At 45.5% G+C, this 129302-nt stretch overlaps 2 protein-coding genes and 2 long non-coding RNA genes across 4 annotated transcripts in view; 3 read left to right on the top strand and 1 right to left on the bottom strand.

The window, feature by feature from the left end:
• AKIRIN2 (akirin 2) overlaps positions 1-484 on the bottom strand; it is a 22280-nt gene extending 21796 nt beyond the window's left edge. Inside the window, exons 1-2 of the mRNA XM_035320102.1 lie at positions 386-484; positions 85-322 (exon numbers count right to left, since the gene is read on the bottom strand). Coding sequence (XP_035175993.1) covers positions 85-298 — 214 coding nt within the window. The 5' untranslated portion in view covers positions 299-322; positions 386-484. The remainder of the gene's footprint in view (positions 1-84; positions 323-385) is intronic.
• A 7274-nt stretch (positions 485-7758) lies between these two features.
• Positions 7759-73109, top strand: LOC118165089. Its single transcript, XR_004749848.1, has 3 exons — positions 7759-7974; positions 37049-37164; positions 73026-73109. It is a non-coding gene; the product is annotated as an uncharacterized LOC118165089 (long non-coding RNA).
• On the top strand, positions 57565-65275 carry LOC118165088. Its single transcript, XR_004749847.1, has 3 exons — positions 57565-57905; positions 64475-64534; positions 64946-65275. It is a non-coding gene; the product is annotated as an uncharacterized LOC118165088 (long non-coding RNA).
• A 43716-nt stretch (positions 73110-116825) lies between the features above and the next one.
• SPACA1 (sperm acrosome associated 1) overlaps positions 116826-129302 on the top strand; it is a 22853-nt gene continuing 10376 nt past the window's right edge. The window contains exons 1-5 of the mRNA XM_035322566.1: positions 116826-116960; positions 119912-119968; positions 123331-123432; positions 123812-123918; positions 124399-124534. Coding sequence (XP_035178457.1) covers positions 116828-116960; positions 119912-119968; positions 123331-123432; positions 123812-123918; positions 124399-124534 — 535 coding nt within the window. The 5' untranslated portion in view covers positions 116826-116827. The remainder of the gene's footprint in view (positions 116961-119911; positions 119969-123330; positions 123433-123811; positions 123919-124398; positions 124535-129302) is intronic.

The following is a 129302-nucleotide window of genomic DNA, read 5'->3' as shown; positions in this document are numbered from 1 at the left end:
CCCCCCCCCCCCCCCCCCCCCCCACAAAAATAAAACCAACCCCAAAGCCCCAGGGGGTTCTCCCGAGCACGGCGAGCCCCTCACCTGTGGTGAGCCGGGACGACACCTCTCCGAAGGGCGAGGGCTCCATGCGCAGGTATTTCTGCGGGGAGGCGGCGGCGAAGGACGACGAGGAGGAGGAGGAGGCGGCGGCCGAGGCCGGCGCTGACAATGGCGCACATCGCCTCCGCTTCGGCGACGCCGGGCTGAGCAGCGGGTCGAAATCCAGAGTCCTTTTCAACGTGGCGCCGCAAGCCATGGCGCCGGGCGGCCGGCGAGGGGGCTCGCAGCGACGGGCAGGGGGCGCGGAGGCGGCCGGCCCTGCCCTGAGGCGCCTTCCCCGCGCTGTGCGGCGGGCGGGAGGCAGGGACGAGGGGGGGCGGCCGCGTCAGGGCCCTCCGCCGCCTCCCTCTCGGCCTCTCCCCGGGCCCCCCCCCGCGGCTCGGGCTCGGGCTCGGCCGGGCGCCCTCCCCTCGCTCTCTCCGCGGCCGCCCTGCCCCGGCGGCGCCCGATACCGGCCGCGAAGGGCGGCGGGGGGCCGGGCGGGTGTCGGGGTGCGGGGCCGGGCCCGCTCAGCCGGCCCTCGGCCGCCGATGACGAGCGATGGCGGCGGGGCCCGGGCGGCGGCGGCGGCGGCGCTCCCCTCCGTGCCTCCCGCACCAGCAAGATGGCGTCAATAACAACGCCGCGGATTCAAAAAGCAGCCCGCCGCACCGCGCCTGCGCTCCCCGCCGCCGGGGGGCGGGGGCGGAGGATCATGGGAGTTGTAGTCCGAGCCCGCCCTCCCCGCCGCTCCGCGCAACGCCGGAGTGGGGCTAAAGGGACTACAAATCCCGGCGTGCCCCGCGCCGGCTTCCGGGGTGCCGATTTAAATCCCCCCTCGGCGGGGATGGCGGTGCCGGCCGTGAGATGGCGGCGCCCCGGGGGAGCGGTGCTGCCCGGGGGCAGCCCGCAGGGGGGCCGGGCCGGAATGCCCGCACCATGCTTTTATTCCGCTTACAGTGCTTGTGTGCCCCGAAAATAAGGGCAGGGTGCGGGCAGCAGTCCCCCAGGAGTGTAGAGCAGGCAGCCCGAGCTGAGGAAGTGCTTAATTAGTCCCTAATAATGGCTTAAATGCAGCCCTGTGCCTGCGGTGGTACCGTGGCCGTGTGGCAGTGCCTGCGATTCCTGGCATAACTGAGGTGTTATGCGCTGGGGTGACCTGGCAGAGCCTTTCTGCAGCAAAAATAGAAATAGTAATTAATAACTTGCTTTCTCCGTGGCAGAGAGGTTCACGACCACGTTGGGGCAATGAAGAGATGTTCTCCTTAGGTCTACCTGGCTTGTCTTGGCCTAAAACCAGTTACGGAAAATAGCAAAATGGTTCCTCGGCTGTTATCTTTGCCTCTGTGGGGGGAACACTTGGAATGTTTCCTTAGGAAGGAGGATGCTGACAAGCTTTTCTAAAGCTAAGTCAAGTCCTGGCGCTCCATAACAAGGCTGAGGAAACGCAGTGATGTTGTTAGTGTTGTAATTGTCCCCCTATTACTATACCGGTATAACTCCTTCTGTGGATGCTCTTCTTAGGAATAATGATGGCTGTTTTTCCATTCATTTAATTCTTAATTTCCATTGCATTACCCTAAGCAGGTAAGTTTCCCTATGTTCATGCAACAGTCTTAAGTATTCTTACCAAAGTGTTTCTCCCAGGAAGGCTGAGGCGAAGTTGTTCTTACAAACTTTGAATTAAGCAAACGTTGCATGTCTCTCAGCATGTGTATGAGGCACTTGCTCAGGCCAAGAGCGCTTTGAGCCCACACAGGCCTGACACAGCAACTTCTACCATCATCTGGTTGCTGAGAAGTGCCTGTGTTTGGGTGCAGTATCGAAAAAGTTGACCTCAATTTTAGAATAACCACTGCTTTCCCACTTAGTATTGGTGCTGTTTTATCTCTGTGTAGACATCTCTGTAGATATTCTGCCTTCCCCAGCAGAAAAGATTGGTTTACGCTAACTCATGTGACACCAGATCCCAAGGACTATTCAGCCACAATTTAAGTCAATTAAGAGTCTGAGGAATCAGGCAAAACTTCATCAAGATAAGCTACTAGAAAGCAAGCTTTTGCCAGCACAGGCAGCACTGTAATTGTAAGCAATTGATTAGAACCACGATTGTCCTAATCAACAGAGCTACTCGGGCTTTATCTGACCTCTAATTTGTTGAGCTAAACTGAAATAATTCTGATTTAAGTCAAAATAAGAATTCACACATCCCTTTGCAGCAAATTAAACCCAGCTAAACCAATGTAGCTTTGCATGTAGACAGGCCCTGAGGCAGCAAAATGTCCAACAGCAGTGACAAAGTGTTTGATGGTTGTCAGAGAACATGTGTTTTTACTTTCATTGTGGCAAGAAACACCATAGGGTCAAGGCTGCAAACCACTGTTTATATTGTTCTTTCTTCTACTTACTTATTATATAACCAATTTGCAGTGTCCCATTATGTGCTGCATAGGGTGCCTTTAAAATTAAACCCTGTTATGGGAATATTTTTAAATAACATCCACAAATTTTATTAATACTGGGAATGGGAGAGCTTATTTACAGCCAGTGCTTGTACTAAATTTTATTGGATCTGCATTTCAAGCATGACACCTAAAAGGACAAGTCCAAATGTAGGACAACATTTTGACCTTTGTGCGGTTCAGAATGGAGCAGCCCTTCCAGTATATTGCTTTGGCACTGTGGTGAAAATGTAGTTGTCTGAGTATTACTCTTTATCTTCCACTTCCTTCTGCAATTGTTCCACTCCCCCTTTAGGCTGCTTTTTTCCCCGTCTTCCTCTCATTCTCTTTAACTTCACCTTGACTCTGCTTCTTCCTTTTCCTTGAGACTTCATATTCATTTGATGCAGGGTCCACATCACAGTCCTTTTCTTTTGTGCTGTCTCACTGTATTCCTCCCACTTCACAGCGTCTCATTTCTCATTAACAGGTTGTGCGTGCAAGCAAGTGACCTTCAGTTAGCTGAGCTCTTTTTGAGGCCTTGTTCCATCTCACCCTGGCTGAGGAAAAGTCATCTTAAGCAGGGTCTGTCATTCTGCTCCAATTTGCTCATACATATTGAAGGATTTTTTACTGATGTATCAGGCACTCACCGTGTTTGAAGATTGTGTAGATAAAATGCAGAAAAAATTATCTGTGAGGACTTCAGTGAAGTGTTTATGTGGTGCTGAATGAAAAAAAAAAATGATGATTAGTTAAGAAAATGGGGATTACTGCAGAAATTGTAAGGCAGGAAAATGAGCTGAAAGAAAAAATGGATGACTTTCTCAATCTGCTTTGCTACACAGTTGCACAGTACTGGCAAGAGAAAAGGATAAAAAGAAAAAGGAATGAAAGCCAGAGGTCAGTGAAGGTCACCTGTGCATATTTCAGTGCTGACTTATGCTGGTAAAGTGTACCAAAAATTACGGCCCGAACTGAAGGAATGACCTTCAATAGGACAATGGGCTTCTCAGATTTAAGGTATTAAGGTATTTCTAGCAGAAAGTATCTTTGCCAACCTGAGAGGCATTGAAAACACATTTCAGTTGAAATACTGTGTATAATTCCACTCACATATTCAGAAAAGATTAATTAAAACCAGAACTTCACCAGAAAAAGGTGATTGGGCTGCTTGGGAAAATAGGAGCAGAAAATATGGTTATTACAAGAAATTAAAGGATTAGGGCATGTTTAGCCCAAATAACTGTTAACATTTTTTATATACATATTTTTTTTTTCTCTAAAAGTGCAAGGAGCTAAATTTTGAAAAAAATTAAGATATGTTTTAGTGATAAGGAACACATTGACACAGGAACTGGCAGTTATCTCACCCAAAGTGGAAACAAGAAAAAGACCTGTAATTGTCAGAGAGGAATGGGATTCCAGAGCACTCTCCCAGTAACAGTAGTATGGCTGAAGATAAAATCAAACCCAAATCTCTAGGTGAGGCTTCATGCTTTAAGAAAAGGATTTCTATGATATGGTTGCTTTCAATGACCCAGGCAGCCCTTGCAGTCGTTTTGTGACGCAAGGTGGCAACCCTGAAGTCACAGTGAAACAGAACTTTTTACTTGCAAGGAGGTGAAACAGTAATAACCCATTTGAGTCAGTTCACCTATATTCAGGACGATACATTGAGGCTATAAAAAGAAAATTACTGAACTCACTGGTGTATAAGTGTGACTTGTGCTAGCAGACCTGGATATAGAATAATTAGGAAGCAGTGAGTAAAATTTTGCAGCTCTGACTACCGCAGTTACCTCTACAGTTTCAGGAAGGTATCATCACTGGCAAAAGGTGGAACAATTTTCCATCTGCTGTGAATCATATCATTGAATACCAGGGTAAGGTGGATCAGGAGGGCAGTGTCATGAGGTGCTGGAAATGTTACTGCAACCTGAAGAACAAATGCCTTTCATCCCCATGTCCTGCACACCCTCACATTCTGCTGTCAATAGTTTCAATAAAAAAAAAAATCAATGCTTGCATTACCCTTAACTCTTATCTTCCTTCATCCCCTCCTAAAGAGTTCATAGTTTCAACCTTCATGTGAAAGGTTCCCTGACTGAATTTTTGGAGAAACACTGCACCAAACTGAATTCTGCTTTTCTCTTGATCTTCCAGCAAGCAAACAAACAAAAACAGCTGCCACGGTGTTCAGCAGAAATGAAAATTACAATTTTTCCTACAAAGACTTTTTTCCAAAAGACTTGCTTACATCTTTGTAAGACAATTGCTCATCAATGATTATACCGGTAAGGGAGCAGTATGGTATTGTGTATTAACTGGAAAGTAGAATCAAGTCAACTAAAAATACGTTGAACTGGAATGTTGAAACAAATTACAGGCCAAATGTTAATCACATGAGTAATACCAAACGTGTGAACTAAGAGGTGTTGAAGTTAAACACGGTTAGAGTTGTCAATGTCTCAATTGTTGGGGTGGAGCAGAGCCCAGATCCACCATGACCTTATGCAGCTGTTTAAGGCTGAGCTGTGAAGATCGGGCTTTTCTTCCACGCAAGTATGTTAGTGAACAAACTAGCGTAAGACACAGTCACAACTGAGACTTATTAACTATTTCCTACTAATTACTTGGACTAGGTACAGGAACATCAACCAAGCTGTAAACTCTGGGGATTCTCTTGTTTTTCAGAAGTGGGTTTAACCTTGAGGCTGGTAGGCAGATGTTTAGATGTTCCTCAGGTGGAAGGAACCATATGGCTCCTTTACTGGTAGTGTCACCTTCCTTCCATTCTGTTCACTCACAAGAGCTACCCCTCTACTTTGCTGTGCACATTGAAGAAATGGGCTCATACTTGTAGTTGCAGACTTGTTGCTTCTTTGGAAATTTTGCACGTAAGCTTTGTGGAAGCCAGCTGAAAATTTTGCTTCTTTAAACTCACTTTTCTACAAAGAACAATGAAGAACCGAGGACTTTAATTAAACTTTGTTTTCCCAGATAATTTACTAAGTGTTCAACTTCTCTTTCAGTATCTTTCAGTCTTCTCCATCCTTCTCTTTTTTTTCCACATAGTATCTGGCTACATTTTGTTCTCAAAAACCTCCTCTTCCTCTGCAGCTGACCTGCATCCTCCCTGGTTTTACAGGTGATATGCATGCTGTGCCATCTCTCTACATCTAATGCTTAACTTTGTTCTCCTCCTCTCATCTATCCACCCCTGCACTTCCATACCTCTGTCCACCCCCCTCTCCCGCCCCCCCCGCCAATGCCATGCGCCAATCCCTCACTGAGCATACATTTTCTGTTCACAAAAAATTCTTCTTGTTTCACAGCAAGAAACTTGTTCCCTTGTGCTGGCAAATCCCTTCCTTGTCCTGTCTCCAGCACCACAGAGAAAGGTGACATTCTCCCAGCTCCTTGTTCCCTTTTCTCCCCCGTGTGAAAGCTGCTTTTAGGCTGTGCTTGTTCTTCCACTATTTCTACAACGCTAACTTCTTTTCACTCTGTTCGGGGTCGCTCTTTTCCCCACTGCAGCAGATGAAGTTTTCACTGCCCTCCTCCCTGTTTCTCCTCGCCATGCAGCAGCACCTCGCCACCCTCTTGCCCCTTCTTGGGCCGCTGGTGTTCTCTTCAGTTTCAGGTCTTGCCTTTGTGGTCCAGCGTTGTTCTGACACAGCTTTAATTCAGGGTTTGTATTTGTGCTTCTGGTCCACCCCAGCTTTCCTCTGATCGCTTCCTTCCTTACCTCCTCACGCTTTCCTCCGAGGGCTCTCATTCATGCTGCCCTTTTTGCTTCAGCCTGGAACAACTGCACTCATCTGGTGAACCAAATCCGCTCTGTCTTCATTCAAATCTCCCTATAAAACAAACTTCTGCCATAAAGCCTACCCAGCTCAGATTGCTCTGCTGAAATACATCCCATTCCTCTATAAGAAAAACAAAGCCTGTTTCATAACAAAACAAAAAGAACTGAGCGAGAGGCTGAGTACACGATTAATTTTTGCCAGTTGCTTTCTGCCAAGAGCAACATGCTCGCTCTTATCCCGCTCCTCTGATTGTCCTCCCCTTGTGCCTCGTGTTTGTCCTTTTGTTTCGTTATCAGCTTCCGAGTCCTTCCTGACGGGTCCTGACCGGATCCCGTGCTCACTCTGGTGTAAAGCGAGGAGAGTAACGTCACTGCAGCAAGCAGAACTTTGCCGTGATTACATTTGGCTGAAAGGAAGGCGAATCACCTCTTTGTTTTAATGTTAGCTAATAAAGACTGCCCGGCTTCACTCCGGCATTCTGGTTTTAATTAATAAGAATTAGCATATACATTTCCATGCACTCTTTTTTCCCTTTGTGGGCTCAGCGACTTTGAAGAAAACCTCTTAGGCATGCCTTCCTGGTTATTCTATATCTTGATGTTAAAAAAAAACAACCCTGAAAACCGAAGTAGCATAAAACTCCCACGCACACAACAGGATTAGCTGCTCCGGAGCCAGGGAGCCCTGGGAGAAGCTCTCCCTGCCTGCCGAGAGGAGCTGCTGGGGAGGCATCCAATTCCCAGCCCTCCGTCCCTTCCCTGGCGTTTGCACAATCCGGCTGCAGCGACTTCCCGGTCCTAATTGGAGCCTCTGGGCATTATTGTGTTATTATTATTTAATAAACAACCACATAAAACACTGGTTGACATTTAAATAAGAGTAAAGAAAGGGAAGCTCTGACTCCTAGGCTGTTTTGTTTTCCTGTTGACTTGGGTGGAAGCCGGTTTTCTATGCAATACCTGCGCTGGCATGACACATGCTCACCCTTATGGTTTTGGTGAAAGCAGTAATGCGGATGAGGGGAGCAGACCTCTTGTAGCTTCCAGTCCCTGTCACAACAGAAAACATAACCTGGGCTTTCCCAAGTAAAATGCATTAATGACTTTTCCTGCCTGAGTTATCCCGAGCGAATATTCAGCGTAATTTTCTATATTGTTACCTGCAGGATGTAGTTTCTAGTGATTTTCTGAAAGGCACAGCCATCGGGATGCTCTTAGCGGGAATAAATGGAAGAGAGAACTTTGTTTTTGCATTTGATTGTAAGTTTGAGACATTTCAGAATAGGAGTTATCATGACAAAGGAAAACATTCTGTCCTTGAAGTGAATACAGAGGAGCACAGCTCGCTCAATAAGGTTTTGAAAGAAAACAAAGAGCTGAAGGCCAGAAATGACTCCTTCAGAAACAAGTATAAAATGAGACAGGACTCAAAGTGCTTAAAATACTTCAGTGACAGGCAACAAAGAAATGCCTGTTACCATAATTGCTTGAATTAAGTAAAGAGCCAGAAAATCTTGAGAACTTTTTAAAAAGTAGAGGTTTGATGTGTGGGGAGTGTAAGAACAAAATTCTCTTGGGCCATGGCCGGAGCCCTGAATCAGCAGAAGTCTTTTCCTTGAAGAAAGTGAAAAGTAGAGGAGGGTGAGTACATACACCCTTATTATCCTTGCTCATTGTGGATCAAAGAGGTGGAATTCTCAGGGCTGCCAGCTTGCCAATTTCCTGCAGTGAATCTGGTGCAGGTTTGTCTTATTCTCTCTGTTAGGCAATTTCTCAAAGACTCTAGATGATCAGGTCCTATAATGGACTTCTTATGAGATCTGAATCTTATTTGCTAGCCCGTATGTGGTATAAATATTTTAAAAGTATTCAGTAGGAGTGAAGCATTCCTGCCATGTACAAAAATTATACACATGTATGCTTTAATTCCAGGGAGTTCACCCCTCTTTCTTCCCACCATTTCATTACATGCTTGTTCTCCCTGTGTTATATATATATTAAAAGCTTCGTGGAGTGGTTCGCTTGCATTTACATATGTGGACGGTAATAATTCTGTGATGTTGCTTGGAACTTCTGCATGAACATGTTATATAAAGTCAGTGTGGGCATGACAAAGGTATTGCAGATTTTTCACAGATAAACACAGTCAGTGATTGCAAATATGAGTGAAGCTGTGTGCAACTTTTAATATCTAGGCAGAGCTTTTAAGTGCGTAACACCTGTAACCACAACTGTCAGTGCAAACAGGGAAACTAGTTTTAAGGCATTTGAGTTGATTTAAAAGTGCTGGACTTTGAAATACTTCAGCTGGCGTGGTGCAGATGTGTTCGTCCTCCGGCAGGTATTTAAGTGCATAAACTCTGTTATTAAAGAATACAAACTTTATTAGCAGATGATATACCAGAGACGTTGGGAAAACAGGTATCTGAATAGTGAGACTGCCTTATGAGGTGAGCTGTGGGTTTTAAAGACATGTAAATCCTACTGGGAAATGGATTAAAAAGAGAGGGTTGATGGTCCTAGGGAACTGAGTGTTAAGCACAGAGGTTTTTTTAGGTGCCAAAATGGAAATGTACAGGAGGGGTGGTGGATTTGCATCAGTATTCATGTAGCTGGTAATAGGGTTAGATCAGAAGCAGAGAGCTTTCCTACGAAAGACACTGCAGGGCTATACAGCATAAGGAGAGACCGGGGCTGTTAGAACATGGACTGTAGTAATCTCCCCCTGAAGGGAGACCAAGTGACTGTTTCTTGTGAGAGTACTGAAACAATAGTAAATTGTTACAAAAAATGGAGAAACATGCACCCTCTAAAGTTTTCTGGAGCATTTTATCAAAGTTGTTCATGTTGCAGGAAGAAAAAGGTGCATGTCAGTCCAAGACTTTAATCAGCACAAAGGCAAAACAAACCTCTCTCAGCCTTTTCTTTGTTCAAGAATACAAACCTTTGCTTGTTTTGTTATTTGTTGAAGGTAAAGTTGGCATGAATTGGCCTGCAGAAAATTTCCAAAATATAGAGTTCTGGTTCAATATGTGAAGGAAATTTGTTCTCAAATTGACAGGTGTCCACCTACTCAATCTAAATAATGCCATATTAAGTATCTGTTAAACTGCTATAAGAAAAGTTATGTTTTGTAGGGAGAGAAAATGAAATTATCTTTGTGATAGCATCTCTTTAGAGCTCCGTCCTAGCTGTTATTCATGGAAAATCAAAAGAAGGCCATCTTCAAGATGTCCAGTAGACTGAAGAAGCTGGGCTGGGAGCACTTGTATCTCCTCATTTGACAACCTCACCTGTTGTTTGGTCCTGCAGAGTACCTGGAAATACCAGTAAAAAACAAAACAAAACAAACCAAAAAAAAACAATAGTCCCATTGTTTTTCAGAAACTATTTTGTCTGTGTAACATTAGGATGATGTCAGAGGTTGATTATTAGTTAGGTTGTCCCAATAAGAACAATTAATTTGGGGGCAAAAGCCGGTGAGGACCCTGTCAGACACTGAACAATGTTTTTGGTTTTCATGCACTGAATCATCAGTGTTTATAGGCCTCCAGCATGTAAATCACCCTGAGGTAATCTGGAAGGGAAGGATATGAATAAGCCAATTAAATTGGCAAAGAGCCTAAGGAACACCCTGTTTAGGGATAAAATCACATGCCTGTCCTAGTGCCAATAGTTTGGGAGAAAGAAATGAAGTTGAAACCTTTGTAATTCATTTCTTTGCATAGGGACATGATTTAGAAGACTTTGGTCTTCTCCTTTTGTATGTGCGAGATCATGTGACTGAGATAAGGTAGTCAGTAATGTGTTTTGTGCAAGTAACTTTTATTTTGATGACACAGAAGGATGTCATCCAGGTTGCAGAGGGTGTAGGAACTGGTTGCCTCACTTAGGGTAATTATTTCTTATTCAGTTTTATGATATGAGCATACAAAGGACTGAATTACCCTTTACCTTTCTAAATACCTACTTTTTTTTTTTTTTACTTTTTGTTTTTTCCCCTTTGGAAAGGGAGGCACTATTTTCCATCCGGAAGCCTTCTCCACCTGACTCAGCAGTAACTAGCATACTTTAAGATGCTCTGTATCTAAATAACAAAAACAACTGCTCTCTTCCTACCACATGCCTTTGAAGGTGTGATGTAACGGGGAAAAAAGGCAGAGGTGAAGAAAATTTTTCTCTGGAAGTTGTGCAAAGGAAAAAGTATTTGCATTCTTAGTTCATATTTCACAGTATGAATGGGCAAATGGGTCCTTTTTGTGTTTTTGAGAGGCTTGCTGCATTTGCTGGAAGTCTAGCTAGATATTTCTGCCATCCCGCTCAGATCTTTGAACTCAAATGCCAATTCCAGTCAGGAAAAGAGCAGGCTCTCTAGAAGAGACATACCCTGAATGTGCCTCCTCTGGCAGAAAATCTCAAGCAGAACTCGTGGTTGACATCAGACAATTTACATGGGAGTGGAACATTATGACCTCCCCAAGTGTGGGAGAAGCTATAATTGGCATTTGCACATTACTAGGCATCAGAGATATAAACACAAATCCATAGGAAATCAGGAGTCACCAGATACACTTCTCACTCATTTAAGGCACTTTTGGGCCTTAGTTCTTCAGGCACCATTAAGAACAGGGGAGATGCATCCTCTTCTCTTTCTTCTCCATCCTCTTTGGACTTCTAGAATTACGTTCTTGGTTGGAGGGACGTAACTCCCAGAGAACAAAACGATCCAGAAAGCAACAGAGACATCAGGTCACTGGAGGCACCACCTAACACCCCTCTGGATGCCTTGCAAGTAACAGCACCAGGAGATCCTAAATACATGGCAGAAGACCCAGATAAACACGGCCATTCAGGATGGTTTAGATTCCTTTCACCTAACCCCAGCCATCTGATAGCTCGCCATCTAGCCTCAGCTGGTCTCCACTCCCTGTGGAGACAAAGAGGCACCTTCCAGGAACAGTTAGTTCCAGCCCAAAATAAGTATAAAATGTGTGTGATGAGCTTTTCTTTTTCTGTCTTCATTCATTGCATGCTGAGGAGGCCTTGATGACAACCTGAACTTACTAGACAGCTCGTGTTCAGCGAGGTGAGGCCCGCCTGGGCACTCAGCTCCTTTGGGGCCTGCCCATGCGTTGCTGGCAGCAGAGCAAACTTCCATTACCAGAGGATGGCTTGACGTTTTGCACCAGAGGGTCCCTACAAGGGTCCCCTTCATTTTGAGCTGGAACTGAGTGGATCTGGAAGTCCACTCAGCCTCTCAGCTATGTCTCTGGCCCTTACTCATTTTCAGCCCTTCAGAGACACTGCTCAGCGCTGTGGAAAGGAACAAAAATAGCTGCTTTCACTTCTCTGTTGGTGTATGGGCCCTGCACAGAAACAGGAACCAAAGTAGGGTTAAGCAAGGTTTAAAGGAACAAGACAGTGTTCGGTAGAAGAAGGGAGAAGCTCATGAGCTGGCCAAGCCTAGCTGCGGAGCAGTGTCCGTAAACTGTGGGTATGTCCCCAGGGAAACGAGGGACAGGGGAAACAGCAGAAAGCTGGGCGGCACGAAACACAGAGCACACGACCCAGTCCAAGTCCCTTTGTCTCGATAGACAGTGCTCTAGAATTGCTGTGACCTTACTCCTGCCCTTGTGAGGCTGAAATATGTAGCGCAGCTGCAGGACATAGTTCATCATTTATCAAGGGTAAATACAGTTCTGGATGGGAACGTGGAGGTGAAAAGTGTTCTGCACACAGCGTTCGCTCGCGTGTTGTAACTTGCTGCTCTGAAAAAACAGAACGCTTTGTCTTCTGGTAACGCTGGTGAGTGACTCCTTATCATAACCTTGCAAGAGGTTTCAAGTGTATTCATGAATAGGAAGATGATTAAGATGACACATCAAGGTTTTCTGAGTACTTATTACTGTTCAGCAGCATCCTCATGTTTTTCTTAGTTTTCCTTCCAAAACAAGGTGTTTCTAATCACTGATGTGATTGGTAAACCACATCCTCTCACTCTTGGTGGCCCCGCTTGCTGTGAAACTCAAGCAGAGCAATAAGAAAGTGAGCTAAAATGAGGAGCTGTCAGAGCCAAGGCAGATAATTTGGCTGAAAGACACTGAGGTGACCTCTGCAAAGGAGGCCTCCCTTGCTCTGAGCAGTCCCTGTGACAAAACCCAAGGCTAAAAATGAAGTGACCTGACTAAAGAGCTTAGGGGCAGAGAGGCTAAATGAGGGATTTAGAAGATACAGTTTGTAGAGGAGAGAGAGAAGATAGCTGTGTAGTTGGGGAACAGTTGAAAGTCTTGCTCTGAATGCATCCATAAATCATCATGCCAGGTAGGGTATTTGCTCTTCCCCCGACTGTTTTGCGGGCTGAGAGCCTGCTTCAGCCACAGCTGCTTCTCTTCAAGAGTCCATTAGAGTCCCGAGACTCGGTTTTGAGCAGGCTGTGCATGAAAAATGTAATGCTTTTCTCTGTCATGCAGCCAGAGAGTCAGGTCTGCAGACTGACTAAAGTGCCTTTTTCGAGGAGAGGACTCATATTAATTACCCTACATCTAAGGAAATCTAATTTCAGAAGGACAAGGACGCAGAGGGAAAAAAGGAAGCCTTTTTTTCAGAGCTGAAGCAATGGTATCAGATGTGTGTCACCTGGAATGCCTCTGGGCCCTCTGGCCACCGTGCTTGTTAACAGGGGAAAGGAAAATGACTGAGGCCGATGTCTTCAGTGACAGACATCCCTGGAGTGCAGATAGTGTCTTTTGCATAGGGCTGAGGGGGCTGCAAGAGACAGTGCAAGAGCTGAAAGGTTTTCCCCGGTGCCTGATTGCTTCTAGGGCTGTAAATGAGTCCTGACTGTACAGATCAGCAGCACAAGTTTCACCATGCTTGCAAAGAAGTAGCTCTGGTGGTTTCCTTTTGTGTTTTACACTTTCTGCAAAGCCATGTTTTGGGTACATGCATTATAGGCCTGCCCAGTTCAGAGGAGGTAGAGTTAAATTTACGTTGTAAATTTAATAGGGCAGAAAGAGAAATTCCAGGAGCCATGCACCTTGAGATTTGTTCCAAGGTGATTCCAAAAAGCAAATGCAAAAACAGGTATGCCTCTTGACGTTTCCACCTGTGGCACATAGCCCCTCCTGTCTGCTTCTCCAGCTCGTCCCCCTTAGCTCTGTAGCCCCAAGGACCCGGTTAACACCTGCTCCTTGCTATCTGGTGCCCTCTGGTGCTGCAAATACCTGTCCAAGCTGATCCCATCACACCCTTATGCAGGTGTGGGGACCAGCAGGTACCCCAAGGGGGGATTTGTGAACTGCTATCTGCTTGTTCCCCATTGCAGCCTGGCTGTGGGAGGGGCCCTCCAGTATGAGACAGTGCAGGTGAGACTGGGGCTGGGAGGTCGGAAAAGCTAGTCCTGCTCCTGTCAGTGATGGGGGAAAGTGAGAACTGGACAGGCTTGCCTCCCACCTCTACCCCCCTCAAGTATCTCTCCCCTCAGATGCTATTCCCACTGCAGACAGTCTCTGACCCCGCTCCAAACACCTCCTGGCTCAGGAATGCTCGGACCTTACACGTGCTCAGATCCATTGTTCAGAAAACAGGATTACAGTATCTTTACTGTCCTTCATCTCCCCTCTAATTAATCAATGCTAATTGATTGATTGATGGTGGCTTTCTGGCACAACAATCTCCCAGGTCTGAGAAGCAGCCACATGCCTATCATTCTCACGTATCTGCTCGGAGCATATGGAATGTATTAACCTCCCGAAATTAGTTAGAGCCTCTTCTAAATTAGTTTGTAGGAGCTGGCAGGGCTCATCTCTCTGAACTAAAAGAAAGCTGATGACAGAGGCAGATAGCAACGACAGGCTCACAGGTCATTCTCTCAGTCTAGGTCCAAGTAGACTTCACCCTTGCAGGGAAAGAGTGGATCACATCATGCCTTCAGGGTGCACTCTCTGATTTGCAGGCACTTGTGTGTCCCCAGCTTCTGCGTGAAGCCCCAAGTCACTGAGGCCTTCTCTGCTGCTCCAGCACTCCTCTCAGATTTCCTCTTGGAAACAGCTGAACTGGTTAAACAGAAAGTAAGATATCCTCCCCAAACTCAACCAAAGCGAACCCCCAAACCCAACAAACAAACAATGAGCTGTAGGCAAGCACGAAGCTTGAAACATGTCAGCTGGAACTGATAAAGGGCTGGCAGAGCTGTGAGCAACTAAAAATGGGCTCTTATAAAGACAAGTTGGGCAATCTTAAAAAAAAGTGGTGCTACCAGTCCTGTCAATGAATACTTAGATATGGCCCTTGCAGATTGCAAGTCCCTTGCTGCCGTGCTCACTGGTGAGTCATGTGGAAGATCGCTAATTGAAGGATAGAAAATGGCCTGCTGTGGCCTGCAGCCATTATGAGCTGCACATTTTTTCAGGGATGCTTGTTGCAATCCCCTCTTCTTCTGGAGATGGGGTGTGGCTCTCTCATTCCTGGCAAAGTGGCTGGTGCTGGCTTTGGTTGGGAAAATATAGGTGCTGTTGCATGATGAGCTAGGCATCCCCCGGGGGGGATGTCACCTTCCTCTCCAGCACAGCATCAGGGGTGGGACAATGCCCTAAAGCACAACAGAGCCACACACAGATCTGTCAGCTTTACCCAGCGTGTGGTTACATGGATCAGGCTCGTGGAAACGACTGAATCATGTTTCACACTATTCATGTAACTACATAACACAACCTGATCCTCATCTTGGGATCTGAGCATTATATTCTCAGACTATGCCTCCTTTTCCTTCTTTCACCAGAGATCTCGTGACTCTTGTCCCTTGCATAATTATTTGTGCTTGTGTTCAAATCCTCCAGCCAGCACTGGGAAGTTGCTCTGTCCAAATTTAAGTGCAGGTCCCCCAAGTTTCTTTGGCAGTGACACATTGGGCAGCTCACTCTCCATGCCAGATGGGGAGGAGCACAGCACTCAACCCTGCAGAAAATGAAGCTTGGGTACCACGAACCCTGTAGCTGATCTTATGGTGGGTGAGACAAACCCTACACTTTCCTGTCTGCTTTGTGCCTTTCCTCTGCTTTGCCCTCCAGAATTCACTTGCTTGGCCAGCCCAGGATTGCCTGGGGTCATGCAGCAGAAGGCAGGCTGGGGCACCACACTGCAAGTACACAAATCACAGAATCATAGAATCACCTAGGTTGGGAAAGACCTTCAAGATCAAGTCCAGCCATCAACCCAGCCTACTGATTCCCGTCACTAAACCTTGTCCTTCAGTGCCACATCCACAAATAACTACACGGACATGCACTCCACCGCTTCCCTGGGCTGCCCATTCCCATGCTTGAGCAGTGTGGGTGAATCATGGGCTTACCTTTGTAGAGACTGCAAGGAGGGAGCAACCTGGTGAGTATTCTCACAGATATTCCATCCACCGTCGCAGGCAAAGAAAAAAATGCACCCTCATTTATAGGAAGCCAGGGGCTGCCGTGCTAGTTGAGACTGATGAAGTTTGGTATCTTGCTTTAGACAACAGTGAGCATTGCCTGCTACAGGAGGTGCAAGGAATACTGTAGTAAAACAGAGAAAATCATTCACTGTGGACTTTTCTCACTGTCCTACTGACAACTAGGTCACTAGTTAACCATGTCACCAACTAGTGACCAGTGTGAGCTGGAAAGAATGAGGGCTTTACGCTGAACTACTCCAGTTGCTAATCCTACGTGATTCCTCTCACTTGGATGAAACAAAAATGAGGAAAGAATGAAACCTCCATCCTGTTCCTTCAGAAGCCGATGACAAACCTCTCATTGTTCTCAAAGGTGCAGGATCAAACCTGTTGTTATCTCACACAGAGCGCAGTTAATATCGTGACTAAGACTGAACTGTGCATGTAGTATTGCAAAGAACTGAGCGAACAAGGCATTTTTACTTTTAATTTTTAGGAAAGTGAATTATGAGATCTCGTTACCTAGAATCAGGATGCATCTTGCTTGGTGAATGCAGTAACAGAAGGGTTCTTCAAATCCCTACTTCACAAGCAGAGAGGCAGTTCAGCAGCACAGGAAAGATGTACTGTTCCTAGAAATCTCCTCACTCAAGTCCTGTCCTGCATCTGTCAGTGATTCAATAGCATCGCAGTTGTAATTGAACACAAGAACACTTGTGTTAGCAAGCAGGAAGAAGCTGCTTGGAAGCACCAAGATGGAGATGGGCTGTGTGGGTGCCAAGGTGGAAATCACACCTGGTCGGGGCCCTGAGGCCAGTGATATGGGCAAGGTGGTCAGGATGGCAGGGGGAAATCTGAGTTGCCTGTCACTGGGTGGTGATAAGAGAGGTGGATGCACAAAGACTGTAAGTTTGATGGGCAGTTAACAAGGCAGAACTGAGAGGTAACAGTAATTCATTTCCATTTCTTTATCTAGCAATTCACTTAGCTTTTTCTTTAAACAGAACACTTTGTATACGAAAGCACTGGCTGCAGCACTTAGATGCTTTGCACATTGTGTGCAGACTTCTGTAGACTTACAGACATTGTGGTGACATGGTTGGATAGAAAATGGATCCCCAGCAGACAGCCACCCTCCTGGAGAGAGGTTCTCGAGATCTGGCTACTTCCATATGCATCTACTCATTTTCACTCTCTCTGCTGAAGATCTGAAATAAAATAAAACAAAACAAAACAAACAACAACAAAAAGCAGACCCTGCTCTATTTATGAAAGTGATAGTGACATAAGGACAGAAACAGAACATAGAGGTGATTTCAAAAATTGAGATGATGCATGTAGTTCCTGAAACTAGAGATTTCTTCCAATGGCTCGTCAGTGATAGAATCTGCCCAAATTATCCCAGAGAGAGATTATGGCTTTAGTGATTAAACTCCTTGGGACAGTAATGTGCCTAACAAGGCTGATGCCTGCAAGGGATGCTTAGTTTCAAGCACAGTTCCAAAGAGAAAAAAAGGTCTTCCTGCCAAATCTGACTGGTTTTCTAGGCTGAAATGTTTGCTGTTGACTTTTATGTGTGAATAGGTCACGTCAGCAAGCTATCTTGCTCAAACAATCTCAGTTACATTGGTTTTATCGCTAACTTCTTCTGACAGCCTTTTGGAGAGAGGAGAGGACATCATGAATGCAGAAGTACATCTTCATTAGTTATTTCTTCTTCTTTTTACCAGCACATGAATCTAAAATGGTCTTGCTGCCCTCTTACTGTAACTTAATTGCATGGATCGGAATTTAATTCACATTAATTTTCTGCCCCTAAATGTTTGAAGTCCAGAGCTAATCCAAAGAATCATTTTATTTCATTACAGCCTCATTTTCCCCACTGGTTCTTATTCTCAGTGCCATGAATGTTTTGTGATGATCTTTATTTTAGCCATTTAGAGACAGACATCTGAGCTATTCTTAGGGTAGTAAAATGGTTTCTGGCAGTCAGTGCTTGAAATTTTTTGGAATAACACAATTTGTAGCACAGAAATTTCAGAAAGGCTCAGAGATCATCAGGGAGTCGATTACAGGGCAGCGTTGTCCTGATTATTCCATGTCGTAATGCAGAGAGATCCAACTGTGTGACAACCCCAAACCACACCGAAGCCTTGGCCCCTGACAGAACTGATCTCCCCGTGTGCTCATGATGATCCGTGCTCTGCCCCAAACAACCCAGGACGTGGCTTTTCTCCCTGCCTGTGCCGTATAGGGCTGTGGCTTCAGGGAGCTCCCCACTGATGTTAACTCCAGTTCAATAGAGGGCTTGAGCTTCCAGCCAGATGCACAGGTCTGTGGGGCAAATCTGGGTGCATGTGGCATGACCACCAAGCAGAGGCTGTCATCTATGGCCCTGTGTTGTAGCAGTGCCACCAACAAAGGGCTGATGGGGACAGCCATGTCCCTGCAGTGCTCTTGGGGTACCTCGGCTCTCACTTAAGCAACTGAGTGAACATCCGGGAAGAGAGAAGGGTGCTGTCTTTCACGCATCCCTTCCTACACTTTGCCCGGTCTCAAGTCTGCAGCTGCTGTGGACTTTCCTTTCAGCATAGAGCTGCTTTGTCTGGATAAGCAGCAACGGCATCTAAAGACGCAATAGATTTTGAAACCGAGACAACTGGAGCAATCACACTGATCTCTGGCAAAGCCCAGGGGAAGGAGCCGAGATAAATGAGTTTTTGGGAGTAGGGAACTCGAGGAGTTGAGGCTGGAGGTGGATTAGAGTGAAGGGTTAGGGGGTGCACCCTCTGCCTAGGATAATGAGGCCACTCATCAGCGAGCCACGGGGTCCTCTCGCTCCCTGGCACTCCACAGGGCTCACACGCATTTCGGAGGAGCTGGCAGGAATGTTTCTTTCCACAGACCTCTGCCACCTCCTTGGAAGTCGATCAAACCCGTTTTATTAAAAACCACCATTTGACTCCTCATGTTTTTATACTGATTAAGAACAGTGCCTTGGCCAACTGAACAAGGGGACTGATTGTAGCTCAGCTGCTTTGTGCTGGAAAAGCTTTGATCGGGCTGAGTGGGAGTTTATGTTTAAGGTACTGTATAAAATGAATTTTGGTGATAAGCTTATAAACTGAATTTGAACCTTGCTAGGCTCCAGAGAGAAGGAATAAACAACTCAATTTATATTCTCCACAGATACACACCAAGATGTCCCTTTGACCTTTGGTTATTTTCCTTTGGGGGGGTCAAACTGTTTCTTAAACTGTTTGAAATTATTTGTCCAGATTAGCTGTCCGTGCTGAAGATGGAGAGCTTTCAGGGAGGCTCCCAAGAGCCCTGAAGCCAACTATAATGAATGAGTTTGGTGTTTTCCTCTGAGGAGGAAAAAAAAAAGCTGAATGAATTACAGAGCTGCCAAATAGCCCTGGTTCATTCACACAAACTTGAGGATAATGCGCTTCTCCTGATCCCAACATGATAGCATTAGAATAGCCTATTTCAAGGGCATTCATGTCTGACATCTTCTCTCCCTCATTACTCACCAGCCTCTATCGTCATACACAGCAGCGAACTGCAATTAGAAGACACTGGGATCTGACATGAAACCCCGAGGAGCATGTAGCATTCGTCTCCCATTGATGCTGGAGCTGGGGACCAAACCTGAAGTGGATCCAAGGGGAAGCAAGGTCAGATGGTCATCCTTGTGAAAACCTCTGTTCCAATGCATCTTGGGGTATACATGTGTAGAAGTCAGTCTTACGAGTTTGGTAATTGGTCAAATAATTATTAATCACCAGCAGTCCGTCTGGTGCGCATCCCAACACAGCCATCACAGAGTCCGGGGCTGCCGCAAACCCTGGGCATGAACGAATTGCCGCAGAGACAGGCAGTGTGGGGGTCTCTACCTGGGAGAGATTTGCTTTAGAAGGAGAGGTCGTGATCGCTCTGAACAAATGTCTATGCATTTTATCAGAGAAGTCATCCAGCTGACGTGCAAGTCCTACAGCTGTAGGAAAAGAGAGTTTTGTTTGTGTTTTCTTGAGGCAGAGGGCTAGAAGTGAGAAGCCCAGTTAGGCTCAGTGATGGCTTTCTGTATACCTCTCTGCTCCAAAAGGTGATAGCAGAGACATCACAGCACCCTGAGCTTCCACAGTCATTTTCCCTTCCCTGCCTCAAAATTAATCTTCTCCACTTATCATAATAAAGGGAACATTTTTTAAACCTCACTCACAGTTCATGCCCTGTGCCTGTGTATCTGCCTCTTTGTTCCTCCCAGTGACTTCTGACCCTGATGCCCAGCTTCAGCCAAGAGTCACTGAAGTGTAGAGATTTCAGTGACATCAAAGTAAAATCAAGTTTCCAGAAAATTGGGAGCTGAGTAGAGGAGAGTGAGTAATGCTTCAAATATTACCTCTGCTGAAAGAGAAGTCTTGCCAGATACCAGAGGATCCCAGTGGGGAAGAGGAAAGGGGGACAAAAAGAGGCACATAAGAAACCAGACTTCATTTTTTCATTCTGTTTTGCACGCTCAGTGTGGATTTTGTTTTTGATTTCTCATCAAAACCTAGTTATCTAAACCTTTCTGGGGATTTGTAGTGTAGGTTAGTATACCAGCAACCAAAAACTCCTCCCGTTAGTCCTCAGTTGCTCTCAGCAGGGTGCCCAGAGAGGATCAGAGCTCACTCAGCGTTGACTCTGCCCCCTGACAGGACTGAAGTATACACAGCAGCAACAGCATTGAACATACCCAGGGAGCAGGACTAGTGGAAGCTGGAACAGACCCATTAATCAAACAGTCTCACCGTATGCTAAGGGAATGCAATAATGTAAGAGACAGATTGCAAAGACTCATTTGTGATCTGGGACCCCATTCTTTGGGGTAAAGTTCTTTTGTTTCTAAGCTAGCCCCGCTAGTTTTGTTTGTATACAAGTAACTATGGGAAAGGATACCATGCACAGTCGGGTTCTGCAAGCCTTCCAAGAGCGTTATTGACTTCTTCAAATGCTGCTTGTTCGGAAATCACAGACTTCCTGCATACTCAGCTTCCACCTGGATAGCTTTACTCTCAGGATACTCTCTTCATCATGCATTATTTTATTCTGCTCTGCCCTGAAATAACAAGGTTTAATTGGCAATCTGGCTCTGATTTACTAGTATCTCCTTGTGTGTGGAAGGAGACCTCAAATTCAATGCACTCATTCTCAATCAATGTCAGCTTGGTATTAACTCCATGTTACTACATTATTGATTTTATTCATCCCAGGAGTTACATCAATTTATTCTGGAATTTACACTTCTTTAACAACCAACACAAATCAAGAACATTTGTTACGCTTGCAATGTAGACTGGAAGGTTTTTGGAATCTGATCCTTATTTTCCTTTACATTTGTTTAGATTTCCAGTTAATCTGAATTCCTATCTCGCCCCTTTGAACTTTCAACCAACTGTAAATACTTTTGATAAATTTCCCTGCTAAAAACTGTATTGCAACATAGTCCTGAAAAAAATGATCAGCAACTGCAAAATACCCACTGCCTTCTGATGAATTGATACGGGTGGTTTGGGGAAATAAATGGTTGGGTGCTTTACGTTACACAGTGGCCGCATGTAAACAATAAAAACTGCTTGTAGTCTCAGTCATCCATTTGGTTCCATTATACACAGTATAACCATTTGTAGCTTTAACTCTTGTCTTGAAGGTGTGTAGCAAACTAAAAACATCGTGAAAAGTTGGTCTTTTTCCACTGCGTTTTACTGGCTGACTTGTTTGCAACAGATAAAGAAATTCTGGGAAAGTTCATTGTCTGTTTCTGCAATTGTTAGGTCTTCCTCTGGCTGGACTCGGTGATGGCTGGAGACATACTGAAAGGATGAAGTCAGAAGAGTGGGAAGTGAAAGCTGAAGGGGTTTTTGAAGTTGAAGCTGAAGTTGATTTTTTTTTTTTTTTTAATTGTTTAATGTCTACATAGCTGAAATGATGATCTAGCATTTAGGAGAAAGGATGTGGGACTTCAGAGCAGTGCTTGCACTGGCCTGGGTCAACAGAGGTACATTTTACAGAGCTAAAGCACATTTAGTGTCCTTCCTCATTCACAGAGAAACCCACCACTGGCTGAAGAGCAAGGCACAAGTGTAAACCCTCTCTTCTGTACAGTCATTTTCCACCGCTGTATATTCAGCCTGTTGCTCATGTCTGTTACCTGTGTGCAGTAAATATAAAACTTTCAGGATGTACTGTCCCTGAGCCGTAAGAAGATAGAGACCAGTCAGAAACACAAAGAGGGACTTTTCTGAAAATAAAAGGGATGATACAGCTGTGTTTAAGTTAAAGTGCATGAGTAAGCTAAAAAAGGGAGGATTGCAAAATCTGTGTTTCCATGGCAATGCCACCCTTCAGTGTTACCTAACACGGTCAGGATTACATCATCAGAACAAACTTTCGTCAGTTCATCACAGTTTGGCTATAGCATATGACACTGTTTTGAGCTCACTGTGGAAGCGATGCTTTTCTGAAAATTTGCAGGGAACCCCATCTGGCCATTGCCTGGCACAGGCTGCCTTGGGAAGGAAGGCCACACCACCCAACACACTACATGAAAAATTCAGGAGATAGAGGATTTGTAGGGACTTTCTCTTCAAAGTCACAAAAGCAGAACTTAGCCACACAGCTCAGAAGAATTTGGGGGACATATAGCACCAATAGTTCCCACTTAAACATCCTTGTTTTGTGTTTCATGTCATCACACAGAAGTGAATGGTGGATACCAATGTACCTGACTGCTTGCAGGGTTTGAAATAGAGGCATGCAGGAGGCAGGGAAGAGAAGACAGAATCCCAGAATGGCTGAGGCTGGCAGGGCCCTCTTGAAGCCACCTGCCCCAACCCTTGCCCAAGCAGGGACACCCAGAGCAGGCTGCCCAGGACCACGTTCAGGTGACTTCTGAAGGTCTCCAAGGAGGAGACTCCACCACTTCTCTGGGCAACTTGTGCCAGTGGTCAGCCACCCTCACAGTAAAAAGTTTCCTGATGGACTTGCTTTGGATTTGCCTGTGTGGACAAATGCATTTTTACTTTGGTAATACAGCCAGCTTCATCTGTGCCAGAAGCCTTATGTGTGAGGTGTTCCCCTAGAGCTACCTGTGATGCTGAAGGATTGTGGAGAGGTGTAAGGTATCCTCTCAGACTGAGAGGTGCAGCAGAAACCCTTCTCCAGGTCAGACCCAGGACCACTGAAGTGCCAGGGAGACCACAAACCACAGCAACATGGCAATGCTTGTAGCAGCAGGAGGAGACGTAATGGCTGTGGAAGGCGCGAACCATCCCTGCCACTTTCCCCTCTTGCCCTGCACAGGGGGTGAGTGAGGAGCAAGCAGTGCCTCCACCAGCACCAGGTATGGTCGTGCAAGGTTAACTCACCAGCATTTCTAAACAAAAGTGAGCAGCTGGAGCTGATTCAACTAAGATTTTCACTGTTGGCATTTGGCTTGGCACGAAGCATGCTAAGTCTTGCTTCGGGATATTGCTGAATCGTGGCGCTGAGCTGTGGCAGAGGCTTGGCCGTGGTGCCTGCAGGGCTGGTGGAGGTGCCTCTCCTTGGGGTGGAGGTGTCAGTGTGTTCACCTGCCCTGCTGGTGCTGCTGGTGCTGCGACTAAAAGTATCTCCCCCTCCCCGGGCTGAACCCCTGGCCTCCGCGGCAGTGCTGGGCCTGCATCAGCTGCGTTGTGCAACCTTGACCATTAAAATACCTTCACTTGTTGCTGGGACTCCATCATTTCCCTTTTGCTGTCTGGACACAGATCGGTGCTGTTTCAAGGGTCCATATCGGCAAAGGTCGCCAAAGTCAGATTTCCACACACTTGGAACACTTTTCTTACCCTACCCCATAGCCATGGTGACTTGTTTTCTTTTAAATTCCTTCCCCTTAGGTTCAATGCTATCTTTAGATGTCATCCTGTTTTGACAAATGTGCGTGCAGTTCCTGATGCTATCAGGGAACTATGGCATGACAAGGACTGGCTTAAGTAACAGCTGCATAGCTGTGTCAGGGATGAATGATGCGGCTGGTGCCCTTTCTGGAAACGCTCCCATTTTCTGTGATTCTTGTTCTGACCCCGCACCCAGTGGTGGACTGGCTTGCCCCTCCTCTGTGGGTTTTCATCTTTCCTCCTCTCCAGATCTTGTGCAAGCACCTCCTCGCCACAGAGTTTTGCTTGTACTCCAGACTTAGGGAGGCCTTACAGAGGCCTCCCAGCACCTAAAGGGGGCCTACAGGAAAGCTGGGCAGGGACTTTGTCAGGCAATGCAGTGATAAGACAAGGGGCAATAATTTTAAACTGAAAGACGGTATGATAAGTTATCTATGAGGAAGAAATTCCTCACTCAGAGGGTGGTGAGGCACTGGCACAGGTTGCCCAGAGAAGCTGTGGATGCCCCATCCCTGGAGGTGCTCAAGGCCAGGCTGGATGGGGCTTTGGGCAACCTGGTCTGGTGGGAGGTGTCCCTGACCATGGCAGGGGTTGGAACTGGGTGGTCTTTAGGGTCCCTTCCAGCACAAACCATTCTCTGATTCCATGATTTCAAAATGTGAGAGGCTGGAGAGCTGGGACGTGCAAGGCTGGCAGGGCAGAGAGATGGGAACTGAGGTCTGAGGTGCCCAACCCTGCTGGGAGCTAACAGGGCACCAGCAGGCTGGAGTATGGACCTATAAGCAATTTCCCTGGCTCACAGCACAGGCCAGTTGCATTCAGGACACTGGTGAAATGGACTTCCCAGCAGAGGTCATGGAGACAGAGGGCAAGTGAAATGTTATCCTCTGAGGTCTTGTGGCTGGTGCATGGTTTGTGTATCTTTATTCCTTTCAAAAGTAATTTATACCTCTGTTATGTGACAATATCATGCACAACCAGTGAAAGTTAAATGTGAAATTGAAAGTTTTGTCTTTTTTTTTTTTTTTTTTTTTTTTTAAATTCAAAGGGAACCTTAAATTTGCCATGCTTAAGTGATGCAAATTTTGTTTTGTTTTGTTTTGTTTTGTTTTGTTTCCTGCAACATTTTGCATTAAACCTCCGATGCTCTGGGTATAGCAGCCTGTCTCTCTGCAGGTGTGTGTTTACCAGGGGTAACTCTTTTCTCATTCAAAAGCCACAGTTTTCCTGACGGTTTTCCCCCAGAGTGGTGGGGGTGAGCGGGGCATACACCTGCTCTCATGCTTCCTGTTCTCTGTTGCTCAGGTCTGGTCAGGGTGAGGCTGCTGTGTGTGTGCAGCTGTTACCCGTGCAAATACAGCAAATGCCACCCCAAAAGTTCTTTTGACAGCTAGAAGAGATGTGCAGGGCATCAAGGCTGTTGGCCGCTCCCTTGGCATCTCTGGCTATTTTTCCACCCCCATGCTTAAGGGTGCTCAGCAGCCGAAGTCTGACCATTCAAGTCTGTATGTCAGAGACATCAGATCAAAATATTATTGGAAATCTGGCCTAAATTATAGACCATACAGTGTGACATCACCTTCAGCTAAATCACACGATGACATTTCCTTCTTATAATGGACTGCATAAGCCTCAGCTTGAAATGGCTAACAAAATTATCCCTTCATTACACAGCTGATTTAATGCCAGTGTGCATTCGCAGTTGCAGAGGTGATCTTTACCATCACACACGAATTTTATGTTTCTTTAATTAACTGCATCATACTGCATGTTGGCAAGAAGCAGTAATGATATGTCATCCTTCCACTGACCAAATATCAGTAAGTGGCAGTGGTACTGCTGTCAAGAGACAGACTTTGAATACCACAAACCAGAAATATTTGAATAAATATTATATGCTCAAAATACTTGCACTGTACGTGTAATAGTTCCTTGGTATAAATAGTTGAGACCAAAATCAGTGCTATAGCTGGGACAAATGTGTCCTTCCAAACAATGTTTTGGATCCAAATAGCTACAAGACTTGAGCATCATGCAGGTTGTTGTAGGTAGGAGGTGCAAAGCATGATAAAGTTAGGTCAATCATGTTTATTTACAAGAGCATACTTGTTTTTTCCTAAGACACAGCCAGGGTTCAGGACGTGTCAGGCTTCCTTTCCAGGTCCCAAGAGCAGAATACTCCTGGTCTGCCCCTGAGCACCCGGCATCGAGCCAGGCTGGTGTGGTGGCACTGCAGCCAAGGTCTCCAAAAGCGGTGTCTGCGGCACAGCTATCGGCTATGATCTCCTTGGAAATAAGCTGACAAAAGGTCTCTGAAGTTGGAGTTGCTGTGTGCACACCCAGATTTGCCTGGGTTGGGAAGCAGGAGTTTTTTCTCACTCTGAGCCAGCAGCTCTATACAGCCGGTTATGTTTTCTGATCCAAGTCCAACAGGTCTGCTTCTGCGTGTTGTCTCACTGCTCCTTTCCCTCACCCACCCCTTGCTCAATGTGATGCTCAGGGTGCAGCACCCTGTGCATTCCCTTTCATACCGAGCCAGGCTGAGAAACTCCCCCTCCACCTCTGCCCCTGGCTGCTCATTTCCCCTGCTGAGCCCCGGGTCACTGCCCTAGGGCGACCATCACCAGCCCAGGGCATGGGAAGGGAGTCTCACCCTCAAAGAAAATGTGCAGCAACTCCACCCTTGGCCAATCTCCTCTGCCCAGAATTTAGAGCAGCTTGGTGTTTGCTTTTGTTTTGGGTTTAAATACTTGTTCGGCTATCTCTCAGAGCTATCTTAAATGAAGGGGTGTGGTAAAACTGCCTAATTTAACCCAGCCTGGGACATCTGCAGATGGATGGCCCATCTCCATAAAGCCGTTTTATCCTTTTCATTTAGAGTGCTTTAAAAGTTGACCATTTATAGACTGTCGCCACTCTTCTTCTGACTTAATGAGACTATATTTGCTGACAGTCATGACAAATAAAGTAAACCCTCCCAGAAACAGAAAAGGCCCCTGCAGACATCTGAAGCATTTTGAGAGCATGTCTCTCAATGGCTGGGTGAAGGCCTTGGAGAGATTTGGTTGCACACCGGATCATGCTTTTAGGAAAGAAGAAATTGCGGCATGCTCTGGTTGTTCCTCTCCAAACTTTCATCATCTCCTCACCATTTCCCATCCTAGGGTTCTGCAAACCCCAGCTGCCAGGCAGAGTGCCTGCAAGACGAGCCCCCTCCTTCCCAGATGGGCAGCTCGGTACTTGAGCTTGGTACTTGGGAACTGAACATGGAGAGCTAATTCCCAAATCCATAGTCAGTGGAAAAATGCCCCTGGCTTTTACAGGGCTAGGATTTCAGCCTAATGAGTGCTCTGTAGCTGAAAAGCTACAGGCCAAACACACCCACAGGATCCAAAACATACATTTCCAGCAATCTGTTCTGATTTTAATGTATTTGCATATAATCTTCTTGATGAGGGTTTTCCCACTGAACTCCTGCTCTGACATGACAAGGAATGTTTAAGGCAGCAAAATGGAAAACACAGCAGAGAGAGATGAACACCTAAACAAATATGAGAGAAGGGCAAGCATCGTTAGCTTTTTCTCTGCTCTGCTTTCCCTCTTTCTGGCCATATCACCATCATTTTTTTCTTCCAGAGGTACTCCATGGTGACCCCAAAGGAAATGCCGCCGGTAGCCTGTTCCTCATGCTTGTGCTTGCTCATGTGCATCTCAGTGTATGTTGGGTCTGCACTGAGCCTGCATACACATCTCTGGCCAAGGGGCCCACAGTTATTTTTCTCCAGCACAGGGTGGATCTCCAGATCTCCAGAAAGGGGGATCCCATTCTTCTTCTTGCTGCCAGGGCCTTAGAAAGCACACAGTGATGTGTTGTCTGTTGGGGGCAGATGGCAGGGGGATAATTACAGTGCTGTCATTTTTTAAAGCACAAGGTAAAGTGTCACTGAAAGTATGTTTTTAGTTGTCCAGAAGATATTTCTGTGCCTGTCTTTTCTGTATTTACCCTTTTGTGAGAGAGAGCCATGCTATTACTCACTTTTTGTGGACTACCTGAGGTCACAGAGCACGTGAAAAGAGAAACTGAGCCCTCGCTTAATGCCACAAACACAGGGCTAACTACCCCCCTGCAGCGCTGGACTCGTCCTTGGGAAGAGAGAAAGAGATGGGTGCCTTTTCTCAAATCTGGTCACTCCCACCAATCCAATGGCGGTGGCACACAGGTCTTTCCTTCCCTGCTATTTTTCTAAAGAAATGTTGAGTTTACTCCTGAGGGATAAGGATGCTGGCCATGTTATGTCAGTCTGTGGCAGGCAGTTGTGTTGTGGGTCCTGCCTGGGGTTCAGATCCTCTGCAAGGTGCTCTGGCGAGGGCCCTCACCACAACGCCTCTCCCTGCTCACAGCACTGCCAAGCGCTGGCAGGGATTTCCAGACATCTGCCAAGTCTGGTCTGGAAGAACCAGCTCTAGGTAGGAACAGACTTCCAGGGCCAGCTGCACACACCAATACTGATTAATGCCTTTTTATTTTTCCAGATACACCCCAGTCTAAGAGGGACTAGACACAGACCACCAGCAATACAGATCAGTCATTATATCAGGTTTTTTTTTTTTTTTTTTTTTTTTTTTTTTTCCAGTAGCTATTAATTTGGGATGCATTTCAACTGTTGACCTCAACTGGAAAAGTACCAGATCCCATGCTGTGTATCTCATGGGTACTTCATCTCATTAATAAGCACCTTCATTCCAGAGTATTGTCTGTTTATTTTGGAACGTTTTCCTCCCCTCCCTGAAAAAACAGAGATGAATTGGGATAAATACAGGCAGGAAATGGTTTCCCTAGCAACACTAAGAATACATAAGAACAACCTCATCATTCACTTTTCTTCCTTAGATACACTTTTCAAAGAAGTTTGAGCTACATTAAAAGACATCTCCTGTTCACAGTACAACACCCAAGTCAACAGAATTAATCAGCCCTGATTTCACTGTCAGTGCAAAGGGAACTAAGTCCCTTTAAAAAAACAGGGACATAAGGCCTTAGATTCCAGGGAATGAAAGCTGAGTCAAAAGAGGAGTTCATTCAGATTCAGCACTGGTCAAAAAAAGGCGCTTTATGTAATGTTCAGCTTTGCTGAAGTGTAACTTACACTAACGAACTTCCAGCGTCTCCTGTTCACAGAGCCTCGGGTTTTGGTAAACCCTGGGTTGGGCTGTTTGTAAGCAAAATCTAATCTAGTTGTGTAACCATGCTGGAAAGGAAATCAGAAAAAAAAAAATGTTTCTGAGAGGTTATTAGGGGGAGACATCAAAGCTTGGTGCCGTGTAATTTCTACTCTCATCACGTTGCACTAACACAGCCCCCTCCCTCCTGATGTGCTTGCTGTTGCTGCCAGCCTCCACACACACTGCAAGTTGCATGAGGGACATTTCCGCAGCTGGGATGGCTTCATTTTTTTTTTCATCTGGAACAGCATGTCCAGCCTCAGAGGCCAGGGGAGACCTCATTGGGCACATCCTCCTCACCCAGGTTGGTCTGCCTACAGCCTGTAGGGAGGAGGGTGTGTTCCTGAGGGGACGCCATTAGGGGAGCAGGGTTTCAGGCTTAGCCCTGCCAGATTTCAACCTCCAGGGCAGGCAAGATCTATCCTTTCTCATCATTAAAGAGGGACCAGGCAGGCTAGCAATGTTCACAGCATCCCAAGGAACTGGTGTTCAACCTGCTTCCTTATCTCATATCCTTTTTAGGATCACTGCTTCCAAAACAAGATCCTCCATCCTGCATGAAACGCCTACTTTCTTTGTTCCTGATCTGTCTAAACAGCAATAGATTTGTCTGCAGTTACTGCTGGGTATCAAAACGTAAGCATGGATACAAATTGTTATCCAGAAGCTGTGTTTCTATTGAACATTACTGATGTTGTGGAACAACATCAGCACCAGAGAATGGCTAAGGAGTGGATAACAAAGAGGTCAGGTCATAGGGGGTTCAGTTGTTCCACTGGGTGCAAACATACTACATGATCTGTTCAACGTGTGTCTGACGTGAAGCCACAGATCTGAGAAGAAAGGTTGCAGCACATTGGCTCCAAGGCTCCAAGGGCCTCCCTCTATCTGGCTCATTGGATAGAAAGTTGAGAAGTGGGTTGGTCACTACTTTCCATCGTCTGGATGAAGACAGATATTTGATGGTAGAATGCTCTTCATTCTAGTAGATAAACAGAAAAAAATCAGTGGGTGAAAGCTGAAAGTAAGTAAATTCAGACAAAAATAAGATGCATTTTCTTACAGTGGGTGCAATAGCCATTGGAACGATCAACCAAGATTGAAGTGGAGTTTCCTTCCTGACAGGAAACTTAATATTCATGGTGCATTTCTTAAAGGTGGACCTTTGATCATTTCCAGGAGGTTCACTGAGCTATGCTGAAAAGATCAGAAAAGACAGTTGCAGTAGGACATTTCTGGTTTTACGTTCTATCATTTCCTACTCAAGAGGCACAGAGCAGCTGGAGAAGGCAGTCCAATATCATGGCCAAGCTAGTATGCTTAGCCTCTGGGAAAGCACGATGGGGAGAAAGGGGAATATATTGTTCTTTCACACCTTGGAAGGGCTCTGACATTTGCAGGATGGTGCTGATACACCATTTTGTCCCTCCTGCTTGAAGTAAAGACCCCTAAGAAGGAGAATGTCTTGTTTTACCAGTGCCACTAGCATAACTCTAGGGTTTGTTTGGTCTCGTCATCAAACTAACTCTATGCTCAGTAATATTATTGCTACTTCATGCCAGAGGAATGGGTTAGTGGTCCCAGTGATCTGGGATGGACTAATAGCATCTTTCTCTGAATTTGCGCTATGTGGTCCAGCTGATGGTTTGCAGAGAGCATGTCATGGTACCTCGTGCTACAGAAAGTTGGAGGAGAATGGTGGGATTTGCCAAGAGCCTCAAAACCTGGGTCTGGTTCCCACTGATGTTCTGACACTCTGAACCAGCTCATAATAGGAAATGATGCTGTAGTTTGAGACAGCTCTAGAAACTTAGTCACTTCCTTATTTCCAGGGTACTGATTAAATTCAAAAATGGTTTCCCAAGTTGGTTCTCTATTTTCCATCTACAGCAGTGTTAACCTCAAAGTTTAAAAAATCCAAAATGCTGCAATGCCATAATGATGAAATATGACAGAGTTGGTGGTGAGGCACTGGAACAGGTTGCTCAGAGAAGTTGTGGATGTCCCAGCTCTGGAGGTGTTCAAGGCCAGGTTGGATGGAGCCCTGGGCAACCTGATCTATGGGTGGCATCCCTGACCATGGGTGGGGGTGGGAGGGGGGTTGGAAATAGAAGATCTTTAAGATCTCTTCCAACCCAACCCATTCTATGATTCTATGAGTGAGGTATAGATGGTTTTGTTCCGTAGTGAACACGTATGATTTGTTACAAGATGAAAATTCAACAATAGTATCAAATCATAGAGCTTCCTCTCTGGGGTGGGATTCTCCCATCAGTCAAGGAATAATCAGTCCCGGGAGGCCCAATGAACCAGGTAACAGACCAGATCAGATAATAATGGTGCCCCCTTCCTGGCTTTAAGCTGTGAAAGGGGATTTCTTGAGCATGAGGAGCATGGCAGCCACAGGAGGTAATTCAGTATCATGGCCACCTAAGCCCTGACACCACGGGTCCTAGGCTCACCTTCTGGGAAATAATGATGGAAAGAAAGGAGAAGGATGTCCACGTGGAGGACTTTGCAGGGCCCACGCTCTGGGAAGAGCTCTTTAGAGCAGTGTGAGAGCTGGGCTGCAGGCCAGGAGCAAGAGCAGCCAGGAGTGATGGGGCCTGGCCCAGACTTGCACAATCCACAGTGACAAAATACGCAGGGCTCTTCTTTTGGGAATGAGATACCTAAGGGCTTGGTTGTGCCCCTGCCTGCCCCGGGTGTGTGCAAAGGGCAGGACTGAGAGGAGGAGGTGGTGTCGATGCTCTCATGAGCTAGGGTACAGCAGGGTTTGGCTGGAGGATTGCTTTGCTCCTGTCCTGGATTAGCTCAGCAGCAAAACCCTCACTGATTTCAGCCCCTCTCTCTGTGCTTCTGTGCTTCCCTGCAATGCACAGCAATTAAGCACAAGCCCCAGACATCCCCTTGCTCATACAATGCTTTAATTATAAAGCAGTTTGCTTCTGATTGGCAATTACTCTGCCTGGGAATGGGCCTCACAAGCGGGTGGGCCTTTGAGACCCGGCTGTCGTTTTCATCTGCCTCGTCCCCTTCTCCATCTGGCTGCTGAAGAATAAGGCCTCACAGGCTTCCCCATTAAGTAACAGCACTATAAAAAAATAAGGAATGGATGGGGTTGGCCTTCACTGAGTCAGTAGCTTCGGCTTGTCTCTTTGTTTCCCCCTTTCCCCCTTGGTTGTTAATAGGAAATGTCTGATTCATTACAGTGGCCTGGCTAATCCCATCACGCTGACAGCGCCACGCGGTGCCCAGCTCCTCCTGCCAGACGTGCCGTAAGCAGGGATGTGACATGGTGGTGGCAAGTGGGCGACCTGCCACTAACCTTCTCCCCAAGGCGATGGGACTGCCCTGGGAGGAGCACTTCCCAGAAACGTGGTCCTGGCCCCAGACACTGGGGTCCACGTGCGGTCTTGGTGGCACGACGGGGGTCTCCGCAAGGGATCAGGCTGGATCTTCTTGTTGTGGAGTCCCTGGCACTTGCTTTACTCAAGGCTAAAAGATCAGGGAGAGAGAGAGAGAGAAATGTCTTCTCTGCACCCTGACCCTACTTTGCAAGGGGCCCTCAGGTTGGGGATGGATGTAGGAGCCTCGGCAGTGCCTGTGGTCCTGCTCCTGGCCTGGGGAAAGCCACATCCCTCCCCTAACATCAGCCGCTCCCAGTCCTTCTCCCTCCCATCCCACAGTATCCTGGCTGGTGGCACGAGCCTGTCCCAGATCAAAAATACTGTGGCAGGTGGGAGTGCCGTAGTGCCGGGTTGGCTTCTGACGTGGTCAAAGGCCACGTGCCACCAGCACACAGCTCATATCAGCTCACCCTTGAGACCCCGTCCCAGCCCTTTCCCATGTCAGGAGGCATTTACAGGCAGAAGTAATTTCCTTTCCCTACCAGGAACTCCACAGGATTAGGTCATAATACCATGCACTTTGTTTCTCTTTGGCACAATCACATCAATTGTAGGTAGCTGTTCAATAGTAAATATTGGTGAAGAACAAATATTTAGGGGCACAAAGATCAGGAACCAAGCACATTTTGGATGAAACTCTCCCTTTCTTTAGCAGCCTGTGTTTTTTTGAGCTATTTAAATTCAGCCACTAGAGAGCAAACTTCTTCTTTTTATCAAACAGCATTTTATATATTTCTTTTAAAAAGAATTGTACAGTACTTCAGGCTAAAAAACATAAAAATTGAAAACAGCTTTTAGTCTACAGAGGGGAAAATAAGCTTGCTTTTCTCTCCCCTGCTCCCCCCTTCCTCTCTTGCTTTCCTTCTCTCTGTTTCTTTCTCTCTCTCGCTTGCTCTTCACAGGCTACATTTTAGGAAGGAAGAATAGATAAGTGTGTTTTGTTGAAGTGAAGGCCTCTGCTAATGACTGCCTAAGCTCTCTTCCTTCATGTCAATCATCAGAGGTAATTGTCCACCCTGATGCGTGGCTGGCTGTGTGAGGAGCATCTCAAAAGGAGGCCTTGGGATAGTAATAGGCCCTGCAGCACTGTGCATGCGATTGAGCAATACTTAGAGAGGGGGAAATCTGTGACTTGGCAGGATTATACCCATTAATATTGGAGACTGCCTCTTCCTGGAGTAGCACTGCAGCAGCTGTGGTCCTTAGACCATGTGGTTTAAATGCCCTTGAGATTTTAATGCAAACAGGTTGGAGAAGTCAATTTTTTCTAAAAGCCTCCAGCCAGAGGCTTTCCTTTGCCCCTTGGTTTTTCACAGCTCAGAAGTGCCCTGCTTTGACAGTTCCTGTGCAGCTGAGCTGGGGGAGCAGGGTTAGGGGAGAAGGGAGATGCTTTTGATGGAAGGAAGGCCCTCCTGTTTATTCTTTCAGTGAGCAAATGTTGTATGCACAGATAGGAATAATGCTGAAGATGCTAAAAGCAGTAATAGAAGAGCAATGGCATTTTACTAACTTGCTTGATTGCTTCACAAAACAAAACTAAACAAAACACAACATACAAGGTGTTTCTGGGCTGCAAGGACTGTGGGGACAGGCTCTGTGGCATTCTATAATTGCTGCGCTACAGCTATACGTCCTTGACGAGGTAATGGCTCATGTCAAGGCTGCCTGCAAGCTTCCTTTAAGCCAATTCTAATGACAATAAACCCTGCAGAGGTGCTGAGGTGCACAAAGAGGCTTCCTAACGTGACAGTGGTGGCAGGGACATTAAAGAGCTGGCGGGGGCAGGCTGGAACATCTGTGGTTTAACAAGAGGCCTGCCTGGGTAGCAGCAGCAGCAGCAAGGAGCTGGCTTTCCTGGAAACCACGTCCAAATGGCCCAGAGCACAAGCGAAGCAAATGCTGCTTCAGTCAATATCTAGAAACCCCCATCAGCACCTGATCAAAAGCAGCCATTCCCGGGAAACTGAAAGAGGATTTTGTGAAATACTTCGTGTTGTCAGCGTTGTGTACACAGTGGGTTATCTCCCTGCCTTTCTCTGTGAGCTGGCCAAGGGGCCAGCTGCAGATAACATGTGTGTTGCCTAATGTTCAGTGAGGTGGCTCTTTATGGGGACTCACAGGCATGCTATTAGGGCCCATGGCCTGACATGGGCCTTTACAGAAAGACACTCCAATGGGCTGTGGGTGGTATGTGATTTGACTGCTGAAAGGACAAGTCCTACCGCTTAACGTCCCATTGACCTTATGAATTGCCCCACGGAGTGATGTGGCCCAAATTTAATCAGTTCAATCTATTGTACCAAACTGGAAACTAGTGTTTTAGAGTGAAACTGCTTTATTATCTCTGTGAAGCTTCAAGCACGACCATGCGGCTACGAAATGAATTAGTTGCACCCCTGCAGCATGCTGTGACAGGCTCTCCAAGCCAGATGTTTTGTGAAAAAAGAGGGACCTTAGGATTTTGGACCCACTCAGAGCAACTGTGAAAGTCATGGTTGGCCAATCTCACCAGGTCAATCTGTTGCAATGTAAATTTTTATATTTTGCTGTGAGGCCACTGATCTTGTATAGGAAAGTGCTATCTGAATGCAGGCAGAAGGTAATTAGATCCTTTCTGTTCTACTCTGGGAATATCAAGGTGCTGAGGAGATGGTGAGTTAGTTTGGAAAATGGGGGGGGGCCCCCCCCCCCCCCCCCCCACTTTTTGATGCAACTTAGCTACAGATGTGATCTCAAAGAGCCATGCCTTTCAGGGCTTGGATATGAATGTATGAATGACCTCTGTATGGTTACAGAGATACAAAGCCTGAGAAGTGAGGGTATAAACAGGATGTATCAGACTTCGGAGTGCCCCATGCCACCAGACATCCAGACCAACACAAAGGGCCGGGGACTGGTGACAGCTCCTCTGACCTTCTACTGATGCCTCCTCAGAAAACATCTGACAACCCTTTGTGAAGTGTGGCTTTGGGCAAGCTCGCTTCAGCGGAGAAGCTCCTTGCTGGTGCATGCTTAGATAAAAAACAGCCACTGGACAAAACAAACAGCTCCCAGGGCTCGTTGGCAGCAGCTGCATAGCTCATGTCTTTGCTTTGTGCATGACAGCACAGACTAGTGTCAGCATAAATCCAGCCAGGGGCACATTCAGACCTCTCCTGCACTCTTACCTGCCCAGATAGCTTTTCAAAGCATGCCAGCAGCAAAAGCTGATTATCAGCTTAAGTAGTGCTGTCTCTCCTCTTTGGCTCTAAACACCGGCCACAGCAGAAGCAAATCTGGCACCTCGAGTTTTATTTAGGAGAGGCTTCCAGATGGGGACTGCTCAGTCTCCAGGCAATCATCACCTACTTCTTTTGGGCACATATGAGAGTGCTTTGTGCTGTTTCTCTGTAGGACCAATGTTCTCTCTCTTTTTCAAAAACATAATTAACATCTTGGTGACTTTTTTATGTGTCTGAAAAATTATTTCCCCCACACATTCATGCCTCTGAAATTAGACCCCATGGGCCCTAAATGGGAAAGCTCTTACACGCTTTCCACAAGCAACTTTTCTGAAAACCTCCCATTATTGATCATTTCCAGAATTGTTCTCTGCTTTGGAGTATCTGTTTTCTTTATTCCCTTTGGGACAGACTTCATTGCCATTACCATGCTGCAGTCGCTGAGGTCCCCATCTGTTGATGCTGAACCACCCCTGCACCTGCATTTTGTGCCCCCCACGTGCCAGAACCTGTGTACCGGGATGGGAAGGGGATGTGTGGCTGGCACCATGGGGGAAGGACCATGCTGCTGAGCTGTGTCTGGGGAGTGCATCCTCCTGTGGACTCTCTGGGTTACTTTAAGCCATGGCTTCCCTACTGAAGACCCAGAGCTAAAGCACTTCTGCATATGTCTGTCTTATCAGGCATGGGAATTCCTCCTATGCTTCTAAACCCTTTGCAAAATATTCTTCCAAGCCCTGAGCTGTGCCCAGGGACTAGGATTTCATTCTTGGCTTCTCTTCACTCTGAAGAACTCTTTCACCTTCCTTCTTTTCCCTCAAGAAATGTATTAATTTTCTTAACTTTTCTCTCTGCTTCTCTTCCTAAAATTAGACCACTGCTTTCCTTATCTCTGACCAGCTCTGTGGTGCTATACTTTTCAATTTCTTGCCTTTTTTCTCCCTTCTCTGTGATTTATTTCTGGAAAAATGTGGCTTGCAGTGAATGTTCACTAATGCTGTAAATTAAGATAGGTCAAAGTACAAACTGGACTCATTCTTACCTTCTTTACTGTGCACATTTCAGGAATGGCCAGTTATTTGTCCTTCAGCCAAACCTGTGAATCTTTTCCAAAGCCTTATCTGTTTGCTTTCTGATGTGGTCAAATCAGTCTGGGGTCTGCATGTGGCATTTGGTGTTGTTCTTGGCTTCAGAGGGGTAAGGCTGGTTGTGTCTGAGCCCAAGCCTTGCCTAGCAGTTCTTTTCTGCAGTTTTAGGCTTAAGCTGGTGCTTAACGCTGTTATCCCTCCAGTCCGTCAGCATGCTTGTCATGCAGAGAACATCACTGACTTGGAGCGGTCCCAGACCTGGCCTGGGGGGGTGGATGGGGGAGAAGGAAATGGAGGCAGAGGAGGGGAGAGAGGCCAATCACCTCCAGCTTTTATGAAACTTATGCCCTGTAAAATACTGCAATTATATTGTTTTCTAAGTCCAGTGGGAAATGTTGTTTTTCATGCAATAAATATCTTCCTGCAGTGCTGGCAGCTGTAATATGGCAGCTCTGAAAACCTGAAAGTGAAACTCATTCCAGTAACATGAGACTGATGCTAATGACTTTCCATTAGCTAAGCTGAGAGAAACAATCAAAAAAGGTAAGTGATTTGGTTGTTTAAATTTCTTTCATTTTCCATTTTAGTAACCCATTCCCTAGGGATAAAGCCCAAGACTTCACCAGCAGTATTTTTGACAGCGTTTTGCTTGAATGATGCAGGAGGAACCACTAATGACTAGTAGACCCAATACCATAGTTTTTCTTAAGATTGATGCCCAACTTTCCTATACTTCAAACATTTTGAGGCAAGATGATGTAAGTAATCCTTCATTCTTTGAACACCAACAGTATTTTGTGATGCTGGATTTTCTTTTCCCATCTTTCAGCTGGTTTGGGGTCTGGGATATACAGAATATTCTATTGATATTCCTGTAGCACAAACTCAAATGAATAACGAATACTTAACAATGAAAACCAGCATGCCTCGAGTGACAGGATTAAGCTGAGGTCCTAATGCAGCAAAGCCTTTCTTAGCAGAACATTCCTAGAGTTGGGTGCTTCTTGGAACAAATGGAAACGAATGTCCAGAGCATTTCACTGTGAGATACTGAACCTAAGCCATGTGCACAGTTATAATTAAACCAATGCCATTTTGTATGAAAACATGTTTATGAATTATCTGTCATTGCTGCAATGACAAGATCTACAAGCGAAGTTTTCACATTTATTTTGTCACAATGCAAAACATCTGTAGTTTGGTTCAACCTAGTACTTTCAGGTAGATTAATAGGGTCCATGTGTACAAACAAGCCCGTTAACATTTGTTAGACCAGATGATAAAAATGCAATACAAATGCAACCAGCTCCCTAGCATTCCTAGCATGTAGCAGCCCTAGCATGTAGCATTCCTTGGCAAAACTCTTATGATGGTGGAGGGGATGTGGAGAGAGCTGTGATGATGTACAGAGCCTCCCTCCTCCTCCATGAATGCTTTCCTCCACTGTCTGTCAAACCACGTGGCTAACATTAGTTAAAGAGGCAAACCTACTGGAATATGACCTCACATTTCCCAGTTAAAAGGGATGTATTTTGATCACCAAACCATTTTTCTCTGGCTGTGAACACCAACCATGTGCTACTGTTACCTGGGTGTTTGTGAAACATATCCATAGTTCTCACACTCTATTGTAGTTGACAAGCTGTGTGTTGACGCAGCTGATCCCAAATTAAACCTTTGGGTTTTGGTCCTCTGTGTCCTACAATTCAGGTACTGCAATGGAGTTCAAGATGTACTCAGATGAGAATAAAGTTTGCAGCAGAACTCTCTCTATTGCAAGAACCGTGCAAGTGCATTTGTAATTACTAGTCCATTACCAGAGACATTAGCACAGACACGATAAAAGAGATTTATTTTATTTTCCTGCCAGCCCATGTGTGTGCCTTAATTGCATATCGAAGATACTCTTAGAATCCTCTCTTTCATGTAAATATACTCAATGGTTAGTAAATATTAATGCTGCTCTCTGGCTCCAGCTGTGAGAAGATTTTATTGTTGTGTTAGAGGTTTTGATTAGCCTCCAAAAGGTTTCACAGTGTCTACTCTATTTATCTGAAACATACAGAACTGCTGCAGGCAAGGGTTGCTACAAAGAAAGTCATACACTTTCTCCCATTGTTTTTAATTTTCTCTGTGCAAGTATAATTATTTCTGCCTGTTTAATGCTTCAGCATCACCCTCTGTGCAATTCCAAAGGCACGGAAGAAGCTGCCTGGTACCTTTTCGTTCCAGTGTTCAGCAGACGGCGCTGAACTAAAAGAAACATATGTCACATCTTCCCATTATTCTGCCTAATTGTCACGGTGATTTACCCACGAGCTGACGTGATAGCCATAGAGGGAAACGGAACAAGACCTTTTGCAGGGCTCGAGGGCCCGAGGAAATCCTAGACGCAGACGTGAGGGGGCAGCTCGGTGTCTGCCGGTCAGCACCGTGGGGTTCTCCCCGCTGAGATCAGCTGGTGAGTTCGGTGGCCTGTCTTGACCTCTCTTTGTCCAGCTGAAGGAATGAAATCCTGCTCAGCTGTCCCTGCCATATCCCTTTCAGCAGGCAAGGTCTTCACTGCGGAGTCATCCGTATTGCTGGGTGCTGGGCTGGTGTCCACCCATAAGAGCCGGTGTCCACCTGTGGGGCTGGTGTCCACCCCACACAGGGACCCTGGTGCTGCTGTGCCTATACAAATGCAGCTCTTGGCAGCTCTGGGTATACCCTGGGGCTCCCAAGTTTTTCCTGTGAGTGGTTTATCCTGAATTCTGCATTGCAACGAGCAGAAAAATTGGTGTTGCACCCCTCCTGGCTCCAGAGGGGCTTTCTATGAGGACACAAACTCAGATCATCACACACGTCCCTGCGGATAGGCCACTCGGTGGCAACAACTTGTATTTACTGGTGACCAGGTCTGGACTGAGGCAGTTGTCTGGAACTGTATTGCCAGCCCCCAGTGTACGCCAGTCCCCTTTGACCTGTTGTATGTTCATCTCACAGGCTCTTTGTCTGTTCAGAAATCAGTGGCGTATTGGTGGGGCTGATCTCTGTTAGTAATACTGCTCTCACACGGAGGTCACCAGCATCTCTAACATCCACGTCTGCTTTACATAAGCCTTCAATATAAAACCACAATAGCTTTGCATGCTGAAGGGCAAGTCTTGTTTGTGTTATGCAGGCATTACCACATTTTCAGCTGATCTTTTAAGTGGTTCCTAATAAAATTATTAGGCGACTGGAAAATCTTCAGTAACATTTTTAAATGCAGTCCAGCTTCACAATAATAAACTCAGCTTTTAACAACCCTCGTTTATAACAATTCCAACAGCAAGAACTAATTTTCTCTTTGGTAATGAGGACTATTAGAATGACTGTTCACACAGAGCTGACCTGGATTCAATAGTCATGCTTTTTGCTATTTTCACAGCATGCTGTGTTTAGCATGTGAAAACGTACAGCTTTCTGTCTTTAGAAATTGTTTAGAAACTTCTCTCTTTAGAAATTGTTTAAAGGTTGCTAAAATGAAAGCACAGAAGTAAAATACAGCGATGTCCTATGCAAATAACAGGTTTCTTCATTATTCTGTTCCGGAAAATTGCTGAACCCTGCTATGATGTGTACTTTCACAAAGGGAGCATTCATCTCATTCCCACTGGGGTTTGTTATGGTGAGATTACACCACTTCAGCTTTCAGTGTGGGGAAAGGACATGATTATTTTAGTGTTGATAGCATTTATCATTCCACATGCCTGCTGTCTCTAGCTTGCAGAGCTGGAATATACCGTCTCCTGAAAGCCCCGGTGAAACTCAGATTACTTTTTATTTATTGAGGTGGTCGAGCAGTTCCTACCAAGCCTTGTCCATCAGAACTGGGACAGGGTCACCATGGTCTCTCTGCTGCTCTTCCCCAGTGACCTGCTGGTGGCTCAGGAGTGAGGCTGAGGTGGCTGGGAGCTGCAGGACCAGGCTGGTGCTCCTCATCCAGTTCTCACCTCCCATACTTCAGCCAGCTGTGTGCACATGTCCTTCACTGAGCCTCCAGCAGTTCTCAGGGAAGAGCCCTGCATGTACCTTCCTTCTGCTGAGCGGGACATCTCATCCAGGAAAAGGTAAGTTTGGTCCTATTGCCCTCTTGTGGCTGCCCAAAAGAGGCTACAATAGAGTCTCACCGGCTGTCATTTGCTGAACTGGTACCTGCTAAGGTAACTTTCCTATAGGTTGAAAGCAGTGCCGGTCCCCCAGGTACAGCTGTGTAGGGTGAGCCGGTGCACCAGCCATGGGACCGTGATGTTTCTGAAAGAGACATGGGGGTAGGGCACTGTGAGAGCAGGAGACCAGGCACGAGGATATCTCAGGCCAAACCTTCCTCCCCTCTTCTTCCACCATCTTTGTGTTTGCCTTGTGCCTGTTTTTCAGCTGCATGGGAAAACCCCCTTGCTGTGGTTTGGCAGCATGCCCCGCCGCCCTCACATTCAAAGGTGGCCACTAAAAACACGCCGGCAGCCCTAGCAGGAAACCCTTTCCTTACTGTGTGTCCTGGACCACATAGGTTTACAATAAGGTGTATGGGAGTAGTGCTTCTCTTCCTGTAGGATGGTAACGTAGGTGCAGAGCTTGGAGAGGATGCATCCGTTGCCTCTGTTTTTGTGACAGGTGTTAAAAGCTGAAAAAACATGCCCAGGAGGTTAAAAAATAGTTTTAAGAAGAGCAGGGGAACATTTTGAAGGGTTTCACAAAAACAAGGATTAGAATCAAAGGAAAGAAAACTGTGAGAGAAGACAGCAAAACAGTGAAATGAACACTGCACCCCTCCTAAAGCCTGAACTGCCTTCCATCCATGCACGAGCATCCTGGGTTCAAGTGCTACCGAGCTGCTTTTTCTCTGCTGCTCCTTCCATCAGGCCCTGGTGCTTCTGCTGGTGCTTACCCCTATGGGTAGCCTGAAAATTTATGCTTAAAAGGCACAGCAATAAGAATCAAAGTAGGCTTGTACGCAAGTTAAATCTTCTGATAAGGAGAGGTAATGTTATTTGTTTTCAGTCAAACGAGGGTAATAAAAGCCAAGATGTTTAATGAAACCCCACCTGGTGTATATTGGCCTTGACACAGTATTTTTATTCAACATAGCCTGCACTTAATGGAAATCCTTGGCAAACAGCCCGAGCCAGGGCTATAATGTTTGTAAAATAGCTGTTGCTTTCAGCGTGATTTTCCCCAGCGAAAGCCACGCGAATAAAAAAGCGAAGATTCAGTAACAGTGTAATTGTGACACATAAAGGCCACCCCGGGGAAGCCATCTGAAGTTTTAATGTTTTAAAATGAGTACTGAATTCACTCATCTTTGGTAACGAAGGCAGCTCCTGCTCCCGGGCGCAGCTGTGCGAGCGCACCAAAGGGCTGCCGAAGGAGAGCAGAACGAACACCATTTGCAAGTCAAGTGCCTTTAGACCCCAGATGCTGCTGCCTCATAGCCTCTTGCCTGCAATTCTGTGGCCTTGACGAAGAATAAAAGTTTTCCCTCCAGTACCAGCGCTCGCCTGTGACCACCGCAGGCCTGGCTCCGATCTCTCGCTAACGCGGGTGACGGCCCTCCTCAGGGTGACAGAGGAGCAGGTTGGTGACAAGCCAGTGAAATGACACCAAGTCAGGCTGGATTTGAAAAGGGGTCGTCATGTCTTGCTTGCTAAAATAAACACATCCAGCTTTGGCAGGATAGAGCTGGAGCTTCAGAGCCTCCCAAGCTTGTCCCCAGGGTCTGCCCAGGCCTGAGCTCCCCTCGTGGTGGTCAGGAGCACCCCAGGGCCACCTCACATTTTCTGGGCTCTTGGTCCACTCCTCTTCCACTCGGTGCTCAACCATAAACAGCTGCAAGTAGCACACACCATATATATACAGTTTATGAAATATGAACTGTTTTTCATCAATAGCCCAGCCACCCTCTTGCTGTGTCTCCAGTCACTGCTGTTCCCTTGGATCCTCAGATGTTAACCTAGCCTCTGTGTCCACTCCTGGATGACATCTCAGTTTGTAACTCTTCTGACCCTAACAACCCTTTCTGGAAGCCACAGAACCAGTTAAGCTCTCTGAATCACACCTTACAGCATTCATTTCCATTCATTAGCAGTTTTTTATTGGCTGTTTTTACCGACCACTACTCAGGTGTTCTTAGCGTCAAGGTGAGCACCAGCACCTTTCAGTATGAACACAAGGCCTACGGCGGGTCCTGGGGGAGGCAAGCTGAGGGGATGCTTACCTTAGGGGATGCTTTGTGATCATCTGGCCTCGGTCATACCCACAGCTGAGCCATTTTAACATGACTTTAAGAAAAACATGAGGCTCAGATACTGAAGTTTTAAGTTACCAAAAGTAGTAAAGGCATTTATTTTCAGGGGAAAGTTCCTTATATTGAACTTAGAAAGGAGAGAAGCTGCTGTCTGTCAGACAGGCCAGGCTTTCCCAAATGTTCATGGAGCATCAGATGATGTGGAGGGGGAACAACTGGTGTTTTCTGCAGCAGTGGTTAGAGCCTGTGTGTGATTCTGTTGCATCCTTTTGAACATGAGCTCTGCGTGATACAGAGCATTTAACGAGGATTCATGGGCCACCATGGACCAAAAGATCACTGATGAGGAATCCGGAGATAGGCAATTAATGTTTTATTATCTGTGCTCTTAAAATAATGGCTGTGTCTTCTTCATACTTGTACAGCTCCTAACATAATGGGGTCTTGTTTCTCTCTGTGACACTTTTTCCTTGCTCCTTTTCCACAACCTTCCCTCAATAATCCGGCCAAATGTAAATAGCTAAGAGAAAAGTGACCTTTCTCCTGATAGCCATCTGTGCATGGAGACTGTCAGCTTTGCCTCTTTCAGCTGAGATCAGTGGGAGCTGTTCAGCTGGGTTCACAAGAAGCAAAGGAGACTCTCTGGTCAGCTCCAAAATCCATCCTTTCTAGTTTGGACAGGAGCTGAGGGGTCCCCATTTGGTGGATGGGAGGACCTGTCCTCCCTGGTAGCTTCCACCAGGCCCTGGACCTACCACCGGCCTTGTACGTACACAGCAAAGCAAGAAGGTCTTCTTCATGCTCCTGACATGTTGGAAAGACATCTCCCTCTCTCTCACCTCCAGCTGTGTTTTCCTGCTTCTGAGGAACTGATACAGGAGGTGACCACATGCATATGCTTGGGTGAGTAAGATGTTAAAGCTGGAGTTTGCCACCGCAGTGACCTTCTCCTGGTAGCCCAAACCATTACTGATCCACACCAAATGCTACGAGTGAGGCACAGATACATTGCAGGGTGCACTTGGAGCTCTGGGCCAGCCAGGCTTTCCACGTTGCAAATGCTACATACTCATGCTTCCCCCATTCCTGCTGCAGAGCCCCGTGGGAAGGTTGGTCTAAACTCGCTTTGGTTGGGTCACTTCACAATTTGAACGTAATAACTCATGCCTGGGCATGTGCCCTGCACTTCTCTATCCATGAAGGGCAATTTAGCGCTAAAAATCCTTGAGTTATTGCATTTCTTAGCCCCAATAAGCCTTCAAATCAAGTAATAGCTCCTCTTTTTTATTTTTATTATTTTATTTTATTTTGGTTTGTTTTGGTTTTCTTTATTTTTGGAGAAAAAGAGTGGTTTATATGGGTATGAATAATACCTTTTTCACAGTCGTATTTGTTTCCTCTGTTTAATTTCTCTGAGATGACTAATTGTTTCAAGAGCTTCATTCCCAGAGCAAAACAAACAAATAAACCCCCTGTGTTACACCCTCCCCAGCTTTAGCTAGTCCAAATAAGGACAAAATATATTTTGCCCTCCTTAGCTGTAAGTTTTCTCTTCCATCAGACTTTATGTTTGAAACAGATAAGGTTTTCTTTGCATAAGCAATTACCTAGCTCCCTCTTTTTGGACACATCTGAATTAATCGTCATCCTAAGCCAAGATCAGAGGCATAGGCAGCAAAACTGAATGCAAGTTCAGCAAAGTAGAAATTTCAGTTCAGGAGACATTTATGAATTCAGACTTCCGTTATTAAATTAAAAAGAGATATTCTCTTGGGATCCAGCAGTCTTCAGGAGAAATATCTTCAAGACATTTTTATTTTTCTATAGGTTTTCATTCCCATTGGCATTACTATAATGCAAAGCAGGCTAAGAAAACTGACTTGTTTTATGAGGCTCTTCCATAGGTGTCTGCTTTGGTAGCAGGAAGTGCATTCATTATTCATGATGCAAAGGGCTGTCTCCCTGACGAATTTCTCTTTAGTCCATAAAACCTAGCATTTCTTTCCTTGTGGTGTTGACCCAGCTTCCTAAATTCGTTTGTTTTTTTTTGATCTCCACCATGTTTTCCAGACACTGTGAGCACTCATAGAGATGCTGTTGAAACATGATCAGTCTGCAGCGGGCACTGAGCTTCTGGGGGTGAAGGAGTGGGACATCAGCAGGCAGCAGGGCCACAACCCTCCCATGGCACGAGCTCACCAGTGTCATGTTGGGAATGCTGGTGCATGAACAGAAGAGACAGATAGATACCTGAATTTTAGACAGCGAGACTTAGTGGAAACGAATCCTGCCCTGGTGATTAAACTACTTCAATGTGAACCACACTGGTATTTTGAAATAAAACCACTGGCTTTCTGGGACTTTTATGCACAAGGAAGCAGCAGGATTAAGGGGGGCTTGCGGTCCAGTGAAATAATCCACATAATTTGCTTTATCTCATTCCTCTTCCCCCCTTTTCTTTATTTTTTTATTTTTATTTTTTAAATTTTTGTAAGTCAGTGACAGCCATTTCCCAGGTGCTTTCAGCAGCAGTGAGGAAGTATATTGATGCTGAACTTCATCAGCCTGCTGCAACCACATTTATATTCATGCAGCGACTTCAGAGCCAGGCTCCTGAGGAGTGTGAGACTAAACCGAGCAGACACTTCTCTCAGGCTTGTTTCTGCAGTAGCTCATGGAGGAAATGGGTTTGAGACCCAACACCGCTGCTTTACTGCCATGTGTGTCGGCAGCGTCCCAGCAGAGCTGATAGCTGTGATGAATTAACTAACGACTTGTAATAATGAATAATGATGAATTAACTATTACTGAAAAAACGCACGCAGTGGGATACAAGCTACTTTCTGAAATGGGTGATGTGATTTTTGTATTCAAGTACTATGGACTTCAGTGTTTCCCATTGCTCTATTCATTCTGAGGAGCCCAGTTACTCTTCTAGTTAATTGGTCACCTTTTAGTGACCACTGGGAGAGAAAATACAGATCGCTTTCAGCATATTCTGCGTAGCTGGAGAATGATCAGAAGATGGAAAGGTGGATGGAGGCTGACGAGGGGTGTCTGCCTTATACCACAGTTGCTTCCTGTGTGTTTTATGATCTAAGAGCAGGGAGTGAGGGTCCTTTGCCAAAGCATATGGCAGAAAAAGGCATTTGGCAGAGCAAATGTCTCTAGGAAACTGTTCCGGGTCTAAGAGCACTGTGTCCCTAGCCTGAAGCCATATGTCAGCTTGTTGCTTGACTGGTTTTGTATTGGACATGACTCATCAAAACTTCCCATAAACTAGCGTGTAACTGCAATAGCAGTAAGCTAGCTTCACAGTTTGTGGGGCACTGTGGTAGGTTTAATTAATCATGCTTTAGTGTTTGATGAGCAGAACTGCAAGGACAGTATGAATTACTTTTCGGTACACAGCACTAAGTAAGAAAAGTTAAAATATGTAAGAAGTAAAAATATTGGATAAATCCAGAGCTGAGCAAGGCTAAAAAAGCTGCTTAAGATGGTGAAGGGAAGTTTGTGCTTGCACAGAAAGTTGGCGGTGCTTGCCCCCCAGCTGAAAACTTTGGCTTTCCATTTCCAAGTCACCAGTTTGTACACTGGTGAGGATTCAAGGAAATCCCAAAACTCCCTAAATGTAAAAAAAAAATAAAAATGCTGTTTCCAGAGGGGAAGAGTGTCTTGGTTTTCAGCAGGGAAACAAGCAAGAAGACAAGAGCTCCTGGGTTTCTCAGTCAGGAGCATCATGAGGGGCTGGCTCTGCATGAACAACTGATGAGGGAGGGCACAAGCCAGCCCCAAAACCCCCAGAACACCACAGCACCCTGAAAGTCAGGCTGCTTGATGCATGGCCTTGGCTGTGTGAAAGCAGAGGGAGAACACTGCAGGTGCAGCAGCTGCTTTTCAAGGATATTCATCCTTGTATCCCCATGTATGGGGATGCACTATCCCTTCATCCCAGTAAAGTTGTTTGCAGATTAAAGCAGTGTAAAGTGCCAGGTGATTTTTGATAAAAAGCGATGAACAAGAATTCTAACACGATAGACCACGTATCAGCCTGCGACAGATATTCAGCGTAGGCAAGCCTTAGGTCAGAGATAGTACTTCTGGGAGTAGAGAAGCGCCGCAACTAGCCAAGCACTAGTGATAACAGAAGTTGAAATTTTCACATATGGAAATCTCCAGAAATATTAAATGGGGAGCCTGAGCAAATCCATAGGAAATTCTACAGATTTATGAATATTATTATCTGTGAACTTAAATTACACTGACATTTAAAATGAACAGAAATGGCACTTTAATTGCACTGTAGCCACACTTTTATTGCATACATTTTAATACATTAGAAAGTAGTTAGAGCTGTACTGTACTGTATAGGGTCAGCCCAGGCAATTAGACTTTAAAAATGTGGAAATAAAAGAGATCTCAGAGCTCCCACTCAACTAAGGAAAACTGGCTCTGTGGTTCTTTCTCAGTATCACAGAGCAGCAAAAAGAAATCTTCTCCCAGCTTTTTGAAATTGTCCGAGGTGCTCCAAGGCCATGGGTCCTGAAGCCCACTTGCATGAAACTGCCTGTGGGCTTTGGGTAGGTGCACTCCTCTGCGATGCTATGCCAACATAGACAGTGTTTACAAGCACGACTTTGCATAACCCTACATAATCATGCACGTTGGTGTAGGAAGGGTCTCACACCAGACTCTGAAATATCTGAGATGCCTCCACTGGAGCTAATGGGCTGGATGGCACTTCAGACCCATTGAGGCAGCTTCTGGGTCTGACATTGCCTATCTGCTCAGCTGTGGTAGAAATCAGGCTCCTGCTGCGCTTTCATTTTTGCAGAGAGTGCTGCCATATGGGGTCTGATATTGCACCTCTTCCCTGAGATGTTTTTTCTTGTTTGTGGAAACTCATTAGCAAGGAATTAAAAAGAAAAAAAAAAAAAAAAAGAGTTCTGCTCTTTCACAAACCCTCAGAAGATATGTTCTGTTAGTGTTTCTTCCAGCTGCTCTGGCAGAAGAACAAATAAAGCCAATGTTAAACCTTCATCAATATCGGAATTTCATCCCAAATCTTCTTGGTTCAGGCACTGAAAAACTTCGTGCAGTTCTTCAGATTTTATGTGTCTCTAGGCAAGTGACTCAGTGGTCTCTACTCAGCTGTGCAATATTAATGACTGCGGAGCAGTGTTCTCAGCCTCAGCTCTGCAGCTGTAAAGCCCTACTAGTCCCTAATGCATAAGAGTTATTTGTGATATAGGGGTAGGCTCCACTACAGAAGAAGGCTTCCTGGTTCAAAACTTTCAGAAATGGAAACCAATGGTTTGTGCAGCTTCTGCACTTACAGGCTAAGACTTTGGGCATTTGAAATGGAGCGTTGCACGCTCCTCTGGGTACAATGTTTTTTTGTTCCTTGTCCCACACATCCATCTGGTGCACTGAATACACAAATCTGAGTTCAGCTCTCATGTTTGACAACTGCACAAATGTATCCTCTACTTTGACTGAGTAAGCAATCACACTGACACTGCAGATCCTATGCACTGATATGCATATGATATCATATGATACCTTTCTGGTAGAAAGGATCTGAAATGAGTGCATTTGCTGGACTTTTTAAAAACAAACTGCTGCTGTAATTTTAACTTGGGAAATATTTATGTAAGGGAGATTCTGACTATCTAAAAGTCCCTTCTTAGGAGGATTTTTCTCTCCAGGATTCACTGCTTGCTTAGGCAAGGGTTGTTGTCATGCCCTGCCACTGTGTTCCGTCAAGATCTCTTTTCAGTGGGTTAAGTCTGTGTGTCACTGTTTCCAAAACACAGTTCCTCATCCCACAGATGTGACCTGCATTCTTTGCTTCTAAAGATGTTTGGGTTTTGCATTTTGGCAATTAAAATTCATGTGTCTCAGATGAATCCAAATTACAAAATGATCCATATCCCTTTGTATAGTTGCCTTGTTATGATTTAGTATGCCACTCTTTGTACCACCTGTAAACATCAGTGATCATAGCTTTAGAATTTCTTCTTTTAGATTTAAATGCTAGATGCTATTCTTTGCTCTAAAGAGATGCTATGATGATGCCATAAGTCTGTTCTGGGTTCCCACTGATGACTTGGATGATGGACTAGAATATGTATGCTTGCTAAATTTGTAGGTGATATGAACCTGGGAGGGACTGCTAACATGCTAAAAGAAAGGACTGGAAATTCAAAACAGTCTTCCCAAATGGAAGGCATGATCTGAAAATAAAGAGGGTGGTTTCAACCAGGAAAAGTACAAGGTAGCATGCTTGGGTAGAAATAACCATCTATAGAAACGCCTAATGTTGAATACTTGTTTTTCAGAAAATCTGCAGAAAAGACTGGGGTTTTCAATGGATTGCAGGCTCAACACACCGACTCTGTCTATATAATGAAGAAAAAAAAAAAAGAGTTAAATGTTACAGTGGGGAATATAGACATCTGTTTATCTTGCAACATAAATTAAATATTCCTCCTGCTCTGGTCAGCACTGGTATGTCTTCTGCTGGAGCTCTAATGTTTCAGATGCTGTACTTCTCAGAAAATGTGAATTAGCTGAAGGGAGTGCAGAGGAGAACAACCATGTTGACTGATCTAAAAAACATGGGCTCCACAGGAAGACAAGACTTACTGGGTCAGCAGAGTCCAAAGAATGAAGGAGTGAAAACAGCCTTCCAATTTGTAAAGGTATCCCCAAAGAGAAAGAGAATAACCTCTTTCCATATCCATAGGACAAGAAGTACAGAGCTTAAATTGCAGCTGCTAGAGGTTTTAAAAATCGTGTTAAAGAAGAATTTGTTGGGGCTGGTAAAAGTGTCGTTTGACCTCTCCTTGGGGTGAGGGTGATTTGGATGACCTCCAAACTTCCTTCTGGTCCTCTTTTGCTACATCACAACCATTGACATACGGACCTATTGTTGATATATTTTGCTATATTTGATAGCATACTGAGTTTTGAAATCACAGTCAAGCTTTGCTAAATGCCTTTAGAAATTGCTATTGGATTCTAGTGTAAGGATATGTGGAGAGTGAGGCTGTTTATTCCTTGAAGAAAAAATGTCTGACTAAAGGATTCACAAAAATCAGGGAAACAAAGGGGGAGGGGGAAGAAAAAGACATTTACAAGCAGAGAACCTGATCAATTGGTGGAAACAAAGACAATGACCAGTTACAGTTGTGCTAATCGATAAGAGAGGGAATGCGGGGACGTTTATTTCAGCAAGGCTGTCTGAATGAGGATTTCTAAATTGGGATAAGAAGAAAATGAAGGCTGAGCAATAAGCAAAATGCGGAGACACAGACCTGACAAAGCAATAAAGGGGTCAATGACAAGAAACAAACTTCCCAGTCGTTGATGGGCTATCAAACTACAGGCAACACTTCCAGGAAGGTCGGCCTGGACTTTGCCTGTGAGATAAGACTGTGAACCACAGGGACATGGATCATGGGCCTGGACTGGGAGGGTGCAGAAGTGGCAGAGCTCTGCAAATCCATGGGGGAGTGCAGGGGAAGGGGGGTAAAAGAGGGGAATAGGTAGAGAAGGGTATAAAAAGGCCAGTTGCATGTAAAACGGGGCTGGTCGGTATGCTTGTCTGGCTGAGCCCTGCAACTGATCACTGCAGCCTGTCCTGTCCTGTCTTTTTTTTTTTTTTTTTTTTTTTTCCATTAAATCTTTTCTTAACTTCCCCCCTCTGTATTTGCACTCTCTCCTGTGTGTGTGCGCTCTGCAAGGCAGGCCTGGGATCTGGGCAGGAGTGCTGGACAGACAGAAGGGCCATGACAGGACTGGAGGGATCTGGGAATGTGCATGTGCTTGTGAACCTAGGAAGTGCTGTGTGTGTGTCTGCACTAGTGAATTTCTGCCTCTACCAGATGGAGAGGAGGAAGGGGTCTCAGCTCTCTGTGTTTGTGTGTGAGTCCTGTGCGTAAGTGCTGCTGGAAGCGGCCCTTTGCTGGGCAGCCTGTGTGACTGGTCATGTCAGTGTCCTGACTTTGCCAGTCTGCCTTTATATGTGTCCAGCTTTGTGACTGTTGAACCTGCAAAGGAGAAAGCTGCAGCTGCATTCCTGAGCCTGGGCAGAGGCCCTGGGTCCCTGACCCCGAGCTGGGGCCCAGCGGATGGACAGGAGCGGCCCTAGGCTGGCGTGGCTGGAGAGGGCCATTTTTGCTCTTCACCTCAAGCATTCACATGGTGTTGAAGTAAACCTGTAGCTCTAAACACCTTAAGTAAAATGAATACTTCCAGAACTATTCTGTATCAGGTCTTTTTTTGCTTTTGACTTGGCTTTGTCTACTGTAATTCCATGGAAACCTCTCTGGATTTCATAGGACAGAGGCCAAGTTCACATCTCTTTGGCACCTGTGTGTGTGTGTGCCTCCTTCTCTAGCCATCATGTCTGATTTGCACCTGCTACCTTATTCTGGAGCTTATGAAATCCTGAGCAAAAGTTTCTATATTCAGAGCCAGCAGGGGACAGGGAGATGGGAAAAGTGGGACCCAGCCGCAGAAAGCATCCAGGTAGGTTCGAACCTAAGATGACTTCTTGGGCTCAGGCATCTTGGTTCTGGCTCGGGAAGCACAGAAGCCGTATTGGTTTGCCTCCAAGCACAAGGTGCTGATGCCCCTCAAACACGACATGGTATCTCTGTTCCCACGGCGTGGTTTGCCCACACAGCTGGACTGTGGTCCAGAGTTTGCCCTCAAACCAGCTTTGCTTGACCAGGCATTGCTGCTCTTGAGGTGCATTAACCTGAAACATTAGGTGGGTTATGAGCATTTTGAGGGCACCTGGATCTCTTTCTTACTTATTCTCTCCCCTGCTGTGTTTGCCAGCTCCTCGGGAGTGAGTTGTTTTAGGTGTGCCTGTTAAATTGACAGTGACTGACATTTATTGCTGGCACCCAGGGATTCCCTGTCATCTGACAACTACAGGGACCTGTCTAAAAATTGTACTTTTCACTTGCACCTTCCCATCCAGCCTTTCCTTCAGCCGGTATTTTCTAATATGATCAAAGCGTTTTCCCGTCACATACTCCCTCTTCGCTTTGTCGCTTGTGGGGTCTGATGAATCGCCCTCGTTATTATTCTGCATCTGCAGGTCAGCCAGCCACAACACAGTGCCAGCACAATGGTGACAACTGAATTATAACAATTTCTCAGCTTTCTTTGCAGCGCGGATATAATATTTATGGCACTATTAATGCACAGCGCTGTCAGGATTTTTAAAAGGAGGGTAACTCGCCTGTCCCTGTCACACATGCATGTCCTTCATGTTTCAGAAATGTTAGGAGAATCCTTATCAATTTTTCTTTCTTAATAGTCTCTGCCGTGAAGCCCAAGTCAAAAATGGCAGGCTCCAGCACAGGAAAGCTTGATGGATCTTTCTGTGGAGACAGCCAGGATAAAACTTTCAGTTGTGCTGCTTACAAAAGTGACTTATCCTTCAGGCCATAGAGAACTGTATGCATTTTCCCCCTTTATTTCCCAATTTACGCAGAATTTAAGCTTCTACATATCTTCCTGTATTTGTCCCATAACATTGCAGGACACCTGGTACTTGGCAAAACCAATATGTGGTGCAACGCTCACTCTGCTGAGTCAGAGACCAAGTGATGCTGACAGACGTGCTATGTTGGATGTCAGCTACCTCCCCAGGGCCAGTCCTGGAGCTGGCATTAACACTGCAATTGTGTGCTCTGGCTACATTATCAGAAATATGACTGATTGTCCTTGACCACGAGTGATTTGGAACGTATTTGTGCTGTCAATGGATGGGAAAACACAGGCATTTGGCATTAAAGAATATGGCAACTCAACTTCTAGCTCCAACAACGTTTGAAATAAGACGTAGACCTTGCTAACACACACACACAAAAAACCCTCTTCACATTTATATCCAGATGTGCAAGCCATTCCTATGGCCAGTGAAGATAAACCAGAAAAAAATATTTTAGTTTGCTAATGTTGTTAAACTACTTTAGAGACCAGAGTATGTTCTAGCAATGGATACATCCAATATGGGACACACGAAATGCACCAGAACCAGGCTGTGTCTGGTTGATAAAGCTGGTAGAGTTTCTGCTCACCCAAAAGCAAAACCTAAAAGTAAAACAGACCCTAGGATTTAGAGCTTGGAAAAGCCTGCTCCTCATCAACTAGGAGGAAACCAAACTCACATGGGGGCATCTATATTAGTGTCGTTGAAGTTAGGTGAGATGCACCTTTGGTTCTCCTTGGCCCTGGACTCATCTAGCAAACACTGTTGGTGATTGAAGTGGTCATCTCTCAAACGTGTTTACTGGTCTTTTCCTGCATGAAGGTCCTACAGCGCTGCCAGCAGAGTTGGCTAAGGCACACAAAAGCACTCCAGTCAGAGCAAATCATTGCCTTGGCAATGGGACTGTTCTTCTAAGATACTTCTTGCAGACAGACCACTTAGCTACCATCCCACCTGATTTTAAACAAAAGCAGCTGATCCAAGTGATAAGATGAGGGGAAATGGCCTCCAGTTGCACCAGGGGAAGTTTAAGTTGGATATCAGGAGAAATTTCTTTACTGAAGGGATTGTGTAGCATTGGAATAGGCTGCCCAGAGAAGTAATTGAGTCACCATCACTGGAGGTCTTCAAGAAATGTGTAGATGTAGAATTTAGTAGCATGGTTTAGTGGTGGACTTAGTACTAGACTAGAGGTTGGGCTAGATGATCTCAGAGGTCTTTACCAACCTAAATGATTCTATGATTTTGCCTGAAGCTGATGAGGGACTGTGGATGTGAACTGTTCTGCAGCAATTTGGTGGGGCCCTACACTGTAGGTGGTGATAAGGACTTATACCTACAACTAAGAAGGTTTTGATCTTGCAGTAACTTTGGGAAAAAATATTTGACCATTTCCCACCATCACTGTTTTTCCAGCAGAAGTTTTGGTGATTGGTGACCTGGCTGTGGAACTGTAAGTCATTTCGGTATTTCTGGATTGGTCTTCCTCAGACTTCTCCTGCGATTTCATCTGAAACTCCAGGAAAGAATTGAGAGAAAGCTGCAGAGGAAGGGAAGTGGATGTACAACTGGCCTTCCTCCTAATTTGTCACAAGAACTTGCTTTTATTTCTCTGCTTGAATAGCTTGTCATTGAATTTCTCTCACGTCTTTGCATTGACCTGGACAAAAACCAACCTCTATTATAGTCACTAAAACAAATCTTGTCTCAATGAGACACACGTGCCAGTCATGATGGACATTTCATGGCACAGTCTTTCACTACCCCCCAGCCCAACTCTTTTAAAATGACAAACCTGCATTTAGGAAAAGGAAATTTACTGTTCTTTTTCTGTGCAGATGGTGATAAGCGTGAGTTAGCATTTGTAAGCTTATAAGCACATATGGTTTTGTACATATCAATTAAGGCAGTTGGCTAATCACTCTAATATCGTTACTGATTCATCTGTATGCCTTCAAATAGGCATTTATGCTCAGCCTGCTGGTTTTTGTACGTATGGACTGGATTGTGCAATTCTTCTTGTCACCATTTGTAGTCAATAACATTTCCTTGGCACCAAAGGGATTAAAAGGGTACATTTCAGAGCTGTGTGGGCAAGTCGTTTGGCCCATGCCTTATGTATAAGGCATGCACATAAAATATTTGTGCGTGTGTGGTTTCTTTTTAAAGGCTCTGCTAGTCATGCCGTGGGCTGAGTGACAACAGCACTATGTCTGTGCACATGGGACATACATGCAGACTCATGTATGCACTCATCCTGCTGATTGTGAGCTTGCTGTGCACAGCCACGCATCCAGACCCTCACAGCCTCACCTCCCAGCCCTGACTGGGCTCACCATCATACCTCCACCTCCAGCAGCCCTGACAAAGCTAATCTCACCCCAACCTCTCTAGTGTCTGTGCAGATACAATATCCCCCAAACAAGAGCTTAAATACTCTGCTGGCCAGGGCACACCCCCCCTTGCTTCACGGCCCTTGCACAGCTCTGGGCTTGCACCCCTCCCTCATGCCATTTTCCTTCCCATTGCTGCATGGATCAAGTTTCTTCTGTGTCCAGACAACACCGGTGAGATTTTTACCCTCTGGAGGCAACCCCAAGAGCTGGCAAGCAAGTCATGGTTTGGTCACCCCCATGATTGTGGGTTTTAGCTGTGCCTTCCCCTCAAGGGCTATTGCTCTTCATTGCCCTCACATCCTCTTCAGATATGGGTAGGCCTTGTGACATATGGACATTACTTCCTTTTGCTGCTGGGAAAGTTTGACTCACAGAAACGGGAGTGAAGTTTTCCTGTGTCAGACAAATCATTGCAAATGGCATCTCTGTGCTTAAATCCACTTGATTGTCAACAGCAGTTAACAACCGTAAGCCTTTGGAAAACACCAGCTCCCTTAAAACAGGTATCTTGATAAACGCCAAGCCATCCGAGTCTCTGTTTGGACCCTGGGAGGTGTTCAGGATCCAAAATATCATGCGAGCTGTAGCTGTTAGGAAGCTGTAGGAACTGGATTGCTTTGGGGTGCCATGATGAAATGACGCGGGTCCTCCCCTTGCACAGTAAAATGGCCCGACCTGCAAGGCCACTGGTCGACCAGAAGAGGTCCACCCCTGCTCCATGGGGATTTTTTGTAGTTTTACTTTCGGGCTATGGACCATTTTCACAGTATGCAAACACTCTTTTTTTCTTTTCTTTTTTTCTATTTCTCTTTTGAGGACTTGATGTATTAATTTCCAAGTGAATGGTGCCACTCCAGAGCCAGGAACAGAAGTATTTTGAAGAACATTGAATTATTATTACATTTTTTTTATTATTATTATTATTTTTCATCTTTACCTCTGTCTTCAAATTGCTCTTAAACCTGAAGAGTTCCTTTTGTCCATGAAAAAAAAAAAAAATAAAAAATGCTTTTCTTCCAAAATTTATTTCTGGTTTTGATGTTATACAGCTCTCCCTATCTGGACAAAAACCTTAAGTTCCTGAAAGAAGGAAAAGTAAGGACAGAAAATTTGTGACTGGTTTGCTCCCCCAACTGTAGTCCTAAGGAAAATTTTTATGTAAGTTCTTCACAGAAGATTATTTATAGATTTTTGCTAGCCACGGTGTTAAAACTGCTACCAAGAGGTTTCAGGATGGTATTTTTAGCACCCTACCTGGAACCTGGGCATGTGATTTCCTCTTTTCATCATCCCCAAAGAACTACATAATGGAAACTGTGTTATAGCTATAGCAAAGTGAGGATGAAACTCATAGGTCTATGAACACTCAGCACGGAGCTCTGCTTTGGGGCAGTTGCATGAGGATTTTCTTGTCACCCAAGATATTCTAGATTTTCTTTTCTTCCTAGAGCGTTGTCGGTGTGACGGATGAATTTCCAGCTTCTCTCTCCTCCACCAGCACTCTTGTCTTTAGTTAGCCGCTCAGTTAACTAGTTGGCCTACAGGGACCTGAATCCTGGTAGCACTGCACATTGGCGGTTCCTGCTGGCATTAATTGAAACAGGAGGTGCAAAGTGCTTTGGAGACTGGGCCCAGTAAAAGACTGGGCCAGATTTCCATCTCCACATTTATAATTTGCCCTGTGTACAAATTAGTCTTAGCTGGCAAATGGGTATTTTCTTATGACGTTTTTCAAAAAAAAGTGAAGGGGAGGTGAGCAAAATTGTCCAGCAGAAAGTGTTTGTGTTTTTGACAAAAACTCAAAATACTCCTCGTGAGTGTAGTTTACATCACACTGCCACTTTGGCTCTGCAGCATGACCATGTCTGCTGGGATGGGGGTGGCATGAGGCTCACCTGGCTGCGGCACCTCACAGAAGGGGTGTCTGGCTGGTGGCTGATGCTGGAGTGTGGGAGCACAAGGAGACCAGGCTGCGTACAACACCGTAACAGCACTTCTGAGTCAAAGCATCTTAGCTGTAGTCTGAAAGAATATTGTGCTTGTTTATTAATTTTTGCAGCCCTAAATTAAAATCTCTGTGGAAATCAGACACTGGTGAAATATTTAATAGAAAATTAACTCAAACTTTTTTTTTTTTTTCAATCAGAAAATTGATTTCATTTCAGCCCAGAGCAAATCTTGCTATCTTGATTAAGTGAGGCAGAGAATATTTGCCAGTTGCTCACATCTCTCATTTAGCTGTGTGCTTTTGGAGGGCAGAGGTTTCTTGCGTGACATCTTTGCACCCTGGCTACTTTGTGACAGAGGTCTGGACCCAGCTGAGGCTGCTTAGTCTATTTTTGCCAAGACCTCTAAGTCCCTTACTTTTCACTGGAGTTGAATGTTTTGAATAGGACATTTAAAAATCAGAGCCTTGCCAGCTCTCTAAGGACATCAGCTCCTGTTTTCCTCTCGTGTAAGTGTAGCTACTGAAACATGGGGCACTTCATCTGAAGTAAATGTCAGAGCCTCCTCTCCAGGCAAGCAGCGACGGGCACCTCTTGGAGAGCTGCTGTTCTCGTCTGCTTTTAGGAGGGAATAATTGGAAGTGCTTATCTCTCTCTTCATGGGCAAGAGGGAGAGCTTAATTTGTAGGTGGATGATGTCAGGTGAAATAAATCAGACCCTAAGTGGTCTGAATTTTGAGCTTGTGTTTATTCTCTCTGTGGCCCCTCTTGACTTTCTGGGCCCAAGGGGTGGTTATAGTACACTGGGGTGGAGTGCATTTTTGTAGACAAATTAAAGGGTCCAAGAAATGTAAATGTATAATTAGCAGTAATAGCTTAGCTTTCATCATTCCTGTAAAAGTTGCTTCATCTTCAGTAGGTGCTGGTACATTAACAGTATTGGCATTATCAGCCATCAAGGTTTGCAATCTTGAATTGGAACATTTTCTTGACAGAGAAATATATACAGAGCACTCACAGAAAAAAAAACACCTGCTTGCCTGAAACTGACCCTCACCCATGGTTTACTCTGAGCAAAATTAGTCACTGGGACAAGTTCTGCAGTCAAGAGATGGAGAACAAGAGGGCGTGTGACTTTTATTTCAGATTCATTTTTAAAGGTAAGGCTCTGTGCATCTCATATGGTCATAAAATACTTTTTAGTATGCTGGGGGATTTGCTCATCCCTCAGGGTGTCCCCTGACTTGTTCCAACAACACTTTTCCATCACCATCTCCTGCCTGTCCTACGCTTGTCCCATGGGATGGGGCAGCCAAGCAGTGGCTGAAGGCTGGAGAAGAGGTGCCCACCTGTCCACCCTGGGGCTGCAGCCCAACACCTCTCCACAGGTCTGTCCCTGCAGTCTGCACAGGGCAGCAGCCCCAGCCTGCCCTGCACAATACCCCTGTGTGCTCACAGGCACACGTCCGTTCCGTGTCTTTTCCCCGGTGCCAGCACGAAGGGCTGCTTTCCATCCCCATCATCCCTGGGGCCAGGCCCGTTCGTGAGGAAATGTGGCAACCAGCACTTTGTCTCTCTGTCACTGGCTGTCCTGCTGGGATTGCTCATGTATGGCAACTCTGCCCTTCTAAAATCCAGGCTCGCTTCAAAATGGCCATGAATTTTCATGAAAAGCCTTCAGAGATATGCTGCATAATGACCCGATTTCATGGCTAATGTATATTTCATGTTAGGGTTGCTGTACCTCGAGTTTCCCCGCAAAACCTCTGAGCTTTGTTCTCATGGTTACCACCGTGTCCTCTGAATCCCTCAATAACGTGCATTAGAGTGGTACCCACTGGAAATATTATACCCAAACTTTAGGAGACCGGGACATTATCATGCTCTGTTTTCACTGGCTCCCTCATTCTCCTCACAGGAAAAAACAATTTCTTCAGAGCTGAAACCTGGCTCAGAGGATCTCTCACAGAGACTGAATTCAATAAAAATTCACTGCAGACATTTCTGACTTAGAGAAATACAAAATAAAACAAAGCTTGGCAGGTTTGAATTTCTTGGGGGATGCGTTTATAAACTCAGAACTCTTTTGTCTTGGAAAATGAGTTCTTATGAAGAAATGGATCACTGATGTATATCTCTTTTATTAAAGAAAGAACCATAGAAATTAATGTCAATACGGAGATAAATAGATTATATTTTAATTGTTTTTCTTTTCCTTTAGAAAATAGAAATTGTTCTGAAAAACAAAAGCAGTGTTTGTGGATTTTGCTGGATTTCAGTCTTGGAAAGTACACTTGCTGGTGTCTCTGGTCTGCCAGAAACCATATTGCTCACGTAAATAATTTTGTCTCAAAAGCAGATTTTTCTTTCATAAACCTAATGGCTTCTGACTGATTAAAGATACATATTTTAAATCCTTATCAGGAGAAAGGTCAGTCATACAGTGATGTGATTTTATTTGTAGAGATTCCACTTAGTATAATGCCTGATGAAAGAAATTCAGTTTAACCTTTTGAATGACTTTGGGAGCCTGAAGAAATGTCAGGATGCTGTTTCCTTTAGGCATTGTCATCTTAAGACTCTTTCATATCCCGTCTCAGCTGCCTCATCTCTCTGTAACAGTTGCTTATAAGAAATATGCCTGCCTTCCTTCAGACTTAGTTGACATTAAAAAAAGAGAAAAGGAGAGAAAAGAGAAGAAAGACCTCTAAAAAGGTCTTGTTCCTGTTTATGTTCATGTTCTGTCCAACTTTGCTTATAACTCACCCGCTTCTGTGACTGCCCCACTTGCATGATGGCCACATATTTTTGGTACAGAGAGCGTGCTTAATTCCAAGGAGAACAGGAGTACAAAGAACTGGCTTTCAAGAAAGCCTCACACTTCTTCTCCAGGTAATTACACTCCTGATTGCTTGTGGGTTTTGCTTCTTGCTATTTTAATAGGTCTATGTTCATGTTTTGTTCACTATAACAGGCTTACAACAGGTTGTGCCAATTGAGCAACTATTGCCTGAGGTGTAGTAGTCCCTCTCCTAGGCTTTGCTACAAATGGATTTCGTTGCAGCCACTAATCAAAGAGGCCTTCTCATTTTTCCTGTTTCCTAAGAGCTTTTCTTCATAGGTGAAGTCCTCACAGAGACTGCAGTGCTGTTTGCTGAAAGCCTCCAATTTTGTGTGAAAATAGTCTGCTTACTGAAAGCATCCAACCAAGCCAAGCATCCCACCTTTCAGCACTGGAGCACAGGGGTACCAGCTGCCTCGCTGTCCCTAAGCTAAGAAAACCAGATTATTGCTGCGTCCCCCCATGCCTCTGAAGCAGCTCCCTGTGGCTTCAGCAGCTGTGAAAGCGGCCACTGAAGTGAGGTCTGTCATCTCCCTTCTTATAGCTGTGATGCTATAGCAGTAATTTTTGTTGGTCATAGATTGCTGTGGGGGCTGACTGAAATGCGACTCAAACCTTTGAGCACCGAGGGGAGTAAACACCAGTGACTCCTGGCCAGCACTGCCCACAGCATTTCCCCGTAAAGTGCCTTCTCCCACACGCCAGCATTGGTCGTGCATTGCCTGGGGAGCAAGGCAGGAGGAGCACTGCCTGGTGGGTGGGAAGACACCTTCACACTTGGGTAGTCCAAGGAAAAGAGCATCGGCCTTCTGATTCCTGCTCCAGGTGCCTGACCCTTCCCCACCCAAAGAGGTTGTGGCCATTCAGATTTTGGAAAAGGCTTCCCAGCCACCTGACCGAGCCTGAGACCTCTCCTTTCTCAGTCCCTTTTCCCTCCTTGTTTCCACTCCGGTGTTCAAAGAGCATAAAGTTTTGCGCCATGCAAAACTTGATGACTACTTTTGTAGCCATTTCCTTCAAATACCCTAAGCACGAAATTGCATACTGCTCCTGCAGATGGGGGCCAAATGTTACTGCTGAAAGCATCGCTGACGTCTCTGCTGAATTTGGCCCAGAGACTTCCAAGAAAATGTAGTCTGCCTACTCCAAGCTACATTTAGCACAAGCCAGTCATTTGTGACTGTAGCTTATAAATACTCTCAACTACTGGCATCCACAATGGGAAATATAATACATCTTATCTGAGGGCCAAGCGTTCATTATTTATTGCGATCATTATTCATTTCCATTGTAGCTCCTAATGGGGCTTTAACACTTGCTGGGCCATTAGCCCAGCTAAAGGTCCCAGATTTTCTTGGCATACCTATCATCTATTTTCTCTGATGTGTGGTTCGTGGCTGGTACATACACAAAGGAGAACTGGGCAGCACAAAAGAAAATTCGCGCTTATTATTATGTCTCACGGTTCATTATAATGTCATAGTTCATTCATTTTTTTTTTTTTTTTTTTTCTTCCTGTTTTCTTCATTGAGTTTCTTGTAGCCGGATGAGGATCATTAGCTTCTGAAATGACACGTTCTAATTAAGCTGATCTGCGCTGTGCCTTCTAACTCTTCAGATAACATTGCCAAATTAGGAAGGCACAATCGCTTCTGTGTTTGTGTTTAATAAATATTTCAGCACTGCTTGATAAGGCTGACACTACTACATTAAGGACACTGGGAGCCATGTCCTACTGACTCACTGCGCTGTGTCTTCCCTTCAGAGGGTGATGTGTGAGGCTGAATCATACCACTCTAGCTGTGTGTGCATGGGACTGAGTAGGGAGATGGTTGGCATGACGGGCATGTCCCTTGTTAATCCGATGGAGAGAAAATGTGAGTGATAATTAATCATCTTCATTCATTACCTCCAAAAACAGCCTGTTCCATCTTCACCATGAAAGGAGAATTGCTGCGAGCTTAGCTCCTCTTCCTCTCTTGGAAAGTTCAAAAGGTAAAGGAAATGCCTTTCGGCATGAGTGTAATGGGAAGGTACTACAAATGTACATACATCATCCAGTGGCTGGACTGGTGTTAGCAGCTCCTGTCTCCTTCACTCTTAGCCAGGGGTTTATGAGAACTCATTGCCTCAGGTCTGCTGCTTTGTCTGTCTGAAGAACCATGCGTGGAACAGACACAGAGGTGGAGATGGACCTGGCTAGAAATACAAAAGCCAAAACAAAGGAGTAGACAGCTATTTCCCGTCTCTGTGGGCTTGCAAATAACTGTGCCAGAAGAAATGAGAGGTTGCAAAGAGCTGTGATGGAGTGGATAGGCTGAGCTTGAAATGATTAAGGGTTGCTGCAGGCATGCCTGTAGGTGTGATTCCCTGACCTGCCTAATGACTGGTTGTGCAGAACCGCGTACAGCTGACAGACAGGGAGAACACGATGATGGGGTCCAGGTCTGCACTTCCAAATGTAATGGACATTAAACACTTGTTATATTGAGGGGTGGCAACCTGGTTGGAATTGGGTCTTGGCCAAAACACAAATTGGACCAGAGCAATGGCCACAAGCCTGGAGGCACTAATGAAACACTGAAGTGTTTTCAAGCCCAAGTGCAGACATTACTGCCATCTCCTACCTGTCTACTAGGTCCAGGCCAGTCACTCATCTTTTTGGGCCGTACAGTCACAGGACAGAAAGTGACTTCATAGACTGTCATCAAATCCAGTCTTCTGCAATCACAAGCAGCTGCATCCCTTAAGTAATATGTCAAGCTCCACCTTGAAATCAGACAGGTTTCTTTGCCATCTGTTCCAGAATCCGCAACTAGTTTAATTAGAAGAGAAGGTCTCAGGTTACTCAACACTACCATCACAACGATCATTTTGAACCTTTACTTAATCATCTCTCTGAGTCTCCCCACAGAGTGCATGTTTCAGGTATCTTACTGCTGATATTTCCACTCAAAACTTGTTTGTGGTGCAATAATGCAGGCGCAGTTTCTCATCAGAACTTGCAGTGGTGGAGACCTGATTAAACCTCACTTGAAAGTCAGGCCCTCAGGTCCTAATCCTCAAGCTGGCATGTACCAGGGGTGGAAGCTTGTTTACCTGCTCTCTGAAATGCCTCTTCACATTGGCATTCACTTAGCGTCTTCGTCACCCCAGCTCTGATTTTTTCTCTCCTGAGTGAATCATTTATGCACTTCGCTGCTATCAAAGAAAAGTCTTCATTTTCAGCACACTGTCAGAAGAAATTCATTTGAAAAAAATCTTACTTAGGCAAGCCTTTCAAATGAAAGCAAAAATACCTAGTGTCACTCCTGCTTCTCAGGTTTATAAAAAAGAAAGACCTTTTTATGTAATTCTGTCCATCTTTCTGCCTCTACAGGGCTATCTATTTATTAGTATTTTCTCCAGGGTCAATTCAGTAATTTTTTTCATGTTTTTCATGTTTCCACTGCATTCCTCTGGGGGGAAAATTATTCCATAGGCTGTGGTGGTCTGCTCTTTCTCTACGTAGAGGAGTTGACAGTTATGATTTCTCCTTCCTACATAGTATCTATTGCATACTTTATCCCTCTTCAGTCTTTGTCATCTAGCAAATGCCTATATGACATCAAAAACCCTCCCACAGGAGTCAGTGTGAGACACGCATAGGCTGTCACAGCCACACCTAAGCCTGGGAAGTAACAAAATTGGCCTAGTTTTGATGGATTTCTCACTGGTTTCGTAGCTCTGTTTTGAACTCTCTGACTACTTATCAACATCTTCTTCAGAGGAGGAGTGATCTTAGCTAAAGAGTGGTTGCATTAAGAGCATCACTCTGCCAGTGCAATTACACATGGTGATTTTCTGTGTGGAGAGGTCGTATGAGAGTAAGTGAGTGAGCCCATTACTGTGAAAGAGAGAAAATATCCTGTCTTCCAACATAACACCCCTGCTGAAGAAGCCCCAAATGGTATTAATCTGTATTTGTCTCTAAAGCTCATTGCAGGTTAATATCCCCTGAGCGTTGTCACTGCTCAGTCTCCTGCTATCACTGCTGCTCCACGGACTGCTTCTTCTGGTGGGATATTTTTATAATGCACAACTGATCTCCTTGTGTAATTGCATTCTGCCAGTGAATCTGCTCCTCTTACTTAGTGAAGAACATAGACTGGAAAGGGCTTTATGGGTCACCGAGTTTCTGATTCCAGGAAATTGTGACCTAGATTTAGAGTGCCAAGGGATCCCAGAACAGGAGCTTGTGCCTTTCCAGACATGTATCCCAAACACCCTCCAGCTTCCTCCACCCCCCAAACCCTCAGGTTGTTATTGTGGCTATAAAAAACAAGCAAGCAAACAAACAAACAAAAAAAACCATTGCTGGATACTATGGCAAAAACAGTGTTAGGCAACTATGCTGCACCCCCAAAACACTAAGCCTTAAAGTTTATGGGGGTTGAATAATCAAAACAAAGGGCTGCACAGGGTGTTTGTGGCTGAAACCGGAGACTGGGGGTGGTTTTTTGGGTGATTGCTGGTCATACCAGCCTGTGGATCCATCCATACTCTGGGGAGTACTTAGAAAAGGAAGGGAAATAAAAACAACCAACATATTAATCTCTCACAAAACACTCAGCATTGCCAGCAGGTCATTGGAGGTCCTCCAGGACATGGGGTTGGGTGATATCAACATACCATGGCCTCACTGCAGCTTGTAAATTATTTTTCTGGTACTCATGCTGTGGCCATGCCACTGTCTTCAGTGAAAACGGAAATCTAATGCTGGGAAAATAAGTGGTAATTCTATAAAACCACTATTACTTGTTGTGTAGACGAAGACAGTCATACTTTAACAAAGCCACTAGCTGTGGTATGAAAAGCATGTTTATTACAAAATACAAATGCTTTCAGAATATGGTGAGCCTTCCCACTACAGATGGCCTCAGGATGCAGGGCATGAAGCTAAAACAGGTAAATCAGATGTTGGCTTTGGACTGAGGCTTCCCCGAGTGTTTAGCCTGGCTGATGCGGTTGTCAAACCCCAGATGTGGTCACTGCCCTGGGTGGTTCTGGGCTGATTATTTACAAAACATGCACAAAGCCCCATTTCTCTGGTAGGGCTGAAATTGGGAAGAATGTTTCTTTGCTGACAGCTCCTGGCTTTCATCCTCCCTCAGCCCAAGAACTTCTTTGTTACAATGACTCTGTAAACCCTTCTATGTTGGGTCCTTGCTTTGGTGACATTCCCCACCCATAATGTGTATCCCTGTCCTGTATGGGGCTGGTGGGACTGGGTTTGCTTGGAGATGATGGGCAGTGTGGTAAGGTGCCCGTGTAAGGTGCCAGGGCTGTTCTGCAAACCATCCTCTGATCTTTCTCCAGTCTCCTCCATCTGCTTTCCCAATCTTGGTGTGGAAACAGGCTGCTGGACCTTCCCCTCTCTAACACAGACCAATTATCCCTGGGTATTTGCATTTGGCCACAAGGAGACATCTGCCGTGCTGGGTGTTTTGAGCAGCAGCTCCCATAGTTTCAGCTATTTCAGCTCACGTGGGAGCCTCTCAGCTTCTGCAACACTCCCAAACAAAGAGCATCTCTCACATCCACCAGCTGAACAGGGCTTTACCCACCCCCTGGCAAAACAATATCTTTGCTTTGCAGCTCATTTTTACTGCCCTCCTGATAACGAATGTAAACCTTAGTTGTGTGTATGTGATTAAACTCTGAGGGAGGCACAAGGCGATGGCTCCCCACACTTCAGAGCGCTTGTAGTGAGTTGTTTGTCTTCAGCAGTTTCTTTAGTAAACACCGCATAGTGTCAGCCAGCAATTTAATGCTTTGTACTTTAGCATCCCCCATTGCCAGTGAAAGCAACCTTTCCAAAAAAAAAAAAGTTTTTTTTTTTTTTTTTTTTTTTTAGGGTCTTTCTATCTCCCTGAGAACACAAAGTGACTTGTGCCGTGGCCTCCTCCTGCAAGCCCCAAAACTGACCTGAACACAAGTGTGGTGTCTGGGGAGATGAAGAAAAAATGAGTAACACTAAATAATCACTCTCTCTATTTTCCCTTTCCATCCTCCAGTGAAGTGCTCTGACCCTCACAGGAGGGTCATCCGACGGTGCTACACTTCTTATTTCTGGAATTGTTGTTCCATCCTGTTACAAAACCAAACACTAAGAAAGGGGAAAAGGCCTTTTTTTAGACAGAGCATAAGTAATTTGGGAGAAGAGGAAACAAAACCTTGGGAAACAAAGATAAGCTCTAATGGCAGGAAACTATTTCTGAGCATCTGGCAACCTCAGGAAAGACAGACCTTCCAAATTAGGAACCAAATCCTGAGGCATTTGGGGCCAGTAATGATGTTTTTGTACTCCCAATCCATGAAGATTAAAACAATTATGGAATGGAAACAGTGCATTTATTTACTACCATTTTTAATGATAATGTTCGTAACCTTGTTTGGTTTAAAGTGTTATTTCATTTGGTTGATTACATTGTTCTAAGTCTGCAATATCCTAAGGTTTAACAACCATGCCATGTCTTCACGCTTTTATATCCATAATGATTTTTGTATGTGAATAAAATACCAGTGCTTTGGCTTCCAAAAACCTCTGAGGCAAACATTTTATTACATCATGAAATTAATTTTTATTGCCCTTCTGTTCTGTGAGGCAGAAACACAAAGCAATATGAAAAAAAAAATAATAATAAAAATCAACCAAAGTGGCCTTTTCAGCAGCTTTGCAGCCAGAATTTCTTTGTAAATCTCAGAGGTGACATGCTCTTCATATCGATGAGCAAATCTGAGGGGGTAATGACACATTGTATGAACTGAGTCTACTGAAAAACTCTCCGTGGTATGGGAGTGCTAACTGTTATGGGACCGCCCGGACCATCCTGCTGACTCGCTCAGAAGTATGATGGAGTTTCTGCCTCATACACTGGCGGGAGGTGCACACATTAGTTTGTGCTTTTGCGTGGTCAGAATGTGAGCCCACCGGATACCGCATTAACTTTTAGGGCCCACAGACTTGGAGCCCTGCTGCAACATCTGTTGCAGCTTTCTGGCCTGACAGCTGCGGCATAAATGCTGAACTAGGGAGTTTAAAAGGAGATTATGGGGTTTATCCTCCCCATTTGCAGGTGGGCAGGAGGTGTCAGGTGAAAAATGCAGTGCTGGGTTTTCAGAGGCAGTGGCCGTGGGTTGGCTCCCTGTGTCCCTCAAGGATGTGCGGGCAGCTCAGACAGCCGGAGGGATGCTCCAGAGGAGGTGACCTCCAGCGGCGGCAGCAGATGTGGGGCTGGGGGCCTCTGGGATGCAGGCAGGTGCAGGAAGAAGCCATCAGGTGAACTGGCTGTTTATATAGCTAATTGCTCCTATTTATGTAGCTGCTCGCCCAGGGTGGGAAGGCAGGATCAGGCCATGGCTGGGTAGGTGAACGGGAGGGTGTATGTGCAGCATCTGAACAATTAGATGTCTGTGGCTGTAAATGGGAGCTCTGTGTGTCCTGTGCTGTTAACACAGTGATGTGTGTGTGCTCACGCATGTCCTGTCAGCGTTTGTTTAATGCTTCGGTTGCGCTAGCTTTTGGCCTCTCCGCTTGTGTTTTAATGCGCAGGCACTTGCTGAAGTGCATCCACTTAGCGAGCATCTGGCCTGGCCACGGCTTTGCACTGAGCACACATTTTAACCATGTCTGACTCCTCAGTCAGCACCGAGAAAATTAATAGACCCAATATCCCCCTGTGCCACGAGGGCCAGCCTTCCTTCCCTTGCTTCCCTCACATCTTGTGTGTCGCACCTGGGCCCAGGGCTGGTAGGAGCTGACCCCAGGCATCACCTTGCTCTACAGAGGATGCATGGGGCTTTGTAGACCTTGCATGAGCCCCAGGGCTCTCCAGTGGCCTTTGGATGCCACTAGACTCGCTTGAAAATGGGAAGCCTGACTTCTGTTTGTTCAGGGAGACTTCAAAGGCTCACCTGAAATTAAAGAATTGCTTAAGTATTTATATTAAGTGGAGATCTAATCACCACAGTTATGCATTACCAGGCATGTCACATGGCTGAGGTAATTTGCTTCGTTGGGTTAGTATTTGGACCAGTTATATGGAGTAAAGTGGCATTAAAGAGCAAACACAAAATCCAATCTGTCAGGAAGCCTCCATCAAACAACCCTTTGCTCAGTGTGACATGCCACATACCACAATCTGGCCTTTAGCTTTTTCCTCACAAGTCCCTAAAAGATCAAATAATTCAAACTTCCACAGCCTTGTGCTAACCATCATGAGCCTATGTGATGGAGATGACCCAAAGATCCCCTGACACATACTGAGATGGGTGAGTGATACAGGACCAAACTCCCTCACCCTCTGCCAGTGCTGCCCACAGCAATTCCCTGCTACCCAGCATGGTTCATTGGGCCCATTTCCAGGTCTGTCTTTTTTTTTTTTTTTTTTTTTCTTCCAAGATCTCCTCACAAAGAGTTGTTCTGGAGGAGGATTTGGGGCTCCTCGCCCAGGTGGGGTGAGGACAGATCGTGGATGCTCGCTGAGTGACTGGCACATGTGGATCTTGAGGTCCAGCACCTGTGCAGGCCATTTTCAAACTCGGTTTCCAGGGTGCACTAGTTCACACAGCCTGGAAACGCTCCTTTTACAAGTTTTTGTGCTGATAAAGGCCCATCATATGAATATGCAAGAAAGGAAACGCTACAGGAGGTTGCTGGCCAAATTCATTAGAATCTGTGAGTGACGGTGTAGGGGAAATGTCCTGGCAGAGCTCATTCAGCTCTCAAACTTGTTAATCCTTACAGCAAAGCCATTATATGGGGAGGATGTGATGGTGATTTGTTTTATCGCTGTTTAACAGATGAACTTTGGCAACGCAACATAGACTTCAAGCCTAGTCATGTGCAGTTTAAAGGACCCAGCTGAAGGGCTTTAGCTGGAGGACCTCAGCTTGTAGCATGGTCTGGCCACCTCTGAGGCAGAGAGGACACCTAGCTTTTGCCTGCTGCTAGCAATGCCCTCTTTTATTCCCTCTTGTGTTTCTGGAGAGGACCCTGATAACCAGTGTCATTCATGGGCCTCTGTCCTGTGCCTGCAATTAGCTGAGAAGATTCTGGGTCGTTCTGGAACATCAACTTTTGTGTTGTCAGTATTTGAAGTGCCCTTTGCAGGCAGGGTGAAGGAATGGGGCCTTCACCCCTGTGAAACTGGATAGCTACTACTGATGGATGATCTATAAGGACTTCTTATATACACGGTGCAGGAGTCCTCACAGGAGTTTTGAGGAGAATGGCTGAGCTCTAGGCAAGTGACAGGCTCTGGAAATAAGATTTAGTTGCCCTGTTAGGATGCATTGACTGGTTTTACAGACATCTCCAGGAGGCGAGAGCTTTTTGGGTGAAAACAGACACTTCCAGTTCACATATATGAAGGCCTTTTCAGCATCATCAGGGGAGATGAGAAAGGTACTTCTGGTTCATACATAAGATGAAAGAGGTTAACAAGGAACCGTAACAGGAAGGCATAAATATGTGAATAAGTGAGCAGAACAAACAGACCTCCAGGTACTAGAGGCTTGTGTAACTCTTGAGAATTTCATCCTTACCATTTTCACAAGTGGGTCATGGAAAGTTGCTGATGGGGTCAGCCTTCAGCTTGATATAACTCAGTATAATTGATTCTAATGGGTTTCTTAGGTCATAAAACATGATTTCCTTCAGGCCTTCATTCTCCTTGGTTATATTTCTAAAACCCTGGATAAGTCAAAAATGCATACTGAAGTGGTTACTAATACTCAGGACTTTAATGAGACCGCTCTATCATTTTTACAAGATGATGATGAACAAGCTCTCCAATTCACTCTACTTATTTTCCTTAATATATAAGAACAGGAGTATATAGTATTACAGCTACATAATATGAAGAGAGAAGTGTAGGAAAGCTAGGAGTTTCCAGACTATACATATCTTCAGTATGTACATATAAAAAGACTTTGCCTACAAGGGAGATCTCTGCTGAGAGCTCAGTCTAGCCCAAACCCATACTTTCACTATACAATCATGCAAACAGCCTTTCTTAGCCCAAGCTGAGGGGCTTGTTGAGGGGGACATGGATCCTGAGTGCCTGCAGTGTATCAGCACTAGCTCACCTGGGCTCAGAGAAGCACCTCCCTAAACATCAGGGGCACTTTTTTTTGGAAGGGCTTTGGAGCCACCATTGCACAGAGGAGCAGAGGCAGAGACCAGCCTGGCAAGGGAACACCATCCTACAAGCACTAGGTGTTACCTCAGCATGACCAGCCCCCAAAGTTTAATCAATGTCACGTAGCAGTCCTCTCAAAGTATCAAAGGATTAGTTTAAAAGCAAAGAGATCTTTTCCAAGGAGGTTATGACATTTATTATGCACTGTCTCTGCCCATGAGGCTGATCCACAGGTGTCAGAAGAGCGAAGTGAGCTAAAAATAGTCCTTGGTTCACAGACTGTACAGAAACACAGCTCTGCCCACACCCCCTTGGAGCTAGCAATCCTCTCTTGGTGCTCTCCCATGGTGCTCAACACCCCCCTGGAAGCAGCAGTGCTGCCCATGTCCCCAGTCTGTTCAACAGTATGAACTGTCCTTCACTGCCTTACAGGGACCCATTTCATTCCCCAGAGTAGGCTGCAGCCTGTCTCAAATGCCTCTCTCCATACCCTGCCAGAGACAGAAGGGCTGAGGCTGGCAGGGCCCTCTGGAGGCCACCTGCTCCAACCTCTGCTCAAGGAGGGACACCCAGAGCAGGCTGCCCGGGCCCAGGCCCAGGCGGCTTCTGAAGGTCTCCATGGAGGAGACTCCACCACCTCTCTGGGCAACCTGTGCCGGTGTTCACTGACCCGCACAACAAAGTGCTTCCTGATGTTCAGATGCTGAGTTAGGTGAGAGGAGTGATGGCTGCAAGAAGGCCTGGGGTCTGAGATCCCTGAGTGCAGGCTCTGGCAGAGGGGATGCAGATGGCTTACTGATAACAGCCTCAGGTGATGGGTGACAACACATGGTGGGTGCACATTGGAGAATTGAGGTTAACAGCAGCTACTTCCCAAGAAGTCCTCGCTGTCTTCTCAGAGGGTGCCCGGATCCCATAGCAGGAGGCACCCTGGAGTGCAGAGCCGTGTGGTGGTGGAGCAGAGATGAGCCATCCTGGAGCAGCCAGCTGATGCTTCCAACAATGCCTCCTTGTTGAGATGGGACAGTCTCCGGGGGGGGGGGGGGGGGGAGAGGAGATTAACCGTGAACAGCATTGTGGTGTGCTCCCAGGGCAATTCTTCTGGGTCACTGAATGCAGATAAACAAAACCCACAGCAAAGTTAAAGGCAGCCCCTTCATCTAGCCACAGCTACCAGGACAGTAGGTTTATGAATCCGTTTCCTTCCGAAGCTGCTAAAGGTTTGGAGAAATTAACCGTAATATGTTGATGTGAAGATTTATGAGAGGATCAAGGAGATATGAAAATGAAAGAGTCAACAATATCAGAGCATGACATGAGATAGCCAAGTATTTTATTTCCATTGCATTCATTATTGTCTCGCGGTTGTCAGGAAATAATCTGAGAAGGGAGGCTGCATAGCAGAGGTACGGAAAATAGATGTGATCATTTTCCACAGACGCAAAGAGTACCACTCTAGATATTTTATAACTTGCTAATGTTTTATGTCATTTCTTCAGACATCTGTGCATTGGAGTGACTGAGAACTGCAAATGATGTATAGTTAAGATATCCCCCTATAATTAGGCTGAAATAATGCTGGATTATTCTAGCGTAATTATAGGGGGCTATTTTAACTATTAGCTCATTAAAAAGCTATGATGCAAATCTCGTTTTAAAAGAGATGAAAAAATGAGGGTCTATGAACAAAATGTCAGTGGTCCTCTGCTAAGACCAGATGGAGAGGTACAACTACACTCAATTTATCAGTCAATATACGTAATTACAGCCAGGGTTGCGTGGAGCCTGCAATGGCCTTTCGTTATGTTTAGCATTTGCAGATGGGCACGGTGATGCAGACATGCTTGGGAAAGGAAGATGGTACCTATGCAAGAGGGTGGACTCCAGCTGAAATCAGCTGGGGTTTCACATGAAGCCCTGCCATGTGCTCCTCTGTAGATGCAAGCCATCATTTTATCCCCCTTGCACTTCATCTGGGGCACACAGGGTTACAGAAGCCAGCACTGGAAGGCTAAAATCCATGAATCAGTGCCATGGTCCTGTGACGAGGCCAGCACTGGGAAGTGCAGAAGCGTTTACAGCCAGTGTAATCCCTGCTGGAGCATGAGGCGCTCATCTGTGTCTAATCTGCCTGGGGTCACCACTGGTCACGTATTATGGAGCCAGGCTCCTTCCAGTGATGCACAGTGCCAGGACAAGAGGTGATGGGCACAAACTGGAGCACAGGATGCTCCCTCTGAGCTTCAGGAAGCATTTCTTTCCTTTGCAGGTGGTGGAGCACTGGCACAGGTTGCCCAGAGACGTGGTGGAGTCTCCTCCTTGGAGACCTTCAGAAGCCACCTGGACGTGGTCCTGGGCAGCCTGCTCTGGGTGTCTGTGCTGTATTTGAGCCACTCTGGGATTCTGCGAATTCAGCCATTGCTGCCACCTTGCTCAGGGTGATTAAGAAAACATTTTGCTTTGCAAATGCAGCCTGGTGTGTCTGCTCTGCCCAAAGGGGCATCTAACCTCTGGCATCTGACAGCAAGTGGCAGGGCAAAATAAGCGAGCAGAGGCTAAATAAGAAAAAATGACTTCTTGCCCTCAAGCATTATGGCAACAAATGGTGAAGAATGTGCCCTTGGGGAAAGGAGAAATGAATGAGATGAATGTGTAATGTCCAATAAGTACATGTCGAATCAAAGAGCACACTCTTAAAGCATGAAGTTAGCGGTGTCTGGTGAGGGCAAAGAGCAGAGAGCCAGCCGGGAAATTTATTGTTGTGCAGGACTGCACGGTATGTAAATCTTGCTGGAGAGCTCTTTGTGGCTGCTGGAGGCTTTTGAAAGGGGAGGTAATTAGTGAAAGACTTTGTTTTACAGGAAAAGCACGAAGGAGAAAAATCAACAGAAAGGCAGGAACAGCTCGGGCAAGCCTGAAGTCCCAGCCAAGTCCCTTTGTGGTCTGGTCCTCGGCTCCGAGGGCTGAAGAGGAGAAAAGGCGGGGGGGGCTGATGGAGAAAGAGGGGAGGGGGCCTGGGCAAGGGGCTGGAGCTGGCCCCAGCTGGATGCTGGAGTTTCTCTTTCTCCACTCTGCTTTCCCCCATGGCTCAGCCCAGAAGCTGAGGGGGCAGCGTGGTTGGGGGCACCAGGGGAAGGGATCACAGCAAAGAGGATTTTCAAGCTTGACTGAAGGACAAAGGGGCAGAAGTGAGTGGGGGAGGAAGCCCAGTGTTTTGCCCAATGTTTTTATTTTATTTTTTCATTTGATTAAAGGCTGAGTGAAGAACTCGCATTTGAGCACACACCCAGGAGAGCCAGCAGAAAGCACTGGTGTGTGCCTTACGTCCACAAGTGACTGGGAACGGTGCACGTGATGAGCTCGTGCCAGCTTGGCAGCACGGCAGTGCACCCCAAAACTGGAGGACAAGGCTCAGGACCGACACGGAGACGTGAGCACGGGCGCTGGGCCAAGGTCTGCGAGGAGCAGAGGACCTCTGCGAGTGGGGCTGGCGCATCCCTGCTGCGTGGAGATGCTCCGGGGGAAGATTTGGGCTCCTGCTGGGGACCGTCTCGCTGGTGAGAGCCGTACCCAGAGCCTCGGGAGCCACTGGGTGGCGTGTCGACACTTCAAGACGTGGAAGAGCCGGGTCGGTGGAAAAAAACAAGGCAGAAATAGGTGGAGATAATTTACGTGGCCTCCCTTCGGAGCGGGGCGAGAACAGGTGAAACCGGCCCGATGTACATGAGGGAAGTGGTTATATGTCATGCCTCCTTTAACAAATAAAAGTCCGAATGATCAAGTATGCAGGAGTAAAGTTCAGGGGCTGTAAAGGCAATCAGCTAATGACAAATCACGGCTCTGCCTTGCCTCCTCTGCGCAGGGCACGGAGAGGGGACGGATGCAGGTCCCCTGGGCAGGCAGCTGCCCCAGAATCAGTCCTGGTGCTTAAATGCTGCCCTGTCAGCAAAGGGGAGTCTCTCTGCTTGGTGCCTTATTCTGCTGGGCACCAGTCAGGCCATGGGTGCTGTGGTTTGGGCTGGGGGCTGTGGGGGCTGCGGGCCCCAAGGCACGGGCTCCGTTTTACAAAGCCATCCTTCAGTAGAAGGATGGCATCTTCTGGGCTGTCACCTTCACCCGCTGGGCTGAGGACAGCTGGCTCTGAGCTGGAGAAAGCCAGGAGGGAGATGTCAGCAGAAGTCAGGAGCCAGAAGGACTTTATCTCACCACCCTCTGGACCTGCCACATTTTCCTCCTGGCTCTGGTTTGTCCCTGCCTGATCCATAACCCCTGTTGCATTTCACAGGCTCGTTTCCCTCTGATTGCTTAACATGGTTAGGACAATATTTGTAATGCCTCTCTCTCAGCTCTGCTCGCTGCCTGCAGTTCTCCCTGAAGGAAAGCAGGCTCCAAAACCTCCTGCAGCTGGGCCCGCGAGCACTGCAGCGGAGAGCCGCTTGGAGGAGTTCCTCGTCCCCTGGCAGGATAAGGGCCTGGAGCACGGAGAAGAAGAGAAAGTACCTCGATGTGACTAGCGTCCTGAGATGTCTTTCATCTCCTTTTATCAACTGTCAATACCAATGACCAAGCAGCTCGCTCTGAGGATGTTTCATTTATATGACACCAGGGCCAGGACAGGAAAGGGGAGAACAGCGCTAAGATAAATGATGCTGCTTTCAGCTAATTCAGATAAGCACTTATTCTGAATGCAGCAGCACTGCTACAAATGCTCCTTAGCATCTCTGAGAGCTCCCATGTTGCTACAAGCCACCGACCTGCCTTCATGGCGTGGAGGCATCAGCAGGAGAACCTCACAAGTGGCAAGAGGCAGCAAGGTGGAGTTATCAGCCAGGCTGGGGCTGTGTTTGCTCGTGTGTGGGCCACCCCCAGTCCTCCACCTTCCTTCCTTTGTGTGAGGCACGACCATTCAGCACGTCTGCTCTCAGCTACTGGCTGTTCATCACTCACCACTGGCCACCAAGTCACTGCCCCTTGCTTGTGGCCACTGCAGGTGAGAGGAGAGGCCCTGAGCGAGCAGGGGAAGAGGGAAGGGAGTAGGCAGAGCAGGGGGCGACCACCTGGAAGCACACACACACACTCGTCTCTAGAGTTGTGCTGTGAGCACCAGGCAGCATTTCTGTGCTGTGAGGTGACAGAGCACTGGTACAGGCTGCCCAAGATGGGTGGTGGGGTCTTCTTCTTGGAGATCTTCAGAAGCCACCTGGACGTGGTCCTGGGCAGCCTGCTCTGGGTGTCCCTGCTTGGGCAGGGGTCGGAGCAGGTGGCCTCCAGAGGGCCCTGCCAGCCTCAGCCTTTTGGGATTCTGCTGGCTGAAGGAATCATTTTTAGTCCAGCATGGTGGAAATGAGGAAAGTAGAGGTGAACAGTCCTCTGTAGTTTCTCCATTCTGCAGCAAAAACATGGTGGTACTGGCAAGGATTTCCTGCCTGGCCTCGGGACAGTCCCTTGCTGCCTCCAGTGTCCCCTCTGTCAAAACTGAAACCCTCGGTGCCTGCAACTGTTTTGAGCCCCGTGAGAGGAGGGTGCTCCATGGTGTTTGGGAGTCTGGTCGGAGGCTGATGCTGTGGCTCCTTTTCAGTGAGCTCTGGGAAGGGGCCGGGCTGCTGGCAGGTCTCTGCCCTCCCACAGCAGTGGTCTGATGCTCCAGCTCTGATGGAAGAGCCTCAAGGGGGTCATCTCCCACCCCTGCAAAGGACGGTAAGAGGGAATCCACACTACAGCACCTCTCCCTCGGTGGTACAAAGGTGCCATCTGCCCCATCCTGCTGCCAGGAAACCGAGGCAGAGAACAAAACCGAAGCAGCTCTCACCCTTTGTCAGGAGGTTGTGGTGGGACAGAGACCGAGGCTTGTGTCTCGAGTTCTCAGGTAATCTGCCCCTCTTGCAGGTTCTCATAAAGATCCCCGGGGAGAAAGATGCTTCATTCGGATCAAGACCAGGACGTACCTCTCCTCTGAACAGCACCCCACATGGCAGCTGGCTCCGGCAGGCTGTAGGAGGCACACCAGTGAGTCTAGCGAGATCCCAGGCACAGCATCCCCAAAGTGGCAGTCGCTCGCATCTCAGGCAGGATGGAGACAGGTTTTGCAGGGCAGCCCCAGTGTCATGAAGCCACTGGTTAGCTGAGCATCCCCTCCGGCGGGCTGCAGGGATGATCGTGCTGTGCGGTCCTTCGTCGGTGGGGGAAGGAGATCGTTACTCCTGCCTTTTATTTTTTTTTCTTTATTCCTTCCAGGATAATAGATTCCTCCCCTCCCCAGTTCTGTTATTCACATGAGATCATGTAGTCCAGGACATTCTGTCCTTAAAGACAAAATGGAAAAATGAGCAGAAATAATGATATAAGTCAGAGAATATTACACTTAATGAGTAGGACTGCCTGCTTTGCCTCCCCCTGCACTGTCCAAGAAAGTGCCGATAAAGCAGGGTAGATATGTGACTTGATGCTGGTGCCTGAATACATTAGTCAATTTTAATCTTTTTATTTTGCAATAATTACAGCATCGACTGTGCCCTTTCTGTCTGAGGGAAAGTTTATAATGCTTGGGAGCACCTGTGTGAGAAAAATGGCTTTTATTGATGCGTTTTCATGTGATGCTTTTGCACAGCGTTGCTCGCGGCCCCAAAGCACCGGGAGGTGATGTTCCTGCTCAGTGCCAGCTCCAGGCTCTTGGCACATCAGAGGGTTTTGGGGAGGGCACGGTGGCACCAGCCTCACCGCAAACTCCTGGCCTTGCTTTCCCCATGCATTTGAATGTCTCCACACCCACGTTTTGGGGAGGGCACTGAAAAAAAAGCAGGTTTTTCCAAAGCAGGAACGCCTCCTGGGATGTTGGGAGGGATGCTGGGGGCACTGCAAGCTCTGGGTGGTGGAGGTGTGGGGTGGCCCTTGTCTCACGAGGTCTGGCTGAAAGCAAAGCTGGTGGTCGCCTCCTTCCAGGAGCTCTATGTGAGGTGTGAAACCAGCATCTCAGATGTCAGAGTCAGCTCCGTCCCCTTCGCACCCGTTTGCTGCTGTTGGTGCTGCACAGCTGGAGCCAGCCGTGACCCATGGGCAGCCTTCCCCCTCCTGCTTTCAGCTTACAGGTGTTTTTAGTGCTCACCTGCTTGGGTAAATAACACTTTTGCCTAGTGATAAATGTGCTCGGTTTATTCGGGAGGGCAGCCTGGATTCTGAACCCAAAGCTGATCACTGAATTAGGCACGTGCTGGGTCACAGCGGAGCCGTAAGCCGGCAGGGTGCCGCAGGGAGGGTGCCCGGCAGGTGAGCCCACCGAAGATGCTGTGTTTGTTTCATTTTAGCACTTCTCGATTTCAAAACAATAAAAGGCTGCTCATGTGTAAACTTACTAAACAAAGGAGGCTGCCAATAGGCCAGACAACGTTTCCTTGGTAACATTTCTTAGTTTTTACCCCAGTGATTGATATCCAAGGATAGCCATTTGCTTCCTGCAGACGAGCAGGAGAATTGGGCTCAATGATTCCCTTCCTGGCTCCTGAAAGCCGAGAGAGGAGAAGAAATCCATTACAGTCGGTGTGGTTTTACTCATTATTTAAAGGGGGAAAAAAATGAAGAAGAAGAAAAAAAGCAAACAACAACCCAAGAAAAACAGCAGACAAATTGCACTTGGCACCTGATCCAAAAAATCCCGTACTTGGTAGAAAAACTCTTTCGCTTCACGCGGCTCCAGACCAGACTCCTGGTGCGTGCTTCAGACTGGCTGTCATCTGACCACGTTTCTGTGCTGTGCCCTCCGCTTTGCCTGATTAAAAACCTTTTGTGCAGGCACTGTTTCTTTCTCTGTTTGTTTTGGCATCTGCCCTCGACGCCACCTACCTTGGAAAACAAAACTGGCCAGCCACCGGGGGCTGGCTCCTGCTCTGATGTAGCAGCCAGACATCCCCAGATTTAATACAAGCGAGGAGAGTGGCATTTGTGAGCCCAGTCAGAGCTCGTCCAGCAGCAGTTGTAGGTGCATCTCCCACCGATGGAAACACACCTGGCACATTCGGGTGAATCCCTGGGGCTGTCCCAGCCCCAGGGGTCTGGTGAAGGAGCTGGGGGCAGTGATGCTTTGGTCCTATTTGTTTCTCTGTGGCCATGCCCCAGGCAGCCCCGTTTGCAGGGGGCTTGATGGGAGCTGTCACGCTGGCTCTGTGCTATTTGTCATGTCCTCCCTGGGTTTTCTTCCTCGCTAAAGGGTTTTCTCCCTACCTTGCCACTTTTCAGGGGCTGAAGCGATGCTAACTGCAGTTCTGCCCCCCTCTCCTGTATCCCCAGCGATGGGGAGCAGCAATGTCTATGGGAAGAAATGGGATATATTTGCTCCAGCACCCCAGAGATCATTGCAGTCAAGCAAAAAGAGAGGAATTCATGCAATGACACAACTGTTTTTCAGATGGTTGTACACCTGAGAGGTTCATCCTTCATTTCTTTCCCTTTTCCTGCAGTTTATCCCAATTTTAGCTTCTTCCAAGCCTCCCCCAACCAAAGGTCCTGCTCATGTCTCCTAAACCCATCACAGCCCTTCCCCGTCTTTTCCTTGCCTCTGCCACAGGACTCCACTCCTCTGCAGCCCCCCAGTGCCCCCAGGGGAGAAGCAGAGGTGGCTGTGGCCAGCTGGTGGCCTGTCCCCCAGCCCAGGCACAGGTCCTCATGGAGAAGGTGGCCCCGGGGTGCTGATGGACGGGTGAAGGACAAGCAGTGGATCACAGCACATCTCGTTTCTGTTGGGAAAGGGGAGCAATCGATGAACATACAACAAATCAATGTTGTTTGGTTGTTTTTTACATTTCTTTTTCCTCTTTGAAATGTGATCTTCCCCATTAGGATGCCAGCCGCTGCTCCATTAATAGTTCATATTCAACCGCCAGTGCTAGGTGGTACCCAAGGCCTGAGGAAATGCAAAATTAAAAAAATATATAAATATGGACAGCAATTGATCCAGCAAGTTGTATAATCATATGATAGAAGTGGGAGATTTTATTTTTGTAAGCTGAGTACCTTACTTTCTGAAGCCTGAGATATATTCGCACACTACAGAAGCATTATATTGCTTATAAAATTATCCAGTCCTTTTTATAATCCAGCACCAGTACAGCCTGTCCCAAATAACTCTTTTAAAGATGCACTCCGCAACCGTACTGTGCACGTAATTATTCCTCTTTGTTTTTCCCTGTGACTTTTTTCACCTGGTGTCCCCCTCTTTCCAATGACAAATTGCCTGTACCTGCGGGCATGAAGTGTGCTAGTCCTTTAAGGACACCGTCAATCTCCTGGCTCCAGCACTCCTCTTGCTGTTTTTCTTTCCAAAAACTGAGATATTTTGGTGGGTTTTGCAGGGTTTCGCAGAGGAAGGAGAGGGGACCCTCTGCAGAGGAGAGAGGTGGCCAGGGGGCTGCAGCCTGCAGGGACAAGGAGGGGCCAGGCTGCGAATGGTGATGTGCCCTGTTTGTAGGGTGATGTGACCTGCAAAAAACCAACCCCCTGTGCCCAGGCTCACAACATTTAGGAGCCCCCTGGGCTGCTTTTCTTCTCTGCAGGTAAACTCTGTGCCTGCCTGCAGCCTCCCCAGAGCCTGCCCGTAACTCATCCAGGCTTCAGCACCAGCCCTTGCTGCCAGGGCCCTGCCAGGCGCCTTGCCTCTGTGCTCACCCTGTGAGTTTCCCCAGCTGAGCTGCTCTCAGAAAACACCCTTTTCCCCCCTCTCCTGACCCCAAATACAACCACCAGAACACCAAAACCAGCAGCTTTCTGCTCTGCCACCCAGCCGCCCCTTTCAGGATGGCTTGTAAGAGCCCAGAGCAAAGAGATGCAGCGTGGCAGCTACACCACCCATTCCAGCTGCTGTCTCTCCACGTGCAGCACCAAAACGGAACTTTGCCACATGCCACAGAAATGGCTTAGGTCACCAAAAACTTTCAGACTCTGCAGATCCTGGCAAGCACCTTTGTGTTGTCAGGTCCATGCTTCACAGCTTTATCTGCACTTGTGTAGATGGGAGGCATCTCAGAGAAACTGGCCTCTAGGAGCAGGTAATACCTGGGGGTGTTTTGGAGATGCTGAGGAGCACTGGTGCTGCCTGGTTCTACCCGAACCCAGCTAGAGCAGATGTGGTTTATGAATTACTGCTCCCACCAGTGTGAGGGGCATACATCTGCTCTCCAGAGAAGGAAACTCAGTCATCAGTGACCCAGACCTAAACATTGCCAGGCAGAGGAGAAGAAAGAAAGGGCAATATCCCAGGAAGGAGACCCTATGGTACATCTGGATTATTGTCCAGGGCTTTGCTGACCTGGAAGAGGGGGACTTTCTAGCTGAGGCAAAAGGTCAGACTGACTGTTCAGGGTGTGTGCTCTTAGCCTTGCATGTACAGCTGGCTTAGTGAAGCAAGCACACTCTAAATCATCCCTTTCCTTGCCACAGCTCCAAACAATGGAAAAACATTGTTTCCTCCAAACAATGGAAACCAGAAACTGCCAAAGTGCTGATCTGATAAGGGGGGTGGAAGAGTGGCAAGGTCAGAAGCACCCTGGTACTTCCTGGCTATGGACACATGCTCTACACTTCCCTAAAAATGAAAGCCGGACTCAAATGCTCTAAAAATCTGTATCAGCTGTGTCAGACCCTTGCCCTTACTACCTGGATGCATATGGCATGTAACTAAGGAAACTGAGCATGCTGCAGATGCCTTGGTTTGAAATGTCTCTGCCGAGAGCTGGTTGAGGCACAGGACTTCTATTCCACCAGAGAGCCTGACATTTAAAAAAGTTTGGTTTGGCAGAAAAATGAGTCATTCCCCCCGACCCCACTTACAAAAAAAAAAAAAAAGGGAAATCTGTGGGGAGGGAGGGAAAGGGAAAAAGAACGGCTTGCACAAATCAAACCATTCCTATTCTTTATTTTCCCTGGTGCAGAACAGAGGAACAGCTGCCCCTGTCTCCTGAGGACTCCCCAGCCAGGAGCTGAGCAGCGAGCCAGTCCCAGCGAGCCCCCATGGCTTTGGGCTCCCTCAGCAGAGCTGAGCCCCAGCTGGGGCCGGGGCTGCCGTCCTCACCCCAGCATCACCTCAGTGTGGGGCCCTGCTGAGCCCAACCCGCTCCTGCAGCCTCACGTCAGTTTTATTTCCCACTCAGATTTTGTACCAAGGTTGGTTTTGCTGGAAAACTCCTCGCTAGCTTTGCTTGATGCATTTGTATGGTATGCAGTCACACCCAGGTTTGCACCATTAAAGATACGACATAATTTATCACAGGGAATCATCACATGTCTGTGTGGAAGCACCGAGCCTCACTCCTTGGCCACGACGACAGCATTTATGGACGCTGACAGAGATTGTGCCGAGATACTGGAAAAAACAACCTGTTAAAGATGACTGGCTCGCTGCTCGGACCGAAATGGCAACGTTTGAACACACAATACGCTCGAAGATGATTAAGCCGGGGAACTGTAACGATATGTGAAACCAATTCTCATTAATACCAGACTGAAACGCATAGCCCCGCGTGAGGGAGAGAAATCTCCATGCGCCTTGTAATGGAGATCAGTGCCTTAATGATCATTACACTACTAAAACTATACACTGATACCACAGTAGGTCACGGGGGTCAGAGCAAATGCTTCTTTCTTTGTATTACATGCTTTTATGTCTTCATTTACTCCACCAGTTCTCTCATTATTTCCTCCTCATCTGCTATTCACAAGCGTAATTTCTTTGGCTGACGTTCCCCTCCTCTCTCACCAAGAGACGATCGATACTACAGCATCTGCCTCCCTGCAACGCCTCGTGCACCACGAGATACGTCCGAGCAGGTTCCTCCGGGACCTGTTTTCCAGCCCTGCTCCATCTGAATTGGCGAGGAGATGAGGATGCGACGCACAGCGCCCAGGCTTTCACCTCTCTCTCTGCGAGGTGATGCCCGGGAGAAATCCATACGCTGCCATTTGCTTTCGGAGCCTGCATTAATAAGCTATTGATGAGGGAAATAACAGCGCAAATTAGCTGAGCCCATACGTGAATTAAAGAGAGCTCTTGGGTAGGCGGGATGGGGCTGGGAGCCTTGCTGGGGCACGGGGCAGTGTCCAGCATGGAGACGTGGGAGAGTTCAGCCTTCCCCCGTGCTCATCTAATGTTTGTGCTATGATAAATAGAGATTTATCAGCATTTAACTTGGTGAAGCAAAGCAAGATCTTTCTCTGTTTGTTCTGCAGAAAAAAATAAAAATAAAAATAAAAATAAAAATAAAAATCTGATTATCAGGTATTAGCCTGTCTAGCCTCAGCACAACAGCAGCAAAACCTGCCCGTCTCTGCTGCGTGCATGCATGCACCAGAGCGCTGGGGCCGCTCTCATGGCTCGGTCCTCGGCTGTGGCATGGTAAATAGCTGGGTGGTGAAATAACAGGGTGTTTAAACCCTGCTCCTTTCTCACCGTGCTGATGGGGCTTGGTTTGTCATGTAGCAGGGGTGCCTTATGAAACAGAGACCTCGTATCATTGTCAGCGGGGTCAGGAAGGAGAACTCTACCATGTTTATTTATTTATTTATCTTTTCTTCCTTTTGTTTCCTGATTCAATACTGCCTGCCTTCCCTTGCTCTTTACTAGCCAGCATTTCCTACTCCTGGGCTGTCTGCAAAGGAAAGCTATCTAACTCTGAAATTTAATAAAAGCCTCTTAAGTGATTTGGGAGTGCGTAGGAGAGAGAGATCTTTAGAAGCAAACATTACTGCTGGGGTGTACATGTAGCTTAATAGGATTTTCTTTGTGAATCTGAGCTCTTAATAAGACAATGTGAGATTAAGGAAGAATGGAAAGATTTTATTTATTTAGGTATCCATCTAAATGTGTTTTTGTTCCTTTCAGTGAAAAGTGTGTCAAAAGATAGCCCGCATCCTAATAACGCTGAGTTGGGATTGTATTTTTTCTCAGTTGCTTGTTGAACATCACTTCCCCATCCTCTCTGCTGTTTTGTCTGTAATTTTGCTTTTTCCTTTACCTAGTCTCTCCTCCAAATTTCTTTCATCCCTCTCCAGATTTTTTTTTTAATCCTCTAAAACCAGGCTGCTTCTTTCCAGAGGATGACTGAGAGGAGTGTGAAAATGAGTCTCACCAGACTTACTCGCTGTTTCCTCTGTGTTTGCCCTGGATTACTGGGACAGACCAAAGCTCTACAGATGAAAAGATGCCCACGAGCTACTCTGAGTAAGTGCCTGTTCAGGATCCTTTAGCACAGTGTATGTTTTTTCCTAAAACAAGATGCACTAACCCAGCAGCCCCTGTAAAAGAAAAGCAATTTAATTATAGCCAAGAGATAAAAGCAGAAATGGCTCTCAGACAAAAAAACTCTGACGATTATATCTGAAGTCATGTGAAAGGACACCCACCGAGGAAAAAGGAACTCAGCACAGATAGCATGAGGCACTACCACATGAAATACCACTTCCTAGGGTTTTTTTCCAAAATAAAAAAAATGTGGGAGCTTTTATTAAAGGGACTCGTGGCTCTGTGTGGCAGGTGTTTCTTCTCAGGCTTTCTGTAGCATCCAGGCCTGATCATGTTCTGCTATAGTGAAAAGGAAGTGTAAGAGAATAGGGAAAATGACATATTTTGAAATACAATTACAGTAGCATGTCAAAAATAGAGAGGAACATCAGAAGGATCTTTAGACAGCAAGAAAGCTGGGCAACATTATGGCAAACGAAATGGAGTGTGAAAACTCCAGGAGGCAATGGAGAATAGAAGCAATAATTGACTGCAGTCACTCTGAGGGAAGAATATATCACTGTCATCAAGGGACGCAAAATCAAAGTGGCTGGTCAGTGGTGGTCCAAAAAGAAGTTGGAGAGATGCTGAAGTGTGGATAGAGAGTGTTGTTGGGTAATGCTGATACCCCAAAGCCTGCGGGTTGTCCCAGGTGCAGGTGACACTGCTGCTGCCTTATTGCACAGCAGCCAAAAAGGCTTTTCACTGCCTGCATGCTGCAAGCTGCCTGCCTCTCCCGTGATTGCCAGCATTGTCACAGGGTCTGTAATAGCTGTAGCTTGTTTTCTGATGAGCTGCACGAGCCCAGGGCATGATCTGCCAGCAGTGACAAGCCAGGCTGAGACCTCCTGAGAGCAGTGCGGCTGCAGGGCTGGGACAAGGTGGAGCCACCCAGCTGTGGTGTTTAGGGAAGCGCCAGCACTGGGTGTTTCTTCCTAGCACCCAAATGGGTTCAGTGCCTCTTTTTCTCAGCCTGCTTTTCACGTTGTGCACCCAAATTAGCAAAGAGATTTTTACTTAAAAAGTAATTAAAAAAAAATAATCTACATGTTGTAAGCCCTACCGTATCAAAAATTAATATTTCAATGTCAGCATGCAGCTTAGGAGAATCACAGAATGGGTGGGGTTGGAAGGGATCTCTGAAGATCATCTAGTCGACCCCCCCTGCCGAGCAGGATCACCTCTAGCACATTGTGCAGGATGGCATCCAGGCGGGGTTTGGGTATCTCCAGAGAAGGAGACTCCACAACCTCTCTGGGCAACCTGTCCCAGTGCTCTGTCACCCTCACAGTACAGCACTGCCCCCTCATATTCAGATGGAACCTCCTGTGCTTCAGTTTGTGCCTGCTGCCTCTCGTCCTGTCGCTGGGCACAACTGAAAAGAGACTGGCTCCATCCTCTCGACACCCTTCCCTCAGTTATTTATACACATTGGTGAGGTCTCCCCTCAGCCTTCTCTTTCCCAGGCTAAACAGGCCCAGCTCTCTCAGCCTGTCCTCCTCCAACAGGTGCTCCAGGCCTCTCATCATCTTCGTAGCCTTCCTCTGGACTCGCTCCAGTAGCTCCGTGTCCCTCTGGTACTGGGGAGCCCAGAATTAGTCACAGTGCTCCAGGTGTCCTCACCAGGGCTGCACAGAGGGAGAGGATCACCTCCCTGGACCTGCAGCATGGAGGTGACACTGGAGCTTGCCAAGCTGTACCACTGCACAGGGTGCAATGAGGGGAAATGCAGTGAGATGTCAGGCATGGAAACAGCACCTGCATGAGGACCGAGGCCAGAGAGAGCTGCTGTGCTGGTGGGCACCATGCAAAGTTCAGGTGTCATCCCTGACACGAGTCCCAGAGCATGTGCCATAGCAGGTCAGGGTGTTGCTGTGGGACAAAGGGGGAGGACAAAAACTGCCACCTGCTACTGAGCAGACCTGCCACCGTGTAGTTTCCTGACTACAATTTTTCTGTCTGCCTCCCTCTCGAGGAGCAGATAACTCACCTCCCTGCCTGTCTCCTCCTTCACAGACACTCTGCTCCCTGATGCAATTAATTCACTCGTCTCCATTTCACAGGTCTCAGATGCTGGGTATCACTTAAGCCTTTGAGCAGTTGCCTTGACTTCAGTGAAACCATTTGCAGAAGTGAGAACTACTGAAGTGAAGAAGAGTTTACCTGCAATTTGCAGCAGTTGCTCACATTTCAACTCAGGACTGCGTAGCTTTCTGAGCCAAAAAGATTCAGACGCTCTATATGCAGGGTTGTTGCATTCTCCTAACGCAATGAATGATTCATTCCAGTCGTGACTGAAAAGCTCAGGGCTTGCCTGCAATTGGAAATTTACCAAAATAGTTATTCTGGAATAACTCTTGGGGTAGCGGCTCTTCTTCTGGAATGAAAATGCCCACACAGCGTTTGGCGACAACAGCCTGGGTCTGGAAGAGCTGCTCTGGTGCATTTGCAAGTGTCGACTTCCTAATGTCAGGGGCTGCCTCGCTGCTTATCCGAGCTGTGGGATTGCAGACGAGGAGGTATGAAAGGGTTTTTTTTGGTGTCTGAACATAATAGTAGATCTGATCTGCAACTGTGTTTTTGAGAGACCCATAAAAATAAATGGGTGGAAACTACAGAGCGGATTATTAGCACCAAGGTCCTCAGCCGAACCAGAGCCGTAACAGCACAATGGAACTTATTTTATGACCTAATTTGTAGTTTAAGCTTTCCATCAGAGATTGCCTGGGATATAAGGTTACATGGCTATAGTTTTGTTGTATTTCTTTCTTGTTTCACGTTACAGCTGCTAGCAGAGAAAGGCTAGAATATCAGGGATTTATTTTGGCCCTTGCTACTTCTCAGCCCCATCATTTCACCCGACATCCCCCAGACTGACAGAGTGCAGGGCCAGAATACCTCTTCTTTGCAAGCAAGAAATCTGGGCAGTCCCTCAAATGCTTTATTTCATTCATTTATTTATTTACTTAGTGAATTCCCCACACCTGAGGGTGCAACTAATAAGACAAAATAAAGTTTTTAGGTCCTCAGGGTACATATTGAGGCAGCAGAAGGCACAATTCCTCCCTCTCCGAGACCTTTCCAGTTACCTTTAAAAACCAGCTGTTGGCAATGCTACGGCCAGACCCAGCCTCCAAGCGCCCTCCCTGTCCATTTGGTGGAAACACCAGAGCAGACACTGGACAGGGAAGGAATCAGAAAGAAATAAACCACTTTACTACCTGTGCAATAGCCTTTATTGTCTGGTTCTTAAAATATCCCTGTGGCCTAATATATGCCGTAAAGACAGTTTGGGCTCTTAATGGATAAACAACCATAAACAGCAACGTGCCGGCAGGATTTAAGACCATCCACAAACAGTTCATTTTCAGGCATTGTAAACTGGCAGGAAGACATTGAAATCTATGCATATTGCTGGAGAAAGTATAACTGGGAAGGGAGCCTAGAACATCTCACATGTTTCTGCCCCAAGACAAATGTATTCTGGGCAAAGATTACCAACGTAATGACTAAAAATTACATCCAGGCTCAGGAGAGCTGTTTTCCATCCTCCAGGGTGACAATGGGGACAGCAAAGCTTTGTGAGCAGAGAAAGGGGTGCAGAATAGGGCTCGAACCCCTGAAGGTTGAGGAGCAAGAGAAGCCTCCAAGCACAGCCAAGCCCATGCCCGTGCTCCTGCTCTGCTGTAGGGTCTCCAGAGTCAATGTTGCATGTTATGAGGAACACGTTCTGTCTTCAGGAGATGAAAGCTAGGAGGGTCTTATTCTCTGGACACATTTCAGCCGACTGCATTTATCTGTGAGCCAGATATGGGCATGGCAAGGGAGAATGTCACCGGTAGGTTGGAAAAATGGGGATTTAACTTTTTATGCATGTGTTCAATCCAGGAGCCTGAATTATCGGAGCTAGCATTTTCCTCATCACCACTATTCTCTGTGTACCCTCTTTCAGAGTATTACGTTCCCTGGAAAACTGATGCTAGCTTATGAATAGGCAATTACTTGTTTCTTCCTTTCTGCCTGGAGGAGGGAAGAGAGGAAGGTGTCCCAAGGATGCCTTTCCACTTCTGGAAGATGGTAGCTTGCAAATTCAAATGATGCTTTCTTTGTTTTTATCCTTTACGAGACTCTAGGTAGGAAAAGCTTTAAAAAACAGCACAGCGTAGGCTTCCCCGTGGAGGTTAGGAGGGAGGCAAGCACAGGCTGACGCGAGGGCTGTTACCAGCAGTCAGGGATTAATCAGGTCTCAGGAGAAGACCATTAGAACTGGAGGATGTCCTTGGCGCTACGCTGAGAGATACCAACCCATGGCTAAACTGAAGAGTGGGATCAAGAATTAACCGGTGCTGAGGGTGGCCTGAAGGGCTGGGCAGAAACAAACTGACTTCTCTCTGGTTAACAGCCCGGGTAAAGCACCTGGATCCTGCCTGAAGAAGTCTGGCAGAGATGGGGCAGTGCAGCAGTGGCTGAAGAGAGGTTTAAAACCACACACCCCAGGAAAAGTTTACTGATGCAGCTAGCAAAAAGTCTTCAGGTTCCTGAGCTAAGCTGGCTGCTTCCACCTCCCTGCCAAGCATCTCGCCCTGGGAGTGATTATTTCCCTCCGATGGGTGCTTTTAGTGGTGTTTTCTGTGCAGCCAGCTAGCCAGTGTGTGGGAACAAGATTTTCTCTTGATTTGCAGGAGCTGGTATACCTAGAGGTTTGACTCAAACTTGCTTTGATGTTCCAATAACAAGATATTAAAGCTGTAATGTTTGTTATGTTAACAAGCTGTGGTGTTTGTTTTACTTTAAGGCTTACATTTTCTGTAGTTCAGCATGAGGCTCCCTGTTCTTTATGAAAATGTTTTAAAAAGCAGTTGTGTCTCAGTGCTCTGTTTACGTATTTTCTTACAGTCCTTTATTAAAGGTGCTATTAAAAAATAGGAAGTTACATAAAAGAACCTGTATCTCTTTATCATAAGTGTGCTGGATGGGATTACCAGCGCAACAAACATTTAAAATTCACTTACTGACTCTCTTATCTTCCCAAATTTGATGTATGTTTTATACCACAGTTTAATTTAATTTCCATATTAACTCTATTATCTGTAAATATAAAGGGCATGAATTCTTCCTTTAAGAGAGAGAAATAGATCGAATTGCTTGAAATGGCAGCAGATGTTATTTTTCTCCAAGAAATTCATTTAAATGAACAGCATAAAAACCTGCAGTAAGAACTGGGGAACTGAGCCTATGCTTCTTCTAGAAAAATCAGTTTGTGGCAGTTGTGTTCTGGAAACACGGTCTATTACAAAATAATTGAAAACTCCAGTTTCTGCAGTAAGAGGCCAATTTTTAAATACGATTGATTTGCCGGTGATGTACCCAACAGACTGAAGAACAGTTGAAAGCACAGTCATTTTCGCAACCCGCAGAGAGTCCTGCCCAGATCTCAGAGGCCATTTGCAGTCAGATGACTTTCAAGAACTTGTAAATCTCTCCTTGGCATTGCAGGAGAAAAACATGACTGCCCCAAGCGCTCAGCCATAACTTTATCAGGAGGTTGAAGACTGCATTTCGTAGGAGAATTTCCTTCCCCCTGAACAACTAATATATCTTTCAATGCCATCCGCATAGATAAATCCTGTACTGACTTTGCTGAGGTGAATATTCATCAGGCTCCCCTTCCCCTGTGCCCATCTGATCTCAAGCTGCGATGACAGGTTTGAGGCAGGGGGTTTGTGTGGCTGAGAGAAAGAGGATGGAGGAGCAGGTACTTCTGTTCCCAGGAGACCTGGCAGCCCATCTGCACAGTGCTGGAGACGAGGGCCATCGTCCTGCTCCCCGTGAGTGGACTGCTTCCCATCCGTGCCTGGCTCTCCCTCCCTGGTACATCTCCATCTATTCATTTTGAAAATCTCATCATCTCCCTAAGCAGACGTAGAGTACACTCCAGGAACATCCTCTCTTTCATTGCTAAAACAGACTGATGAGAAATTCACCCTTTCTCTTGTAAGATCACTTTCCCAACCTCTTATCATTACAGGCAGATCCAGCCCATAAGCTCAGCTGTGTCAGCTTAGCAGCTTCTTCTTAACATAGGCATTTGCCAGAGAAATAGAAACTGCAGATTTCTTGGAGCTTATTAAAGGAGAGATTTCTCTGGTGATCCCTCTGAGGGGTCTCAGCGTGGAAAGCAGCAGTTAGCCCACAGCTAACTGCTGATGGGCAGAAAATGGTGGCAAAAAAAAACCTCAGTCCCACTAGGGTATACCAAAGCCTCCCAGATCCAAATGTTTCCAAAATACAACAAAGCAGACCTAAATAACCTGTTCTCTGCAGTGAAAAGCAGATGCAGTGGAAGAGATCATCAATGGCAGCTTAAGAGAACTTTGTTGACTGAAGCTTCTGGCCCTTTTTTTTTTTTTTTTTTTTTTTAATTTTCTTTGTTTGTTTGTTGCTTTTTTTGAGTGTAAACTCACTTTTTTTTTAATGGTAGACTTACTTCAGCACTATAAATTGCTCCTGTAGGCAGAACTGCATTTTCCCCATATATCAGGCCATGTTGGTTCTGTGGCCCATTAGGATGTACTCAGTTATAGTTGCATGAGTTTCACAGGGCTGAGGTGATCCCCAGTTCAGAGGCTATCAAAAGACATGTGTGGCCTTCAGGGGAGCAGGGACTACGTCAGTGCAGCCCGGCGCAGAGTCAGGTACGCCCGTTCCCCTTGCCCACGTCTGCCCGTGGTGCTCTGGCCCCAGCTGGACCTACCTGCCACCCTCCTGGGAGCCAGTGCTTGAGCTGCAGTTGGTGGAGCAACTTTGAAGGCTTTTCTGGGGAAAAAAAATGCAAATTCTTCTGCAGCTGTGCCAGCCACTGCTGCAGGGCTGCTGCATGTTCGTATGGCTTTGATGGAGTCGAAGCACGACTGAAGGAATTCAATGAAGAAAAACATCTACTGAGGACTGTTAAATGAAAAAAAATCAGGGAGTCCCTGAGCCCCAAACTGCAGGATACCTATGCCTGGTACCTATGGTGCCCTGGGAGAGGGGAAAGGAAGACACCAGGGCCCCCATTTTTGTGCCTTGGCAGCAGTCTTCCCTGAAGACCTGCCCCTCCTCAGCTTTCTGGATATGGCACTTGGACTTGGTGGGGAAAATGGTGCTCCTAGGACCAAAATGGGGCTTCACCAACTCTCTGTCTCTGCATGGAGGTGAGCAAGTTCTGCCTCTGGAAGGAAGAACATGGAAAAGTGACCCAATAGGACCACCACAGGAATATGCTGCCTCCACAGGCACCACCAATGGGCCTTCCTATAGGGCCTGGGGATGGATTTCCCATTCCCACCTCTGAGATTTATAAAATCATCAGGAGCTCACTATGGGGCAGGGCAGCCCAAAACCTGCCAATCAAACATGCAGTAAATGCATCTCCCACTGTTCTTGTCTCAGGTGCTCAGCTTTGGAGGAAAAGGACTGACTACCAGGAGCATCACTTAGGTCCCATTAAGGGCACAGCTGGCGGGGAATGTCTTGTCAACCCTGATAGCCTGAAAGTGCAACGGATCAGCTCAGGACACTTCAGCCCTTCAGAGCATGTGAGACACTGGCTGGCTCAGGCTGTCACATAGCAGTAGTAGCATACAAAGTGGCAAGAGGTTAGGAATGCTGTTTATTTATTTATTATTATTATTATTATTAAAAAAGATTTAATATAGTGACTCTGTCCAGAGTATGGGGTAGCATGAAATTGTGCATTGCCATTTGTTTTCCCAGTGCATTTTGAACAGAGACCATGAAAACACCTTAGGAGTTTAGCAGAGGTTTAAAAAACATTTTATTATATGTGAAAATAAAGATATATCTTAAGCATCGTGCCTCACATTCAGAGGAGATAACCTCAGCCTTGACTTCCCTTCCAGCAGCACCTCCCTCCCTAATGGCACATTCTCTGCATGCACATTTAAAAGCTGAAGTGCTTAGAAGCAGCCAGACCCAGCAGATAAGCAGCCATTCAGCAATGGAGCATCTCAGTCATAAGGAGAAGGCAATAAACAGACTCAAGGATTTGGATAGGGAGGAAGAGGCCAAAAGGAAAAAAAAAAAAAATCCTTTAGTATACTTCAAAATGGGCTTACTGCTTTCTTCTCCTTGAAACAGGATTATCACATTTCAGAAATAACACTTCCAGAGCCATTTCTCATGGTATATTTCAGTCTTCTGGCTAGGAAATTTCTCCCACTTTCAAGGTAAAGTCTTGGAGGCAATATATATCCCACGCTACAGGAGATACAAATTAATTTCTTGTGTTGTCATGTTTCTGAAGCTTAGGTGTGTTATATGAGGGACAGAAAGCATTAGTCCAAATTAAACTGGATGCCCACTACCTGATTTTCAAAAGTTTTTCAGTCCCTTGAAGGTTGAGCTCAAGAGAAAAAAGAGTGGCTTTAAAACTGTGAGTGGCCCTATTGACTTCAGCAGAACTCCCATAGGCTTCCTCCGTGACTTCTGAGGTCTGCTGGATTAAGATCTTCATGCCCTTACTGTGATGCAGACGTCAGTGCCGTGGCATGCTCCCCACAATTAGGAACCCCTCTCTTTTGATGTAGAGAGATGTGGAATCAGTATCTGGCCAGACACTGAACCTAACTTTTTAACTACTGAACTAACTTTTTGGCATCAGCACCTAGAGCCCACCAACTCTCTCCTGGGTTCCCTTTCCCATTGTTCCAAGTCTTACCCTGTTTCATTTTATCACTGCCATCAAATCGTATTTTTCTTACTCTATGAAAAACTATGGCTGTTTTGGAGAAAATCTGGTATTTGTGCTGCTGGAAAAGAAATGCTCTGCAAACATATATATATATATATATATATATATTCTTGATTTGCAACCCAACAAATTCTGCATTGAATTTAGGGCTCCAAATAAAGTCTGACAGTGCATAGTGTGGTCCTCAGTCAAATGCAATTTCTGCTTCTGGCTGGAAAGTGGAAACTCAATATAACCTCCATGTGAACCTATAAATCACCACAAGCTTAGAGAGGAGTTTTATGGACCATTCTATCCACCTGGTTGCTGAGATAGATGAACATCTAATTTTACAGCATTCCCAAGCAAGACAAGGTTCGTCTGTTTTGCCTACGAACACAGCTTCGTCAGTAACACAAAGTCCCGAACTGGAGAAAGCTGTTGCTGAAGGAATGGCCTTATGCCAGTTTGTACCATCTGAGACTAGCTCTGTCCAGTATATATATTAGCAATTATAGTGCAGGGTGCGCTGTACATCTGACAAAACGAGCTGCGGCATAATCAATAAACTTAATTACCTATCACAGCCTGCCCACGTAGTACACAATTTTAATTCAATTAGAACTTCCAAAAAATGATACATTGCAGAGCAGATATATTTATCACTGAGGTCTAAATCAGCTGTGCGTGTCAAGGCTGACAATTAAAAATTAAGACATTTATAGTTTCTGGAGCCCAAAGAAACCCACATAGAAAAGCACATTCTTTTCTTCTCAAAATAACTAAAAATGATTTGTCACTGATGGAGGAGTCTCTGCCCAGAAAATGAGTCCAGAACCACAGTAAGTAGCACATTGCCTCCCCAGAGCCCTGGCAGCATGCAAATCGACTCACGCGGCGGTGAGGGGAATCGCAGCACGGGCTCTAATGAAGTGGCCAAGTTGCTGGCCCTGTCTCCACCACCCCAGCCTCTGGGATGCAGCAAGTCAGGAGGATGCCTCCTGGTCCAACAGGGACACAAACATTCCCCCACCTTCCTAGCACAATATTAAAAAAATATAAGCATTCATCACAGTTTTCCCAAGTGCAAAAAACTTTCTGTGTGTCCTCACCCAACAGTTTCTGTGTTTCATCTGTAGGGATTTCTTTAATCCATACTGCTGCCCCTGCATGTAAGCAACTTTCAGCAGCAGCCCCAGTTTTTAAAGGTCATGTAGCTCTTACCACAAGTTGCAATTTATGCTGTCCCTTCTTTTATCTCCCTGGCTTTCTCCCACCAACATCAGGAATGGCTTTTCCCATTTCCTGCAGGACTTGGGATGTGGGTGGTGGGGGTTAGGTGCACTTGCTCTAAATATGTCCTTCCTATGACAAATACACAAGGATGTTACACCCTGAGGAATTTAAAATGACTAGCTGGCAATGAGTATAAAGATAATAGCAGAAAAACTAATCAGGAACAACAGACAGGGGATTCGCTGCAGAACTTAAAACCAATGGGGCGTCCTGGTCACCGAGGCAAGTCCTTTGATATTGTAGGCACCATGTCCTGTAATCAAATTCACAAATGTATTCATGGCCTCTTCATACCCTTTTGTTCTCGTGCAAGTGCTGTCCTTCAGCATAACAGCTGTTTTCCTTCCCTGGTGTCTACCCCCAATATGTTTATAGGCAGCAATCAGATCCTTTGTTTTGCTAGCTTTAACAAGGCGAGCTCCTCCTCCTTCTTCTGCGTGAGGCTGCCTGTTCCCTCTAGCACGTCCCTGGGCTTGTTCCAGCTGATTTTATCTTCCATGATGTGGGATATCAGGTTGGCACAGATGGACTGAGGACTTGCTGGTACCTTCTACACCAGCATTGCTCTTTGCCTTTCTGTGGTGCAAAATACCTGGACTCTGAACTGCTTTGACATTTTTTTTTCCTTCTTTCTGTTACCGTTAAGTCAGGTTTGATAAAAATAAGCCCATGCCGTGTTTCCAGATACTGTTCATCCCAAACCATGCATAGGTCCTTCCAGAGGCTGTTTGTCTGAGAAAGTCTTGCAAGGATGGACCCACGTCCAAGTTTAAAATGTCACCTTGCTTCCTTCTTCACCTTTAGGCAATGTCTATTTTAAAATCCATTTAGGCTCCCTGGTCTGGAACAGCACCTCAGTCGCTGATCCCAGCTGTGTCTACCTAGTGCCTGTGACTGCAACACTGGATCCCCAGGAGCCTGCAGCTCTCCTGGAAGGAGCTGTGGTCACTCATAGCAGTGGGGATCCAGCAGGGAATCCCCAAATTGCTTTGTCCTTCACCCCTGCAGTCTTAGGCCAAAGCCGTTTGACCAGGCCATACTCCCATTAGCTTGCTGAGGCCCACGTGGCTCTGATCCTCCAGCTCTCCCCACAGAGAAGTACCAGTCCTACGTTGGATGGGAGTAGCTCACTTTTCTGTGCTTCCAATGTGGACCTGGAGCCAGGGGTCCAGCAGCCATTTCAGCTGCAGGCCTTCAGGTAGCGCTCCCGAGGAACTCTGTCCGCAGTGCCAGGAGCTGGGACAGCCAAAGGGCCCCCGAATAAATGAAGCTGAGAGAGCCTCATTCCCTAAAACCTCCTGTCTCTCCAGGACAGAAATGCCAAGCACCTGGCCTGTTGGCTCACTGTGTCAGGACAGTTTATGTGTCTTTATAAATTGGCCCTATCTTCATCAAGGAAAAAGACCGTACTCCTGCTATGTGCCAGCTGTGGCTGAGGACGCCAAGACAGTTTGCAGAATTAAAACAAGCCACTAGGGCAAGATGTAATTTCTTTCCTTCCCCGTTCTGTTAATTCTGACACGTAAACAGCCATGAAAGCTACAGATTGTGTTGGCTTCAGCAGGGCTTTACCTCAGCAGTACTGCACATACTGGCTGATGTCAGCGAACAGCGCACCTCTCCCTCCCTGGCAAATCCTCTGCTTCTGCAGAATCTAAACTTCCATTAAAAAAAAAAAAAAAAAAGGAAGGAAAAAAAAAAAAAGAGGAGACTTTCCAGCCTTCCTGATTACAAATTAACCCCCAAATGTGAACAGAGCATAGCTGATGCTGTGCAGGCTCCTGCTGCTCCTGGCAGCCTGAAACGACGGCTCCGAGACGTGCGAAACCCGGGGCCCGTGCGAGCACGATGGCAGCACTCATGTGGGGCCTCATCGACAGCCCCAGGCCTGCCAGCACTGCAATTTTGTGTCATCAGGAGGAGACAGGGAAGGTGTGAGGAGATCTCACGGGGAAGGGAGTGCAAAGGGAGGAAAAATGGAAGGGAAAGAAAAGTATGAAAGAAAGGGGAGGTGTCTGAGGGCACCATGCTGCCACCTCTTCTCTCTCCTGGCACTTCTGGGGGCTCTCTATCTGGAGGGCTCTCCTCTCTGGTCACTGGAGGAGATCCACAGCTCAGGACCAGCTGCTAGGTGGTTGCCCGTTACCTACTTCCAGGGAGTTTAGCCCCCAGTTCCCCATTCCTCCACGGTTAGGATGAAGGTAGGTATTTGTGGAATACCTGCAGACAGGGCCCAGAGACCCTTCTGAAAGTGCACCTAGTACAACCATCTGCTGGCTCAGACTCGGGGTCTGGTATGTTGCCATTTCTTTCATTTATTCAGCTGTGGCAGGTAGCAAGGACAGAGATGAAATCTGGGGATCTCGCTGGTGATGGATGAGATGTGGGGAGGAGTGCTTTCCGGCATCACAGGCTGCCCCAGCAGAGGTGCAAGGAAAAGAAACTAAATGGGAAAGAAGCACTTTTAGGTGTCTGTAGGAACTGAAGGGAAGTTGGAAAAGGAGATGTGATTACTGCTGTATTTAGAAAGATGTTGTGCCTGAGAAATGTCTGGAAGACTTTTAAACCTACAGAGAGAATACAGTAGAAAGAGGGTAAGAGAAGGACATAGACTCAGGTGAAGGTCTAGGAAATGCATGTTGTCAGTGGGATGGTGGGTTATACGGCAGAGAGGCTGGAGAATATAAGAGACAGTGGTGTGGAGCCTGGGATGGCTGCTCTGAAGTGTCATGGAGCCAGAGGTGGCTGGAGGTGTCTCCCAGACAACTTTGGACAGGAAGATTCAGAATTAGATCTAATACAGAAAAATGGATATTTTACATGTGTGATGGGGGAGGGACAAGTCAGATCTGCTCACAGGCTAATATTCTGTTAGCAGATGAAATGCCTGTGAGCATTAACCAGGTTTAAGAAAATAATGTGAAGAAATTTCTGCAAATAAAACTAACCTGACACTTCTGCTCTCAGATGCAAGAATATATTTATGGTGATTACGGTGGATGAGCAACGAATGTTCAGTCTTTATATTTTTTCTCCTGACATCTATTCTGATTTGCAAATGATAGGCCAGCACTCGACTGATTACAGGATTATGTGACTAACTTCCAGCAGAAAAAGAGAAATCTTTTTTTTTTTTTTTTCTTTTTTTTTTTTTCTTTTTTTTTCTGCTTGAGATGGAAGCAAAGTCATCAGCATTGAAGACTTGGCATCAGGGCTCTAGTTTATTTTCAGCTGAATATTGAGAATTCTGGGCAAACTCAGCACAGTCCATCACATTCAGATCTTTTCATGTGAGACTTAGCAAGACTCATGGCACTGATGGAATAGAGGAGAAGGCAGGAATTATTAATGCCAGCAGTTTTATGTAGTGCTTGGTACCTACCTTACGGGAATAGTAGGAAACATTGCTGACACACAGTACAGTTTTATTTATTTTTCACTACTCAATCTGTTTCCAAATTACATGAATCCCAGTTGTTAAGGCTGAGATGGAAGACAGGATGATCTGGGGAGCGAAGGGGAAGTAATCTGCCTGCATGTAGATAGATATTCTGTGCAAGGAGCGCCTCACTGTGATGTGCTGTGTGCGTCCCCATGCCAGGCAGGACTAGCATCTGATGCTTCATGTGATATGTCTGCATCCTGCCCCAGAAGGGCATGCAGCATTTGGAAATGCTCTGGAGGTCCTGAGGTCAGTCTTAGCCCTGCTCTGTACCCCACATGCCCATTGCCCACTCATCTAGCTTTCCTTTTATTTTTCCAGAAAATTACTCCTGTCAACATTGTGACCATCACGGCTGTGCCGTGCTCGATGATATTGGGAATACAGGCTGTGGTCACGCAACAAAAACAGCTCCTGAGTGTGCTGTGGGTCAGTGTGTGGCAGTTCGGGTTGGACTCAGGACCACAGCCAGGGAAGTCCCTGCTCCTGGGTATCAGGGACAGTGCCGCAGCCCCAGGGGCATGGGCAGAAGGAGCTGGGAATGGCTGGAAATGCAGGGGCAGAGTCTGGGGGTGCAGAGCAGAAGGGGGAGCTGTCAGCCTTCCCAGTCCTTCTGACAAATCCACACTGAATATTCAACTTCTTCACGAGCCCAGTGCAGTGATCAGGGTTTGTGCAGCTCCTGGAGAACTAAATGTTCCAGGTAAGTGCTATTATTAGGTGTCCTGCAAGCAGAGGAGCAGAACAAGCAAGCATCCAGCTTTGTAACCTGCAGGTACTGAATTTGAAAAGCGGGAGAGGACAGAAAGGCAGACTCCACAGGAAAGGAGAGGGACTGGGAGAAGGAGATGCTCCTCCTGTGGACACAGAAGCTGCCCTAACAAAGATGCGCATATAGAGTGGGCAGAGACGCAGGGCAGAGGCAAGATTCGAGCTTCAGCTTAAGAGGTCTGAATTTTGGATATGCAGTGAGTAGCCTTGCAGAAAGAGGAATGCTGCAGGATGCCACAATGCTTCTCCACCTGGGGAAAGAGCTGTACCTAGGAAAGCAGAAATGGTGAAAGGGCTGCAGTGATGCACGGGGAGTAATTATTTGCTGTTTCTTGTAACGCAGGGCTAGGGTTTCCCCTGAAACAAGCAGGTGGTGCATACACCACCAGCTGCACGCATTTTCGCACACAAAGCATCGCAAACAGGGGATCTCCTTGCCACAGGAACCGGTGGAGAACAAGTGTGTTAATGGGCTCAAAACCGGATCAGACACCCTGAGAAACGCTAGATCCTGCAGTGCCTATCAAACGTGACGATCCACAGTGATCCACTGTGGAAGCTGACGAAGCTTGGCCCCAGAGGAGCACAGCCTGGTGGGTGAGCTGCAGATGGGGATAGCCCAAAAAGGACCCAGAGAAATTAAGGAAGCGATGCCCTCCCCCCAGCGAGCCTTCCAGCTGCTGCCGTCTCCTCAGCTGCTGCCCGACAGCAGGCTGCAAGGTCTGCGGGAGCTGTGGAGAGGGAGGGGAAGCTCTCCCTGTCCCTAGCACCCAGCACCCTTCATACAGGCAAGCGTGGCTCAGGGGGAGCCCCAGAGAGATGCTGTAGGAGCACAGAATAAAGCAAATCACCACCCTGCCCGTTTTCATCCCCCAATACTGCAGTCCCCCATCCCCAGGTTAAGGGCTGTACCCACACAGAGCCAGAAAGGAGTCCCGAGGTGGGAGAGCAGGGATGCCCATCTTCTTCGTGCTCTCCTGAAGCTTCCCTGGGGACTGACTGAGCCTAATGGCAGAGAGCAATAATTACTACTGCTTAATCAGGACTGTTTGAGGATAAATTCTATTTAATGAGGATCCGTTTTGCATGCACCAGGTAATTAAAGAATGTTTAAACAGGAAAAGAGGTGTGAGATTCTCAGCACTTCTCTCTGGAGGGATGGAGCAAAATAAAGCCAAATGTGGATTTGGCCAAAAGTGTTTCCATCAGGCAGAAGTGTCCAGAAGGATGAAAAGCGAATCCCTCTGCACCCCCTGCTACTGCACCTCCCCAGGATGGTGCTGGGTGTGTGCACAGCTGCACCTGAGCAAAACCCCAGCACTGCAGGAGACCTTGCACCTGGCTTAGCGTGGTGCAGCGATGAGCAACGCCGTCACCCCCAAAACCCACAGCCCACCCTACTGCAATACCCCCACACCGTGGTGCCTCTCTTCCTTTCCCTTGCCCTTTCTTGCCAATGCCAGGAGTGGTAGCTACTGACGGAGGACAGGAAAAGCTTCAGGGAAAGCAGTGGCTTAAATGATACATAAACAAAAATGTCACGTTTGGATTTTGCTCGTGCTTAGAGTCCTTTCCTCTCCTGGCACTGCCCGTCTGAGCATTCTGCACGTCTCCAGAGGCAGCACATTACGAGCACAGAAATAGCCGTGTGGGAATGAGGAATGGCTCAAATAACTTTAATTCCTATCAGCTCACACTCCTCAGCAATCCCCCGAGGCTTTCACCCTCCAGCAGCAAATACCTCCGGAGGGCAGCTCACACCAGCTACCAGTTGGTGGCCGAGGGAGTGGATCGAGACCCCTGGATGTGGCTGTTCCTCTGCCATCCCAACCAGAATGACCAGCTTAGATGAGACACTCGGAGAGAAATGCACCTCACCTAACTTCAAAAGCCTGCATTGTGGTGCTAGCACTCTAGAATCTCTTTATAGTCGATGGAGAATAAGCTACTTCTACATGTGACTCGCGGGATCTCTTTTAGACATATTTTTTTAGGATGAGATGTGCTTACGCATCAGAAGTGCTTATTTCTCTTCGCTGCCTATAAAGGAGCCAGTATGACTAGCTCAGCTGTTGACGTGTGCACTGTAGAATTCTAAATTTGGGCAGATGAATCCCGTTTCCAACTTTCCAACTGCTGAAGTTAGGTAACATGAGTTCCACTGTGGGCATGTGCTAAATATTTGAATATATGCTATTTTTTAATTCACCCCCTCTTTGCAAGACGACCACATCAGTAGGGCTATCTGTGGGAAGAGGAAACACAGTGTGTCAATAAAACTAGAAGACATCTAAATTTCATACTTTTTTTCTAGCGCTGATTACCATGAGAGCTACAGCAGCTTCCTTAATCCCTCTGCACTTTAAGTTTTACCATTATTTGATTTTCAAGTGTTAGCTTACATTTCAGTTCCTGGACGTACAAACAATGATTTTGAGAACTTTGTCACCCTGTTTTCTCCTCATATTTTTATATGAGCCCATAATTTTGTGTCCAGATTCCTTACGTTTTGAGTGTTTGGGCTTTATTTTCCCCCTTCCACTGGGAACACCTAAGCATTTCCTTCATAAAGCTGAACTCAAACCCGAAGAATTATACTAGTCTCCAGTACCAGCGCAGCACTCCTCCACATTTGCTAGCTGCAAGAAAAGCATTTCTCATTTTCTCTCCCTTCTAATTTTCTTAGTTTCGTTGATTCTTAAATTCTTTGCTGATGTGTAGGGCAGCATGTTCTGTTCCAGAAGAAGCCTTGGGAACAAATGCCTGCCAGAGAAAAGGCTTTTATAATCTATTGTGTGTGCGTGCCATTGTGCTAGTGGGTAGTTTGACACCTATTTCTGCTTGGCTCACTGCTCCTTAGGGCAAAAGTTCTTTCTCTTTGGAGACCTGGGAGGGAACTACTGAGGGCAACTATTGCTTTCAAGGATGCAGACACTCACCCCTTATCCCATATGGCAGATACGTTACAGGGAATTTCTTGTTAGTCGTAAACGTTGGTTAAAAAAAATGATGGATGAGGTTTAAAACCCACCAGAAAAGATGCTGTGTGGGGATGGCTGTCACCATACCCAGATTATTCTGCCTAGGAGCCCATAAATTTTAAGCAGGGGCAAAGCCCTGTACAAGCACCAGCAGGATGTTCACCACCTCCGAACAAAGGAGTGGGAAAACACTAATGGTGCCCCGGGGAGCCCGCAACTTGTGGTGCAGCCCAAGGAGTGGCGAGGAGCTGGGCAGTCTCACCAAGGTGACAGCTGAAAGTCTGGAGAGCATCTGAAGAGCTCGCGGCCGTCTTTGCACTGAACAGGAGTATTTTTCTAAAGAACACACACCAGAGAGCCACAAACACGGAGAAAGTGTAGAACACGCACCCACAAAGACTAAATTTAAAAGATGTGCTTAGCAGGGAACACATGCATAGCATATGGATGCAGCTGACGGAAGAGCTGTTGGACTCCGTTCAAGATACCACTCACACAGCAGATGAACCGTCATAAATTCAAGCTACACATGTCACATCCTCACCACTAAGGTTCCCTTTAGTCGTGTGTGAACGCAGTTGAGTTGCTGGCTCGCGGCTCGCCAGCTAGCTCAGTCGCTCTCTGAGCGCATAAGCGTGGTGGGCAGGACACGTAACGTAGAGAGGTCCTCAGCTGCTCCTCGCCTTCCTCCGCTTCGGAGCTCCTGGGCTTTTTGCAGCCCCTGCCCTGGCATGTGTTAGCCCCGGTGCTTGCTGCCTACCGGGGGCCACGTGCTGTCCTCCGGCTTCTCAGCTGCTCGCGGACTGACGGGCCGTCTCCTTTAACATTTGCTTTGATACATTTTCTCGCATTAGGTTAAGCTCCTTGAGCTGATTAAAAGCCTTCCAAGATTATATCGTTGCCAAGCCTTCTACACACACAAGCACACACGCAGCCCAAGACGATCATTGTGAACAAGGAGACGAATAATAAAATCTATTCTGGATCTCCAGTTATGATGTTTGTGGCTAAGTTTCTGTCCTCTGGCCAATTTTATATATCACTGAGCCAATCCATGTCTCTGATGAATATATCTGAATGCCAGGTTATTATTCTTTGGCAATTACTTTCAGCTATTACTGTCTTTTAATGTAAAATACAATATACTGACAAAACTGTTAGAACAGGTAAACATTTTCTGAGCAAAAACCAGACCTCTCATTTCCATGCAGCACTGCAGTCTTAAGAAATTTCTAGCAGCTGCTTGCAAGGAATTAAAAGTTTTAGCTCTGCACCACCCTTTTGGAACCTAATTTTATAAGCAGCTGCCTACAGTCCATTAATTTGAACCCAAGATGCCCTCTGAGTTAATCTAGTGCTAAAGAAAGCATTAGTTTCCATTCCAAAGCGTACTTTATCACACATCCGTGCTGCCCCGTTTGCAGATCTGTTTGACTCAAGGCAATAGCAGCATGCTATTTAAGCACCAATTACATTTTGGTAATCCACACAATATATAACAAGAAGAGGAAGACCGAATGACCTTAAACCTTGTTAGAATCAGAAAAAAAAAAGAAAGAAAAAAAAAAAAAAAAGGAAGAAAGAAAATAAAAATAAGCCCCACAGACTTAAGCCTTCACTGGAAGGGTTTTTAGGGAAGTCTTGCATATTTCTTGGTAGCGAAGCTTCTTAACATTATGCCTTATACTCAGATTTTGTGGATGTACAAATCTGGAGCTAAATATGCTGAATGTTCAGGTTCCTTTTTCTCTTTTGAATCTAAATGAAATTGAAATTCTAACGCCAGTTCTCTCTGGTTAAAGTCAGATGTAAGCAGAATAATATTTGTCCCCAGTGGATCTATATTACGGTAGCAGCCGGTGATACCGCTCTGTGATGGCAGCTTCTTTCAGATTTGGGGCTGTATGGGAGAAACACAGATGCAGAGGCAGTCATATGATTTGGGGCTGTATGGTAGAAACACAGATGCAGGAGCATCTGTGATATGATTTGGAGGATAACCTGCTGTTTGATGAGGCTATAGCTGCTGCAGGATTTGGAGGTTTCTTTGATGGCAGGTTTTGCTGCTGATGTTACTGTTATTGACTTGTGGCAAAGAGGTAATGAAGAGAAATGGCATGGATGGGAAAGTAAGTTGGAGTAGAAAACACAGAAAAGAAAAATTATCATCGAGCCAAATTAAGATAGCACTGTTTTAAAAGATATTAAACAGAAGTGAATATTAAAACTTAATAAAGATATTTTCCCCAAATATAAAATGCATCATGGAAAAAAGATGCATCTCTTAGCTGGAAATGTAGACTGGTGGGCAGAATAGGCTGACAATATTCTGCCATGAATGGCGCAGCCAGGGTCATGATTTATTAGTCTAAATAGAGATAGTGAGGATAAGAAAAGGCCCTACACTGAGAGGTGATTAAATTTGACTGAACTATGGGATGCACTTGAAGATCAGTGGGTTGTGGTCATGGTTAAGTCTGAAAGGCAACCAGAAGAGTTAACACTTTAAACAAACTCCAAGGAGCTAAAATTGCAGTAATGAAAGGCAACAAGAAAGGAAGTGTTGATGACAAAGGAATGGAGTTTCTGGACAAGTGCTTCAGATGAAAAGGCCATAATCTAAAGGTGATGTGGGAGGATTAAATCAAAGGCAACACATCCATGACATCAGAGAAAGACGGGAAGAAGGCGGAGCTTTCTGCAGAGATTCAAGCACCAGTTTAGCCATCCTGAGTTTAAGATTGCAGCCATGCAGTACATAAACTGAGAAAGAAAATTAAAGGTACGTCTTTCATCGATGCCTGGATTTGCAAAGCATAGATGATATCTCTCAGCCCAAAGTAGCTAATGGGATGCAAGACTTGAGACTGTAAGAAATGGACCAAAAAGTCAGGTTCTTGTTGGGCTCTTCTCGTAAACCACCAGGAGAATGAGGGGAGGATGACAAAGTGAAGGGAAGCAGAGAATTGGTGAAGAATTATGTCACAAAACCCCAAAGTGAACAGGGCTTCAAGAGCAAAGTGATAGAGAAATTTGAAAAGCCAGAGGGCAGAAGACATAGTATGCATGCTGAGGCATTGTATCAGTCCACATCTAGCTAGTAAGAGAGCTTTTGCTTGCACCATATTTACAGAGAGCCTGTATTTCAAGAACTTTTACTGTATTCTAAATTAAATTGACCACGATCTCCCTATGTAAGATTCATAATGTTTCCCTCTGCCCTCTGCCTGGCACTTTAGACCTGTGAACCCTTGAAAAGAGGAAAACATCTTGTATTAAATTTTCTAAGCAGGCAGAATGTTCTTTTTTTCTTTTTTTTCTTCCTCTAGTTTAAATTTAAATTTATGTTTCTAAATTTACATATTCAAAAACTTATTCTGAAACCTGTTTGGAATTTGGATGTCTCTTTTTATCACATTTCACTTAATTGCAGCTGCTTCTGGAATTGAGGCATCACCCCTGAACCTACTGGATGCTGAAGGGCAAAAAAAAAAAAAAAAAATGAATTGCTTGAAACAAAACCGAAGCCACATTTCTATTCTGCATTTGAGCTGCTGACATTTTCTAGATAACACCAAGAGATGTCAGAATACTGGCTGTTAAAGCAGTCTATGTTTGGAGCCTATTAAGTTGAATTCTGAGAGTGAAGGAAATGTGAAGACTTCTGGAGGGACTGTCATATACCATTACTTGCTTTATTTCAATTTTATAGGAAAAAAAAGATTTTTTTTTTTTTGCCCAAGAATTCCACTTAAAATGTGACAGGTCCCTGAGAGCCTGCAATTTCACTCTAATTCCTCTGTGTATTTGAAGGCTCCACAGTACAGCTCCTGTCCTGACGAGGAAGGGCTGAGAGGAATTCCTATCAGAGCCTCCTACTCTTATTACTGTCAGTAGCCACTACTGACCTGTTTTACTCATTTAACCAGTAATTCTGCCTCTTTTTTGTTGCCACATAATGTTGCTCAAGTGCCCCAGATTGCCTCCTCTTGTTGATAAAGGTGCAGCTCCAATGAGGTCCAATGAGTTACACCAGGGTGTAAGTCTGGAAGGAGGAGTGGGTTCTGAGAGTCTTGCTTCCTAAGCACCCTCGTCTTCCCATGCAGTAGTAAATTTAGGGAGGTTTCCTGTGAGCGGAATTGTCCCTGGAGCTCCTTGGCATGCGCAGTCAGTCTGGCAGGACATCTCTCCAGAGACCACGCTCCCCTCAGTCCCTCGCTCCAGCTCAGTGCTGAGATGTCTCAGCACTGACCTTCACCCATCCGCTGCACAGGGCACTGAGCCTGACACATGGGATGCTAAGAAAAGAGCATGAAGTGGTAAGACCACAACTGCAAACAGCTATTGCTTTCAGAGCCAAGCTGGCTCTCTACCAAGTTAGAATATCCCGCTCTTCCACACCCACAGCCTTGGAAAATTTGCACAGGGTGGGGTAAGATGCACAGGGGTGGGTAGGGTGCATATGTCCGGGGAGGGTATGTAGGGTTGGGTGGGGTACATACAGCTGGGGAGAGCTGAGCCTGGTCTGACAGACCCAGATGGACTCCTTCCAGACCTCGCTGGGATGTCTCTGCCAACCTGCTAACCTCGATCCGTGGTTAACAGACAGCTGGGGGCATTTAATCAGAGGCACTATTCACGCATATCCACCACACCAACAAGCCTTCTGAACTGTGTTGTGCTGGGTAATGCAGGGCTATCGGTTGCTTCCTTCAGTTGCTCGCAGAGCCTTTTGTGTCTGGCAGTTTATGGATTATCTTAAATATTGTTTCAGTCTTCAAAGATAAATGTGTTTAGAGGCACTCAAACATCCATCATATCTGAGCAAGAAATATTACACAACAACTTCTCCTCCTGCACAGCAGTTGTCCAGAGGATTTCTGCTGAAGCTCCTGGGAAGCTCAGCCTACACTACCCTTAGCACCGATGTTCCCCATTTCCCTCCACCTGCCTGGGCTCATGGCACAATCCTTCAGCAGTACTGCTGTTGCCAGCCTCAAAGGCACCTAAGGTGTGTATCAACCTAATCTGAGCATGCAGAGCTATGTCAGGCAATGCACATCCCGGTCTGGAAGGCTGGATCCAAGCAGAAACAGCCTGAGAAGCTGAAATCCTTTGTATATGATTGTGTTACTATCATGAAAGAAATCTGTAGCTAGTTTCACTGAATTTACAGAATCACATGGAGGACTTGTTAGTGCTACGTCAGAGGTTGGACTCGGTGATCTTGGAGGTCTCTTCCAACCTAGATGGTTCTGTGATTCTGTGAATGCTCTTCAACCTAAGCAGTAACGACCTACTCTTCCAAAGACCCAGTGACTATCAGCCTGTATCTGTGTGCTAGTCAGAAAAACAACAGCCCTCATTCCCCTCTCAAACTGGGATCAAGCAGGAGATAGTCCACCCAACTCAGTTCGCCTAGGAGGCTCAGATATAACACAAATGAATGAGGACAACAGATTTTATGGCTTTAACACTTTTCTTAGTTTAAAGGAAAAATATCCCCTTGAAAATACCAACACATATTCCAGAGGAGGTCAGAGAAAATTATGTAAATACCCCAACCAGTACTGAACACCCTCCAAAGGGAAAAAGTATTGCCCTCAAACTGAGATGATATTCCAGAGCACATAAGAATGAGTTAAACCCCTAAATTACTTTCAACAATGCATTCAAGGACACAATCACTTCATTTTGCTCAGTCCAGTCTTTTTTTCTAATCAGATTAATAAATATATACACCAGGAACTGTTATTATTTTGCATATGTGGGAGCTGATTCTATTCAACATTTCAAAAATCCTTAAGCCTGCTGTTTATTTTGATTATTTATCATTTTGCAAAAAGAAGACAGGCACCCAGAGCTCAGAAAAAGATCAGAGAGTCCAGCTTTCCTCAAGGCTATTTTTTCTCTTTAATCCTCAGGGACCCGATTGAATTTTTCTCTGTTTATTATTATTTTATATTTATTTTCCACATTCTATTTATCTATTTCGATTCCTAAATTATGCCACCACGCTAAGGGCAACTGTCCTCTGTGAATCATTCCTCTTGTGCCTGTGACATTTGTGGCAGCTTCGTGTCTGCGTTCTGCTCCTGTTTGAGCCCTCAGTCCCAAACTACTTTAGGCCACTGTATTGTTTAATTTTTTCCTCACTTGACTAAGCAGCCTGAAACCAGCCGCATAATATTCTATTTGACATTAAGCCTCACATATCCTTTACAGTCTGTGAGTTCTCTGGGGCAATAGCTGTCTTTTAAAATTATGTATAGCCAGGCCAGCATAATGGGGCCTCAGGCCCTAGGATGGCTCCCTCAGGCACTGCCACAGTACAGCACATATTTCTAACAGCAGAGGAGACGAACCACCAGGAGAAGTGCTGAATTCTCTGTCCCTTGGTAGCTCTGCATCCCCACTGGTACGCGCGTTATAGCTAAACATGAGTTCAATACAGGGGTAAGTGATGACATTTAAGGGCTCATGGAGGTCAAAAGAGATGATCCAGTGGTCTCTTCCAGCCTTCGATCCATGAATCTATGAATATAGATAACAGCAATTAAAAAGCAGTTCTGTGAAAAGGTTTCCTCAGCCACGGCTGCAGGGACACTGCGAGAGTATTGCTGGAAGACTTTTTCAGGAATGAAACCATGAAACAACTCAGCTTTCAGTGAACAGGTATCACCCTTTGGGAACGAAATATCTGCCTATTTGGGGGGTGAGGGGAGGAAAGAATGGGGAGCAATGTCTCCAAAATAATAGCATAGCTAAGCTGGAGGTATGACGACTGTATTGCTGATTCCAAAGGCCTGCTACAAATACTTTAATTAAATTCTTCAGGGGTAATATGTAGGAGTGAGCAACCAGGAACAGTGACCAGCATTGTTGAATTTTGAATCACTCACTGACTGGCTACTGACCGTCCTTCAAATTCCCACCAGTTTTGGAGATGCTCACCTTTGCTGGCCCTGGGTTCACACTGTAACTGAAAATAAGCTGCAGCTAAAATAAATAATAAAAAAATCTGGAAATTATTTGCAAGTGTAGTCCAGGTAAGAAAAGGACTAGGAGTCCCAGACAGCCTGCCTATGCAAAGCTGGCTGAGTGAGGCAGAGACTATGTAATTCCCCCAGATGCCCAGCAGCAGGTCTTTGACACAGAGCTGTACCTCACCTTATTGCAAAATCATAAAATCATAGAATTGCTTGGGTTGGAAGGGACCTTAAAACCACCCAGTTCCAACCCTGTTGCCATGGGCAGGGACACCTCCCACCAGCCCAGGTTGCCCAAAGCCCCATCCAGCCTGGTCTTGACCACCTCCAGGGATGGGGCATCCACAGCTTCTCTGGGCAACCTGTGCCAGGGCCTCACCACCTTGTCTGAGCCCAGACAGGGAGCTGGCAGTCTGTATGCACGCTGCTGTTAACTTTATGCCCTTGTTACACCTTCACACACCACTGCCAAATGGCAATGGATCATGGCCATGGCCATGGAAAACAGAGCTGCCTTTCACAACCAGCCTACTTGCTTAAACAGCAGGCATCAGCAGTAATTGGCAATGCGAGCAAAAAATAAACTTTGAGCAACCTCACCCTCCCACCAAATCCCTTCCCAAACATGTATTGTTTTGCAAGCAGATAATATTTCTAGTAATGAAGCAACAAGGCAAATACAGTTCAGTGCTCTGTAAACACGAATGCACTCAAACCAATACATGAGCCTCAGGATAAAATACTTTGAAAAAAGCACGTCTTCAGATGCTTCCCAGTGACGGAGGACCTGCCAATGAGAAATCAGGACTTTTCAGAAAATGCTTTATGATGTAAAAACACTGAAAGTCATGCTCACAACTTTCCAAAACAAGTGATGCTCAGGCTCCGAGCAGCAATGGGGAAGGCCAGAAACACGGGGCTGCAAGCTGGCGGGCCCTGGCTTTGACTCAGCTCCCAGAATGACCCAGCAACAGTTCTTCTTCGCTTACCATGCTCTGCATTACTTTGGCACAGAAACATCCCTAATTCTCTGGCATGATTTCATGAAAAATTGTTTGATCTTCGCCTGCACATTTCTGCAAGGCCTGGCTTGTTTCTCCTGCCGCAGCGTGACACCTTCCTGACTGTTCTCTGTCAGGGCTGGTGTTGTCACTGCTCGGAGGAGCTGATGAAGATATAAGTCTGGGTAACCTCAAGCCACCCCCAGCAACCGTAAGCCTGCAAGACTCTCATGAGTGCTGGTCAGCTCCAGACACCCAAGAAGTGCTGGCAAAATTGAATTCTGCTGCAGAAGAGCAGCAGCAGAGCCAGGGGAGGGTCCTGGAGAAGCAGGTCTCCCACCTCTGCCATGGCAGAGGGCCTGCGGGAGCAGTGGGGATGGGGTCCATGACAACAGGCGAGGGGAAGCCCTCAGGTCACCACTGCTGCCACCACAGGCCACAGCCCGGTCCCTGACTCCTCCACCAGCAGCCCCGGGCCCCTGGCACTGACAGAGGCGGCTGCCGGAGCTGAACTCTCTCTGGTTTCACCAGCAGTCTGTTGCCATAGGCAACTGCCTATTTTGCCTATACCTAGAGCCGGGCCCCGAGCAATACACACAGCGGGATTGCTGTGATGAGATTAGCAGTCTTTATTATACTATCCCTGCTCTTATCACCATCCCCAGCTCTCACGAATTCAAGATAAGGAAATTTCCCTCATGTACTCACCACGGTCTTGAACAGCACTTTAGAGAGAAACAGTGAATGCCACTGTGTTCACATTTACATGGGAAAATTTAGGGAGTCGCTGCTATTCGTGTTTTCAGGTCCTCCAAACCCTTCAGTGTCCCAGCCTGGTTGCTTATCAGTTATCCCAGCTTGAGTAGCTTGAGGGTGTCCTCTGCACTAGGCTAATGTCAATATGGGACCACCCCACCATAATCCCCTCGACTGTAACCCATAATCTTCATCATTTGTTAAAAAGAAAATGTATTTTCCTTCTGATCCTTTAAAACACACATGAATAACCAGCTTCTTAGACCGGCTTTAGTCTGTGCACCACTCTCAGCAGCTGGAGTAGAGAGCTGCACCTGGCAAGCATACCTGTCAGTGCACAGGAAGGTAAAACACCTCTGAAACAGCTCCAAGTCTCACTGGAAGCCAAGGCAGGACTTTGCAGAGAATCAGCCACACAAACAGATCACAGTGCTTAACAAGTTGCCACACATCAGGTGAGCAGCTCAAATGCAGGTGCAGCAGCTTTGTGCTGCCTTGGCCTGACAAGGGATCACTAGGAAAAACTAAGTGGACTATAAGGCAAAAACAGCGAGCCCAAACCCTTTCTTGCACCTATGTTCCATTTAGGTTCTTACGTCCCTATGGAAGCACCTTGTTGGCTGGAAAATAACTCACTGGATGTAGCCCAGACAGTCAGAGATATCGCTTGGTATCCGGGGTTAGCCATCTAATTCCCTTGAAAATCTTAGGTTTTAGATTCTTCACTACATGCATAGCTCTAAATGTACAAGCCTCCAACTGGGTTCTGCAGAAAGATATTTATGTAATGTGAAATCTTGTTGTACAAAACAACAAATATGGGCCTAAATTGACCTGACAGTGACCTTTTTTAATAATAGAAAATCATCAAAAATAAACAAAGCACAATGCAAATGCAGATGATTTGGTTACAGTAGATTTGATCAAATAAAACAGACAATCTAATTAACCAGTGATTAGATTAAGTAGAAGTCTCTGTATTGAGTGATGGATAATTAACTGGAATTGTATTTACTTATTTTTATTGTGCTGCAGAACAAGGCACATCTTTGCCTTTCTTTCCTTTCACTGCAGTCTTTTAATTAAACAAAATTATTCTGAATGCTCTACACAGAATCTAGGCCTCTAAGTAAACATGGTGAGTTGGATTGAGAAAGGCAGCCCTATACTGAGATTTCGTTGTAGATCAATACCGCTTGGATACATCTCATCCAACTGAGCAGCTACAACCCTGGGTTTTTGGAGCTGCGTGGCATTTATAACTCCAACTGAGTGGAATGGGAGCTGCAGGTGCTCAGCCTTTCAGGGAGCCATGCCGTTATTGTTCAAACGTAATTTATGCTTCAGAGCAAACAAACAAACATGTTCAAGGCAGCTCCTAATTTCTGCACCTGAGTCGATCAAGGTTTATTTTTATCAAGGCAAATGCACGTAAGAGAATGGTGCACAGCAGATCAACATCGAAGGCAGAAATGGATCTTGCACTTTGAATTCCTTATCAGAATATGATGTGGCGACTTTTAAGTGTAGGTTATCGAAGAAGCAGTCTTTTAAAATGATTTAATTCCCTCCTTTTAAGAACTGCAATCTGGAAGATTGGTTTGGCTCCCCATTACTGCCAGGAAAACCCTGTACTATTGAAGAGGCCCTTTTAATAACACAACTTGTCAAATGTCATTTTAATTTTTTAAGTATTTTATTAATTGCATATTGGCCAGAGGCTCTTTAATGTCCTATAAAAACTCTGTCACAGAAAACAAACACCAGGTCCACTGTATACACGGGTCATGTAGTCGCATGTTCCTCTATTCAGAATATATGACAGTTAATTTAATGAAATATCTGCTGGCAAAATTCCTCCCCTAGCTGCGGGACTACTGTCTGTCTGTCTGTCTGTCTAGACACTGTTACTGCTCTCATTACCATGGTATCTCAGTGCATCCAGACCCATGGATATCTGAGGAGGAGTTAATAAGCATTAGCTCTTGCTAGGTCTCTTCAGAGGATGCTTCTGCCAAACTGCAGGGGACAGCACATGAAAACAGCATGATTCCTGACTGTGATGAGCTGCCTGAAGAGCAGAGGTAGCAGGACAGTGTGGGAGCTCTGGCATCTATTTAGCAGTGCCTTGCTATCTGCCTCTGGCCAGGTGGCAGAGCATTCGTGTGTTGGCTTATAAACAGGCGTTTTTCTCGCTTGTGTGCAGAGACGAGCAAAGCTAGAGCTACTGCAAGCTCTGTGCTAGCAAAGATGCCAAGGAACACCATGTGGAGGCGGGTGGATTCTGGATGAGAGAGTGGGTAAACAGAAAGGCTCAAGTGCCAGGGGTAGCCTCGGGGGCATTCCCTTAAGGAACAAACAGCAGCTGAATATTGGTAAGAGCTAGAAAGTAAGGCCTCACCGCAGCAATTAGCTTCCTGACCTGGTCTAAGATATCAGCTAGACTTGGAACAGGAAGACCTGGCTAACCAGGTTATGTGCATGCCTGCAGCTGCTTTATTTTAAGGCTATAATTTTGGTCCTGAAATGACAGTTACCCATTTACTTGTAAGAAACAGAATCTCTTTTACTTTGCAGACTTTATTTTCGCTGGTGCTGAGTGCAAGTCAGAAATGTAAAACCACACCTCAACACTGTTGATCCTCTGGGCTTGTATTCATAGCATGGATTCCCTCCATGTTACGAAGAAAACATTTACTATCCTTCACATGGGTAGGCTTGTAACTAATTGGACTTGTACTTAGTCCCCACTTACATTTGAACAACCACTCTGACCAAAAAGCGTGTTACTCTGGGAGCAAAATGTGGCCTCTGGTCTGTATAGATGTGGTAGGACATTTTAGCAGTCATTCTCTGTTTTCAAACTCCCTTCTCTTCACAGGGAGTTCCCATGCCTCTAACATTTCTCACAAAAGTCTGTTCAGAGTGATAGGAAGATGGATGAGACTATGTAAGAAAGTCTAAGAATATATGCGAGTTCTCTGATATTTCTGGCATAAAATCTTTAGCAGGTATTGCTGTAGAAAAGGCTGAGTGTCAGGAAGGCATGTGTACATCCTAAATAACATGAACAGAACCATATCATCAGAAAATTTTACATTTCATTCTGCAGCTATTCTTTGTGATTAACACAATTCAGCATGTTGTTGTGCATGAGCAGAAATCTCAGCTGAATTCCCCCATCTTTCTCTTCACAACACCACTGAGACAAAGAATTACACACGAGCTACAGATCTCAAGAGTGTTTGCCAGTGTCCAGCAGCCTGAATGCATCCTGACTCCATCTCATGACACAGCCCAGACATGTGTCTTCTCCTCCTCCCCTACTTCCTTTTCCTCATGTCTTCATTTCTGGAAGGCCAGATGTTTAGATGTGGGCAAGAGGGCCTTGCTGCCACTGAGGAAGAAATTGTTGTAGAAGACAAAGGAAAACTCCAGTTTTGATCAGAGGATAGAATGGGGGAGAATAAGTAGATATGGAGTACCAGATTTCCTGAGAAATGTCAGATAAGAATAAGAGAAGCAGTGCCTAGTTTTTCTGCACAGTTGTGATATATGCAGACACCAGCCTAGGAACTGTCAGGGAACTCTAATGAATCTCTCTGAGTTGTGTCTATGGTGCTGATTACCACTGTTCCTGCAGAAGCCACTTGTATTTGTGATTTGGAGATGTTTTCAGCAGGCAATGAAATATTAGTCGCTATTTAAAAATGTACGGCATAATTGCAGAAGATAGCATGTTCCTGTTCCAATTAGAAGTGAATAGCTGTAATACCTGAAGAAGCCTTGTGCAGCATCTGTAGGTAAATACTGCTCTTTGTAAAGGAAACTACGCACAGAAAAATGCATAATAGATTTGTGAATGGTAAGGTTTAGATGCAAACTACTGAAGTAAGAGAATCACTATTCCACAGAGAAATCTAAGCAGGGCTTGAGATGTTTTTTTCTAAAGAGATGCAAAATATATTGCTAGAAAATTGTGCTCTCCTTAATCCCTTGTATATCAGTAAGGCAAGCAGAACCTGAGAAAAGTTTGTCTTTACTACCTGAGAAAAGCTTGTCCCCAACTCTTCATTCCAAGATATTTAGATGTGGCAACACTTCACCTTCAACCAATGCCTGACTTTGTACATTACCCATACTTGAAGCCATTCTCCAACACTGAGGTCGACTGGCTCAAACAGACCACATTGACTCTTAAAATGGCCTGAACAGCACAGCTGTAGCAACCCGCTTACTGACGATGGGACCATTCCCAGTAAATATGTAAACTAGCTCACTGCCTGTGCTGAGATGTGCCCGAGCTGCTAGGTTACATAGGTGAAATTCAGGGGCCTCTACTCATCATATACACAATCATTTGGCATGTATATAGCCAGAGAGCAGATGGGTAGGCCTTCTGATGATCTATGTGTTGAAGGTAGTTGCTGAAAGTGCCAGTGCAGTGTCTAAATCCATGCTTTTGTAGATTCAGCCCTTAACTTATGGAAAGCTCCCATCTCATTACCGTCCTAGAATTAGTAGCACCTAATCAGCTTCTATGTACATGGTAGCAATGTAAGGTTCCTACAGAAAGTGTCCATGAAATGAGTAATGAACTTTAAATCAGCTTAAACAATGCCACAAGTCTGTGGAGCTAGATCTGGACAGTCAGTAAAAATGCAACCAGTTCTGCAGCTTCATTTCATTCCTGTATTTGGTGAGGTGTTGACAGGACTACAACGGCTAAGTTCGGGGCTTTGATTAAGCAGAAACAACTCTTCTCACTAGTCAGAACTGCATTTGCCCATTCAAAGTCTGATTCTGACCTAAGATTTGTGTACAACATGTTTTTGTTGCTTTCTTTGCGTAACAGTACAGCACTGAAAGACCTTTGAACAAACTTACTATGAAGAAAGGAATAGAAATATATATGGGGTAAGACTGCAGGCTTGCAAACAACAGGAGTACCTGAAAAACCCTCTGTTCTGCTATTGATCCAAAGGAGTGCTGGAAACATTACTATGGCAACAATTCTTACCCAGTGGAAGAAGCATGCCATTATCTGTGCATAGGAATAAAACAAGAGGAGGCGTTTTTTCAGAGCTGTTGCCCACCTCCCCTCGACCACTACAGATGTGCTGACCTGCAGGCATGAGCTCCTGCTGCAGGAGCTTTCAGTGAGATATGACCTGCAGAATTATTTATTGGCCCATGCACAGAGAATAAAGAAATTGTATTGAGCAAAAGAGTCCTGTCACAGAAAACAGCACTGCATGGAACTCCTGTTTTCTAAGAGTATCAAACATCTTCCTTACATCGTTAACAAGCTGGGTTCTCATAGAAAATAAAAGAGATAAGGGTGCTCTGGCTCACTGTGAGCGTTGTTTATGCCATGTGGTTCGATGCCACTTGAACCTTTCACAAGTACAGTTATTAACTCAAGAAACTAATGAGCATCTAATCTTGCCATGTTCTTACTGAGAATGAGTTCATGCTAAAGTACAAATCTGCTGGTGTTGTGGTACTGCCATTATTTGGTCTATTAATTAGCAACTAGAATAATAAAGTTAGCAAGAACCCATTTTGCATTATATGGCTAAATTGAAGGTCCACATCCCGTGTAGCCTGAAGGCGGAATCAAAAGCTAATCGTATTCCAGGTGTCCGTAACACTTAAGAAGCGTAACACTTAAGAAGTGCCACTGTCTGCGGCTCCTAGCTGCATTTCTCATTGCCCGCTTCACATACGGGTACTTCCAAAGGAGGACGGTGACTCTGCCCACTGTTCCTAACCCTGGGGATGGGAGGGATACTGGCTACCAGTCCTGTTCTTCCTGTAAATGGCTGAGGAAAGCGATTGTGTGGGAGATGGTGCCAAGCAAGGAGAGAAAAGGAGCAGCCTGGAAGAAAGCTTCCAAATACACACTCCCACTGCAGAAACACTTTATGGCTGTCCTGAGGCTGGGGAGAAGAACAAGCAGCTGCAAGCTCTTCCCAAGCTGTTTGTCTGCCAGGCTTCTCTCTGGGCAGCCTGTGGCACAGCCAGCTGTGAGAGCAGCACAAGTAGGTGTAACAGCTCTGCCCACTCGGTAGCTCACTGCTGCTCCAGAGCCACTTCACAGCAGGAGCCAAGTGCATCTTGCCCATTGCTGTTGCTAATGTTACCTCTCTATTTTTTAGAACAGAAAAACAAGGAGGGTTAGAAAACACGAGGGAGAACCTGGGCAGAGGATAGATTGTAGAAAGGGACCGAGACTAAGAATAAGTATGTGAAGTACAAAGGAGGAATGGAAAAGACAATTGTGCTAATAGAGAAAATACACAAAATGTCAGCCAGCCATTTACTAGGTCCCTGCCTCAAAAGCTGAGTTCCTGATTATTCTGTAGAGATAATAAAGATCTATTTCTTCCAGAGAAGTATGTATCCCTGCTGGTCATGGAAATTATTCCCCTTTCCTTTATGGTAGCAGCCACAGTGGCACAGGACATGTGTTCATCAATGTGTACGTATAAGTACATATTAGACACACATACACATACATAAGAAAACGTGTGGAAAATGTCTTGATGAAAGGAAAACTAGAATACACACTTGGATTTAACCTATTTGCTCATTTATTTTCCTGTCCCCAGAGATGGATCCTCTGTTCAATACTGACTTTTTTTTTCTGGTTCTAGATGACTTTGGATTCTGAAGATATAGTAACCAGGGCTGTTATTAAGGATATCATTATTACTTTGACAACATTGACTTTGACAGCTTCATGAACTTTATTGAATAAGCCGTGTTTCACTACTCGTCAGATAGTATTTTCACACTTCTCCAACTTCCTCTGCCTTCTATGGTGCAATATCTGAGGATGTACCAAGTATTCAATAAAAGTAACAATACTTCCCTTCTTCCCTTTAGAAAAGCAGTTTGATCATTACAGGAATTTTCTTCCATGTTTGCCGTTGCACACCTGAGAGCAGATGTGCTGGGAAGAAGCTATTAAGGCAAATAAGTCTTTTGACAATAAGTCAAAGAGATAAGACACACGGGCAATTTCAAATGCAGGGAAGCCTCTGCTCACATTTGGCTCCTGTGGGAGTGGGTTTCACACCGCCCAGGTCCAACCCTGCACTCAGGGCTGCGTTTCTTTATGCTAGGGAAATGTGACTGCTGATGGAAGCTGTGCTCTCTGATGGGGACACTCGCTCCCTGATAGCTCAGGACACCTCTGTCCGGGCAGAGGGGAGGTGACAACACGGGGTCTCTGTACAACATGGGAGCATTGCTCGCACAGCCTGGTCTGGGGGTGCTCATGCCAGCAGGCTGCTGCGTGCAAAATGCCGTCCCACGTGCCACTTGCCACTTGCTCCTTTGAATGTGGGGCTTGCACAGACCCCCTTGTGCTGGGAACTGGTGTACTGGGGGTTGAAAGGCACCGTAAAGAACCTAAGGTGGTATTTTATGAAACAGGAGCCAGCCACAAATACTTGAACCTCACTGAAGAACGAGAAGCTTCGGGAGCAAACACAAACGTTATTACTCAGGACCACCTACAACAAGGAGTCAATGGGGCACTACAAAGCCCACTGTTTATTTTATGAGAAAACCGTGCTGCAGCTGGGGCTCAGCAGCTCAGTTTTTCTGTCAGGAGCGATGGCAAAGCCAAGCGTCCACACACCGCCCAAAACCCCTTCAACGCCCCACTCGGGCACCGGGCCGGGCCACAGCTGGCAGTCCCCGGGGAGGCTCCGGGGCCGGCTCCCGGTGATAAGGGCCGATCCGAGCCGTTCCGAGCCGTGCCGGGCCCCTTATGACGCCTCCGCGGTGGCCGGGGCTGTGCGGGCGGGCGGCCATGGCGGGCGGCGCGGCCTTGCTCCTGCTCCTGCTCCTGCTCCTGCCCCTGGCCGCCGCCGAGCCCCCGTTCGCCGAGGACGATGGCGGCTCGGAGGCGGCGGAGGAGCCCCGGGGCGGGCGGCCGCTGCCGGGTGAGGCGGGGAGAGGGCTTCGTGTGGCAGGGCAGGCGCTGACAGGGCTGCCCGTGCGAGGCTGGGTGTGTTGAGCAAAGGGGACGAGGGGTTGCGCCTCGGTGCCTTGTGGTGGTACTCCGCACACCTTGCGTGATGTGGCTTGTAATTAAAACGCCGTATAACGCGAAGGACTTCTGTTCTACTTAGGTTTTACACGGCTTCCAAATGTAGAGAGGAGCACAGGCTGCCTTGGCTGCGCTGGTACTAATTGCAGCCCCCTGACAGGAATGCAAATGCAGTTCCTTAGCACATTCTTATCTCAGCATGTGTGGGATTTACATAGATAACTCCTATTAATGCTAATGGCAGCTACGTACATAATTCTCTCTGCATAGGGCTGACACTATATTTTTATCTGAACCTGATGCAACTGGAAACAGCCATCTTATATAAGTGGAAAGATCTGTAGTTTCTTATGGGAAACTTACTTAACGTGTTGCCCCATTTTAAATGTAGGCAGGAAATACAAGTAAAGGGAGGAATACAAGCTTTGCGTTGCAATACGGGTGGATGGTTCATAACATTCGTGGCATGGATGGCTCATAACCTTCATATAAAAAATACTGTGTTGTCCAGAGAATTATCAGTGAATCAGTTTCCCTTGAAATTTCTTTATGTTGTTTTTAAAATTTCACTAAATCAAAAATTTGATCAGAAATCAGGACCACTGATTCATGACTGACTTGTTAATTTAGAACTAATCAGCTTCTACTAAAGTTTATCGGAGGATTTTTACTTAGACACTACAGTATCTATTTTATTTAGAGCTATTGACTGCCAGTTCCTCATTCCAATATTCTGCAAAAAAGTCATGTTATGTGCTGTGGTGCTCCTGGAGCCAGAAGCATCCTTAAAGGGCACCATGGTTGGGAGAAGTTTGCTTTCACTGGCATCAAAGTCATTCAGCCTCCTATTAGTAATATCTGAAGTTTACTGTCTCTGCTTGTTTACAAAGTGATTTATTTATTTATTTATTTAATTTGGGTCTGGATGGAAAACAACAGCTTCCCCTTTCAGATAAGACACCCTGCCATGGCTACACTTAAATTGCCACACCAAAGTGGAATTAACACCTACGTACAGGGTAGAGGTTTAGGGTTTATCATAACTGGATACAAATTGTCAGAAATCTGCTGAGTTGAGAATTTGCACCATCTGAAGCTGTCCTAGCCCTCCCTCCCACGTTTTTGCACACTTACATTGATTGTGCACACACGAACAAGCACATGTCATGTTGTACCAAGTTGAAAACAGGCGTTTTAAAACACGACTGTATTTAGACTGTAGACAGGATCCTTACATTCCCCTCCTTCTCTGCAGTGCTTTGATTGTTGGTACGAGACAGGACTGTTGAATGAATGACTGTCCCATTAATTTAAATGAAGCAAAGGCAGAAGTGATAGGACTGGCTTCCTGCCATGGATGGGGACTGTCTTCTAAAGGAGGCTCATTAGATAATGGTGTTTGAGGCCACACAAATTGTTTTACAGGTTGGTTCTGTTTTCATAGAATTTTAAATCTTAGTCTTTTCCTCATGCTTTGACTAAGGTTGGAGTCTTTAGCATTCAACTGGATAGTTAAGTTATTGCTTAAGGATTGCTGTTCATATGCTAGAAGACTGTTCTGACGAGCACGACTTATATGCTGAAATAAATGTCAGAACCATAGAGACAGTTAGAGATAACAGACGAATAAGATTTTGATGGCTCATTTATAACGTTGGGAAAAAGTTCAGTATCAGTTTATCACTGTGGAGAATTCAGTGTGCTGCTGTAGTGTAAATCCTTTACAATGGAGGAATAAAGCTTCTATGTTTCTACATCACTGATGGCAAGAGAAATGGAACCATTCCGTTCGACCTGAAATATTTAAAGTTTTGGGTAGTGTGTGAAAAATGTTAATGTTGCACAAAGATTTAATAGCAAGAAGTGATATATAAACTTGCATTGCTGCACTGAAATAACATTTTGTAAACATAAATCTTGAACTTAAAAAGCGGAGAGACAGCGAAGCAAACTTTACATTAGTAAGTATTTGTTATCAGAAAAAAAATAGTCTGAGTAGGCAGGACTGGCAATGCAGACTTGTAAAAACAGTCATAGTGACTTGTCTGTTCTCTGCACATTTGGAAGAATTGAAAAGACCCATTGCTTATTTAATGAATAATTTCCAAAGGTGCTTCACCGAGTTTCTCTGTGGAACAATTACTGTATCTCAATATCCTTATAAACAAACATTCAAATTGCATGCTGTTAGGAATAAAATATATAATCCAGATTTGAATCCCAGATGGAGACGAGAACCTTTTGCTTCTGTACGTTCTGTGAAATCCATTCTGTAACCTCAAAGTACCATAAAAAAATGGAAGCAACCCAATCACAGTGATTAAAAGCCCAGCACCTAATTAAAATACTGTACCTGGTTGACTCATCTTCATGCTAGCTGTCTAAACCTGACCTTGAAGTGTGATGGGGAAAAAATCATGTGGCAAGGCTTATGTTAGCCAGAAAAAAAACAATGAAATGAGTTGACTGAATATTGTTTAATGAAAATTTTTCTTAACTCTTTTCAAGGAAGACCTGTAATTTGCATAGGACCTAGACATGGCATTTTCCTGAGCATTCGGAAGACAATTTAACATCATATGCTGATTTATAAGAAAAATACATTTTTTTCCTCCTAAAGAATCATTTTAAGGTTTAAGTATGAATGCTATTCACACTGGATTTTATGATAAATTTTTCATAAATGTCTTGTTTTTCTGCTTTAGTTCATGAAAGCAAAAGCGTTGGCAAATTTCACATTTCAGCTAAAAAGTAGTAAAGATTTCAAGGAATGAATTTCCTGTTAATTGGGCATTTCCATTCCTGTCATTGTATTAAAGATGTAACTTTAGACTTTGTGTTCAGGTCTGAATGCCCTTGAGTCCATGGAGCTAGAATTTGGAGTATGCACAGTTACATGTGGTAAGTAGCAAAGCAGATGAATAAAACATATTGTCCTTTGTTTTTTTGGGGAAAAAAAAAAAAAAGTGCTAACTGTAGCAATTTAGCAGTTGTAATTTGCTTGCCCTCGTTCACCTCTCATTGATTTCAATTGCCAATAACTATAATTAACAAAAACAATCAGGCTGATTGTCATTAGAAGTTTAGGTCAGATCTGTTGTTTTATTAAATTCACAGCCTGCAAGCTCCTATTTTAAACCAGTTCCCTACGTTTATTGGCACATGAGCTGCCTTCCCCAAAGTAACAATTTTCGCTATTTGTGAACATCTGTGAGATGTTCAGAAGATGAAAGATCTTCTGATGCTTCTCACAGATGTCTTCCCACATACAATATTGCCAAAAAATTGCTTGCCTGCAGTAGCCTGTTCTGTATTCCACATTTATACAATTTATAAATCATGCAACGGAGAGGAGAGGTATCATTCTGGAGTAGGAGGGGAGGGAGGAAAAATGAGTTGAGCCTTAGGAAGACATCTCTGTTTAGGGTGGTGATAGAATCTGCTGTGGGGTAGTAATTATAGTGCTTAGGAAGCAGTCTTGAATCAGAAATGCTATTTTTTATTTTTTTTCTGAACAATTTCTGCTTCTTTTAAGACCATGGGAAAGAGAAAGAAGAGGTTTTCTCTCCCATCAGTCTCAAGTTTTCTAGAGTATGCCTTCATATTTTTTCTTCAGCCACTTTTGATATTTCCAGTGAGATAACTGCCTTGAGTGCTTCAGGGAAACTATTTCACATAGGATATTATGGTTTTAGAAAAAAAATATAAAAATCTTGCTTATACATACTTTAATATTTCTCTTTTCATGATTTCAAAGTTGGTTTTATGTTCGGTATGTCCGTACTGTATATGTATCCCCATACTCTTGGTAATCTCTCCTGCTTTGAGGCACACATTTTTTGGATACTGAGAAACTGCTCCTTATGTCCCACACCTTCAGAAGACCTCTCAAATGTTCTTTATTTTCAGAGAATTTCAGTGAGTTTTGCCTCAGTTTTATCTTGGGTCCCTCAGAGTTAACGTTTAACCCCTTTAATACTGGAAATTATATACTCTTACTGAAAAAGCAGGAACTGAAAGCTCTAACAAAAGGAAAATAAGAAAAGGCATCATCTCATATCTGGACTTCATCCCATGTTTGTAGCCCTCATTCTAGCCTGGGCTGTTCAATGCATTGAGAGTTGGTATGCTAAGAGGCTGAAAGGTACCTTATTAGTTCTTCCAGTAAAACTGTAAGCCCTTTGTCTCCTTCAACTTCTTTCTTACCCCTTAGGTTCATCTGTCTACCCTTTTATATTTATTGCTTTCTGAACTGCCACCACTGTCTTAATTTTCCCCAGTTCCACTGTGGCTCAGATCCATTGCTTCTCTATCCAGAGTCCAGGTTTACAGAGACATTAAAGCATAATTAAAACATGTTAATGATGTCTTGTCATATCTGCCTTGGTTCTTCATTAGTCTCTCCGTGCTCTTGCTGTTTTGGCCACTGTTGCCTCTAGATTTCTCTCATAGCTGCTGTTTGTCAGTTCTCTGTGGGTCACCCTTCCTGCCCCCCGCCCGTCCCCAGTCTGTTAGTTGACATTTTTCCAAGGTGAACTTCATTTAGATCACTTATTTTTCCTGCATCCAGGCCATTTTTCTGCTAGGTTAACTTGGATGACTTGGTGAAGTTGAGACTTCATTTGTTAGAGCATCTCAGTAGATGAATTTCATCAGCATTGGCAGCTACGAAGAAGAGGTAGAGAAAGGAAACATGGGAATGAAATAAAAAAAAGCTGTCCAAAAGGAAGAAGCAGAGGAGTGCTACGAGAACTTGCAGATCTCATTAAAAGAGCCTTTTTCGTCAACCTTTTGAGTGTGATATACTTCCCCGATTTTAATATTGCAGTAGATAAGACACGGGGAGATTTTTTCCTGATGAATGTGATTACAGCTAGCCCAGCACCCAGATTTTATCAAGCCATCCTTTTGGATTTTCACAGGTTCCCTGTCTTTTTCGTTAGCTAAAAAAAACCTACATGGCCCCGAAGAAAGAGGAATGCCTTTAATAAAAATGTCAGTTCATTGCCATTTACACCTCTGTCTGCATCCATGAGATGAGACATTCTCTGGAGTGGAGAACGATCCTCGTTTTGTGTCATTTTCAGTAAGTGGTGTTGTCTCCCTCTGTCACTTGAAGTACTGTTTCACCAGGAACATGACATCTCTGAAACATTCTGAAATCCATCGGTTTATATAATACACACTTAAGGAAGGCATAGGCTTCCTAAATGCAATATTCAAACCAATTTCCCGTTTATTATTATACTGCAAGGAGGGAGGGGGGTTAACTCTCCTCTTTCCATGCCTGTTAGTAAACAAAATACTTCTGGAAAAAATGGCAAAGCCTTCTTCTGTTTACTGGGCCTAAGCATATTATTCCTGCCTCCCCCACAAGCTATGTCATTCCAGTGAACTGTGTACGCACAGTTTGGCAAAAACAATTAGAGCTCTTGTTTTGAATTTGTTCGTAATTGTTAAAATGAGGATGTTCCCATTGAAATCCTGATAAGGAGACTGAACGTTGTCTGCTTACCTGAAGATGGTATCAGAATTTTCCTATACACATTTGTGACGGGTTGTCTCCTGTCCTTTGCCTTCAGTAGGAACCTCCATGTTGCAGGCAGAGTCCTGGTCAACCCTTGTTGTCACCTATTTCTCATACGAAGCCCTGAGTTATGGACCACTGGGCTCTTGGAGGCTTAATTCCAGAGTCTCTTGGAGGAACTCCAGTATCACAGGCTGGCAGTTGCCATGCAGGCTCCCCAGTCCCAGTCCCAGGAGGTTTTAGAGGCATTGGTATCTGTTGACCTTGGTGGGAGCTGAAGACACTCAGTCACAAGACTAGAGGCAGACGGAGTTGGCAGCCTGTACAGTGTTCTCTGTGCCATCTGATTTGAGCATGGAAAGGCCAGGAGCCCGAAAGCTTTGATATTTAAAGTGAATTAACTGTTTTGCAGAACATACATTAGCTTCCTTTCAATTTTGTTTTCTGTAAGGAAAGTTCTGAATTCATATTGAATTCTTTTTCTGACACATAGGGACGTGATGATTCTAAGGATCTGGCTCCCTGTGGTGCAGAGCCTGACAGACGAGGATGTTGTCTTAAAAATCTTAGATACCCACATGGGATGGCTTTAGCAGGCACTCTGAGAAGATCTGTTTTTCCTGGTGTTTGGTAGATACATCACACTAACATCCAGGATGAAGAAAGAGAAAGCAAAAACAGCACGGAGAAGATGAAGAAGTGCAGAGCATATGATTTCTATTTTTTTTCCCCAAAGGGATTGGCATTCGAGAAGTTCTGTTAACGAATGGATGCCCTGGGAGTGAAACAAAATGTATTGTCGGTGTGGAGGAATGCCACGGGCCAGTGGACTGTGGATGTAAGTAGAACACTGTGATACAGTAATCAGAAGCAAATAAGTTGATTCAGAGGAAACGTCCTTATTCTTTGTGATTGTGGAGAAAGTGGAATGAATTGATTGTATTCCACCCTCCAATTACCCTGCTAAGCAGTCTGGTAACGTTTAAGATCTCATTTCTGAACCGATGTGCATTTGGTTTCAAGCCCCTGTAAAATACCATTTTTCTGCTATTAGCTTAGTTCCAGAGATTTCACCAAGCAAAAACAATATTTGAAGTAATTTTAAGGGGAAATATAATTTAGAAGTAACATTTTGTGGTTTGAAGACTTATGAGCTTTACGGTCTATACTGAGATGTTTCATGTAGTTGAATATACCTATTAAAATTCCTCCTGTAGTGGGAAGACCAATTTCTGAGAACTCTGCAAGTGTGGTGATGACTTGTATTTATATACCTCCTGAAAATCGATTTAAATACGTTTGGAAGATCTTAACTCCAAACCAGGTGAGTAATTGAACCCCACTTTGTGGAGGAAAATGGCATGCTGGATGTGTTTACTACATGCTCCATATGAAACATCCAGATGCCTGTGCTGATTACTTCCTTTGCTGTCACAATGCAAATAAGCCCTGATTTCTCACTGGCGAGTTGGTAATACAAGGGCTTAATTGGCTTTGCACCTTTACGCAGCTTCATTTTCCTCTTTATGTAAGGGAGGGGATAATTTTAGAGAATAATGTTTCTTTACTCTTATTTTAGCAAAATTGGGCCCAGTGACTGGTGAGTGATTACACTTTAGCAAGTCACAACCACATTGCCCTTCCCAGTTGTTCAAGGAGGTGCTGTAGAGGTGGGAGGAATTTTCCCAGGGTCTGAGAGGTGCTGACAGGCTGAAAAACTGATGGATTAGAATGAGCACTTTTCTGTGAATATATTTGAAAAGAGACAAACCATTTTTTTAAATTTTCTTTTGCATATGGATAGCCAGCACACATTCTTCCCAATGATTCAGCTGTTATGGAAGTGCGCAGAGATACGCATCCAATTACTTACCAGTGTGAAACTCAAGGAAATGACAGTGTAATTGCCTCTGTAAAATACACAGTGAACGCAACAACTGGTAAGCTTGTGGAGACACTTACAGACTTCTAGTGTTATGGCCTTGTGTTTGTTATGTGGCATTCAATCATCATAGGATTGCACGTCACCAGTAGCACATAGGCAGAAGCTTGTGTGCTGTGGTAATGACTGTCATGAAATGCAGGCCAATAAAAGACACATAAAAAAGGAAATGACAGATTGGGAATGAAGAGGTTGCTTGTGGTAAAAAATGAGTATTTTCTTTACCTTTGTAAAATCTCAAGCTAAAATAAGGAGGTTCTCCTATTACCTACGCGTTTGTTGCAGCAGCCAAGTTGGTTAACGTAGACTTCTTTTTGTCTCACTGAGCTATGTAGAACCAGCAGCATGCCGGGCAGTTCTGCAGTTAAGTCTCCTTTCCACTTCAGAACTGAAGCTGGAAAACAACCTTTTGTGTTTTCTCTTTTAGCTGCCATCTGGAATTTGCTTATGCACAATATATTTAGGGAAGCTTAACATTGAAAAGAATACATGGTGAAACAGTTCCCCAGTAACATCTTTCTCCCCTCCTCTGCTAATGGGATATTTGCTGACTCCATCAGGAAAGCTTTTTTCCTTTCTCTTCAGTACGATGGGTTATTTATTTCCTACGTGTCTCCTGAGGTTCTTTCTGCCTTTGTACAGTAATGAGGAATTTATTTTCTCAATCCATCTGGTAGTCACAAAACACCCAAATCTTTGATTATATCAATTTGCTTTCTTTTTCTTTTTATTATTTTCTTCTCTCACTATTCAGTTTCTACATGTCTTTTTGTACAAAGAGGAAGTTTCCTTTTTGGGACCTGAATTAGCAGAGCACATAATCTGTTTTAGTTTTAAACATGCAAATAGTCCCATTGACTTGAGTTGGTGAGTCATCAATAGGACGACTCACGCTCTTGAATTTAAACTGTGATTAAGTCCTTTTGGTGAAAAGTGGTCAGATGAAACCCATCCAACAGATGATCTACTGAGAACTTCTTCCAAGGTTTGAGGCTGTTGGTTCAGAAAATATAACTAGGCAGAAATCTGAAGAAGACAAGATCTAAAGATTTAAGTAATTTAGGAGTGGATTGTCATGCTTAGTGACAGATTAGCTTCCTTTAGGTTTGTAGATGTATTTAGATGTCCAAGAGTTTCTGGGCTTTACTTCCCCAAGAGTGACACTGTTTGGACTTTTGAAATTATTAGCTCTTAAGTAGGTACATGGAAGTGATTATAAGCAGATTATAGAGATCTAGTTCACTAGATCATATAGATCTAGTTTTACTGTCTGTAGATGGTCAGAAATCCAGTGAGATCAGAATACTGAATATATTTTCCAGTGGGATCAGAAGGAAATTAGATTATTCTGGCATCATCACTCGTACAGATTCCTTGTGCTTGGTTGTTGATTTTCTTAGCTCTTGCCTTACGTTCTGCAGAATTGTTCTGCTCTCTGAGACCATAGATTGCAGTGTTCCAGACTTTGGAAAGGGGTAATGTTTCTTTCTATTGTACAATGTTGCCTTTTCCAGTTCCTCATTAAAATATTTTTTGAAATGAGGGCTGGGGAATTTGAGACTTAAGTTTATCATCCCTGTTAGGAAAGATGGTTTCTCTACCTACTCCAGAAAATCTAAGTTTTTCAGTTCAGATAACATCTTTTTCTGTGTCACTATCTGAACTCCAAGATGAAAGGTAAAGAAGGGCAGAATCACAAAATCAGTATCAGAAATAGGAGAACATCTTATTTTTCAGGTGATCTTCAGGACTGAGCTCACTTTTTTCTTTTTTCTTTTTTCTTTTTTTTTCCTTTTTTTTTTTTCCTAGCATTAAAAACTGTCCACAAAGATTTCTAGTGAGCATAAGTTGGACAGGTGTGGTGGGCTCCCCCTGGATGGCTGCCGTGCTCTACCCAGCTGCTCTCTCACTCCCCCTTCTCTACTGGACAGAGTGGGGAAAATAAGATGGAAAGCTCACAGTTTGAGATAAAGACAGGGAGATCACTTACCAGTTACCTTCACAGGCAAAACAGACTCAAAGTGGGGAAAATTAATGAAATGTATTGCCAATTAAAATAGAGTCAGATGATAAGAAACAAAGACAAAAACAAGGACACCTTCCCTCCTGCCTCTTCTACCCCACCACCTTCCTGAGCACCGCAAATGGATGGGGAATGGGAGGTTGTGGTCAATCCATAACAGTTCCTCTATGTCACTCTTTCCTCCTCACACTTTTCCTCTCTGGTCCTCCATAAGCCACAGTCCTTCAGGGTAAACCTGGTAAAGCATGGGCCTTTCATGGGTTGTATTTCCTTCAGGAAATCTCTGCCTGCTCTGGCACAGGATGCTCCACAGACTGCAGTGTAGATATCTGCTCCAGTGTGGTCTTCCATAGGCTGCGGGGGAATCTCTGCTCTGTTGCCTGGAGTACCTCCTCACCTCCTTCTTCCCTGATCTTGGTGTCCTGTGTATTTTTACTTCCTAAATTATTATTATTTTTTTTTTTTGCCACCAACTGAGATGATGCTGATCACTTCTCTGGGTCACTCAAATGAATAAGCTTAAGTTTGTATTTTGTCTTTCTCATCACCTCAATCCCTCCCTATTCTGTTCCACAGATACATTTCTGTGTATCACTATTGTGATAGTGCCAGAGCTGAAAAATGGGGCCACAGAAGTGGAACTATGCTTGATTAGTGGGTGTTATTTCTTCTTGACATTTTCCTAGAGAGAAAGGCTTGAGGTGGTCAACAGAGCTAAAAATAATCAAGACAGCTGATAAGGAATAAATGTATTTCCTTTGGTCTTATACTTTCTACTCTCTCCAGCACTCTTGTTTTACTTGTGTGAACAGCAGTGGTCAGATTGAGAAAAGCCATCTGAGGACCTGACCCCAAAGACAACACTTGAAAATACATAGCATGACATTCTGCTTCAGATTTTGATGCATGCGAGGAGGGGATGATGTGTTGCAAAAAGACAGGTCAAGCCTTACATGAATGTGGCTATATTTGCCACATGGCAAAACTTCTTATGAATTGATTTTCATACTATGCATGGAGAACTTCCATGTGTCCTTTACCGATGATCACTGCTCTTCCCAGTGACCTTTTGTTGAACAACAGTAACGACCTTTTTGTATGAGTGAGTGGTCTTCAGTAATTTGCCTCTTCCGTTTGTTTGCAAAACTGTTCAGACTGATGCCTTTTTGTCTTTTATAGCAAGAGAAATGTAACAAAGATGTACTTTATCTTCAAAAATTATTGAGATCTGTGCAAGGAAAATCCCATCTTTTAATAACTGACATTTATTTACGTCCTTCTTACTAAATCACTACCCTGGGTTACAGTAGAGGGTCTTGTTTCACACTCCCACCCATTACGCTGTTGGGTGTTTTGTGAAGACTTTGGGGCTGGAAGGCAGTTTGTTCATATTTACTAATAATAGTCCTGCGAGGAGGGAGGAAGGACTTTGCAAGGGAGGAAAGTGAGAGCAGAGAACGACCCTCATTACCACGCTGTGTGAAGCCTTCTGCGATTCCAGCTGTGCCCCCAGCTCCACGCTTCCCATGGGCGGAAGAGCGAGTCGGTCTGTGTGTGCTGCTTCTGTGGAGAAGATGGAGGCAATAGTGTTAACTGTTTCAGAGGCCATTCCAGGCCCCACTTCTCTGTTTTTTTCCTGATAATGGCTTCAATGCCAGAGCTTCCTTTAGAGGCAGAAGCCACATCTCTGTGATGGGTTACTGTACAAACGCATGACCAGCATTACTGTGTTGTCCTTGCGTTTGCACAGAAATGAAATGGGGAATCCCAGTGCCCGACTGTTACAGCGTGGATCCTCTCTGTGTGTGTTTCTGTGTGCAGTCCTGCTCTCACATCCACAAGTATCCATGCATTTTTAATACGTAGGAAAAGTCTTAGAGATAATCTGGAAGGGAAACAGAAAAAGCTATGCATCATCATTATATTAAGGGGAAAAAATAGTCTGCAGAGGCAGAATCTCACTGCCCTCTGCCAAACTGATACATGCTTTCTGGATCTGAAAACTGGTGGAAAGAACTCGTGTTGGCTGCTGGACCGTAGACACAATTGGTTGAGCAGCTGCTTATAGATGGAACACTGCTGTGCAGTTGACATCATGATCTAGGAGGAACCCCAGCTCAGTGCAAAACCTGGGGGAAGAAGAGGATGAAGAGAAATGGTGCTGCTGGCAGAGGCGGTGGTGTTTCCTTTTGATAGAAATGGTGCAGGAGAAATGCTGTACCAGGAGAAATGCTTGAAACAAGTAGGTATGTTATCAATCTCTTCTTGCTCTGTAAAACCCTAGAAAATTTCCAGTGGAGGTACATACAACTTTAGGAATTTCTTTACAGTGTAATTGTGGAATATATAATAATGTTTTTCTTTCATCATTCTTAAGGGCAAAGTAGTCAACAGACCTGAGCTGTAGACTTCAAGTTGAATGTCGCTGAACTAAACCTCTCATGTTTAAAAAATAGTTGTTCTTTCTACTTGTATTAAGCAAGAGGATACATATTTTTTAAAGCTGATGTAAATACGTCTTTGTAACCTTTTCTGTTAGCTGAAGATGTTTCTAAGGCATATTCTGGCTGCAGCAAAATTCTCACTGCCTAATTGGGAATGTTGCCTGGACTTTAGGAGTGCAGTCAGGGGCTTAAAAGTGCTCCTGATGTGAATCAGTTTTTGCTCATTGTAAAACAGCTTATCGGGAAGCTGCTTTTTGGTCTGTTTCCTGTTTGCATTTTAAATGTGTGTTTACTTGGAA

The sequence above is a fragment of the Oxyura jamaicensis genome, chromosome 3 (genome assembly GCF_011077185.1).
Source record: "Oxyura jamaicensis isolate SHBP4307 breed ruddy duck chromosome 3, BPBGC_Ojam_1.0, whole genome shotgun sequence".
NCBI classification, from domain to species: Eukaryota; Metazoa; Chordata; class Aves; order Anseriformes; family Anatidae; genus Oxyura; species Oxyura jamaicensis.
The sequence above is the reverse complement of the archived record's forward strand: the minus strand, read 5'-3'. Positions and strand labels throughout refer to the sequence as shown.